This window comes from Pseudophryne corroboree, chromosome 3, assembly GCF_028390025.1.
Source record: "Pseudophryne corroboree isolate aPseCor3 chromosome 3, aPseCor3.hap2, whole genome shotgun sequence".
NCBI lineage: Eukaryota > Metazoa > Chordata > Amphibia > Anura > Myobatrachidae > Pseudophryne > Pseudophryne corroboree.
Genome location: NC_086446.1, coordinates 586,978,190 through 587,122,368, shown reverse-complemented (window position 1 = coordinate 587,122,368; position 144,179 = coordinate 586,978,190). Strand labels below are relative to the sequence as shown.

The 144,179-nt window shown below is 47.3% G+C and overlaps 1 protein-coding gene across 1 annotated transcript; it reads left to right on the top strand.

Moving 5' to 3' along the window:
- The first annotated feature begins 51,563 nt into the window (after positions 1-51,563).
- EIF4EBP2 (eukaryotic translation initiation factor 4E binding protein 2) lies at positions 51,564-109,147 on the top strand. Its single transcript, XM_063961452.1, has 3 exons — positions 51,564-51,892; positions 101,973-102,149; positions 104,350-109,147. The coding sequence occupies exons 1-3, from the start codon at positions 51,760-51,762 to the stop codon at positions 104,379-104,381; spliced, it is 342 nt and encodes a 113-aa protein (XP_063817522.1). The 5' UTR covers positions 51,564-51,759; the 3' UTR covers positions 104,382-109,147.
- Positions 109,148-144,179: the final 35,032 nt, after the last annotated feature.

Genomic DNA, 144,179 nt, shown 5'->3' with positions numbered 1-144,179 from the left:
GCCCTTGCAGTAAAGAGGAGTGAGATGTCCAGGCGAGTGGAAGCCAATGGAGGTTTCAGCTGGGGCAGCAGAGAAAAGCAGGAAAAGAATGTCTCTTTCCTGTTTTTCTCCGTTTGTGCTGGTTAGGACACACATAACACCATCTGTGGTACCCCAACAGGGATCATTTCTTTTTCAACATTGATTACAGTTGAAACTGTCTGTGGGTGCCTTGCAGGACTGGCACTGCAGGAGTCAATATTTCCCCTTACTTAGGTTGCTAGGCAATGCCAGCAACCAAAGAACAGCAACTTGTGGAGCACTAGGACCCAGGTGCAGACCTGCAGAGCAGGAGGAATCGAAGCCGCTGATTGGGTGGTGCAGAGGGGGCAGAGTAACAGGCGGAGTTACCATCCAGTGTGTGCTCTGAGGTAACAGCACAGAGAGTGATGCTGCATTGAGGTGATGTTGAGAACCGCGCGCTGGAGAGAGGGAGAGAGACATTCCAGCAGAGGATGCAGAGGTGCAGTGACAGGGCAGCAAAAGCTGAGATCCAGCGGCGACAGACGGAACAGCCAGGCCGCACCCAGATCAGGAGTGGTGGAGCCATCCTGACAGTTGCACCGTGAAAAAAGAGCTGCCCAGCTGAATCCGACCATTGGGTGAAGCTGAGGTAACGCACAGCTAGCGAGGTCACCAGTAATGGCCCTAATCACTCCCTCTCAGCGAGAGATGCAAGCTAGTGAATCTAACAGCCCAATTCCTACCTCTGTACACAGAACCCTGCACACTACTGGGACATATGAGGGAATGACACTGACTCTGGGAGCACGGGGCGACCCTGAAGGGACTCCAAATGCTTTCAGTCTACCACCTACTGCGGTCTGTCCTTGGAAATAGACTCTGTAATCTCTAGACAGCACAGAATAGTGAAGCGGGAGCAGCTCCATCTGTTACCAAAGCAATATTAGTGAGGAGCTCCCTGAGGAAAGTTAACCAGTACTGCATATCTTTAACCCGCCTCATTTACTGGGACAAACATAGATATAGTGATACACTTGTAAGTTTTCTATTAGGAGAAAGAACTGACCCACAGTGTTGTGAATGCTGGCAATAGTGTCAGGGAGAAACCCACTGTTTTACTGATCTAGTTACCTAAGGAACGGCGTTCCTGTCATCACTGCATGGCTTCAATTGTTGCTGTTTGAATTGCTGCCATTTTCACTATCTTGCTTGCCATAAAGCTTCTGCCCTTTGAACTGCTTCAACTCACAGCTACATCTTTCTGCTACCATTTGCTACGTTGTACTGTTTATTGAGGCACTAATGTGGATTTATACTGTGATGCTATAACCTTCTGCTTGCCATATCGCATGTTTACCATGGCTTGTCAGTTGAACTGTTTGACTTCTAACTACCAGCTGAGGGAGTATATCAACCACTGTGTTCGGTTGGCCAATTGAACTGATCCAGGGACCCCAAGTCAAACGCTCTTAACCCTAGTCTGAGTACAGAACTTTGAGGCACCCCCTACTATGCTTAAGTGGTAGACTTTACAGTAGAGGAGTAACCCTTCATCTAAAGATTCCATAGTTACAGAACAGTATCATAAAAGGTAGCGGACTGCTACTTTGTGAACATTGGGGGAAATTCTGAGTTGATCGCAACAGCAAGTTTGTTAGCAGTTGGGCAAAACCATGTGCACTGCAGGGGGGACAGATATAACATTTGCAGAGAGAGTTAGATTTGGGTGGGTTATTTTGTTTCTGTGCAGGGTAAATACTGATTGCTTTATTTTTACACTGCAATTTAGATTTCAGTTTGAACACGCCACACCCAAATCTAACTCTCTCTGCACGTTATATCTGCCCCTCCTGCAGTGCACATGGTTTTGCCCAACTGCTAACAAATTTGATGCTGCGATCAACTCAGAATTAGGCCCATTGATGTTTATTCTTAATGGACACTCTTCAGTTTTAGACTGAACAGCATTATAGTATACAGTGCCTGGATATTGCATTATTATTCAAATGTAGTGTTACACCTTGTTATGCCTACTGATTATATTTACTGCTAATGGTAAACGTTAGTCAGTCTTTACACTTAACTATCGTATTAGTTACAGTGGTGACCGCCTTTTGCTGTGTAATAAATCTTTATGTCACCATCCTAATGTGTGGTGACTACTGTATTGGGTCCTCTGGAGTTGAAGTTCCTCGTCCCTCTGCCTAGGGTTCCAGCTAGCGAGATCCAGGCCAAGAGGTGATCCCGGGCAAAGATTCCAGGTATGTCCACTGACACCTGCCCTTAAAACACTCCACCGTACTTACCTGTTACAACTTGGCATCCACGAACAGGAGTCAGGATGTCGGAACCAGAGGAACCTCAGACACTCACATCAACTACAGTCTGAAAGAGGTTACCTGCTTCGCCAGGCCAGTCACCACCAGCTGCATCGTTACAGGCTGCACCAATCACGATGCCTTATTATTTTGGGGCCCCATGGCTTCCCATATACTCGGGAGATACTAAGACAGCTGGCACGAGTCCTTTTAAAGAATTTAAAGAAAAATTAAGTTCAGGCTGTACCCCCTCAACGAGGAACAAAAAGCGGAGGTTGTTATTGGACAGCTAAAAGGCGCAGCATTGAGGGAAGTAAGATCCCAGTCTGACGAGGAGCGAACAACAGCCGACGGCATCTTGAACAAGTTGGCCGGTATCTTCAACTTACAGACAATTGCAGAGTTATAGGGTCATTGGAATGCCCGGAAGCAACAACCACAAGAGTCCTTACAGGAGTTCGCACTGGGATTACAAGAGGCCATGCAGACAATACAAGCCAGAGATCCAAAAGAGGCTGAGGAAGCGGATGAGACCATGATAAATTTACTGATAGAAGGAGCCAGAGGGAAAGCAACAAGAGCCCAGCTGCGAATGTGGAGGCGTCAAAACCTGTCTGCAATTTTTCCGAGTTCAAGGAGGCGATGATGGACATATTAGGCCTTAATCAAAATACAGATGCCGAGTATGGAACTGTGGGGGTCATTCAGACCCAATCGGCGCTGCATTGTTTTGCAGCCATTCGATCGGGTCTAAACAGCGCATGCACGCGGGCCGCAATGTGCAGGTGCGTCGCTATCTGGCGATGGCTGTCGCCGAACAGCGATGAAATGAACAAAGAAAGCATTCGCAGTGGCGAATGCAAGAATATTGAAAGGAAGAGGCCGTCCGGGGGTGTCAACTCAACGTTTTCTGGGAGTGGCCAGGAAAACGCAGGTGTGCCCGTCCATTTCCAGGAAAGGGATTCTGATGTCAGCTCCAGCAAGGATCATCGCAGCGGCTGAGTAAGCCTTGAGCTGTGCAGAGACTCACAACTGCAAAGGCATTACCCACTCCCCTGTAGGCGGCGATTACCTGGTCACAGCAGTGCAAAAAGTAGCCTGCATGCAACCAGGTCTGAATTAGGCCCTCTGTTGGAGCCACTTGAGAGTGGAGAGTGGAGAGTACGGAGAATCACAATTAAGTCCAATGGCTGAACCCTTTGTCTCCAGAGGAACCGCCATGCAGCAGTTAAAAGTTGTTCAAGACCAAGTGGGGTCACTCACCAGTGTCGTCCACGAGGTGATGAAAGAGCAAAAAGAAATACGGCTGGAACAGGCTGAAGCTAAATGCAAGGAATGGCGCCGGGATCGAGGCGGTAAAGGACGACAGTGGTGGGATGTGCCACATGGATCGGGCGACGCTCTACAGGTCAATTTGACGCCCAAGGAAGACCTATATGCAGGCGGTGCAAACAGAGTGAGCACATCGAGAGGCAGTGTCCCAATAAATATTTAAACGACCCCGAGGTGAGGGACCGACCCTCGGGAGGAGATGCATCAGTAGGTCCATCGAAGCCGGGGTGGTGGCCTCGATATGTCGGAGAGTGTCCCTACCTCAAAATTCAAGTTAACGGAGTGGAGGTAGCTGCTCTTCTGGACACAGGCTCACAGGTGACGATGATCCAACTTGCAGAGTTTCAGAGACACTGGGAGGAATCTGAAATAGTAAGCCCACCAAATACCTGGTTACACCTATTGGCCAGTAATGGACAGCAAATTAAGTTCCGCGGCTATTGGGAGGCTGGCCTTACTATCGGCAAGGCTAACATTGAATGACAAGGGTGTCTGGTCACCACTATGTACAATGAATATTTACCGACGGTCATCTTAGGGATGAATGTGTTGAAGAACTGTCTGAATGCATTGGTGGAGTCTCTGAAATTGGAAATGCGGTCTACGGTCTCGATGGAGCGTAAGACTCTACAGCAGGCAGTCAGGTTGCTGGAGGGACAAAAGAGATTCACCAATACAAGGGGAGAAGTTGGAAAGGCGAGAATCACTGATCGCCAACACGTCATCCTGCAACCAAATTCTGAGCACGTAGTGTGGTGTAAAACTCGGATTGGCCCTAGGGGGCGAGATTATGAGGCAATCCTAGAACCCTGCAACTTCGATGGACAGCAACAGTTTGCGGTGGCACGAACGCTGGCTAAAGTGACACATGGGAGAGTACCTGTCCGGATATTAAACCCACATAGCTATCCAGTCCGATTGTTTCTAGACTGTCCGGTGGCTAGAGTAATTCTGGTAGACTTTCAAGACATCCTTGGTGAGGCTCTACCCAAGATTCCCGAGGGAGCGGTGGCTGGACAGACCAATATGACCACTGGTGAGGCTCCATGGTGGAGTGAAGTACAGATCGGCGGCCCAGATACTTCGGAGAGTCAGCGTGAGGGCGTATTTCGGGTTGTGCGCAGAAATGCCAAAGCCTTTAGTCAGCACCCGTCAGACTTCGGAAAGGCTGAGGGAGTCGAGCATCACATGGTACTCACCCGCCAGTTAAGGAGAGACACAGGCCTCTACCACCGGCCATGTACCAACCGGTGAGAAACATGATACATGAGATGAAAGAAGCCGGTTTGATACGTGAAAGCCATAGTCCATGGGCAGCACCGTTAGTGATTGTATGAATGAAACACGGCAGCCTCCAATTCTGCGTCAACTATCGGAAACTGAATGCGGTGATGCACAAAGATGCTTATCCATTGCCCATTTTTAACAGCGCTAAACACAGCTCAATACTTCTCAACTCTTGACCTGACAAGCGGATACTTGCAGATTCCAATGGCCCCAGAAGACAGGGAAAAGACCGCGTTTATGACCCCCATGGGTCTGTTCGAGTTTGACCGCATGCCATTCGGGCTCTGCAATACTGCCACCTTACAACAAGTTATGGAACATTGTTTGGAGCACAGGAACTTCAAGATGGTCCTGTTGTATCTTGACGACGTCATATTCTCGAAATCCTACGACGAGCACTTGAAACATCTGAAGGAAGTCTTCATCCAATTGACCAAATGTGGTCTAAAGTTAAAGCCGTCCAAGTGCCATCTGATGAGAAGCCTTTCCAGGTCTATACGGACACCAGTCACCAGGGATTGGGAGCTGTCCTCTCCCAAATACAAGATGGACGTGAGAGAGTAATAGCGTATGCTAGCCGAGGTCTAAGGAAGACCGAAAGAACCAGCGAAAACTACTAATGGGCCTCATTCACAGCAAAAGTCGTCTAACCAAGTCCCAGAGAGCCGCCGCTGATCCTGAACTGATCAAACCGTTACGTCACCGAGACCGAATCAGCCTCTGACAGGGTCTTGTCGTGCGCACCAGCCTTGATCCCAGCACCCACCAGCCCATCTCTCAAATTGTAGTACCTAGACAGCAAGCTGACATGTTGCTTAACATCTATCACAGTCAATCGGGGCACTTCAGGACCCAGAAGACGGAGGCGATACTCCGACAGAGATTCTTTTGGGTCGCAATGAGATCTGATATCGACAAGTGGTGTTGTGATTGCAGGATATGTAATCTGAAGAGACCAGCTGCGCAGACCGCTCTCCTGGTTCGTATGGCTGCTACGGGGAGGAGGTAAGAGGGTCACCCAGACGGGACTTGCCATTAAATCGCATTCCGTCCGTGACCTAAGGAGATGAGTCGTGGCGCTGGTGTGGACACTGTCACTGGGCAGGGACCCCACTAGACCACCAGGACAAGAGAACACAGGTCAGGTGTACGAACGCCCCATTTAATAAGGCACGGTAGTACCTGGGATGGACATCCAGCATAGGGGAGGTGGCGCTTGATCTGTAGCCCCCCCCCCCCCAGCCCAGGGCGCCATCTCAGTGCAGATTTCCTGCCCTGGGGCTGCCTCACCTCTCCCTCACTCTCTGATTGAGACGCTGAGCGCCATCTTCTGAGCATAGCTGCTGCTGGTTTCTGGGATTGCAGGGCAAGGTCTACCTTGTAAAGCCACCTGTACATAGGGGGTCATTCCGACTCGAGCGCTCACTGCAGTTTATTGCAGTGCAACGATCGGGTCGGATCTGCGCATGGGCCGGTGCCGCAGTGCGCCGGCGCATGCTGGACGGCCGAAGGCCTTTGTACCTTAGCGCTCGCCTCTGCCTGATTGACAGGCAGAGGCGGTTGCTGGGCGGGAGGGGGCTAAGCCGCCATTTAGGGGGCGCGGTCCGGCCAACGCAGGCGTGGCTGGACCATTGGGGGTGCGGTCCGTGGCGGCTGCGTGAAGTCACGCGCAGCCGCTGCGACCCGGGCAGCGAAGAGGTTCTCCGGGCCAGCCGCAAGAGCTGCGCTGGCCGGGAGTTACTCCTCAAATGCAAAAGCATTGCTGCTGTGCGATGCTTTTGTATTTCTGCGGGGGGGAGAAGCGGCACTGACATGCTGGGCGGACTAGCCCTGTGCTGGGCGTCCCCCCGCATGTCTGAGTGCCTGATCGTAGCTGTGCTAAAATTAGCACAGCTACGATCAACTCGGAAATGACCCCCATAGCACTGAGACTTTACAAACACTTGAGTATCCTACATGTCTTGATACAGACCGCGTAAGATGAGAAAGAGTGTAGTCTTACAGAATATATTGTACGAGTATTCTGATATATCCTCCAGTGACCGCACTATGGCTCTCATTCCGAGTTGTTCGCTCGTTGCCGAGTTTCGCTATATTGCGATTAGTCGCTTACTGCGCATGCGTAAGGTTCGCAGAGCGCATGCGCTTAGTTATTTTACACAAAAGTTAGGTATTTTACTCACGGCATAACGAGGATTTTTCATCGTTCTGGTGATCGGAGTGTGATTGACAGGAAGTGGGTGTTTCTGGGCAGAAACTGCCCGTTTTATGGCTGTGTGCGGAAAAACGCTGCAGTTTCTGGGAAAAACGCGGGAGTGGCTGGAGAAACGGGGGAGTGTCTGGGCGAACGCTGGTTGTGTTTGTGACGTCAAACCAGGAACGAAACTGACTGAACTAATCGCAGTGACAGAGTAAGTCCCGAGCTACTCAGAAACTGCAAAGAAATTTCTATTCGCAATTATGCAAATCTTTCGTTCGCAATTCTGCAAAGCTAAGATTCACTCCCAGTAGGCGGCGGCTTAGCGTGTGCAATGCTGCTAAAAGCAGCTAGCGAGCGAACAACTCGGAATGAGGGCCTATATATTAGTCCAGTGCAGCTTTATTATGATAATTTCTGCATTGCCTGTGACTGTGTGCATGTATCTGCTGTGTGGTTTCACTTTCAGTGTTTCCCAGATATAACTTTCGCAATATTCTGTACCCTGGGCTAGGTGCGTTTGGATCAAATAACATAGTATTACACAGTATTTATTACATACGTATATTCTACTGTGTTACAGTTACATAATACCAGATTCTATTCACAGGTATTGTCATTTGTCTGGCTTTATCATACTAAAAAGCCCTGTTATTGCATTTCTCTCATAATGTCTAACAGAAAGGGCAGTAAATCAGTGGAAGCTCCTGCATCATGCATTGCATGCTCCAAAGATTTACCAGAGGGGGAAGTTTTCTATGATGGTCTGTGTATTAATTGCCATGCACCTCCCAGTCAGTCCGCAGCTCCTGCATTTACACAGGAGCCACCCTGGGCTGCGTTTACCAACCTACTGGGTACTCTGGTGAAACACCTAGCGCCCCCTATGGGATCACCAGTGCCACTACCACCACAAATTGTCCCTATGGTTAATCCGCCTTGGGCAGAAACATTTTCTAACCAACTGCAGCAATTAAATCAGTCTCTGGTTAGACAGAAATCTACACCAGGTCACTCCAGTGTCCCTGGGTCCTCTAAGCGGGCTGCTTCCTTCTCACAATCCACAAACCTTTCTGATGTTTCATCCGAAGAGGGGGAGCATACAGTCCTGTCAGACACTGAATCCTGTGTTACTGATGAGGATTCTACATTGCAGATTGATGTCATTGCCTTAGTGGTTGCTCTTAAGCATATCCTACAAATCACTGAAGATGAGGATTCCACTACTGTGGCAAAGAAAACTGATAAGTTTAAACAGCAGAAGGTGGTTAAAACTATATTACCCCATTCTGATCATCTTGTGGACATCAGGCAGGAACCCTGGTCTAATCCAGGGAAGAAATTCCCTCTTCCTAAACGGGCCTTGGCTCGCTATCCTCTCCCTGCAGAGTTATGTAACAAATGGGACACTCCACCGCCGGTGGATTCTCACGTCACCCGTCTTGTGGTGTCGTCCACTCTGCCTGTCACCACTGTCACCTCACTGAAGGAACCGACAGATAAGTGTGTGGAGGAATGCCTGAAGTCTATATACTCCCTTACAGGGGCTATTCATAGACCCACTATAGCTGCCTCCTGGGCTGCAAAAGGTATTGAGGCGTGGGTTCAGGTGCTAGAGGAAGAGCTGCCTGAGGATATATCTGAGAATGTCAGACAATACCACCACCGCCTATTACCTTCAGGAAGCGTCCTCTTAGGCGGGTGTATTGGCAGCCAAGGTGTCAACCACGTCTGTCCTGGCTCACCGCATACTGTGGTTGAGGTCATGGAAAGTGGACCTAGACTCCAAAAAGACCTTGGAGGTACTCCCCTTAACTGGGGACATTTTGTTTGTAGAAGACCTAAATACTGTAAAATAGTGTCTAAATTAGCAGCCGCTAAGACGGCTTTTCTCCCCACTACTAATCCTTCTGCACAGAAGGCAAAAGGTACCACTTTTCGTTCCTTTCGACCTCAAGGGAAAGCAAAAGGTCAGGCATACCCGAAACAATCTCGTGCTCCCAAAACCACCAAGCCCAAGGCAAAACAATCCTGGGCAGCCCGTGAGCCTGCTTCAAACCATGACAAGCCTGCTGCATGAAGGGACGGGCCACCCTCTGGGGGATCCCAAGGTGGGAGGCTGACTTGCACAGTTCGCCCAAGTCTGGTTAAAGACCACTTCAGACACATGGGTACTGGAAGGTGTCTCTCATGGGTACACTGTCTCCTTCAAGAGACGCCCTCAACGCCAGTTCTGCACTACAGCCATCCCTTTGGATCCATTAAAGGTGCAAGATCTACAAACTGCTGTAAGTGCTCTCCTGAGTACATGATTGGTTGTGCTCGACCCTGGGCCTAATTCTGAGTTGATCGCAGCAGCAAATTTGTTAGCAGTTGGGCAAAACCATGGGGGTAATTCCAAATTGATCGCAGCAGAATTTTTGATAGCAACTGGGCAAAACCATGTGCACTGCAGGGGAGGCAGATATAACATGTGCAGAAAGAGTTAGATTTGGGTGGGTTATATTGTTTCTGTGCAGGGTAAATACTGGCTGCTTTATTTTTACACTGCAAATTAGATTGCAGATTGAACACACCACACCCAAATCTAACTCTCTCTGCACATGTTATATTGGCCTCCCCTGCAGTGCACATGGTTTTGCCCAGTTGCTATCAAAAATCCTGCTGCGATCAACTTGGAATTACCCCCCATGTGCACTGCAGGAGGGGCAGATATAACATGTGCAGAGAGAGTTAGATTTGGGTGGTCTGTATTCAAACTGAAATCTAAACTGAAGTGTAAAAATAAAGCAGCCAGTAGTTCCCCTGCACAGAAACAAAATAACCCACCCAAATCTAACTCTCTGCAAATGTTATATCTGCCCCTCCTGCAGTGCACATGGTTTTGCCCAATTGCTAACTTGCTGCTGCGATCAACTCAGAATTACCCCCCCTACCCCCCCCCCCCCCCCCCCCGTTTCTGGTCCCGAAATCCAATGGGTCCTTCCGGTCTATACTCAACCTCAAATCTCTGAACAAGTTTGTGACAGTGCCCAGGTTTCGTATGGAAACGCTGCGCTCCATTGTACTGGCTATGGAACCCGGAGACTATATGGTATCCCTGGATTATACAGGTTGCATATCTGCATCCATATTCTTACTGCCATGTCGCATCAGCAACTGAGGTTTGGTATTGGCAACCTTCACTGCCAATTCCAGGCTCTGCCATTTGGACTGGCTACGGCTCCTCGGATCTTCACAAGGTCATGGCAGTGATGACAGACCATCTCCATCGCCAGGGAGTCAGAATCCTGCCGTACATGGACGACCTGCTGATTCTGGCAAATTCCCACAAGTCCTCCTCAGTCATCTGCAACTGACAGTGACCTTCCTGCAAAGCCCATGGGTGGCTAATAAACTGGAAGAAGTCCTCGCTGGACCCAGCTCAGAGCATGGTGCACCTAGGGGCACTCTTGGACACGCACAGTGAAAGACTGTTTCTGTCTCCAGACAAAGTCCTGAAGATTCAGGACAGGATAAGATGCTTCCTTCATCGCCCCAGAGTGTCAATATACTCAGCGATGCAGGTACTTGGCCTGATGGTGTCGACGTTCGACATGGTAGAGTACGCTCAGTTTCATTCCTGCCCACTACAATGGTTAATCCTTTTCAAGTGGGACAGCCTGCCTCATTGGATCAGATCTCTTTGACTCCGGAGGTTCGTCTGTCGCTGACCTAGTGGCTCCAGGACCACCACTTGAGCAGTGGCCGTCCCTTCTGGCTCCCCAACTGGGTCTTGCTGACTACGGATGCCAGTCTAAGGGGATGGGGAGTGGTGTTTCGAGCAACACTCTTTTCAAGGTCGTTAGACCAAGGAGGAATCACTCCCTCCAATAAATATTCTGGAGCTAAGGGCAGTGTTCAATGTACTATCTCTTGCCCTGCCTCTTGTACAGAACAGGCCTGTTTAAGTACAGTCAGACAACGCCACCACGGTGGCATACATAAACCATCAAGGCAGCACTCGAAGCCGCACGGCAATGTTGGAAGTGCCGAAAATCCTTTGTTGGGCGGAACGCCATCTGCCAGCTATATCGGCAGTGTTCATTCCGGGTGTCCTGAACTGGGAAGCGGACTACCTCAGTCGCCAGGACGTGCACGCCGGAGACTTCTTCCAGAAGTCTTTAAACTCCTAGTGGACAGGTGGGGCATACCAGACGTAGACCTCACAGCGTCTCCACACAATCACAAGGTTCCAGTCTTTGGATCTCGGACCAAGGATCCTCAAGCAGTGTCCACGGAACTTTTGGCTGCCCTACGTATTCCCTCCTGCCCAGTAGCCTACGGAAGTTCAAACAAGAAGGAGGAATACTACTTCTAGTTGCTCCAGCATGGCCCAGACGGCATTGGTTCTCAGACCTGCAAAGTCTGTCGACAGGGCGTCCCTTTTTACTTCCTCAGTGACCAGACCTCCTCGTACAGGGCCCTTGTCTCTACCCAGACTGGCTCTGACGGTGTGGCCCTTGAAGCATCACTCCTCAGAGCCAAAGGATTTTCCAAGGCGGTTATTCAAATTATGTTGAAGGCCCACAAACCAGCATCTGCCCAGATTTATTACAGGGTCTGGAATTTTTAATTCACCTGGTGTGCTGATAAGAATTATGATGCCTAAGGATTCAGAACTTCCATAATTCTGGCTTTTCTGCACAGAGGCCTGGACTTAGGTCTTTGTCTAGTCTCCCTCAAGGTTCATATATCTGCATTGTCAAAATGGTTTCAGAGAAAAATTGTGTCTATACCTGACGTTCATACATTCACGGATTCAGCCTCCCTATGTCCCTCCTGTGGCTTCATGGGATCTGTCTGTTGCACTGCATGCCCTGCAAGAGTCTCCATTTGAACCTCTTGAATCAGTGGACCTTAAATGGCTCACGGCCAAGGTCCTGTTCTTGCTGGCCATTGCCTCTGCAAGACGAGTGTCAGACTTTGGCGCTTTGTCCTGTCGTCCACCCTTTCTGATATTTCAGCGTGACCGGGCGGTCCTACGAACTCGACCTGGTTATTTACCTAAGGTGGTGTCATCTTTTCACCTTAACCAAGAGATTGTAATTTCGGCCTTTATCTCTTCGGACTTGTCTCCCAAAGAACGTTCTTTGGATGTGGTTAGGGCTCTCCGTATCCACGTGGAGAGGACTGCCTCTAACAGGAGGTCAGATACCCTTTTTGTACATTTTGGTTTTCCCAAACGTGGCTGGCCTGCGAATAAGCAAACCTTGGCCAGATGGATTAGAATGGTGATTGCACAAGCTTATGCACAGGCTGGACTCCCAGCTCCTGCTGCTATTAAAGCCCATTCTACTCGGTCTGTTGGACCTTCTTCGGTGGCCTGCCGTGGCGCGTCCGCAGACTAATTGTGCAAGGCGGCTACGTGGTCCTCTGTGAAAACGTTTCTTAGGTTCTATGCTTTTGATACCATCACCTCCCAGGATGCTTCCTTTGGAAGCCGGATTCTCACATCCACTAAGGCGCGTCCCCTCCCTTGAGGAACTGCTTTAGGACATCCCTGATATTTTCCCTGTGGAAACCAATGTAACCTGCTGCAGATAAGGAGAGTTATGGTAGACTTAACATTGTTAACTCTCTTTCTGCAAGGTACATTGGGTTTCATAGGGCGCCCACCCTGACACACCTAGCTTCTTTGGTTAATGAAACTGAGCTCTCAGTTCCAGGAGGCGGGGTTATAGAGGAGGCCGCAATGCATCCTGGGACAGCTAAAGCTTTAGCCTGTTGGTGCCTTTGGATCAAGATCCACTCTACACCCCATTGTTCTCCTTGTGGAACCACATGTACCTCGCAGAAAGAGAGTTAACAATGTTTAGTCTACCATAACTCTCCTTTTTTCTTATAACTGAAACTCACAGTATTTTTCCGTTTTAGCCAACCAAACATTTTTTTATTAACCTGTAGGACTAGCCACTTAACTTTCTACAATTTCAAGTTATTCACTGGACTTTAAAAATAAGATTTTAAACCTACCGGTAAATCTTTTTCTCCTAGTCCGTAGAGGATGCTGGGGATTCCGTAAGGACCATGGGGTATAGATGGGCTCCGCAGGAGACATGGGCACTATAAAGAACTTTAGAATGGGTGTGCACTGGCTCCTCCCTCTATGCCCCTCCTCCATTAGAGAAACTGTGCCCAGAGGAGATGGACAATACGAGGAAAGGATTTTGTTAATCTAAGGGCAAGATTCACACCAGCCCACACCATCCACACCGTATAAACTGGAATATACGCAACCAGTTAACAGTATGAACACAAAACAGTATCAGCTAAAGACTGATCTCAACTGTAACATAAACCTTATGTAAGCAACAACTTTATACAAGCCTTGCAGATTTTGTACGCACTGGGACGGGCGCCCAGCATCCTCTACGGACTAGGAGAAAAAGATTTACCGGTAGTTTTAAAATCTTATTTTCTCTTACGTCCTAGAGGATGCTGGGGACTCTGTAAGGACCATGGGGTTTATACCAAAGCTCCAGACCGGGCGAACGCAAGGTCCTCATCAGCCAGGGTATCAAAACTTATAGAACTTTGCAAAAGTGTTTGCACCTGACCAGGTAGCTGCTCGGCAAAGCTGTAAAGCCGAGACGTCTCGGGCAGCTGCCCAAGAAGAGGCCACCTTCCTAGTGGAATGGGCCTTTACCGAATATGTTAACGGCAATCCTGCTCTGACAGAGGACAGGACCCCACAAAGCCCTTTGGGGAGACAGAGAGAGAGTATGCCAGCACACACCAGAGCGCTATATAACACTGGGATCCCACTATCAATGAGTGTTTTCCCTATAGCTGCTTTTTTATATATATTATATATATATATAATATCTATACTGCGCCTAAATTTAGTGCCCCCCCTCTCTTTTTTGCCCTTCTGTAGTATTCAGACTGCAGGGGAGAGCCAGGGAGCTTCCTTCCAGCGGAACTGTGAGGGAAAAATGGCGCCAGTGTGCTGAGGGAGAAGCCCCGCCCCTTTTTCGGCGGACTTTCTCCCGCTTTTTCTGTAATACTGGCAGGGGTAATTTTACATCTATATAGCCTCTAGGACTATATATGATGTATATTTGCCAGCCAAGGTGTTATTTATTGCCCTCAGGGCGCCCCCCCCCAGCGCCCTGCACCCATCAGTGACCGAAGTGTGAGGTGTACATGAGGAGCAATGGCGCACAGCTGCAGTGCTGTGCGCTACCTTGGTGAAGACCGAAGTCTTCTGCCGCCGATTTTCCAGACCTTCTTCGTGCTTCTGGCTCTGTAAGGGGGACGGCGGCGCTGCTCCGGGAACGAACACCAAGGTCGGGTCCTGCGGTCGATCCCTCTGGAGCTAATGGTGTCCAGTAGCCTAAGAAGCCCAAACTACCACCTGTTAGGTAGGTTCGCTTCTTCTCCCCTTAGTCCCTCGCTGCAGTGAGTCTGTTGCCAGCAGATCTCATTGAAAATAAAAAAACTAAATATACTTTCTTTCTAGGTGCTCAGGAGAGCCCCTAGTGTGCATCCAGCTCAGCCGGGCACAAGAATCTAACTGAGGTCTGGAGGAGGGTCTTAGTGGGAGGAGCCAGTGCACACCAGTAGTCTAAAAGCTTTCTTTATAGTTGTGCCCAGTCTCCTGCGGAGCCGCTAATCCCCATGGTCCTTACGGAGTCCCCAGCATCCACTTAGGACGTTAGAGAAATTAGATTACTGTGTAATACACTCACTGCGCCTTACAAGTGCCCCCCCCCCCTTCTCTTTTCAGCCCTGTGGCACCGTGTTCAGCAGGGGAGAGACCGGGGAGCCAGCTTCTCTGCAGATCTCTGTGGAGAAAATGGCGCTGGTTAGTGCTGAGGGATCAAGCTCCGCCTCCTCCGGTGGTGGGCTTCGGTCCCGCTCAAAATATTTCAAACTGGCGGGGGATAATAAGATTTTACTCACCGGTAAATCTATTTCTCGTAGTCCGTAGTGGATGCTGGGACTCCGTAAGGACCATGGGGATTAGCGGCTCCGCAGGAGACTGGGCACTACTAAAGAAAGCTTTAGGACTACCTGGTGTGCACTGGCTCCTCCCACCAAGACCCTCCTCCAGACCTCAGTTAGGATACTGTGCCCGGAAGAGCTGACACAATAAGGAAGGATTTTGAATCCCGGGTAAGACTCATACCAGCCACACCAATCACACCGTATAACTTGTGATACAATACCCAGTTAACAGTATGAAATATAACTGAGCCTCTCAACAGATGGCTCAACAATAACCCTTTAGATAGGCAATAACTATAAACAAGTATTGCAGACAATCCGCACTTGGGATGGGCGCCCAGCATCCCAGAGAAACTCAGGAGAGCTCCCCTGTAGTGCACCCAATCTCCTCTGGGCACAGGATCGAACTGAGGTCTGGAGGAGGGGCATAGAGGGAGGAGCCAGTGCACACCCATTCTAAAGTTCTTTATAGTGCCCATGACTCCTGCGGAGCCCGTCTATACCCCATGGTCCTTACGGAGTCCCCAGCATCCTCTAGGACGTAAGAGAAACATACTTGCCTACCCTCCCGAAATGGCCGGGAGGCAGAGAGGTGGGCAAGTCTCCTGCAGCGCTGCAGCTCCACTGCACCCCCCTCGGCCACTCACTTACAAAGAACAAGTGGGCGGTCCGAGGGCACCCAATGATGAGATTAGTGTTGAAGCCCATCACCATAGCCCCGCCCCCCCGCTGTACAATGCCTGCAATAGCGTCACTGTATAGCAGGGACATGGCCACAGTGATGCGACCGCAAGCACCACGCCCCCTGTGCTGCATCAACTACATAGCCACGCCCCTGTCATACCCTTTACATCATGTCACGCCCTCCCTCCCCGCCCCCTGCTGCGCTCTCCCGGAGGGGGCAAACAGAAAGTCGGCAACCCTGCTTTAAATTAAAACTGAAAAATTGAGATCTCTAAAATTTTTGACTGATAGTGTAGATTTAAATATTTATATATATATGCAGGGTGAAAGTAATTAGAATTAGGATGGGGGGGTGATGTAAAAATAGTTTTGGTTTACTGAGGAGGGGACGCCGCCCGGCCATGCCATCCTCGGCCAGTGGGTGGAATCACTCAGTAGTGACAGTGCCTGGGCTGGAGCCTCGCACAGCAGGCAGGAGATGGCGCCAGTGTCCGTCACCGCAATGCAGTACAGTGAAGAAACTGAAAATTTTTGGTTTACTGATTCTCGAATACAAATGTGTCCTCATACATCTAACCTCAATATGCCATGCAGCCCAAGATGCCAGGTGTGAGTGAGCGGCCAGGACCCATGCAACTCTGCTAACGTCAGAAGACTTTTTTTGCAGAAAATGTGTCTTAGTCACAATGCAATGCGAGTAGGATGCACAAGGGGACTGTGCTGATTAAGTTGATATGTGACACTTGTATACTGTATATGTGTGGAGGAAGCACAAAGGAACTTAACATGGAATATAGCCATAGTAGCACTCTATACAGATTCTGAGACTCAGTCGCACACAGATATACAAGTGTCATATATCAAATTAATCAGCAGACTCCTGGTTACACTGCATTGTGACTATGACACATTTTCAGCAAAAGAAGATGCAAAAAAGACGCCTGGTATTAGCAAAATCTCATGGGACCTGGCATGCCAAGAGGGGCATTTTGGCAAGACTGGAGCAATGATGTATGAGGACACATCTGTAAGTAGAAATGATGGGGTAACATTTTGTTTTGTTGTTTGTTAAACCAGTTGTCCACAAGAGCAAAATCTCAAGGGGTTGGGTGAGAAATACCTGCAGTCAGGATTCAGACAGAAGACCAACAGCGGGATCCCGACACATCCCACTATTTTACCTTACCCCAAATCCTAACCCACCCCTCCCGCAGCCTAACCCTAACCTCCTCCCCCCTCCCCTTCCCCCAGCACCACCACCACAGCCTAACCTTAACATTCCCCATAGTGGGTTAACCCTAACCCCAAACCCTCTACTTTCCTTGACACGTATCAAGATTATGTCCGTCGGGATCCCGCTGTCATTTTTCTGACTGTCGTGATCCTGACTGCTAGTATTTTCACTGCATCCCATCTCAAGATGCTCAAACTATGCAATTTATCTATTGTACTGACAAACGGGGCAATTTTTTTTGCCACTGGAAGGTTCAGATATCTGTATTACACATTAAGCGATTATTTATTATTATATTTTTAAGTTTGCTATTTTCTGTCACACCACACTGAATTTGCATATGTCATGACTGACCAAGCAGATGAACGAAGCCAAGCATTTCTGGTTGCTTTTTGACAATTAGGGGTGTATTCAATAACTGTCGGAAGCTGCCGTCTTGTTGGAAAGACGGCAGCTTCCGACAGAAATAGGTCGGAAGGGGTTCCGACCTATTCAATAGGGGCTGATTTTTTCCGACAAGTCGGGAATTCCTGACTTGTCGGAAAACACGTGGATCGGCGGAACAGCCGCCGATCCACGTGCTTCTGTCAGAAATGGGGCCAAATCCAACAGGTTTTGGCCCCTTTTCCGACAAACTCAATCCAACTTGAAAACAAGTGGGATTGAGGGGACAAGACAAGCGTTGCTGCGGGCGGCTGAGGGAGCCGAGATCGATGGCCGGCAGGGGGACATGTCTACGGTGGCAGGCGCTGCAGGGAGAGAGGTGCCTGACCATCCCCTGGCCAGGCACCTCTCTCCCTGCAGCGCCCCCCCCCGCCACCGCAGTCATGTTCCCCTATAGCCAGCACCTCCCGCAGGCCGCCGATCTGTTCTCTCCCCGCCGCCCGCAGGCATATTTCTCCCTGAAGCCAGATCCTCCTGCCACCGCCGATCTCTGCTCCCCCCACTGCCCAGCTTACCCCCACCGCCGTCCCGCTATCACCCGCCGCCATCTGCGCACCTGGCCGCTGCTGTCAGCGCATCTGCAGCCGCTGACAGCAGCGGCAGGACAGGTCCCTGTGTACGGCCAAATCTGACAGTCGGATTTGGCCGTCCATTGAATAGGGGTTGTCGGATCCATTCCGACAACTGCATGTCGGAATGGATCCGACTCTTATTGAATATACCCCTTACTGTTTGGCCAAAACATTTCTGCTTACACACTATGCAATAAAACAGGCCAAGCACCCACTTATTGACTAATCAGTCCAATAATTGTATACTGTGTACCTAGATTTATTTTAATTCACAATATTTAGCAAGTTGTATTTGTTATGTTTAATTGATAAAATATTTGCAATATTTTCCAAGCATCTGTGGCATATGCTCCTTTTTCTCCCCTCTGATGTTACATGCGGATGGCGGTCATTAGGTCGACATGAGTTAGATCGACATACATTGGGTCCATCACGTTTGGTCGACATTATCACTAGGTCAACTTGGTCATTAGGTCGACATGGAAAAAGGTCGACATGAGTTTTTCACAAATCTTTTCATTTTTTTTTACCTTTTTCATACTTTAACGATCCACGTGGATTACAATTGGGAACAGTAACCTGCGAGGGGTCACGGTGCACGAGTTGGGGTTCCTCGTCACTTTTTTCGCAGTAAACACCACCAAAAAAAGTACAAAACAACTCATGTCGACCTAGCACATGTCACCCTAATGACCATGTCGACCTAATGCATGTCGACCTAATGAACCACACCCGTTACATACAATGGCTTTTCACAGCATGCTGCAACTTATTTATGTTTCTCTGACGTCCTAGTGGATGCTGGGAACTCCGTAAGGACCATGGGGAATAGACGGGCTCCGCAGGAGACTGGGCACTCTAAAAGAAAGATTAGGTACTATCTGGTGTGCACTGGCTCCTCCCTCTATGCCCCTCCTCCAGACCTCAGTTAGAATCTTTGCCCGGCAAGAGCTGGGTGCTCCTAGTGGGCTCTCCTGAGCTTGCTAGAAAGAAAGTATTTGTTAGGTTTTTTATTTTCAGGGAGATCTGCTGGCAACAGACTCACTGCTACGAGGGACTGAGGGGAGAGAAGCAAACCTACCTGCGTGCAGCTAGCTTGTGCTTCTTAGGCTACTGGACACCAATAGCTCCAGAGGGTTCGAACACAGGGCCTGACCTCGATCGTCCGTTCCCGGAGCCGCGCCGCCGTCCCCCTTGCAGAGCCAGAAGACAGAAGAGAAGGAGATGAAATCGGCGGCAGAAGACTCCGGTCTTCATTAAGGTAGCGCACAGCACTGCAGCTGTGCGCCATTGCTCCCACTGCACACCACACACTCCGGTCACTGTAGGGTGCAGGGCGCTGGGGGGGGGCACCCTGGGCAGCAATAAGAATACCTTTTGGCACAAAACACACATAATACAGTCTGGAAAACTGTATATGTGTAAAAAACCCCGCCATTAAGCTATACAAAACGCGGGAGAAGCCCGCCGCTGAGGGGGCGGGGCCTTCTTCCTCAGCACACCAGCGCTATTTTCTCTTCACAGCTCCGCTGGAAGGACGCTCCCCAGGCTCTCCCCTGCAGTATCCTGTACGAGAAGGGTAAAAAAGAGAGGGGGGGCACATAAATTTAGGCGCAAATAAGATGATAAGCAGCTATTGGGAAAAATCAATCATTATAGTGTAAATCCCTGTGTTATATAGCGCTGTGGTGTGTGCTGGCATACTCTCTCTCTGTCTCCCCAAAGGACTTTGTGGGGTCCTGTCCTCAGTCAGAGCATTCCCTGTGTGTGTGTGCGGTGTCTCGGTACGGCTATGTCGACATGTTTGATGAGGAGGGTTACGTGGAGGCGGAGCAAGGGCAGATAAGTGTGGTGTCGCCCCCGACGGGGCCGACACCTGATTGGATGGATATGTGGAAGGTCTTAACCGACAGTGTCAACTCCTTACATAAAAGGTTCGATGACGCAGCAGCCTTGGGACAGCCGGGATCTCAGCCCGCGCCTGCCCAGGCGTCTCAGATGGTAGACACAGATGTCGACACGGAGTCTGACTCCAGTGTAGATGAGGATGAGATAAATGCACAGTCTACAAAAGCCATCCGATGCATGATTACTGCAATTAAAAATGTATTGCACATTTCTGATGTTAACCCGGTTACTACCAAGAAGGGTATTATGTTTGGGGAGAAAAAGCAGCCAGTGACTTTTCCCCCATCTGATGAATTAAATGAATTGTGTGAGGAAGCGTGGAGTTCCCCCGATAAGAAACTAGTGATTTCTAAGAGGTTACTGATGGCGTACCCTTTCCCGCCAACGGACAGGTTACGTTGGGAAACATCCCCTAGGGTGGACAAGGCGCTCACACGCTTATCAAAAAAGGTGGCACTGCCGTCTCAGGATACGGCCGCCCTAAAGGAGCCTGCGGATAGAAAGCAGGAAGCTATCCTGAAGTCTGTGTATACACACTCAGGTACTATACTGAGACCTGCTATTGCTTCAGCATGGATGTGTAGTGCTGCAGCCGCATGGTCTGATTCCCTGTCAGACAACATTGATTCCCTCGACAGGGATACTATTTTGCTAACCATAGAACATATAAAAGACGTCGTCTTATATATGCGGGATGCACAGAGGGACATTTGCCTGCTGCATCTAGAATTAATGCAATGTCCATTTCTGCCAGGAGAGTATTATGGACTCGGCAGTGGACAGGTGACGCTGATTCTAAAAGACACATGGAGGTTTTGCCTTATAAGGGTGAGGAATTGTTTGGGGACGGTCTCTCGGACCTCGTATCCACGGAAACAGCCGGAAGTCAATTTTTTACCTCAGGTTCCCTCACAGCCTAAGAAAGCACCGTATTATCATGTACAGTCCTTTCGGCCTCAGAAAGGCAAGCGGATCAGAGGCGCATCATTTCTGCCCAGAGGCAGGGGTAGAGGAAAGAAGCTGCACCAGGCAGCCAGTTCCCAGGAACAAAAATCCTCCCCCGCTTCCTCTAAGTCCACCGCATGACGCTGGGGCTCCACAGGCGGAGGCGGGTGCGGTGGGGGCGCGTCTCCGAAACTTCAGCAACCAGTGGGTTCGCTCACAAGTGGATCTCTGGGCTGTACAAATTGTATCTCAGGGATACAAGCTGGAGTTCGAGGCGACTCCCTCTCGCCGTTACCTCAAATCAGCCTTCCCAGCTGCTCCCAGGGAAAGGGAGGTAGTACTGGCGGCAATTCACAAGCCGTACCTCCAGCAGGTGATAATCAAGGTTCCCCTCCTTCAACAGGGACGGGGTTACTATTCCACAATGTTTGTGGTACCGAAACCAGACGGTTCGGTGAGATCCATTCTGAATTTAAAATCCTTGAACACTTATATAAGGAAGTTCAAGTTCAAAATGGAATCGCTCAGGGCGGTTATTGCAAGCCTGGAAGAGGGGGATTTTATGGTGTCGCTGGACATCAGGGATGCTTACTTGCATGTCCCCATTTACCCACCTCACCAGGAGTACCTCAGGTTTGTGGTACAGGATTGTCATTACCAATTCCAGACGTTGCCATTTGGTCTGTCCACGGCACCGAGAGTATTTACCAAGGTAATGGCCGAAATGATGATACTCCTTCGGAAGAAGGGAGTTATAATTTTCCCGTACTTGGACGATCTCCTTTATAAAGGCGAGGTCCAGAGAGCAGTTGTTAGTCAGCGTAGCACTCTCTCGGGAAGTGTTGCAACAGCACGGCTGGATTCTGAATATCCCAAAGTCGCAGCTGATTCCTGCGACGCGTCTGCTTTTCCTGGGCATGATTCTGGACACAGAACAGAAGAAGGTGTTTCTCCCTGTGGAGAAGGCCCAGGAATTGTCCTCTCTGGTCAGGGACCTCCTGAAACCAAAACAGGTGTCGGTGCATCACTGCACGCGAGTCCTGGGAAAGATGGTGGCTTCTTACGAAGTAATTCCCTTCGGCAGGTTCCCTGCAAGGATCTTTCGGTGGGATCTGTTAGACAAATGGTCCGGATCGCATCTTCAGATGCATCGGTTGATCACCCTGTCCCCAAGGGCCAGGGTGTCTCTGCTGTGGTGGCTGCAGAGTGCTCATCTTCTCGAGGGCCGCAGATTCGGCATACAGGACTGGGTCCTGGTGACCACGGATGCAAGCCTCCGAGGATGGGGGGCAGTCACTCAGGGAAGGAACTTCCAAGGACAGTGGTCAAGTCAGGAGACTTCACTACACATAAATATACTGGAACTAAGGGCCATTTACAACACCCTGAGTCAAGCAGAGCCCCTGCTTCAAAACCAGCCAGTGCTGATTCAATCAGACAACATCACGGCAGTCACCCATGTAAACCGCCAGGGCGGCACAAGAAGCAGGATGGCGATGGCAGAAGCCACAAGGATTCCTCGATGGGCGGAGAATCACGTGTTAGCACTGTCAGCAGTGTTCATTCCGGGAGTGGACAACTGGGAAGCAGATTTCCTCAGCAGGCACGACCTCCACCCGGGAGAGTGGGGACTTCATCCAGAAGTCTTCACGCAGATTGTAAACCATTGGGAACGGCCACAGGTGGACATGATGGCGTCCCGCCTCAACAAAAAGCTAAAAAAAATATTGCGCCAGGTCATGGGACCCTCAGGCGATAGCTGTGGACGCACTCGTGACACAGTGGGTGTACTAGTCGGTTTATGTGTTCCCTCCTCTTCCTCTCATACCCAAGGTACTGCGGATAGTAAGAAAGAGAGGAGTAAGAACTATACTCATCGTTCCGGATTGGCCAAGAAGAACTTGGTACCCAGAACTACAAGAAATGATCTCAGAGGACCCATGGCCTCTGCCTCTCAGACAGGACCTGTTACAGCAGGGGCCCTGTCTGTTCCAAGACTTACCGCGGCTGCGTTTGACGGCATGGCGGTTGAACGCCAGATCCTAACGGAAAAGGGCATTCCAGATGAAGTGATTCCTACGCTGATAAAAGCTAGGAAGGATGTGACAGCAAAGCATTATCACCGCATATGGCGGAAATATGTTGCTTGGTGTGAGGCCAGGAAGGCCCCAACAGAGGAATTCCAGCTGGGGCGATTTCTGCACTTCCTACAGTCAGGAGTGACTATGGGCCTAAAATTGGGGTCCATAAAGGTCCAGATTTCGGCCCTATTTATTTTCTTTCAAAAAGAACTGGCTTCACTGCCTGAAGTTCAGACGTTTGTTAAGGGAGTGCTGCATATTCAGCCCCCGTTTGTGCCTCCAGTGGCACCTTGGGATCTTAACGTTGTGTTGGATTTCCTGAAATCCTACTGGTTTGAGCCACTTAAGACCGTGGAGCTAAAATATCTCACGTGGAAAGTGGTCATGCTATTGGCCTTAGCTTCGGCTAGGCGTGTGTCAGAATTGGCGGCTTTGTCATGTAAAAGCCCTTATCTGATTTTCCATATGGACAGGGCAGAATTGAGGACTCGTCCCCAATTTCTCCCTAAGGTGGTATCAGTGTTTCATTTGAACCAACCTATTCTGGTGCCTGCGGCTACTCGGGACTTGGAGGACTCCAAGTTACTGGATGTAGTCAGGGCTTTGAAAATTTATGTAGCCAGGACGGCTAGAGTCAGGAAAACTGACTCGCTGTTTATCCTGCATGCACCCAACAAGCTGGGTGCTCCTGCTTCAAAGCAAACTATTGCGCGCTGGATCTGTAACACGCTTCAGCAAGCTCATTCTGCGGCAGGGTTGCCACATCCTAAATCGGTAAAAGCCCATTCCACAAGGAAGGTGGGCTCTTCTTGGGCGGCTGCCCGAGGGGTCTCGGCTTTACAGCTTTGCCGAGCTGCTACTTGGTCGGGTTCAAACACATTTGCTAAGTTCTACAAGTTTGATACCCTGGCTGAGGAGGACCTTGCCTTTGCTCATTCGGTGCTGCAGAGTCATCCGCACTCTCCCGCCCGTTTCGGAGCTTTGGTATAATCCCCATGGTCCTTACGGAGTTCCCAGCATCCACTAGGACGTCAGAGAAAATAAGAATTTACTCACCGGTAATTCTATTTCTCGTAGTCCGTAGTGGATGCTGGGTACTCCGTAAGGACCATGGGGAATAGACGGGCTCCGCAGGAGACTGGGCACTCTTTAAAGAAAGATTAGGTACTACATCTGGTGTGCACTGGCTCCTCCCTCTATGCCCCTCCTCCAAACCTTAGTTAGGGAAACTGTGCCCGGAAGAGCTGACATTACTAGGAAAGGATTTGGAATCCAGGGTAAGACTCATACCACCCACACCAATCACACCGTACAACTTGTGATAACTATTCCCAGTTAACAGTATGAACAACAGCTGAGCCTCATTAAACAGATGGCTCAGAACAATAACCCTATAGTTAAGCAATAACTATATACAAGTATTGCAGAAGTCCGCACTTGGGACGGGCTCCCAGCATCCACTACGGACTACGAGAAATAGAATTACCGGTGAGTAAATTCTTATTTTCTCTGACGTCCTAGTGGATGCTGGGTACTCCGTAAGGACCATGGGGATTATACCAAAGCTCCCAAACGGGATGGAGAGTGCGGATGACTCTGCAGCACCGAATAAGCAAACTCAAGGTCCTCCTCAGCCAGGGTATCAAACTTGTAGAATTTTGCAAACGTGTTTGATCCCGACCAGGTAGCAGCTCGGCAAAGTTGTAAAGCCGAGACCCCTCGGGCAGCTGCCCAAGAAGAGCCCACCTTCCTCGTGGAATGGGCTTTGACTGATTTAGGATGCGGCAGTCCAGCCGCAGAATGTGCAAGTTGAATCGTGCTACAGATCCAGTGAGCAATAGTCTGCTTAGAAGCAGGAGCACCCAGCTTGTTGGGTGCATGCAGGATAAACAGCGAGTCAGTTTTCCTGACTCTAGCCGTCCTGGAAACATAGATTTTCAGGGCCCGGACTACGTCCAGCAACTTGGAAGCCTCCAAGTCCCGAGTAGCCGCAGGCACCACAATAGGTTGGTTCAAATGAAACTGTCACGATCCGGGTATCTGGACGCCATTACTTACCCTTCAGATGCCTCCTAAGGCTGGCTCAGCGTTCCAGGACCGGATCCCATCTGTTATACTGATGTCCACATTCCTGCCTCCTCTCCTGTCACTCTGAGACGCAGTCACCGCAACGCCTGTTACATCCGGAATGGCGTCTCCCGCAGCCTCCGCCGCTGTTCCTGAGTTTCTACATGCAGAATGTCAGAGTGGTGATTACGTCAGCCGCGGCCTCCGCTGTGCCCGCGTGGTTAAATGTGCACTTATCCGTCTGGCGTCTCCTGTGGCCGGCGCCGCCATTACTGTTTTAATTCCCACATGGATTACAAACCAAACTTCCCTCCAAGTGTCTGCATGGGCGCAGCCATCTTGGATTCTGTCATCTGTTCATTTCCACCAATCTGCTGTTTGCAATGTTAATCTGCATAATTGCCTAGCCAATCCCTTCCTTGCTGCAGGTATAAGTAATCTGTGCCTGAGCAAGGAAGGCGTCAGTGCTTTGGTTGTCAAACCTAGTTCCAGTTTGTCTCTCTCCTGTGGTTGTTTTCCAAGTTCCAGTTCCTATCTCCAAACCTCCACTAAAGAGACCCGCACCAGCATTCCACCTGCGGTGTAGCCTGACTCTCCTATCCATTTGGATTCATCTGCTTCCAGCTACAGATTCACCTGCTTTCAGCATCCAGCTTCCATCAGAGGTCAGCTCTTCTTAAAGTGCCGGTACCCTTTTCTGCAGATTATCATTTATCACCGGCATTATTATTTCACCGCTCTCAAGCTCCAAACATCACTTTCATATTTCATCGCTCTCAAGCTACATTTGTTATTTAACTGGTTCCAGCCAGTATTCACTCCGTGTCAACATCAGTCTGGTTTCAGCCAGTATCAACAGCAGCCGTTTTACCCACAGCAGCCCAGCTTTTCCTGGAACACCAGCTGGTACGATCCTGGGCTATTTCCATTGCTACAGTCGGGCCTGGTAAGGACTTTCCACCTAGAAGATTATTAAGAACTATCTCATACTACCAGAGCCCTGTGGTCCTTGCCACCCTGTAGTACCCAGGAACTGTATTATTTCCCTGCTGAGTTTTATGTTTTCTTATTTGCTGCTGTGTTACGGAGTATGTCATAATAAACATCATTGACTTTTATCCTGGTTGTCGTGGTCACGCCTTCGGGCAGTTATTCTACATGTTACTTACATGTCTAGGGGTCTGATACAACCTCCCAGGTTCCGTTACATCTCAGCCCCTACAACTGAGGCTGCCTCCCGTCAGCTCAGGCCCTCAGTTGTGACAGAAACGCTGATACCACCTTAGGGAGAAATTGGGGACGAGTCCTCAATTCTGCCCTGTCCATATGGAAGATCAGATAGGGGCTTTTACATGACAAAGCCGCCAATTCTGACACACGCCTAGCCGAAGCCAAGGCCAAAAGCATGACCACTTTCCACGTGAGATATTTCAACTCCACGGTTTGAAGTGGCTCAAACCAATGTGATTTTAGGAAATCCAACACAACGTTGAGATCCCAAGGTGCCACTGGAGGCACAAAAGGGGGCTGAATATGCAGCACTCCCTTACCAAACGTCTGAACTTCAGGCAGTGAAGCCAGTTCTTTTTTAAAGAAAATAGACAGGGCCGAAATCTGGACTTTAATGGATCCCAATTTTAGGCCCATAGTCACTCCTGACTGTAGGAAGTGCAGAAATCGACCCAGCTGAAATTCCTCTGTTGGGGCCTTCATAGCCTCACACCAAGCAACATATTTTCGCCATATACGGTGATAATGTTTTGCTGTCACATCCTTCCTAGCTTTTATCAGCGTAGGAATGACTTCAACCGGAATGCCCTTTTCCATCAGGATCCGGCGTTCAACCGCCATGCCGTCAAACGCAGCCGCGGTAAGTCTTGGAACAGACAGGGCCCCTGCTGTAGCAGGTCCTGTCGGAGCGGCAGAGGCTAAGGGTCCTCTGAGATCATTTCTTGTAGTTCCGGGTACCAAGTCCTTCTTGGCCAATCCGGAACGATGAGTATAGTTCTTACTTCTCTCTTTTTTATTATCCTCAGTACCTTTGGTATGAGAGGAAGAGGAGGGAACACATAAACCGACTGGTACACCCACGGTGTCACTAGAGCGTCCACAGCTATCGCCTGAGGGTCCCATGACCTGGCGCAATATCTTTTTAGCTTTTTGTTGAGGCGGGACGCCATCATGTCCACCTGTAGCCTTTCCCAACGATTTACAATCAGCTGGAAGACTTCTGGATGAAGTCCCCACTCTCCCGGGTGGAGGTCGTGCCTGCTGAGGAAGTCTGCTTCCCAGTTGTCCACTCTCGGAATGAACACTGCTGACAGTGCTATCACGTGATTTTCCGCCCATCGGAGAATCCTTGTGGCTTCTGCCATTGCCATCCTGCTTCTTGTGCCGCCCTGTCGGTTTGCATGGGCGACCGCCGTGATGTTGTCTGACTGAATCAGCACCGGCTGGTTTTGAAGCAGGGGTTTTGCCTGACTTAGGGCATTGTAAATGGCCCTTAGTTCCAGAAAATTTATGTGTAGGGAAGCCTCCTGACTCGACCATTGTCCTTGGAAGTTTCTTCCCTGAGTGACTGCCCCCCAACCTCGGAGGCTTGCATCCGTGGTCACCAGGACCCAGTCCTGTATGCCGAATCTGCGGCCCTCGAGAAGATGAGCACTCTGCAGCCACCACAGCAGAGACACCCTGGCCCTCGGGGACAGGGTGATCAGCCGATGCATCTGAAGATGCGATCCGGGCCACTTGTCTAACAGATCCCACTGAAAGATCCTTGCATGGAACCTGCCGAAGGGAATTGCTTCGTAAGAAGCTACCATCTTTCCCAGGACTCGCGTGCAGTGATGCACCGACACCTGTTTTGGTTTCAGGAGGTCTCTGACCAGAGAGGACAACTCCTTGGCCTTCTCCTCCGGGAGAAACACCTTCTTCTGTTCTGTGTCCAGAATCATACCCAAGAACAGCAGACGCGTCGTAGGAACCAGCTGCGACTTTGGGATATTCAGAATCCAGCCGTGCTGTTGTAGCACTTCCTGAGATAGTGCTACTCCGACCAACAACTGCTCCATGGACCATGCCTTTATAAGGAGATCGTCCAAGTACGGGATAATTATAACTCCCTTCTTTCGAAGGAGTATCATCATTTCGGCCATTACCTTGGTAAATACCCTTGGTGCCGTGGACAGACCAAACGGCAACGTCTGGAATTGGTAATGGCAGTCCTGTACCACAAATCGGAGGTACTCCTGGTGAGGTGGGTAAATGGGGACATGTAGGTAAGCATCCTTGATGTCCAGTGATACCATATAATCCCCCTCTTCCAGGCTTGCAATAACCGCCTTGAGCGATTCCATTTTGAACTTGAACTTTCTTATATAAGTGTTCAAGGATTTTAAATTTAGAATGGGTCTCACCGAACCGTCTGGTTTCGGTACCACAAACATTGTGAAATAGTAACCCCGTCCCTGTTGAAGGAGGGGAACTTTGATTATCACCTGCTGGAGGTACAGCTTGTGAATTGCCGCCAGTACTACCTCCCTGTCCCGGGGAGTAGCTGGCAAGGCTGATTTGAGGTAACGGCGAGGGGGAGACGTCTCGAACTCCAGCTTGTATCCCTGAGATACCACTTGTAGAACCCAGAGATCCACCTGTGAGCGAACCCACTGGTCGCTGAAGTTCCGGAGACGGGCCCCCACCGCACCTGGCTCCACCTGTGGAGCCCCAGCGTCATGCGGTGGACTTAGTGGAAGCAGGGGAGGATTTTTGTTCCTGGGAACTGGCTGTCTGGTGCAGCTTTTTCCCTCTACCCCTGCCTCTGGGCAGAAAGAACGCGCCTCTAACCCGCTTGCCTTTCTGAGGCCGAAAGGACTGTACTTGATAATACGGTGCTTTCTTAGGCTGTGAGGGAACCTGAGGTAAAAAAAGTCGACTTCCCAGCTGTTGCTGTGGATACGAGGTCCGAGAGACCGTCCCCAAACAATTCCTCACCTTTATAAGGCAAAACTTCCATGTGCCTTTTAGAATCAGCATCACCTGTCCACTGCCGAGTCCATAATAATCTCCTGGCAGAAATGGACATTGCATTAATTCTAGATGCCAGCCGGCAAATGTCCCTCTGTGCATCCCTCATATATAAGACTACGTCTTTAATATGCTCTATGGTTAGCAAAATAGTGTCCCTGTCAAGGGAATCAATGTTATCAGACAGGGAATCAGACCATGCGGCTGCAGCAATACACATCCATGCTGAAGCAATTGCAGGTCTCAGTATAGTACCTGAGTGTGTATACACAGACTTCAGGATAGCCTCCTGCTTTCTATCTGCAGGCTCCTTTAAGGCGGCCGTATCCTGAGACGGCAGTGCCACCTTTTTTGATAAGCGTGATAGCGCCTTGTCCACCTTAGGGGATGTCTCCCAGCGTAACCTATCCGTTGGCGGGAAAGGGTACGCCATTAGTAACCGCTTAGAAATCACTAGTTTCTTATCTGGGGAACCCCACGCTTCTTCACACAAGTCATTTAACTCATCAGATGGGGGAAAAGTCACTGGCTGCTTTTTCTCCCCAAACATAATACCCTTTTTTGTGGTAACCGGGTTAATGTCAGAAATGTGCAACACATTTTTCATTGCCGTAATCATGCATCGGATGGCCCTTGTGGATTGTACATTTGTCTCATCCTCGTCGACACTGGAGTCAGACTCCTTGTCGACATCTGTGTCTGCCATCTGAGGTAGCGGGCGTTTTTGAGCCCCTGATGGCCTCTGAGATGCCTGGGCAGGCGCGGGCTGAGATGCCGGCTGTCCCAAAGCTGCGTCATCGAACCTTTTATGCAAGGAGTTGACACTGTCGGTTAAAACCTTCCACATATCCATCCACTCAGGTGTCGGCCCCGCAGGGGGCGACATCACACTTATTGGCACCTGCTCCGCCTCCACGTAAGCGTCCTCATCAAACATGTCGACACAGCCGTACCGACACACCGCACACACACACACACACACACACACACACACACAGGGAATGCTCTGACTGAGGACAGGACCCCACAAAGTCCTTTGGGGAGACAGAGAGAGAGCATGCCAGCACACACCAGAGCGCTATATAACAGAGGGATATACACTATACACAAGTGAATTTTCCCCCAATAGCTGCTTATATCACAATCTGCGCCTAAATTTATGTGCCCCCCCTCTCTTTTTTACCCTTTCTGTAGTTTATACTGCAGGGGAGAGCCTGGGGAGCGTCCTTCCAGCGGAGCTGTGAAGAGAAAATGGCGCTGGCTGTGCTGAGGAAGATAGCCCCGCCCCTTCAGCGGGCGGGCTTCTCCCGCTTTTTTAATGAAAATTATGGCGGGGGATTAGGCACATATACAGTTTAGAACTGTATTATGTGCAGTTTGCCACTTAAGGTATACTAATTGCAGCCCAGGGCCCCCCCCAGCGCCCTGCACCCACCAGTGACCGGAGCGTGTGTGTGCTGTGGGAGCAATGGCGCACAGCTGCAGTGCTGTGCGCTACCTTATTGAAGACCGAAGTCTTCAGCCGCCGATTTTCTCCGGTATCTTCCGTCTTCTGGCTCTGCAAGGGGGACGGCGGCGCGGCTCCGGGAACGGACGATCGAGGTCGGGCCCTGTGTTCGATCCCTCTGGAGCTAATGGTGTCCAGTAGCCTTAGAAGCAGAAGCTAGGTGCAAGCAGGTAGGTTTGCTTCTCTCCCCTAAGTCCCACGTAGCAGTGAGTCTGTTGCCAGCAGATCTCACTGAAAATAAAAAACCTAACAAATACTTTCTTTATAGTGAACTCAGGAGAGCCCACTAAGTGCATCCAGCTCTGGCCGGGCACAGATTCTAACTGAGGTCTGGAGGAGGGGCATAGAGGAAGGAGCCAGTGCACACCAGATGTAGTACCTAATCTTTCTTTAAAGAGTGCCCAGTCTCCTGCGGAGCCCGTCTATTCCCCATGGTCCTTACGGAGTACCCAGCATCCACTAGGACGTCAGAGAAAATAAGAATTTACTCACCGGTAATTCTATTTCTCGTAGTCCGTAGTGGATGCTGAGCGCCCGTCCCAAGTGCAGACTCTCTGCAATACATGTATATAGTTATTGCTTAACTTAAGGGTTATTGTTATGAGCCATCTGTTACTGAGGCTCAGTTGTTATTCATACTGTTAACTGGGTATGGTTATCACAAGTTGTACGGTGTGATTGGTGTGGCTGGTATGAGTCTTACCCTGGATTCCAAATCCTTTCCTTGTTGTGTCAGCTCTTCCGGGCACAGTTTCCTTAACTGAGGTCTTGAGGAGGGGCATAGAGGGAGGAGCCAGTGCACACCAGATAGTACCTAATCTTTCTTTTAGAGTGCCCAGTCTCCTGCGGAGCCCGTCTATTCCCCATGGTCCTTACGGAGTTCCCAGCATCCACTACGGACTACGAGAAATAGAATTACCAGTGAGTAAATTCTTATTTTTACATAGGTTACTCTGTGAATTAGGTGTTAGAGCTTTCCAACCTACAATGATCAAACTAGAATTTAAAGTACAGTAAAATAAGAATTTACTTACCGATAATTCTATTTCTCATAGTCCGTAGTGGATGCTGGGGACTCCGTAAGGACCATGGGGAATAGCGGCTCCGCAGGAGACTGGGCACATCTAAAGAAAGCTTTAGGACTATCTGGTGTGCACTGGCTCCTCCCCCTATGACCCTCCTCCAAGCCTCAGTTAGGATACTGTGCCCGGACGAGCGTACACAATAAGGAAGGATTTTGAATCCCGGGTAAGACTCATACCAATCACACCGTATAACCTGTGATCTGAACCCAGTTAACAGCATGATAACAGAGGAGCCTCTGAAAGATGGCTCACAACAATAATAACCCGATTTTTGTAACAATAACTATGTACAAGTATTGCAGACAATCCGCACTTGGGATGGGCGCCCAGCATCCACTACGGACTATGAGAAATAGAATTATCGGTAAGTAAATTCTTATTTTCTCTAACGTCCTAAGTGGATGCTGGGGACTCCGTAAGGACCATGGGGATTATACCAAAGCTCCCAAACGGGCGGGAGAGTGCGGATGACTCTGCAGCACCAAATGAGAGAACTCCAGGTCCTCCTCAGCCAGGATATCAATTTTGTAGAATTTTACAAACGTATTTGCTCCTGACCAAGTAGCTGCTCGGCAAAGTTGTAAAGCCGAGACCCCTCGGGCAGCCGCCCAAGATGAGCCCTCCTTCCTTGTGGGCATTTACAGATTTTTGGCTGTGGCAGGCCTGCCACAGAATGTGCAAGCTGAATTGTACTACAAATCCAACGAGCAATAGTCTGCTTAGAAGCATGAGCACCCAGCTTGTTGGGTGCATACAGGATAAACAGCGAGTCAGATTTCCTGACTCCAGCCGTCCTGGAAACATATATTTTCAGGGCACTGACAACGTCTAGCAACTTGGAGGCCTCCAAGTCCCTAGTAGCCGCAGGCACCACCAATAGGTTGGTTCAGGTGAAACGCTGAAACCACCTTGGGGAGAAACTGAGGACGAGTCCTCAATTCCGCCCTGTCCGAATGGAAAATCAGATAAGGGCTTTTTCAGGATAAAGCCGCCAATTCTGACACGCGCCTGGCCCAGGCCAGGGCCAACAGCATGACCACTTTTCATGTGAGATATTTTAACTCCACAGATTTAAGTGGTTCAACCCAATGTGACTTTTGGAACCCAAAACTACATTGAGATCCCAAAGTGCCACTGGAGGCACAAAAGGAGGCTGTATATGCAGTACCCCTTTTACAAACGTCTGAACTTCAGGGACTGAAGCTAGTTCTTTTTGGAAGAAAATTGACAGGGCCGAAATTTGAACCTTAATGGACCCCAATTTCAGGCCCATAGACACTCCTGTTTGCAGGAAATGTAGGAATCGACCCAGTTGAATTTCCTCCGTCGGGCCTTACTGGCCTCGCACCACGCAACATATTTTCGCCAATTGCGGTGATAATGTTTTTGCGGTTACATCCTTCCTGGCTTTGATCAGGATAGGGATGACTTCATTCGGAATGCCTTTTTTCCTTCAGGATCCGGCGTTCAACCGCCATGCCGTCAAACGCAGCCGCGGTAAGTCTTGGAACAGACAGGGTCCTTGCTGGAGCAGGTCCCTTCTTAGAGGTAGAGGCCACGGATCCTCCGTGAGCATCTCTTGAAGTTCCGGTTACCAAGTCCTTCTTGGCCAATCCGGAACCACGAATATAGTGCTTACTCCTCTCCATCTTATCAATCTCAGTACCTTGGGTATGAGAGGCAGAGGAGGGAACACATACCCTGACTGGTACACCCACGGTGTTACCAGAGCGTCTACAGCTTATTGCCTGAGGGTCCCTGGACCTGGCGCAATACCTGTCGAGTTTTTAATCATGTGGAAGACTTCTGGGTGAAGTCCCCACTCTCCCGGGTGGAGGTCGTGCTGAGGAAGTCTGTTTCCCAGTTGTCCACTCCCGGAATGAATACTGCTGACAGTGCTATCACATGATTTTCCGCCCAGCGAAGAATCCTTGCAGCTTCTGCCATTGCCCTCCTGCTTCTTGTGCCACCCTGTCTGTTTACGTGGGTGACTGCCGTGATGTTGTCCGACTGGATCAACACCGGCTGACCTTGAAGCAGAGGTCTTGCTAAGCTTAGAGCATTGTAAATGTCCCTTAGCTTCAGGATATTTATGTGAAGTGATGTCTCCAGGCTTGACCATAAGCCCTGGATATTCCTTCCCTGTGTGACTGCTCCCCAGCCTCGCAGGCTGGCATCCGTGGTCACCCGGACCCAGTCCTGAATGCCTAATCTGCGGCCCTCTAGAAGATGAGCACTCTGCAACCACCACAGGAGGGACACCCTTGTCCTTGGTGACAGGGTTATCCGCTGATGCATCTGAAGATGCGACCCGGACCATTTGTCCAGCAGGTCCCACTGGAAAGTTCTTGCGTGGAATCTGCCGAATGGGATTGCTTCGTAGGAAGCCACCATTTTACCCAGAACCCTTGTGCATTGATGCACTGAGACTTGGCTCGGTTTTAGGAGGTTCCTGACTAGCTCGGATAACTCCCTGGCTTTCTCCTCCGGGAGAAACACCTTTTTCTGGACTGTGTCCAGGATCATCCCTAGGAACAGAAGACACGTCGTCGGAACCAGGTGCGATTTTGGAATATTGAGAATCCAATCGTGCTGCCGCCACACTACCTGAGATAGTGCTACACCGACCTCCAACTGTTCCCTGTATCTTACCCTTATCAGGGAATTGTCCAAGTAAGGGATAACTAAATTTCACTTCCTTCGAAGGAATATCATCATTTCGGCCATTACCTTGGTAAAGACCCGGGGTGCCGTGTACCATCCATACGGCAGCGTCTGAACTGATAGTGACAGTTCTGTACCATAAAACTGAGGTACCCTTGGTGAGAAGGGTAAATTTTGACATGAAGGTAAGCATCCTTGATGTCCCGAGACATCATGTAGTCCCCTTCTTCCAGGTTCGCAATCACTGCTCTGAGTGACTCAATCTTGAATTTGAACCTCTGTACGTAAGTGTTCAAAGATTTTAGATTTAGAATCGGTCTCACCGAGCCGTCCGGCTTCGGTACCACAACAGTGTGGAATAATACCCCGTTCCTTGCAGGAGGGGTATCTTGATTATCACCTGCTGGGAATACAGCTTGTGAATGGCTTCCAAAACTGTCTCCCTGTCAGAAGGAGACATCGGTAAAGCCGACTTTAGGAAACGGCGAGGGGGAGACGTCTCGAATTCTAATTTGTACCCCTGAGATATCACCTGAAGGATCCAGGGGTCTACTTGCGAGTGAGCCCACTGCGCGCTGAAATTCATTGAGACGGGCCCCCCACCGTGCCTGATTCTGCTTGTAAAGCCCCAGCGTATACTGAGGGCTTGGCAGAGGCGGGAGAGGGTTTCTGTTCCTGGGAACTGGCTGATTTCTGCAGCCTTTTTCCTCTCCCTCTGTCACGGGGCAGAAATGAGGAACCTTTTGCCCGCTTGTCCACGAAAAGACTGCGCCTGATAATACGGCGTCTTCTCATGTTGAGAGGCGACCTGGGGTACAAACGTGGAATTCCCAGCTGTTGCCGTGGCCACCAGGTCTAAAAGACCGACCCCAAATTACTCCTCCCTTAATAAAGCAATACTTCCAAATGCCGTTTGGAATACGCATCACCTGACCACTGACGTGTCCATAACCCTCTACTGGTAGAAATGGACAACGCGCTTAGACTTGATGCCAGTCGGCAAATATTCCGCTGTGCATCACGCATATATAGAAATGCATCTTTTAAATGCTCTATAGGCAAAAATATACTGTCCCTATCTAGGGTATCAATATTTTCAGTCAGGGAATCCGACCACGCCAACCCAGCACTGCACATCCAGGCTGAGGCGATTGCTGGTCGCAGTATAACACCAGTATGTGTGTAAATACCTTTTAGGATACCCTCCTGCTTTCTATCAGCAGGATCCTTAAGGGCGGCCATCTCAGGCGAAGGTAGAGCCCTTACAAGCGTGTGAGCGCTTTATCCACCCTAGGGGGTGTTTCCCAACGCACCCTAACCTCTGGCGGGAAAGGATATAATGCCAATAACATTTTAGAAATTATCAGTTGTTATCGGGGGAAACCCATGCATCATCACACACCTCATTTAATTTCTCAGATTCAGGAAAACTACAGGTAGTTTTTCCTCACCGAACATAATACCCCTTTTTTGGTGGTACTCGTATTATCAGAAATGTGTAAAACATTTTTCATTGCCTCAATCATGTAACGTGTGGCCCTACTGGAAGTCACATTCGTCTCTTCACCGTCGACACTGGAGTCAGTATCCGTGTCGGCGTCTATATTTGCCATCTGAGGTAACGGGCGCTTTAGAGCCCCTGACGGCCTATGAGACGTCTGGACAGGCACAAGCTGAGTAGCCGGCTGTCTCATGTCAACCACTGTCTTTTATACAGAGCTGACACTGTCACGTAACTGTCACAACAGTTCATCCACTCAGGTGTCGACCCCCTAGGGGGTGACATCACTATTACAGGCAATCTGCTCCGTCTCCACATCATTTTTCTCCTCATACATGTCGACACAAAAGTACCGACATACAGCACACACACAGGGAATGCTCTGATAGAGGACAGGACCCCACTAGCCCTTTGGGGAGACAGAGGGAGAGTTTGCCAGCACACACCAGAGCGCTATATAAATACAGGGATAACCTTATATAAGTGTTTTTCCCCTTATAGCTGCTGTATAGTTAATACTGCGCCTAATTAGTGCCCCCCTCTCTTTTTTAACCCTTTCTGTAGTGTAGTGACTGCAGGGGAGAGCCAGGGAGCTTCCCTCCAACGGAGCTGTGAGGGAAAATGGCGCCAGTGTGCTGAGGAGATAGGCTAAGCCCCTTTTTCGCGGACTTTTCTCCTGCTTTTTTATGGATTCTGGCAGGGGTTAAATGCATCCATATAGCCCAGGAGCTATATGTGATGCATTTTTTTTGCCATCCAAGGTGTTTTTATTGCGTCTCAGGGCGCCCCCCCCCCAGCGCCCTGCACCCTCAGTGACCGAAGTGTGAAGTGTGCTGAGAGCAATGGCGCACAGCTGCAGTGCTGTGCGCTACCTTGTTGAAGACAGGACGTCTTCTGCCGCCGATTTTCCGGACCTCTTCTGCCTTCTGGCTCTGTAAGGGGGCCGGCGGCGCGGCTCTGGGACCCATCCAAGCTGGGCCTGTGATCGTCCCTCTGGAGCTAATGTCCAGTAGCCTAAGAAGCCCAATCCACTCTGCACGCAGGTGAGTTCGCTTCTTCTCCCCTTAGTCCCTCGATGCAGTGAGCCTGTTGCCAGCAGGTCTCACTGAAAATAAAAAACCTAAACTAAAACTTTCACTAAGAAGCTCAGGAGAGCCCCTAGTGTGCACCCTTCTCGTTCGGGCACAGAGATCTAACTGAGGCTTGGAGGAGGGTCATAGGGGGAGGAGCCAGTGCACACCAGATAGTCCTAAAGCTTTCTTTAGATGTGCCCAGTCTCCTGCGGAGCCGCTATTCCCCATGGTCCTTTCGGAGTCCCCAGCATCCACTTAGGACGTTAGAGAAATGTATATACTTTTCTTTTCCTGGCATTCTTGTAGTATGTTGTATTTGGATGTGCCTGGGGTCTTATTGTGTCATCCATGAGCAGCTTATTTATAGCATGATGGGAGAAACATATGGAAACTGCACCTGTGACTTATTTAAAGCATGTCTTCACTGTTGTTGCACATTTGCTAAAATACACACAGCATATTTTAGCTTTTAGGTGGGTACAAAGGTCTACACATTTGCCTTGTGTTACATTTTTGCAACAAATTTGCTGTGCGTGACACTTGTACTAATTTACTGCTAAGGCATCACGTGAAATACTGTTCCTTCTAACGTCTCACAGCAATAATATAATATTAGTTGTAATTATAGGAAACCACTTTAACCACTTAACTGGCTAATATATTTTCCAAAAACACTACAACTCTCAATACAGCTACTGATGCAGGTGGTGCAAGGGGTATATTTGTTATAAAGCTGAAACCTATACCCACAGCCTAGGGCAGTCATTTCCAAACTTTTTCGAATCACAGTGCTGTGTAGTATCAGCATTTTTTCACAATACCCTTAGGCCAAATGTTTCTTATTGAGAAATTCTGCAAAAATTATTAAAGTAAATTGTGCTTATACGACATCCTTAAGCTGGGTACACACTGGAGTGACACGCATGCCCTTTAGCCCAGATTCTGTGTACACATTAGAACAAGTTTTATGAAAGGAAGAACGATCATGTTCCGTCCTTCATAAGCATAAACAAGATAGCTAACGATATTGGGGGTAATTCCAAGTTGATCGCAGCAGGAAATTTTGTAGCAGTTGGGCAAAACCATGTGCACTGCAGGGGAGGCAGATATAACATGTGCAGAGAGAGTTAGATTTGGGTGGGGTGTGTTCAATCTGCAATCTAAATTGCAGTGTAAAAATAAAGCAGCCAGTATTTACCCTGCACAGAAACAAAATAACCCTCCCAAATCTAACTCTCTCTGCAAATGTTATATCTGCCTCCACTGCAGTGCACATGGTTTTGCCCAACTGCTAAAAAATTTCCTGCTGCGATCAACTTGGAATTACCCCCATTGGGGGTCATTCCGAGTTGTTCGCTCGCAAGCTGCTTTTAGCAGCTTTGCACACGCTAAGCCGCCGCCTACTGGGAGTGAATCTTAGCATATTAAAATTGCGAACGAAAGATTAGCAGAATTGCGAATAGACACTTCTTAGCAGTTTCTGAGTAGCTCCAGACTTACTCGGCATCTGCGATCAGTTCAGTGCTTGTCGTTCCTGGTTTGACGTCACAAACACACCCAGCGTTCGCCCAGACACTCCTCCGTTTCTCCAGCCACTCCCGCGTTTTTCCCAGAAACGGTAGCGTTTTTTCACACACTCCCATAAAACGGCCTGTTTCCGCCCAGAAACACCCACTTCCTGTCAATCACATTACGATCACCAGAACGAAGAAAAAACCTCGTAATGCCGTGAGTAAAATTCCTAACTGCATAGCAAATTTACTTGGCGCAGTCAACTATTCGCTCCGTTGCGACAAAAAAATAACGAGCGAACAACTCAGAATGACCCCTATTGTTAGGTTTGACTTGCAACAACCATAGCTAGCGACCACGGAAGCACACAAATCACCTGTACAAACTGAACAATGTAAACTATTTGTGGCCCGACATCATTCCAGTATGTACCCAACTTTAGGTTCAGTTACGTTGTGGACAGGGTTGCGATTCTGTTTGTCAATATTTTGTTTAGCAGTCACTGGTTTTGCCTATAACATAGCCAATAAAACGAGTTTTATGGTAAGAACTTACCTTTGTTAAAACTCTTTCTGCGAGGTACACTGGGCTCCACAAGGAATGGACAATGGGGTGTAGAGTAGGATCTTGATCCGAGGCATCAACAGGCTCAAAGCTTTGACCTTCTTCCCAGAATGCATAGCGCCTACTCCTATATCACCCCGCCTCCCTGCACAGGATCTCAGTTTTTAGTTAACCAGTCCAATGCAGTAGCAGGAAAAGAGATGACAACGGTTAGTAGCCATAACACCGCATTCTCACGACAGGAGACGTGGCAGCGGCTAATGCCATACCAACCCAAAGAAGCTAAGTGCGTCAGGGTGGGCGCCTTGTGGAGCCCAGTGTACCTCGCAGAAAGAGTTTTAACAAAAGTAAGTTCTTACCATAAAACTCGTTTTTTGCTGCAGGGTACACTGGGCTCCACGAGGAGTGGACAATGGGGATGTCCTAAAGCAGTTCCTTATGGGAGGGGACGCACTGTAGTGGGCACAAGAACCCGGCGTCCAAAGGAAGCATCCTGGGAAGCGGCAGTATCGAAGGCATAGAACCTTATGAACGTGTTCACAGAGGACCACGTAGCCGCCTTACACAATTGTTCAAGGGTCGCACCACGTTGGGCCGCCCAAGAAGGTCCAACAGACCGAGTAGAATAGGCCTTAATGTGATCAGGAGCAGAGAGACCAGCCTTCACATAAGCATGTGCAATCACCATTCTAATCCATCTGGCCAGAGTTTGCTTGTGAGCAGGCCAGCCCCGTTTGTGAAACCCAAACACAACAAAAAGAGAATCAGATTTCCTAATAGGAGCAGTTCTCTTCACATAGATACGGAGAGCCGTACACATCCAAAGACCGCTCTTTGGGAGACAGATAAGGAGAAACAAGTGCCAGAACTACAATCTCCTGATTAAGGTGAAACGAAGAAACCACCTTAGGTAGATAGCCGGGACGAGTCCTAAGAACCGCCCGGTCACGGTGAAATATCAGATATGGGGAACTACAGTACAAGGCACCCAAATCCGACACTCTTCTAGCTGAAGCAATACCCAGCAGAAACACCACCTTAAGGGAAAGCCACTTAAGGTCAGCTGAACCAAGAGGTTCAAACGGAGACTCTTGTAACGCCTCCAAAACCACCGACAAGTCCCAAGGAGCCACAGGCGGGACATAGGGAGGTTGGATACGCAACACGCCCTGAGTAAAGGTATGCACATCAGGTAAGGTCGCAATTTTTCTCTGAAACCTCACCGACAAGGCAGATATTTGAACCTTAAGGGAGGCCAGACGCAGGCCTAAGTCCAGGCCCTGCTGAAGAAAAGCCAACAACTTGGCTATACTAAACTTGGAAGCATCATAATCGTCAGATGCGCACCAAACAAAGTAAGAATGCCAGACCCTATAGTAAATCTGAGCCAAAGCCGGTTTCCGGGCCCGCAACATAGTTTGAATGACCGCCTCAGAAAACCCTTTAGCCTTGAGACGGAAGCTTCAAGAGCCACGCCGTCAAAGACAGCCGGACTAGGTCCTGGTAGACACAGGGGCCCTGAACGAGGAGGTCTGGGCATTGTGGAAGTAGAATTGGACGCTCTGACGATAGGCCTTGCAGGTCTGAGAACCAGTGCCATCTGGGCCACGCTGGAGCTATGAGAAGCAGAATTCCTTTTTCTTGCTTGAACTTCCGAATTACCCTGGGCAGGAGTGACACCGGAGGGAACACGTACGGCAGCCGAAACCTCCACGGTACCGCCAGCGCATCCACGAATGCTGCTTGAGTATCCCTTGTCCTTGCTCTGAAGACCGGAACCTTGTGATTGTGTCGAGACGCCATCAGATCTACGTCTGGAAGGCACCACCTTTCCACTAGGAGTTGAAACACTTCTGGATGGATACACCACTCGCCGGCATGCACGTCCTGACGACTGAGAAAGTCCGCTTCCCAATTCAGGACTCCCGGAATGAATATTGCCGATATGGCCGGTAGATGGCGTTGTGCCCACTGTAGAATCCGTGAGACTTCCTTCATTGCTAGGCAGCTTCGAGTGCCGCCTTGATGATTTATGTAAGCCACTGTGGTGGCGTTGTCCGACTGTACTTGAACAGGACGGTTCTGAATTAAATGCTGGGCTAGGTTCAAGGCATTGGCAACTCCAGAATATTGATCGAGAGGAGGGACTCCTCCTTGGTCCACCGCCCCTGAAGGGAGTGTTGCTCCAGCACCGCGCCCCAACCTCTTAGACTGGCATCTGTCGTCAACAGGACCCAGTCGGATATCCAGAACGGACGGCCCCTGCACAGTTGTTGGTCCCGGAGCCACCAGAGCAGCGACAGACGGACCTCCGGAGTCAATGAGATCATTTGAGACCTGATACGGTGAGGTAGGCCGTCCCATTTGGCTAGAATCAGCCTCTGGAGAGGGCGAGAGTGAAATTGAGCGTACTCCACCATGTCGAATGCTGGCACCATGAGGCCCACCACCTGCATCGCCGAATGTATCGACACTTGCGGACGAGATAGGAAGCAACAAATCCTGTCCTGAAGTTTCAGGACTTTCTCCTGAGACAGGAACAACCGCTGGTTGTGAGTGTCCAACAGTGCTCCCAGATGCACCATGCTCTGAGCAGGGATCAGGGATGACTTCTTCCAGTTGATGAGCCACCCGTGGGCTTGCAGAAACCGGACCGTCACATCTAGATGACGCAGGAGAAGTTCTGGGGAATTTGCCAGGATTAACAAGTCGCCCAAATACGGCAGTATCCTGACCCCTTGACAGCGGAGTACCACCGTCATCACCGCCATTACTTTTGTAAAGACTCGTGGAGCCGTTGTTAAACCAAAAGGTAACGCCCGAAACTGATAATGGCAGTTGCCAATCGCAAATCTCAGGTATTGCTGATGAGACACTGCTATAGGAATATGCAGGTAAGCATCCTGTATATCCAGGGAGACCATGAAGTCCCCAGGTTCCAAGGCCAGAACTATAGAGCGAAGGGTTTCCATCAGGAACTTGGAAACCTTCACAAACCTGTTCAATGCCTTGAGGTTGAGAATGGGCCGGGAGGACCCATTCGGTTTCGGGACTAGAAACAGCGGAGAATAGTACCCCCGGCCCCTCTGCGCAAGAGGCACCTGTACTACGACTCCTGTATCCAGGAGGGTCTGTACCACCGAATGTAGAGTGTTTGCCTTTGTCTTGTCAAACGGGACATCTGTCTGGCAAAATCGATGAGGGGGTCGGTTTTTGAAGGCTATGGTGTAACCTCGAGTGACGACTTCCCGTACCCAGGCATCTGAAGTGGTCTTCGACCATTCCTGGGTATACCCTAGAAGCCGGCCCCTCACCCTGGGATCCCCCAGAGGGAGGCCCGCCCCGTCATGCGGCAGGCTTATCTGTCTTGGAAGCTGGCTGACGGGCCGCCCAGGCTCTATTTTTAGCTTAGGCTTACCAGGTTTGGAAGTGCGGGCCTGCTTGTTGTACGCCTGACCTTTTGCTTTACCTGAAGGACAAAAGGAAGTACCTTTAGCCTTCGACACAGAAGGAGCAGTACTTGGCAGACAGGCAGTTTTGGCAGTAGCCAAGTCAGCCACAATCTTATTTAAATCCTCCCCAAACAGAATATCTCCCTTAAAAGGGAGTACCTCCAGGGTTTTTCTAGAGTCCAGATCCACAGACCAGGATCTCAGCCACAATATCCGGCGAGCCAGGACTGACGTAGTAGAGGCCTTGGCTGCCAGGATACCGTCATCAGAAGCCGCCTCTTTAATATAACGAGAAGCTATGACAATATAAGACAAGCATTGTCTAGCATGGTCAGAGGAGATTTCAGCATCTAACTCCAAGGCCCATGCTTCAATGGCCTCTGCAGCCCAAGTAGCTGCAATAGTGGGCCTTTGTGCAGCACCCGTGAGGGTGTAAATCGCTTTCAGACAACCCTCCACACGTTTATCCGTAGGCTCTTTTAGAGACGTGACGGTGGTGACTGGTAGAGCTGAGGAAACCACCATCCTAGCCACATGTGAGTCCACTGGAGGAGGCGTTTCCCAATTCTTAGACAGCTCCGGCGCGAGGGGATAGCGAGCCAGCATCTTCTTTTGAGGCACAAACTTCGTACCCGTGTTTTCCCAGGGTTCCTGACTTATATCAATTAGGTGGTCAGAGTGAGGTAAAACTTGTTTAAATCACCTTCTGACGCTTGAACCTATCTGGTTTCTTAGGAGGAACGGATGGCTCGGGATCATCCGTAATCTGTAAAATTAACTTAATAGCCTCCAAAAGATCAGGAACATCCACATGTGAACCACCCTCCCCATCAGCCGTATCTGAGTCAGAACCTGTGGGGTCAGTGTAAGTGCCGTCTTCATCCGACGAGGTGTCAGTGACAGCAGTGGATTGTGAGGAGACAAGCGCTCGATTAGAGGACCCCTTGGACGTAGGCGAGCGACAGTCAGACTTTTTAGTAGCCAGGGACTGGTTCAACTTCTTTATTTGAGCAGATAAATCGTCCGCCCACGGCGGGTTAGCTGCAGGGACCACAAACGGTTGCACCGGCATTGGGGGTCCCATAGGGGGTGTTAGTTTATGAACCAGCGTATGCAGAAGAATGGAAAAAGCGGCCCACGGCGGGTCATTAATTGCCCCCGTTGCCACCGTCCCACTGGGGGGCAAGGAGCCCCCAGAACCAGAGCCCAAAGCTGCTATAATCTCCTCATAGGTATCTGCGGCTTCAGCAACACCGGAAGTGTGTTCAGCCCCAGAACCATTACCCTCAGAAGCAGATATGATATAACTTGCAGTATCAGGTAACACAGTACAATTTGTCAGCAGCACAATACCTCTAGCCCAAACCCCTGTGCAGTGTAGTCAGCACCAGCAGAGATAAAGGAGAGATATGGTGACTAAATCACAGAGAAAAATACGTAATACAGTATATCTTTGTGAAAATCCTATATTAGATAAAACCTGACACACCAAGCCCCCTCAGGTTATAGAATATAGGGATAGCAGGTTGAGTGAAAGACACGAAATGGACACCACTCAGCTATCAAATGCACACACAAATTGTCACAGTCTGTACAATGCAGAGGTTATTACTAACAATAATACTGCACTGGACTAGCTTACACAGCTATATAACAATAGATATAACAGTACACAGTAAGAACTGGATGTATATCACAGGGTAATTGTACTAGGAAACCCTGACTAAGTGCACTCTTTCTTAACTAACACTGACTAAAAAGGCAGGTAGAATACTTAAGTGTCCTGTAAAGTCACAGCACTGACAACCAGGCGGCTTTACATAGGAGGATTTGCCCAAGCATTCCCAGGAACAGTGAGCTGAGGGATAATGGCGGAGCAGACACTGCCAGGGAGTGAGGGAGAGACAGATAAGCAGCTCCAGGGCGGGAAGATTTGTAGAAAATGGCGCCCTGGGGCTGGGGGAGGGGCTTCAGGTCCAAGTTCTATCCCTCTGCTGGCAAAACCACCGGGTACTGCGGACTCTAATAAAATGGTTTATAGAGAAAACCTGACCTGTCCCATGCCCTGGTGATCTAGTGGGATCGCCTGTACTGCCACAGTGTCCACCGCCAGTGCGCACGGCCCGTCTCCCACCGACCGCGCCGGATCGCGATAAAGACCGGGTCCCGCAAGCAGGACCCACTTACCACATCCCGAAGCGTGGCCACGCGATCTCGGAGAACCCCCGTCGTGTGTGCCTGACAAGAATAAAACCGGAGCCTCCTGCTGTAGTTACCCGGCAACCAGGGCTCGGGAGTGTACAGCGCCGCTGGGGAGAGCCGGAGCTGCAGCCGTGAATGTCCACTGACATGTAACACTGCTGCTGCCCTTGAAGTCTTCACTTTTTTCCTCAGAAAAAAAGCTCTTCTTAGGGCTGCCTGGAGCAGCCCCTCTGTTAAGTGCCTGCAGCACCAACTACAAAACTGAGATCCTGTGGGAGGCGGGGTGATATAGGAGGCGGCGCTATGCATTCTGGGAAGAAGGTCAAAGCTTTGAGCCTGTTGGTGCCTCGGATCAAGATCCTACTCTACACCCCATTGTCCATTCCTTGTGGAGCCCAGTGTACCCCGCAGCAGAAATACATGTATTTGGACCTGGATCACCAACCCATCGCGCCCCTGCAAGTACCCCTTGGCACCCAGTTTGAAAACCACTGGAATACGGCACAAAAGGTTTAGAGCAACTGCAAGAGGTGAGAAGGAAAGATAAAGATGTGGTGGAGTCCCAGGCAGAGAGTCCAAGGAGGCAGTGGACGAGTGTAGCTGGTGAGCAAGAGAAGTAGATGATGAAACTGGAGGGAGGAGGGCCCTGCTCATAGGAGCTTACATACTAAAGGGATGATTCTAACCTATGGGCTGCAGTATCACTGAAAAGGGATCTGCGGATCCCTCTCCAGTAGCCCCATGTACTAAAAAGTGAAGTCTGTCACTTAAAGACTACAAGGTGGGTAAAGTGCTTCACTTTTTCCAAATGCACTGTCCTAGATAGCATTGTTAAATAGCTCTGGTAAAACTAAGCTAAACAATGCAAAATAGATAATAATAAATATATACCTCAGTGGTGTAAAACTGTTTCTGGCACCCAGTGTTTCCTACATCAACTCTTCTTATAGCACCAGGTGCAAGGTCTCCTCAACCCCCAGTTTCACACCCCCTGCATTCTCTTTCTGGCGGCACTACTGCAGGACCTCAGGAACTGCAGGGTGAAGGGACACATAGGCTTGTACCTGTCCTGCCCCCTACCATCTTAGTGCCCCTGCTGGTGCCCCTGACACCTGGAGGCAAACGCTTCTGTTGTCTCTGGAAGTTACACCACTGAGGACCCTTATTCACAAAGATAGATAGATAGATAGATAGATAGATAGATAGATAGATAGATAGATAGATAGATAGATAGATAGATAGATCTTCACTGGCTCCCCTTTCCTTTCAGAATCCATTTCAAGCTTCTCACACTCGCTTACAAAAGCCCTCACCCACTCCTCTCCCATCTACATCTCTGATCTTATCTCCCTTTGCACTCCCACCCGTCCTCTTTGCTCTGCTAATGCACGACGACTTTCCTGCCTACGGATTACCTCCTCCCACTCCTACCTCCAAGATTTTTCGCGTGCTGCACCACTTCTCTGAAATTCCCTACCTCTCCCTCTCAGACTCTCCACCTCTCTACAAAACTTCAAACGGGCTCTCAAGACCCACTTCTTCACCAAACCCAACCAAATCTCATCCTAACCTTCTGTTCTACACTCTCTATGTACCCCATCTGTCTCACCCCTGTCTGTCTACCCCTCCCCTTTAGAATGTAAGCTCTCACGAGCAGGGCCCTCTTCCCTCATGTGCTTATCCTTTCTTACTTTAATAATCTTCAACTGCACCAACTCCAGCAGTCTTCTGCCACCTGATACTTATTCCAGTGTCATCTGCTGATGTAACTATGTTTATTTACCCTGTACTTGTCCTATACTGTCATCAACTATAAGTTGCTGTTTTCCTGTTTGATTATTTATGTACTCTGTAATTGGGCGCTGCGGAACCCTTGTGGCGCCATATAAATAAAGGATAATAATAGATAAATAGATAGATTTCCAGTGAGAAAGAGCGCACTCTCCACTCTTCTTTGAAGTTAAAATCAGAAATTACTTTATTTACTCACAACATAACGATAGGCACACATGTCAACATTTTGGGCCCAACTTGGCCCTTTTTCAAGACCCAGATGCCCAGAAGAGACAGCATGCTTTTGGGAGCATCAAAATGAACAGCAGTTAGATAAGAGAGAAAGTAAGGTGAGCATAATGTGTATAAGGGGCACTACTACTGTGTGGAATAATGTGCTAAAAGGGGCATTACTACTGTGTGGAATAACAAGAATAAGTGGCACAATTGTGTGGCATAATGTACTATAAGGGACATTACTATTGTGTGCATAATGTGTATAAGGGGCTCTACTGTGTGACTTAACGTGAATAAGGGGAACTACCATGGTTTAACATGAAAAATGCCACTTTCAGACATGTGGAATTTGGTGGCTGCTAGACCAGGAAAATTCCCGGGTCTCAGTGTCGTGACCAGGATCATAGACCTGGGTTGTTTCTTTTCACACAGGCAGATGTGCTGTCATGTGCAAAAACCTGGGATTTAGCTGCATGTGTGAAAGGGGTATAAGGGACACTACTGTGCATGTAATGTAAATAAGGTTGCACTACTGTGGCATAATTTGAATTGGGATACAACAGTGTGGCCACTACGGCTATGTGCTGGGGCGGGGGGGGGGGGGGGGGCTACGGCTATGTGATGGGAGGGGGATGGGGACTATGGTTATGTGCTTGGAGTTGGGGGGACTACTGCTATGTGCTGGAAGGGGGGTGGGGACAGGGGTATACCTACCTATTAGCCAAGATGACACACACGGGGTGGTGGCCAAGAAGGAGGGGCATAATGTGTAAGGGTCACTGCCACAGTGTGGGCATGTGTAAGGGGCACTGCCACATGTGTATAAGAGGTAGTACTGGCTGCCCCCTTCTGGTAGGGGGCAGCCAGGTAGGCACAGCAGGTGGGTGTGGTGCAGCATGGGGGAGGCATGGCATGAGTGTAATACTAAATAGGGATTGAGCAGGTAGGTATGGCAGCCCGTCATCCTAGTCCCGCCCCTGCTACACAATGTTGACATTACCGATGCAAATCGAGTCACTGCACCCCACCCTCTGGACCGTGACCACTGCGGTGAACTGCGGGGAAATGTGGGGGGTTGCGTCCGGCTGAGAGACTTGGCCACTGATCCGGGAGGTCAGGAGTGCCACCTCATCCCTTTAATTCTGGACTAGAGATGGCTACTGACTCGCTGACTCAACACAGTGACTCGAATCATCAGGAAGTGTGAATGATTCGAGTCACTCACTGTGTAATGAGCCGAGACAGCTGCAGTAGCCTCTCTCAGCCAGAGGGAGGAGACTCAGTGTGTCCTGAGTCGTTCAGTGAAGTCAGTGTGCTGTGTGTGTACACCAGTGTCATCTGTCACTCACACACACAGTGCTGAATCCATTCTGGGGGTAGGGGGGGGGGATTAGGTAGGTAGGTAGGTAGGTATACTGTGCAGTTCCCGGCGCCCGCTCATTCCCCGCAAAAGTGCCGCTGCCCGCTAACACACTAACCCTCCGGGAGCCGGGGCACTGACAAAGGTGCTGCTGCTAGGCCTGCAATGCCTCTATGCAGGCAGGGGATCACATCACAGTCACACACATTCCGGGGCTCTCTAGTCCAGCCACCCCGAGCAGCAGTAAATAAATAAGATGGGACCTCACCGCCGGACGAGTGGATAAGTCACAGACTCAGTGAGTGCCGTGGATCAGTTTAACTTCTGATAGCAGCAGCGGCTTCACACTCAGGGGCGGGGCGGGGGCGTGCACTATCACCTGCCTGGCTCTGCTGTAATTGGCCAGCAGCAATACTGGGTGACACCTAGTGGGAGGGAGGCAGGGAGGAGCAGTCACGATTCATGAGTTAGTGAGACCTGAGAGACGTGCTGTGACTCACTTTCATTCATCCTGATTCCTGAGTCTGCCAGTGAGTCGAGACAGTTGTACACTGTGTAGACTCAGTGACTCAGTGGGTGGATCTGATTCATGCAGCATAAGACAAACCACAAATAATGAAGCCCTGTACACACTGCTCTCAGCTCACTCAGTGCTCACTGTTCCTAGTCAATGTGATTGTGGCACACTGCATACCCCTGCCTGGAGGCTAATAGTGTATAAAATAATAAATCCAAGCCCACATTAAAAAAAAGAAAAAAAATATATAAAATCATCTAATTAGCATACTATGCAAAGCAAAATAGCAAGGTTTTTCAGTCACACTGTGAACTGCAAACAACCTTGCTACTTTGCTTAGCCAATTGCGTTTCAGTAGACAGGCGCCGGAATCCACATAACTCTGTATCACTGTCTATGGACCCAATTCAGACCCTGCTCACTGGGCTGCATGTGTTTGGAGCCCAGCAAGCAGGTTAACGCCCCCCTGCCCCTGTGCAGGGCTGCGAACGAATGTGTACGGGTACACATCCGCTCGCTAGCATACTCATCCATACTCTAGCGGGTGCACAGAGGAAAAATCATTTGATAGTTACTTACCATCAAATGATCTTTCCTCCTCTCCCCGGTACTCGCAGCCGCCGCATGACCCTGGAGTCACTCGACGACTGCACGGGAAGTGAGCGATTTCGGGGAGGGTGCTGAAGTCATGCGGCTGCCCCAAGCAGACAATCGAACGCTTGCATTCGCTCGGCTACTCCCAGTGTACTGCTGTGCTACTGTGTTTTCTCCTTCCCTAAAATAGAGAGCTGCTGCTATCTGCAGTCATCCTACAGGAGAGAGGGATCCTGTTTACTTACAGATGTTTTATGGTGGATTCAGCATTTTTGCAATTTTATTTGGTTTAGTTCCAGACTGAATGTTTCATTACTGTTAAGCTTTCTCTCCTCAGCCTGAAGTAATGTGCATATTCAGTAACTAGTATGCAATAATTGGTTATTAATAATATATCAACATAACACTGGAATCTATGTTAATATATTATTAACAATCAATTCAATGCATAAGCAGCTGCCTCACCCAGATACACTGCACACAATCAGTGCAGCTGAAATTCTAGCTGAGCCAACTCCCAGAGTACTGAGTGACTCCCTCCCTGAGTCACCAGCAGCACTGATCTGCCAGCACTGAGCCTGAGCCCTGAGCAACTCACTGATTCATGTGCACTGTGTCTCTGCAACTGCAATACATTCAAATAGAAATGAGTCATGACTCATGTGTCGAGACACTGACTCGAGACACTTCACTGAACTGAGTCATGTGTCTCAACTCAGTTCAGTGAATCACTTTGCCCATGACTATTCTGGACATATTAATGACATAGGTTCTGTGGCTGGCTGACTTCAAGACTCCATTTCACCTGGTTTTAATCAGCCACAGATCCTGTGTATTAATATATGTCCAGAATTAAAGGGATGAGGTGGTAACCTTTGCACCACCTGATTTTCATGATCCTCCCGGCCATTCCAGGAGAGTAGGCAAGTATGCACGAGTCCCTTACTTTGCCAGAGGCGCCCAGACCCTACAGGCACCCCTGGGCTCTAGTACAGCTTTTGGGTCAGACCTCCAGCGTCCCGGTAAGCATCGTTACCCTACCCTTACCTTCACCACCACTGACGAATACCCTCCAACTGTACCTTTTTGGCAGGTACAGTACCATTTTTATAGTCTGTACCGATTTTTGACTCTCCAAACCATCATAACTGTCATTGCCAACACTGGTGGGGCAACATTTTTACTACATCCCTATCCGCAGTCAGATTAAGGGGGTGCAGGGCATACTGTACCCCGGGTCCCCCTTTGTCAGGGCCCCCCCGGCCAGAGCACACCAACATCACTAGCTTTCCCTCTTAAGCTGCAGCAGAACCAGCAGCTGGAATGCGAGGACAGTGGGGGTCATTCCGAGTTGATTGCTCGCTAGCAACTTTTTGCAGCGCTGCGATCAGTCACCGCCCACGGGGGGAGTGTATTTTAGCTTTGCAAGTGTGCGAATGCTTTTGCAGCCGACGGCACAAAAAAGTTTTTTGCAGTTTCTGAGTAGCTCTGGACTTACTCAGCCGCTGCGATCACTTCAGTCTTTTTGGTCTCGGAATTGACGTCAGCCACCCGCCCTGCAAACGCTTGTACACGCCTGCGTTTTTCCAAACGGTGCTGGATGATGGATTTAACGAAGAACCCATTCGCACAGTCGATCGCAAGGTGATTGACAGAAAGAGGGCGTTTGTGGGTTTCAGCTGACTGTTTTCAGGGAGTGCTTGCAAAAACGCAGGCGTGGCTGAAAAAACGCAGGCGTGGCTGGGCGGGTGTATGACGTATAATCCGGACACGAATAGGCTGAAGTGATCGCAAGCGCCGAGTAGGTTCAGAGCTACTCTGAAACTGCACAAACTGTTTTTGCTGAGCTGAAGTGAGCGACCTGCTAGATTGAGCCTGCATGCAGGCTAAATCTGGCACCGGCGATAGCGATGCACGGCCCAGTGCATACACACGACTGATCCGTGCTTAAATTGTAAGCAATCTAATCAGATTGCTTAGATTTTAAGCATGGTTCTGTCGGTGTGTACCCCCCTTACCTTTCTTATCAATTATATGGTTCAACACAAGTGAAGACAGTCATATATTAAGTGGGAAGTCCAGGTAGAGAGCATTTTGTCCCTCCTGGAATGTGACATGTTGGGTGGAATGCACAATTTAACAAACATCCCCACCTTCCATCGGGACCTCCCTGTCTCAAGTGCCCGAGGCACTCTCAAGGCTAAATCCGGGCCGGCCTATCTGAGGCTGTCCTGCTTCCCATACACCACGCCGTGTGCAGTACCTCAGTTTCCTGCACGTAGCTGTATGGAGGCAGCCCAGCGTAGCAACGTTATGTGGCCCCCCACGTAGGCGCCCAACCCCGGCCCCCTGTCTGTTGCATCAGCCCCCGGCGCGGCCTGTGAATGGTTAAGAATAGGCGGCTCTGACTTCATTTCCTGGCCCCGCTCCCTGTTCTTCTTCCTGGCGCAGGCACTGAGCTGAGGGTAGGGAGAGTGAGCGAAGAGAAGTGATAAAGGCGCAGCAGCAGCCCAACCTGCCCTCCTCCTCCTCCCCCCACCGCGCCGCCGGCCCCTCCCCGCCTCTCTCTCTGCCTTGCTGCTGCTTTCTTTCTCTCTCCCCACCACACTCACATTACTCCAGGCCGGGAACATGTCAGCCGGGCACCAGCACAGCCAGAGCCGGGCCATCCCCACGAGGACCATCCCCATCAGTGACTCCTCTCAGCTACCTCATGACTATTGCACCACCCCCGGGGGCACCCTTTTCTCCACCACCCCTGGAGGTAAGTTTCGTGTGCGGCCTATGGTCCTCCCACCCACACCTGTGTTTTGCTGCGGGAAGGTGCAGTGCGGCTTGCACGATGTGCCCAGTTCCATGAGGCAGGGCGAGCATGCGGTGCACCTCCCATGTGCCCTGTGTGTAAGGGCAGTGGGCGCTTTGAGTGGGCGCTTTCTGCAAGCTCAGCATATGCAGGCAATAGCCTCCATGGCTGCTGATCTGAAGGTATGCATGCTCCTACATGCAGATAAATGGTGAGCAACTTCCTGCCTGCCAGGTCCATACACAGCTGTGCAGGCCAGCACTGTCCTATTTTCCATATACACACACTGGGCATGCTGTGGGATTGCATAATACGCTGCAGGAGGGGGTGGTGGGGCTGCCACTTGCATTCCTCAATCACTTTTACTAGTGTAACTGACCATCAGGTTAAAGCAGAGCATATGTTTTCAATCTGCATGGAGGTAATCTAGATTCATAATGCACTAATATTCCCCATCTGAATGATGCCAGGAGGAACCCATTTACCACCAGAATGGCTTGCGTCACCCTGCACCTAATGCACCTGTGCTTATTGCATGCAATAAAAATGTAGCCCAGAAAACTATTTTTAGCTGCTATTTTAATGTAAACCTACTATGTCAAGAGGGGTACACATGTAGCGATATTTACTTCATTTCTAAGCAATCTGACTAGATTGCTAGGAACACATGGCTCCATGTGTAGGGGTGCCATCGCCGGCTCTAGATTTGGTAATCCAATGAGATCGCTCAGTTCACTGCTGGGTGAAATGAGCGCCCCCCCATCTCACTCAGCACACATTGTGCTGTGTACTGAGTGGGTGAGAGATGTGTGCTGAGTGGTCTGTGCTAGATCGCTCAGCACACATCTCGGAGAGAAATCTCCCGTGTGTACCCGCTTTAATGTTAAGGAGTACCTGCATGTAATAATCAAAAAAACACTCTTGGTAAAAACCCAACCATAATGCTATTCACTAACATGTTAAAGTTGTGAATAATTGGCTGTAAATTTGCACTTTTTCCTATGGTATAACTCATGTTGCAGATTATGGGCATAAATACCTGTGACATTGATCCCATGTGATTGTTCATAGGCAATGTGTAGTTTGTTAATGTCTTCTAGAAGCCGTGAGCATGCTCCTGTCAGTCCACTAATACCACTTTTCCATGGTAGATGCTAGAGCAGGCATGTCCAAACTGGCCCTCCAGCTGTGGTGAAACTACATATCCCAGCATGCACAGACAGTTTTTCTGTCAGAGAATGCTAAAGCTGTGTCAGGGCATGCTGGGATGTGTAGTTTATCAACAGCTGGAGGGCCGCAGTTTGGACATGCCTGTGCTAGAGCCTATGGGCTATAGGACCTCTGATGTCAGGGGGAGGAGCAAGATCGGTGGGATAGCACATTCACTCCTCCCCCCGATGTCAGAGGTCCTTTCTCCAACTTGGTTCTAGCATCTACCCTTTCACTAGCCACGTCAACAACTGGGATCAGTACGAGATCCCGGCGGTCAGGAGACCGATGCGGGGATCTCGGCGAGCGTAGCGTGTCCGCTCGCCATGCTTTGGTCCCAGTGGCGACCTTCAGTCCCCACAGGGTTCTATTCCCCTCCGGGTGGTGGCGTGGATCACCACCCAAGAGGAGTAACCAGCCGGCAGTCAGGACTCCGACCGCCGGTATTTCTGCTGGTGTCGGGATTCCGGCGTTGTTATTCTGACCGCCGGGATCCCGACAGGCGGCCAATTGCCTTCCCAACAACTATTCCCTTTAGTGAACTGGTGGCGAGCAAAGCGGAGCAAGCCACTGAAGCATGGTGAGCGTACATTTTGGGACCCATGTTCCAACCTTGCTCCTCCCCCCTCTTGTCACGAGTGATGTGGTAATGACGTCAGAGTCTCTTTAGCCTTGTAGAATTTAGCCATAACCCCTTTTCGACTGCCACAATAACCCAGGTTATTCCCTGGGTTCAGTTACCTGGGAACCAGACGCAGGTAATGGTGCAGTGTAAACAGGTGACCTTGGTCCCTTTACAAGCCTATGGAGAGCCAGATCACAGGTGCTTGGAGTTGATGTCATCTCCATGTGCCGACAGAACCGAAAGACTGCACAGGAGTCAGTGTGATTGGGGTCTGACCGGAGTTGGAACAATGGGGTAAATGTATTAAAGTGGCACGAAGCAGGCGATGTCCCCCTGAGCACACTGATGCACTGTGTCTCCTTCCTGGATCGGCTCCTGTGCGCATGTGCGGAATCTCGCTACTCACGTAAGATCCCCAGCGCAGTCCGGAGCCGACACCCACCACAGCCAGCTGTGCTCTGCTGTGGGGTATAGGCATCAGCACTATGCAGCGACCAAAATCGACAACTGCAGGTGTCGGAACGGTCAGCGATGTGGACCGCTCATACACTGCCCAAACATATCGTCCTGCTTATATACGCCCCTGTCACGAGGCACAGACTGCGGCTATCATACATGGGGAGCTATATCAGCCTCCGTCTGTGTAGTGAATGGACGCCACACTCATGAGCGCGGCATCCATTCACCCTCACCGCAACACCGCTGTTGTCTGCATAGTAGCGCAGACAGCAGCGGAGACTGTGTGCACCCTGTCCCCCAATCTCCCAACGGCACACAGGATGCTGCGGTTGGGAGGCTTTCCCATAGCTGTAAGCTGGGGTCGGGTTGGACGACCTGGGTTACCCGTTTATACTGCCCCTGAACACAGGTTCGACTTGTGTTCCAATCTGGTTGAAAGCTGGGTAGGCTTGACCCGGTATATCGACCTGGGGTTTTTTGTTTTGTTTTTTATTATGGAGCCATATACAGACTTCTGACCTGGGTCGATCCTGCAATAACCTGGGCTTTTGTCTTGGTGTAAATGGGGTATAACGCAACACCAAAGATCTAGTTAATTTCTGTATAACACATTTAAAAAGGTTAAAATACCTAATGTTTCAGATTGTTTCCTGATGTGTGTATACATATATAATTATATATATAATAAAAATCTGTACAATGACTCATTTCTGCAAAAAAAAATACACCCGTTTGTCAGGCATTTCTTGCCATGCCTTCAGGAATACTTGAAATTGTAAACAAGGTTAGGGAAGCCAGCACAGCCCCATGACTGTTGCACAATGGGGAGGGAAAGAGAGGGGGAGCCAACTTAAGGTGGCATGACTACATATCTTTAATAAACAGCACTTGACAGCACTGCAGCACATGAAACATAAGGACAGCTTGTTTTTATCTGAAGTGTGAATTGAATCTGGGACTTGGCCTTGTTTTCTTAGAATACATGGCAATTGCAGTACAAAGTTATAACATTCTTGGCTTCTTTAGTTATCCCCCCTCCCCTTTGCAGAATTTTTGGCTTCGTCTCCTGACTCGAGGAATGTTACAAAGTGCTGCGGCTGTGTTCCTGATCACAACAGTTCTAAAAAAGCACATTTTGTTGTGTTTGGGTTGTTTAACTAAAAAAGCTGCTTACGTGACTTCATTTGCATTGTGGGCAGGTCTTGCAGCCCAGGTTTTTGGAGAGCTGTTAGGCAAATGGCTGCTGTCAACAGCACCACTAGTATGTAATCATTTGTAAAGGTCACCTAGTGAGACTATAATTGCATTGTGCAGAATTTAGTCCTTTTTGGAATAATATTCTGTCTACTGATAACTTCTGGATATCTGTAAGCCTTTTAGGGAGTGTAAAATCAATTATGTGTTTTAGCTACAAATTTAGAATAAAAAAATAAATTTTGATTCGCAATTAAATCTGTATCCATTTGAGATAGTCTTCCTATATACTCTTTATTGAATGCCGACATTTGGCTTGATAAGCAAAGAGGTTACTGGTAACCTTCAGTAATTTAGCTCTTTATGATCGGCTATGCTGCCAATGGCCAACCAACCAATAGAACACTGATAACTGGCATTTTAATGCAGTAATGAAAATGTGGCAGGAGTCACCATGAGACCAGAAGCCCATTCCACATGGATAACATCAGTGTCATCAAATTACTGAGGGACCACACGTAATCGTTGGGTGAAAACCTGTGTTCTCAGTAGGTGGGGACATTGTCCTTCTCGATGACATCCTTTTTGTCCGGAAGAATGGTGAAATATGGGAAAATAATAACTCTGTGTCAATCTTTAGCGATTGGCCCTGACCATGCTTTCTGAAGGAATGCCTGCACCCAAGTCATACTGGAAGCACTGTTCCAAACACCTCTTGCACTCCTCAATATATCAAGAACATTTTAAAGGATCTAATGCTTTGTTTTCCTCCACTGATCGGTAATCCATTGCTTGCGCTATTTACACCACTGAGCGTGTAAATGAAAGTTGTTAGGTGTGATGAGTGGTATGTATACTGTAACCCTTTTCCCACAGCCTAATCCTAACCCTCCTGCTGCTTTCCAGTTTGGAGTCCCAGCACAGGTCAATCAGCATTCCGCGCAGTGTTGGGATTCTGGTGTCAGCATTCCGACTGCTTGGATGCTGAACGCCGGTATCCTGAACGGATCCTTTTGACAGGAACATCTTTCAATAAAGAGAGAGTGAGACTGCCTGATTGTTGTACCTTCACCTAAAGAAAAATTTGAGAGATTGCATCCTGGAATGATCTGGGTAATTCTCCAGAAAGTGAACATAAAGTCCCGTGCATCACACGCTTTTATTTTTTATTTTAAACTGGTCTGTTGTTGTTTATATGAATACTTAATTGCTTCATAGCAATGCCTTACCCTAAAACGTAAGACCCACTAAAATCTTGGTATTTTGGACAATCGCCCATCAGCTTCTGTCATTTTAGAAAATGACACTTTAGAAATGGGTTGGTATGAGCAACTTACACAATTTATCTCTCTAAGCCTTAATAAATTTCCACTGTAGTCTTTCTTTCTCTGTTCTATGTGCCCTGTGAGTCCATGTTGAAATATATTCCTGGATTTTCACATGTCTAAAAAGCTCAGAGGCCTAGTCCTCGGAAGAAAAAATATGTGCTGAGATCAGGATTCCAAGCTCTATATTTACCCCAAAAAAGTAATGGAAGTGTGGGTGTTAAGGCCTATGGTCTATCTGCTCTAGAAAGTCCTAATATTGATGTTACAAATTTTTATGTATCATGGGCCTAATTCAGTAAGGATAGCAAATTCTGCTAATCATCAGAATTTGCTATCCTTTTGCTCGCATGCTTGGGGCCGCTCCCCCCCCCCCCAGCTACAAGCAGGAGTCCCGGCGCCATCTTACCTGTTGCGGCGGCTGCGTGTGATGTCATGCCACGGACATGCCCCCGCTCAGCACGCACAACCCACTGTTCGGGTTTCCCCGCAACGCTTCGTTTCCTCCCTGAGAACAGAATGTTGCCGCCCCGAGACCGCCACTGCCTGGTTGACAGGCTGAGGTGACCGCATTTTTCCTACTTGAATTAACTCCCATGCCCGTTATCATTTATATGGCGCCACAAGGGTTCTGTAGTACCTAACAAAATACATAAACATATGAGCAAAACAAGACAACAATGACTTGCAGTAAAGGAAAATGTAGGACAAATACATGGTATATTACATTTCTGCATTAGGGAATAGGAAACAGGGTGGTGGAAACCAAGAATTAGGTACCTACTCTAAATGGGGTTGGCTAGTTTGATTAAACTTTTTGCGTACATGTCAACGGTATACAGCTACTTAGGGGTGTATTTATCCAAGCATGGATAGTGATTAAGCACTTTTTTTTAAACACCCTGTAAAATGAGAATCTGATTGGTTAGGGGTCGTCTTCAGGTTGCCGACAGCCGGCATACTGACAAATGTTCTCCCTCGTGGGGGTCCACAACTCCCCTGGAGGGAGAATAAATAGCGTGGCGCGTGCCACCGTGCCCGCAGCGTGGCGAGCCCGTAAGGGCTCATTTGCGCTCGCCACGCTGTCGGTATGCCGGCGGTCGGGCTCCTGGCACCTGTATGCTGGTCGCCGGGAGTCCGGCCGTCGGCATACCATAGTACTTGATCGCTCTCCATGGTTTGATAAACCCACTTAGCATCCAAGTTTTACCATCCAACAGAATCCCATAGTAAAAGCCAGTGGGACAGCTCTGTGCAGCCATTTTTACCTAGGTCCCCATGGTTATTCTCGCATCCCTACACAAAAACCAGACTTGTATGATGCTGCTCTTTTTATTCTATAATTGTTTTGTGACCCTCATTACATAAGCAAATTGTGTTGTGTTTTTTAAACATTCATAATTGGTATAGCTTAAAAGTGTAAGGGCATGCACAACAAATGCCTTCAACATTTTACAGAAATATGCACTATGCTAGAACTCGTCTCATAGCATTTTTAGGGCAGTTAACGTGTGATAAAATTTACACCTATGCATGACGCACAAATGTACAACATAAATGCCTGTTGCTGCTAAAAATCTATACACTTGCCCAAATGTCTTCTTTCCCTTTTAATGCCTGATCCACTGGCAAATAAACAATTTCTTTATCATGGGGTTTTATCCTGAAGTGTTGTTCAAGAGCAAAGCAAATATTTTGATGGTCACAAAGACAGACTTGGTAACGATTTTATGTTACATGGCAGGCACCCAAATAATGCCTCCTGGATGCATTTCCTCTTAACACTAATATTTTAAACATACTGTTTTTACGAAGCCTGTCTGATGCAATCTCTTGTGGTAAGATGGTTTGTGGAGCGGTCTTCTGCAACACATTTGTGCACCACTCCAAAAAAAAAGTGAATTACTAATCTAATGTGTTTACATATCTGTGACGGGTGGGTGTCAATCAGTAAGGCTCTGTACAATCTAGGACGATGTGTTCACAATGTGACATCACTAGTGACAAGGGTGGGCATTCGGCAGCATGGCCCTCGTTTGCAACATCACCTGTTGGACCTGCACGTAGGTCCGACAGGTGTGCATACACACTAGACAATGTGAACGATATCACGTGTGATCCGGTCGATATTGACCGGATCCTATGCAATATCACCTAGTGTGCACGTACCAGTTATAGGCCCTACACACTGGGCGATATAACTAAATGATATGAACGTTCTCATTCATTAATGAACGAGAACGCATTCATATCGCTCAGTGTGTATGCACCAACGATGAATGATGTGCGGCCCCGCGCTCGTTCATCGTTGATGCCCCGTCACTTGTGCATGCAGGCCAATATGGACGATCTCGTCCATATTTGCATGCACTGCTATGGTGCCGGGTGACAGGGGGAGTGAAGAAACTTCACTACCCTCCCCCCCCCCCCCCCACTGCCGCCAGGTCGCCCATCGGCTGTATCCGCCGTTGGGCAGCTCGGCGGCCGCTCACTAGGTGTGTGGGGTTTATTACCTATAAGTAACAATCTACCTCCTTGTCAAGAGAGTGTATGTGCATCTCCCCCCCCCCCCCCCCCCCCAAAAAAATAAAAATAAATAATAATACTAAAAAAAAAATTATATATACAATGCACAGGTCTTTAAGAGTCGTTATTCTCTGTAAGCTTCAGGAACTGGGGATAGAAAGCAAAATATGCACTTGGGTTAGAAACTGGTTGGATAATAGGGAGCACCGAGTTGTGGTAAATGTAACTTTCGAATTTGACTAAAGTACTAAGTGGTGTGCCACAAGGGTCTGTACTTGGACCACTATTGTTCAACTTTTTCATAAATGATCTAGCAGTAGATCTAGAGAGCATGGTGTCAATTTTTGCGGACTGTACCAAACTGTGTGAGGTTATAATTTTGGAGGGTTATGCGGAGTCTCTTCAGAACGACTTATTTAAACTGGAAGCATGGGCAGCAAAATGGGGAATGCGGTTCAGTACAGAGAAGTGTAAGGTAATTCACTTTGGTAGCAAGAACAAAAATACCGCTTACATACTAAATGGGGTAAAACTAGGGGCATTCTGTACTGGAAAAAGACTTGGGTGTTCACATGGATAACAAACTTAGCAGTAGTACCCAAAGTAGGATTGCAGCAAACAATGTATTAGCATGCATAAAATGGGGAATTGATGCAAGGGATGAATGTGTGAGGCCGTGTCTTGAATACTGTGCACAGGTTTGGCCACCATACTTCAAAAAGAATATCCTGGAACTAGAAAAGATTAAGAGACGGGCGACCAAATTGATTAAGGGGCTTGAGACACTAGAATACGTGGAAAGATTTGATAGGTTAGGGATGTTCACAATGGAAAAGAGATTAAGAGGGGACATGAGTAACATTTACAAATATATAAGGGGACAATACACAGAGCTTGCGGAGGACTTGTTTTTGGTAAGATCAACACAAATGACATGTGGACACCTGCTTAGGTTAGAGGAGAGAAGATTTCGCACACAGAAGAAAAGATTTCTTCACAGGAAGGACAATACGTATTTGAAATTCCCTGCCTGAGAGAGTAGTAATGGCGGACTCGGTCATCACTTTTAAGAATGGGCTAGATCAATTCCTAATGGATAAAGATATACAGGGTTATGGTGGGTAGATCACGCTTTATAGTTGAAAGAAGAAAAAAAAAGGAATGAATAGAATGCCAGACATTCACAACAGATAAAATTAGTCCTAAAAATAATAGTGTAGGAGCCCACAAATAGATTGAACTCGATGGACAAATTGTCTTTTTTCAACCTCAGAGACTGTTACTATCCTCGTTGTTGTTATTCTCTGTAGGAAGTCATCATGCTCCAAGCAAATAGCACATGTAACAGATGCTCAACTTTTGGCTCTGTGTACATCATCAGCATAAAATAATTGTTTACTTTTAGCGTTACTTCTACTTTATTGGGTGGACTCCAACTAATGACATCAGTGTCACGAGGATTAGTATGTAACTTTCCTTTGTGCCAAGTTATTGTAGGGACTCCTTGCTCATGTGATGCCCTAATTCTACTAGAACATCCTGTATACTTAGGATATCGCTACTTAAAGGGCAAAGGAATCTGAGTTGAGAGAAACGCCAAAAAAAGCTAATAACTGTACTCATTGACAAAAAGTTGCAGTGCAAGTGAGGGATGCTAATATTTATTTCTCTATCGTCCTAGTGGAGGCTGGGGTTCCTGAAAGGACCATGGGGAATAGCGGCTCCGCAGGAGACAGGGCACAAAAGTAAAGCTTTCCGATCAGGTGGTGTGCACTGGCTCCTCCCCCTGTGACCCTCCTCCAAGCCAGTTAGATTTTTGTGCCCGGCCGAGAAGGGTGCAATCTAGGTGGCTCTCCTAAAGAGCTGCTTAGAAAAGTTTAGCTTGGGTTTTTTTATTTTACAGTGAGTCCTGCTGGCAACAGGATCACTGCAACGAGGGACTTAGGGGAGAAGAAGTGAACTCACCTGCGTGCAGGATGGATTGGCTTCTTGGCTACTGGACATCAGCTCCAGAGGGACGATCACAGGTACAGCCTGGATGGTCACCGGAGCCTTGCCGCCGGCCCCCTTGCAGATGCTGAAGTAAGAAGAGGTCCAGAATCGGCGGCAGAAGACTCCTCAGTCTTCTAAAGGTAGCGCACAGCACTGCAGCTGTGCGCCATTTTCCTCTCCGCACACTTCACACGGCAGTCACTGAGGGTGCAGGGCGCTGGGAGGAGGGCGCCCTGGGAGGCAAAATGAATACCTATTTTGGCTAAAAATACCTCACATATAGCCTCCGGAGGCTATATGGAGATATTTAACCCCTGCCAGAATCCGTTAAGAGCGGGAGACGAGGCCGCCGAAAAAGGGGCGGGGCCTATCTCCTCAGCACACAGCGCCATTTTCCCTCACAGAAAGGCTGGAGGGAAGGCTCCCAGGCTCTCCCCTGCACTGCACTACAGAAACAGGGTTAAAACAGAGAGGGGGGGCACTAATTTGGCGTTAGAAATATATAAAAAAGATGCTATAAGGGAAAACACTTATATAAGGTTGTCCCTATATAATTATAGCGTTTTTGGTGTGTGCTGGTAAACTCTCCCTCTGTCTCTCCAAAGGGCTAGTGGGTCCTGTCCTCTATCAGAGCATTCCCTGTGTGTGTGCTGTGTGTCGGTACGTGTGTGTCGACATGTATGAGGACGATGTTGGTGAGGAGGCGGAGCAATTGCCTGTAATGGTGATGTCACTCTCTAGGGAGTCGACACCGGAATGGATGGCTTATTTAGGGAATTACGTGATAATGTCAACACGCTGCAAGGTCGGTTGACGACATGAGACGGCCGACAAACAATTAGTACCGGTCCAGACGTCTCAAAAACACCGTCAGGGGTTTTAAAACGCCCGTTTACTTTAGTCGGTCGACACAGACACAGACAGGGACACTGAATCCAGTGTCGACGGTGAAAAAACAAACGTATTCCTTATTAGGGCCACACGTTAAAGGCAATGAAGGAGGTGTTTCATATTTCTGATACTACAAGTACCACAAAAGAGGGTATTATGTGGGATGTGAAAAAACTACCGTAGTTTTTCCTGAATCAGATAAATTAAATAAAGTGTGTGATGATGCGTGGGTTCCCCCCGATAGAAAATTATGGGCGGTATACCCTTTCCCGCCAGAAGTTAGGGCGCGTTGGGAAACACCCCTTAGGGTGGATAAGGCGCTCACACGCTTATCAAAACAAGTGGCGGTACCGTCTATAGATAGGGCCGTCCTCAAGGACCAGCTGACAGGAGGCTGGAAAATATCATAAAAAGTATATACACACATACTGGTGTTATACTGCGACCAGCGATCGCCTCAGCCTGGATGTGCAGAGCTGAGGTGGCTTGGTCGGATTCCCTGACTAAAAATATTGATACCCTTGACAGGGACAGTATTTTATTGACTATAGAGCATTTAAAGGATGCATTTCTATATATGCGAGATGCACAGAGGGATATTTGCACTCTGGCATCAAGAGTAAATGCGATGTCCATATCTGCCAGAAGATGTTATGGACACGACAGTGGTCAGGTGATGCAGATTCCAAACGGCACAAAGGTGTATTGCCGTATAAAGGAAGAGGAGTTATTTGGGGTCGGTCCATCGGACCTGGTGGCCACGGCAACTGCTGGAAAATCCGCCGTTTTTACCCTAAGTCACATCTCTGCAGAAAAAGACACCGTCTTTTCAGCCTCAGTCCTTTCGTCCCTATAAGATCATATCTGCCCAGGGATAGAGGAAAGGGAAGAAGACTGCAGCAGGCAGCCCATTCCCAGGAACAGAAGCGTTCCACCGCTTCTGACAAGTTCTCAGCATGGCGCTGAGACCGTACAGGACCCCTGGATCCTACAAGTAGTATCCCAGGGGTACAGATTGGAATGTCGAGACGTTTCCCCTTCGCAGGCTCCTGAAGTCTGCTTTACCAAGGTCTCCCTCCGACAAGGAGGCAGTATGGGAAAAAATTCACAAGCTATATTCCCAGCAGGTGATAATTAAATTACCCCTCCTACTACAAGAAAAGGGGTATTATTCCACACTATATTGTGGTACTGAAGCCAGAAGGCTAGGTGAGACTTATTCTAAAAAATTTTTTGAACACTTACAAAGGTTCAAATCAAGATGGAGTCACTCAGAGCAGTGATAACGAACCAGGAAGAAGGGGACTATATAGTGTCCCGGGACATCAGGGATGCTTACCTCTATGTCCCAAATTTGCCCTTCTCACTAAGGGTACCTCAGGTTCGTGGTGCAGAACTGTCACTATCAGTTTCAGACGCTGCCGTTTGGATTGTCCACGGCACCCCGGGTCTTTACCAAGGTAATGGCCGAAATGATGATTCTTCTTCGAAGAAAAGGCGTCTTAATTATCCCTTACTTCAACGATCTCCTGATAAGGGCATAGTCCAGGGAACAGTTGGAGGTCGGAGTAGCACTATCTCGGATACTGCTACAACAGCACGGGTGGATTCTAAATATTCCAAAATCGCAGCTGATCCCGACGACACGTCTGCTGTGCCTAGGGATGATTCTGGACACAGTCCAGAAAAAGGTGTTTCTCCCGGAAGAGAAAGCCAGGGAGTTATCCGAGCTAGTCAGGAACCTCCTAAAAACAGTGCATCATTGCACAAGGGTCCTGGTAAAAATGGTGGCTTCCTACGAAGCAATTCCATTCGGCAGATTTCACGCAAGAACTTTTCAGTGGGATCTGCTGGACAAATGGTCCGGATCGCATCTTCAGATGCATCAGCGGATAACCCTATATCCAAGGACAAGGGTGTCTCTCCTGTGGTGGTTATAGAGTGCTCATCTTCTAGAGGGCCGCAGATTCGGCATTCAGGATTGGATGCTGGTGACCACGGAGCCCAGCCCGAGAGGCTGGGGAGCAGTCACACAAGGAAAAAATTTCCAGGGAGTGTGATCAAGTCTGGAGACTTTTCTCCACATAAATATACTGGAGCTAAGGGTAAATTTATAATGCTCTAAGCTTAGCAAGACCTCTGCTTCAAGGTCAGCCGGTATTGATCCAGTGGGAAAAACATCACGGCAGTCGCCCACGTAAACAGACAGGGCGACACAAGAAGCAGGAGGGCAATGGCAAAAACTGCAAGGACTTTTCGCTGGGCGGAAAATCATGTGATAGCACTGTCAGCAGTGTTTCATCCCGGGAATGGAAACTGGGAAGCAGACTTCCTCAGCAGGCACGACCTCCACCCGGGAGAGTGGAAACTTCATCGGGAAGTTTTTTCCACATGATTGTAAACCGTTGGGAAATACCAAAGGTGGACATGATGGCGTCCCGTCTGAACAAAAAACGGGACAGGTATTGCGCCAGGTCAAGAGACCCTCAGGCAATAGCTGTGGACGTTCTGGTAACACCGTGGGTGTACCAGTCGGTGTATGTGTTCCCTCCTCTGCTTCTCATACCTAAAGGTGCTGAGAATTATAAGACGTAGAGGAGTAAGAACTATACTCATGGCTCCGGATTGGCCAAGACGGACTTGGTACCCGGAACTTCAAGAGATGCTTACAGAGGTCTTATGGCCTCTGCCGCTAAGAAGGGACTTGCTTCAGCAAGTACCATGTCTGTTCCAAGACTTACCGCAGCTGCGTTTGTCGGCATGGCGGTGGAAAGCCGGATCCTAAGGGAAAAAGGCATTCCGGAAGAGGTCATTCCTACCCTGGTCAAAGCCAGAAAGGAGGTGACCGCACAACATTATCACCACATGTGGCGAAAATATGTTGCGTGGTGTGAGGCCAGGAAGGCCCCACAAAGAAATTTCAACTCGGTCGTTTCCTGCATTTCCTGCAAACAGGAGTGTCTATGGGCCTCAAATTGGGGTCCATTAAGGTTCAAATTTCGGCCCTGTCGATTTTCTTCCAGAAAGAATTGGTTTCAGTTCCTGAAGTCCAGAAGTTTGTCAAGGGAGTATTGCATATACAACCCCCTTTTGTGCCTCCAGTGGCACTGTGGGATCTCAACGTAGTTCTGGGATTCCTCAAATCACATTGGTTTAAAACCAGTCAAATCTGTGGATTTGAAGCATCTCACATGAAAAGTGACCATGCTCTTGGCCCTGGCCTGGACCAGGCGAGTGTCAAATTGGTGGTTTTTTCTCAAAAAAGCCCATATCTGTTTGTCCATTCGGACAGGGCAGAGCTGCGGACTCGTCCCCAGTTCTCTCCCTAAGGTGGTGTCAGTGTTTCACCTGAACCAGCTTATTGTGGTGCCTTGCACCTACTAGGGACTTGGAGGACTCCAAGTTGCTAGATGTTGTCAGGGCCCTGAAAATATGTTCCAGGACGGCTGGAGTCAGGAAAACTGACTTGCTGTTATCCTGTATGCACCCAACAAACTGGGTGCTCTTGCTTCTAAGCAGACTATTGCTAGTTGGATGTGTAATACAATTCAGCTTGCACATTCTGTGGCAGGCCTGCCACAGCCAAAATATGTAAATGCCCATTCCACAAGGAAGGTGGGCTCATCTTGGGCGGCTGCCCGAGGGGTCTCGGCTTTACAACTTTGCCGAGCAGCTACTTGGTCAGGGGCAAACACGTTTGCTAAATTCTACAAATTTGATACCCTGGCTAAGGAGGACCTGGAGTTCTCTCATTCGGTGCTGCAGAGTCATCCGCACTCTCCCGCCCGTTTGGGAGCTTTGGTATAATCCCCATGGTCCTTTCAGGAACCCCAGCATCCACTAGGACGATAGAGAAAATAAGAATTTACTTACCGATAATTCTATTTCTCGGAGTCCGTAGTGGATGCTGGGCGCCCATCCCAAGTGCGGATTATCTGCAATACTTGTACATAGTTACAAAAATCGGGTTATTATTGTTGTGAGCCATCTTTTCAGAGGCTCCGCTGTTATCATACTGTTAACTGGGTTTAGATCACAAGTTGTACGGTGTGATTGGTGTGGCTGGTATGAGTCTTACCCGGGATTCAAAATTCCTCCCTTATTGTGTACGCTCGTCCGGGCACAGTACCTAACTGGCTTGGAGGAGGGTCATAGGGGGAGGAGCCAGTGCACACCACCTGATCGGAAAGCTTTACTTTTGTGCCCTGTCTCCTGCGGAGCCGCTATTCCCCATGGTCCTTTCAGGAACCCCAGCATCCACTACGGACTCCGAGAAATAGAATTATCGGTAAGTAAATTCTTATTTTCTCTGACGACCTAGTGGATGCTGGGAACTCCGTAAGGACCATGGGGAATAGCGGGCTCCGAAGGAGGCTGGGCACTCTAGAAAGATTTATGACTACCTGGTGTGCACTGGCTCCTCCCACTATGACCCTCCTCCAAGCCTCAGTTAGATTTTGTGCCCGGCCGAGGTTGGATGCACACTAGGGGCTCTCCTGAGCCCTTAGAAAGAAAGTATAGATTTAGGTTTTTTATTTTCAGTGAGAGCTGCTGGCAACAGGCTCACTGCAGCGAGGGACTAAGGGGAGAAGAAGCGAACTCGCCTGCAGCCGGATTGGGCTTCTTAGGCTACTGGACACCATTAGCTCCAGAGGGATCGACCGCAGGCCCAGTCCTTGGTGTTCGGTCCCGGAGCCGCGCCGCCGTCCCCCTTACAGAGCCAGAAGCAAGAAGAGGTCCGGAAAAACGGCGGCAGAAGACATCAGTCTTCACCAAGGTAGCGCACAGCACTGCAGCTGTGCGCCATTGCTCCTCATACACACTTCATACTCCGGTCACTGAGGGTGCTGGGGGGGGGGGGGTGCCCTGAGAAGCAATAATAACACCTTGGCTGGCAAAAATTCCACAATATATAGTCCCAGAGGCTATATATGTGAAAAATACCCCTGCCAGAATATGGAAAAAAGCGGGAGAATAGTCAGCGGAAAAGGGGCGGAGCTATCTCTCACAGCACACTGGCGCCATTTCTCCTTCACAGATCCGCTGGAAGGAAGCTCCCTGGCTCTCCCCTGCAGTCTACACTACAGAACAGGGTAAAAACAGAGAGGGGGGGCACTAAATTTAGGCGCAGTATATAATATATAGAAAAAGCAGCTATAGGGGACATAACTCAGTTAGTCCCTGCATTATATGGCGCTCTGGTGTGTGCTGGCATACTCTCACTCTGTCCCCCCAAAGGGCTTTTGTGGGTCCTGTCCTCATTCGGAGCATTCCTTGTGTGTGTGCGGTGTGTCGGTACGGCTGTGTCGACATGTTTGATGAGGATAATGATGTGGAGGCGGAGCAGATGCCTTTAGAAGGGATGTCACCCCCTGCGGGGCAGACACCTGAGTGGATGAGCTTATGGAAAGTAATGAGTGCACGTATAGACTCCTTACATAAGAAAATTGACGACATGCCAAATGTGGGACAGCCGACTTCTCAGCTCGTGCCTGCCCAGGCGTCGCATGGGTCGTCAGGGGCTCTAAAACGCCCGCTACCGCAAGCAGACCCAGATGTCGACACTGATACTGACACCAGTGTCGACGACGATGAGTCTAACCTGATGCCCACTAAGGCCATTCACTGCATGATTGAGGCAATGAAAGAGGTGTTACACATTTCTCTGACGTCCTAAGTGGATGCTGGGGACTCCGTCAGGACCATGGGGATTAGCGGCTCCGCAGGAGACAGGGCACAAAACTAAAGCTTTAGGATCAGGTGGTGTGTACTGGCTCCTCCCCCTATGACCCTCCTCCAAGCCTCAGTTAGGTTTTTGTGCCCGTCCGAGCAGGGTGCAATCTAGGTGGCTCTCTTAAGGAGCTGCTTAGAAAAAGTTTTTAGGTTTCTTATTTTCAGTGAGTCCTGCTGGCAACAGGCTCACTGCATCGAGGGACTTAGGGGAGAGAAGTTCAACTCACCTGCGTGCAGGATGGATTGGCTTCTTAGGCTACTGGACACCATTAGCTCCAGAGGGAGTCGGAACACAGGTCTCACCCTGGGGTTCGTCCCGGAGCCGCGCCGCCGACCCCCCTTGCAGATGCTGAAGATTGAAGGTCCAGAAACCGGCGGCAGAAGGCTTTTCAGTCTTCATGAAGGTAGCGCACAGCACTGCAGCTGTGCGCCATTGTTGTCACACACTTCACACTAACGGTCACGGAGGGTGCAGGGCGTTGCTGGGGGCGCCCTGGGCAGCAATGTATAATACCTTATTCTGGCTAAAAATACATCACATATAGCCCCTGGAGGCTATATGGATGTATTTAACCCCTGCCAGGTCTCAGAAAAACGGGAGAAGAAGCCCGCCGAAAAGGGGGCGGGGCCTATTCTCCTCAGCACACAGCGCCATTTTCCCTCACAGAAAGGCTGGTGGGAAGGCTCCCAGGCTCTCCCCTGCACTGCACTACAGAAACAGGGTTAAAACAGAGAGGGGGGGCACTTATTTGGCGATATGTATATATATATTAAAATGCTATAAGGGAAAAACACTTATATAAAGGTTGTCCCTGTATAATATAGCGTTTTTGGTGTGTGCTGGCAAACTCTCCCTCTGTCTCCCCAAAGGGCTAGTGGGGTCCTGTCCTCTATCAGAGCATTCCCTGTGTGTGTGCTGTGTGTCGGTACTTGTGTGTCGACATGTATGAGGACGATGTTGGTGAGGAGGCGGAGCAATTGCCGGTAATGGTGATGTCACTCTCTAGGGAGTCGACACCGGAATGGATGGCTTATTTAAGGAATTACGTGATAATGTCAACACGCTGCAAGGTCGGTTGACGACATGAGACGGCCGGCAAACCAATTAGTACCTGTCCAGGCGTCTAAAACACCGTCAGGGGCGTTAAAACGTCCTTTTACCTCAGTCGGTCGACACGGACACTGACTCCAGTGTCGACGGTGAAGAAACAAACGTATTTTCCTTTAGGGCCACACGTTACTTGTTAAGGGCAATGAAGGAGATGTTACATATTTCTGATACTACAAGTACCACAAAAAAGGGTATTATGTGGAGAGTGAAAAAACTACATGTGGTTTTTCCTGAATCAGATAAATTAAATGAAGTGTGTGATGATGCGTGGGTTTCCCCCGATAGAAAATTATTGGCGGTATACCCTTTCCCGCCAGAAGTTATGGCGCGTTGGGAAACACACCTTCGGGTGGATAAGGCGCTCACACGCTTATTAAAACAAGTGGCGTTACTGTCTCCAGATACGGACGCCCTCAAGGAGCCAACTGATAGGAGGTTGGAAAATATCCTAAAAAGTATATACACACATACTGGTGTTATACTGCGACCAGCGATCGCCTCAGCCTGGATGGGCAGCGCTGGGGTGGCTTGGTCGGATTCCCTGACTGGAAATATTGATACCCTTGACAGGGACAGTATTTTATTGACTATAGAGCATTTAAAAGATGCATTTCTATATATGCGAAACTCTGGCATCAAGAGTAAGTGCGATGTCCATATCTGCCAGACGATGTTTATGGACACGACAGTGGTCAGGTGATGCAGATTCCAAACGGCACATGGAAGTATTGCCGTATAAAGGGGAGGAGTTATTTGGGGTCGGTCCATCGGACCTGGTGGCCACGGCAACAGCTAGAAAATCCACCTTTTTTACCCCAAGTCACATCTCAGCAGAAAAAGACATAGGCCCTCATTCCGAGTTGTTCGCTCGCAAGGCGAATGTAGCAGAGTTACACACGCTAAGCCGCCGCCTACTGGGAGTGAATCTTAACTTCTTAAAATTGCGACCGACGTACGCGCAATATTGCGATTACAAACGAGTTAGCAGTTTCAGAGTAGCTCCAGACTTACTCTGCCTGTGCGATCATTTCAGTGCTTGTCGTTCCTGGTTGACGTCACAAACACACCCAGCGTTCGCCCAGGCACTCCCACCGTTTCCCCGGCCACTCCTGCGTTTTTTCCGGAAACGGTAGCGTTTTCAGCCACACGCCCCTGAAACGCCGTGTATCCGCCCAGTAACACCCATTTCCTGTCAATCACATTACGATCGCCGGAGCGAAGAAAAAGCCGTGAGTAAAAATACTTTCTTCATAGTAAAGTTACTTGGCGCAGTCGCAGTGCGAACATTGCGCATGCGTACTAAGCGGATTTTCACTGCGATGCGATGAAAAATACCGAGCGAACAACTCGGAATGAGGGCCCTAGTCTTTTCAGCCTCAGTCCTTTCGTCCCCATAATATCTGCCCAGGGATAGAGGTAAGGGAAGAAGACTGCAGCAGGCAGCCCATTCCCAGGAACAGAAGCCTTCCACCGCTTCTGCCAAGTCCTCAGCATGACGCTGGGGCCGTACAAACAGGTGCGGTGGGGTGTCGTCTCAAGAGTTTCAGCACGCAGTGGGCTCACTCGCAAGTGGACCCCTGGATCCTACAAGTAGTATCCCAGGGGTACAGATTGGAAATTCGAGACGTCTCCCCCTCGCAGGTTCCTGAAGTTTGCTTTACCAACGTCTACCTCCGACAGGGAGGCAGTATTGGAAACAATTCACAAGCTGTATTCCCAGCAGGTGATAATCAAAGTACCCCTCCTACAACAAGTAAAGGGGTATTATTCCACACTATTTTGTGGTACTGAAGCCAGACGGCTCGGTGAGACCTATTCTAAATGGAGTCACTCAGAGCAGTGATAGCGAACCAGGAAGAAGGGGACTATATGGTGTCCCTGGACATCAAGGATGCTTACCTCCATGTCCAAATTTGCCCTTCTCACAAAGGGTACCTCAGGTTCGTGGTACAAAACTGTCACTATCAGTTTCAGACGCTGCCGTTTGGATTGTCCACGGCACCCCGGGTCTTTACCAAGGTAATGGCCGAAATGATGATTCTTCTTCGAAGAAAAGGCGTCTTAAATTATCCCTTACTTGGACGATCTCCTGATAAAGGCAAGGTCCAGAGAACAGTTGGAGGTCTGAGTAGCACTATCTCAAGTAGTTCTACGACAGCACGGGTGGATTCTAAATATTCCAAAATCGCAGCTGTCTCCGACGACACGTCTGCTGTCCCTAGGGATGATTCTGGACACAGTCCAGAAAAAGGTGTTTCTCCCGGAGGAGAAAGCCAGGGAGTTATCCGAGCTAGTCAGGAACCTCCAAAAACCAGGAAAAGTGTCAGTGCATCATTGCACAAGGGTCCTGGGAAAAATGGTGGCTTCTTACGAAGCGATTCCATTCGGCAGATTTCACGCAAGAACTTTTCAGTGGGATCTGCTGGACAAATGGTCCGGATCGCATCTTCAGATGCATCAGCGGATAACCCTGTCTCCAAGGACAAGGGTGTCTCTTCTGTGGTGGCTGCAGAGTGCTCATCTACTAAAGTGCCACAGTTATGCATTCAGGACTGGGTCCTGGTGACCACGGATTCCAGCTTGAAAGGCTGGGGAGCAGTCACACAGGGAAAAAATTTCCAGGGAGTGTGATCAAGTCTGGGGACTTCTCTCCGCATAAATATACTGGAGCTAAGAGCAATTTACAATGCTCTAAGCTTAGCAAGACCTCTGCTTCAAGGTCAGCCGGTATTGATCCAGTGGGACAACATCACGGCAGTCGCCCACGTAAACAGACAGGGCGGCACAAGAAGCACGAGGACAATGGCAGAAACTGCAAGGATTCTTCGCTGGGCGGAAAATCATGTGATAGCACTGTCAGCAGTTTTCATTCCGGGAGTGGACAACTGGGAAGCAGACTTCCTCAGCACGACCTCCACCCGGGAGAGTGGGGACTTCATCGAGAAGTTGTTTCCACATGATTGTGCACCGTTGGGAAAGACCAAAGGTGGACATGATGGCGTCCCGCCTGAACAAAAAACTGGACAGGTATTGCGCCAGGTCAAGAGACCCTCAGGAAATAGCTGTGGACGTTCTGGTAACACCATGGGTGTACCAGTCGGTGTATGTGTTCCCTCCTCTGCTTCTCATACCAAAGGTACTGAGAATTATAAGACGTAGAGGAGTAAGAACTATACTCGTGGCTCCGGATGGGCCAAGAAGGACTTGGTACCCGGAACTTCATGAGATGCTCACAGAGGACTCAGGGCCTCTGCCGATAAGAAGGGACTTGCTTCAGCAAGTACCATGTCTGTTCCAAGACTTACCGCGGGTGCGTTTGACGGCATGGCGGTTGAACGCCGGATCCTAAGGGAAAAAAGGCATTCCGGAAGAGGTCATTCCTACCCTGGTCAAAGCCAGGAAGGAGGTGACCGCACAACATTATCACCACATGTGGCGAAAATATGTTGCGTGGTGTGAGGCCAGGAAGGCCCCACGAAGAAATTTCAACTCGGTCGATTCCTGCATTTCCTGCAAACAGGAGTGTCTATGGGCCTCAAATTGGGGTCCATTAAGGTTCAAATTTCGGCCCTGTCGATTTTCTTCCAGAAAAAATTGGCTTCAGTTCCTGAAGTCCAGAAATTTGACAAGGGAGTACTGCATATACAACCCCCTTTTGTGCCTCCAGTGGCACTGTGGGATCTCAACGTAGTCCTGGGATTCCTCAAATCACGTTGGTTTAAACCGCTCAAATCTGTGGATTTGAAATATCTCACATGGAAAGTGACCATGATGTTGTCCCTGGCCTCGGCCAGGCGAGTGTCAGAATTGGCGGCTTTGTCTCACAAAAGCCCATATCTGATTGTCCATTCGGACAGGGCAGAGCTGCGGACTCGTCCCCAGTTTCTCCCTAAGGTGGTGTCAGCGTTTCATCTGAACCAGCTTATTGTGGTACCTGCGGCTACTAGAGACTTGGAGGACTCCAAGTTGCTAGATGTTGTCAGGGCCCTGAAAATATAGATTTCCAGGACGGCTGGAGTCAGGAAAGCTGACTTGCTGTTATCCTGTATGCACCCAAAAAACTGGGTGCTCTTCTAAGCAGACGATTGCTAGTTGAATGTGTAGTGCAATTCAGCTTGCACATTCTGTGGCAGGACTGCCACAGCCAAAATATATAAATGCCCATTCCACAAGGAAGGTGGGCTCATCTTGGGCGACTGCCCGAGGGGTCTCGGCTTTACAACTTTGCCGAGCTGCTACTTGGTCAGGGGCACACCCTGGCTGAGGAGGACATGGAGTTCTCTCACTCGGTGCTGCAGAGTCATCCGCACTCTCCCGCCCGTTTGGGAGCTTTGGTATAATCCCCATGGTCCTGACGGAGTCCCCAGCATCCACTTAGGACGTCAGAGAAAATAAGATTTTACTTACCGATAAATCTATTTCTCGTAGTCCGTAGTGGATGCTGGGCGCCCATCCCAAGTGCGGATTGTCTGCAATACTTGTACATAGTTATTGTTACAAAAAAATTGGGTTGTTATTGTTGTGAGCCGTCTGTTCAGAGGCTCCTACGTTTGTCATACTGTTAACTGGGTTTAGATCACAAGTTATACGGTGTGATTGGTGTGGCTGGTATGAGTCTTACCCGGGATTCAATATCCTTCCTTATTGTGTACGCTCGTCCGGGCACAGTATCCTAACTGAGGCTTGGAGGAGGGTCATAGGGGGAGGAGCCAGTACACACCACCTGATCCTAAAGCTTTAGTTTTGTGCCCTGTCTCCTGCGGAGCCGCTAATCCCCATGGTCCTGACGGAGTCCCCAGCATCCACTACGGACTACGAGAAATAGATTTATCGGTAAGTAAAATCTTATTTTCTGATATAACTACAGGTACCACTAAAAAGGGTATTATGTTTGGGGAGAAAAAACTACCCGTAGTTTTTCCCCCATCAGATGAATTAAATGAAGTGTGTGAAGAAGCGTGGGCTTTCCCTGATAAAAAATTGGTAATTCCTAAGAAGGTACTAATGGCGTTCCCTTTCCCGCCAGAGGATAGGTCACGTTGGGAAACACCCCCCAGGGTGGATAAAGCGCTCACACGTTTGTCTAAAAAGGTGGCACTACCGTCTCCGGATACGGCCGCCCTCAAGGAACCTGCTGATAGAAAGCAGGAGGCGATCCTGAAGTCTGTATATACACACTCAGGCATTATACTTAGGCCAGCTATTGCGTCAGCTTGGATGTGCAGTGCTGCCGCTGCGTTGTCAGATAAACTGTCAGAAAATATTGACACATTAGACAGAGACACGATCCTGTTAACCATAGACCATATAAAAGACTCAGTCTTATATATGAGAGATGCACAGAGGGAAATCTGCCGACTGGCATCTAAAGTAAGTGCATTGTCCATTTCTGCTAGGAGAGGCTTATGGACTCGCCAGTGGACAGGAGATGCAGATTCTAAAAAGCACGTGGAAGTGTTGCCATATAAGGGTGAGGAATTATTTGGGGATGGTCTCTCGGACCTAGTTTCCACAGCAACGTCTGGGAAGTCAGCATTTTTACCCCATGTCCCCTCACAGCCTAAGAAGGCGCCGTTTTATCAGGTTCAGTCCTTTCGGACCCAGAAAAACAGGTGTGGAAAAGGCGGGTCCTTTCTGTCCAGAGGCAGAGGTAGGGGAAAAAGCTGCAACAAACAGCAGGTTCCCAGGAGCAAAAGTCATCCCCCGCTTCTTCTTCCAAGTCCGCCGCATGACGGTGGGGCTCCACAGGCGGAGCCAGGTACGGTGGGGGGTCGCCTCAAGAATTTCAGCGATCAGTGGGCTCGTTCACAGGTGGATCCCTGGATCCTGCAAATAGTATCTCAGGGGTACAAACTGGAATTCGAGGCGTCCCCACCCCACCGGTTCCTAAAATCTGCCTTGCCGATTGTTTCCTCAGACAGGGAGGTGGTGCTAGCGGCAATTCACAAGCTGTATTCCCAGCAGGTGATAATCAAGGTACCCCTACTTCAACAAGGCCGGGGTTATTATTCCACACTATTTGTGGTACCGAAACCGGACGGTTCGGTGAGACCCATTTTAAATTTAAAATCCTTGAACACGTACATAAAAAAATTCAAGTTCAAGATGGAATCGCTCAGGGCGGTTATTGCAAGCCTGGACGAGGGGGATTACATGGTATCCCTGGACATCAAGGATGCTTACTTGCATGTCCCCATTTACCATCCTCACCAGGAGTACCTCAGATTTGTGGTACAGGATTGCCATTACCAATTCCAGACGCTGCCGTTTGGCCTGTCCACGGCACCGAGGGTATTTACCAAGGTTATGGCGGAAATGATGATACTCCTTCGAAAAAAGGGAGTTTTAATTATCCCGTACTTGGACGATCTCCTAATAAAAGCGAGGTCCAAGGAACAGTTGTTGGTGGGAGTAGCACTATCTCAGGAGGTGCTGCACCAGCACGGCTGGATTCTGAATATCCCAAAGTCACAGCTGGTTCCGACGACACGGCTACTGTTCCTGGGTATGATTCTGGATACAGTCCAGAAGAAAGTGTTTCTCCCGGAGGAGAAAGCCAGGGAGTTGTCATCTCTAGTCAGAGACCTCCTGAAACCAAAACAGGTATCAGTGCATCGCTGCACACGGGTCCTGGGAAAGATGGTGGCTTCTTACGAAGCAATTCCCTTCGGCAGGTTCCATGCCAGAATCTTTCAGTGGGACCTGTTGGACCAGTGGTCCGGATCGCATCTTCAGATGCATCGCTTAATAACCCTGTCTCCAAGAACCAGGGTGTCTCTACTGTGGTGGCTGCAGAGTGCCCATCTTCTAGAGGGCCGCAGGTTCGGCATACAGGACTGGGTCCTGGTGACCACGGATGCCAGCCTTCGAGGCTGGGGGGCAGTCATACAGGGAAGAAACTTCCAAGGACTATGGTCGAGTCAGGAGACTTCCCTTCACATAAATATTCTGGAACTAAGGGCCATCTACAATGCCCTAAGTCGAGCAAGATCCCTGCTCCTACACCAGCCGGTGCTGATCCAGTCAGACAACATCACGGCAGTCGCCCATGTAAATCGACAGGGCGGCACAAGAAGCAGGATGGCGATGGCAGAAGCCACAAGAATTCTCCGATGGGCGGAGAATCATGTACTAGCACTGTCAGCAGTGTTCATTCCGGGAGTGGACAACTGGGAAGCAGACTTCCTCAGCAGACACGACCTCCACCCGGGAGAGTGGGGACTCCACCCAGAAGTCTTCCAGATGCTGGTAAACCGTTGGGAAAAACCACAGGTGGACATGATGGCGTCCCGTCTCAACAAAAAGTTAAAAAGATATTGCGCCAGGTCAAGGGACCCTCAGGCGATAGCTGTGGACGCTCTAGTGACACCGTGGGTGTACCAGTCGGTTTATGTGTTCCCTCCTCTGCCTCTCATTCCAAAGGTATTGAGAATAATAAGAAAGCGAGGAGTAAACACAATTCTCGTGGTTCCGGATTGGCCAAGACGAGCGTGGTACCCGGAACTTCAAGAGATGCTCTCAGAGGACCCGTGGCCTCTACCGCTCAGACAGGACCTGTTACAGCAGGGGCCCTGTCTGTTCCAAGACTTACCGCAGCTGCGTTTGACGGCATGGCGGTTGAACACCGGATCCTGAAGGAAAAGGGTATTCCGGAAGAAGTCATTCCTACGCTTATTAAGGCCAGGAAAGATGTTACGGCAACGCATTATCACCGCATATGGCGGAAATATGTTGCATGGTGCGAGGCCAATAAGGCCCCAACAGAGGAATTTCAACTAGGTCGATTTCTGCATTTCCTGCAAGCAGGAGTGGATATGGGCCTAAAACTAGGCTCCATTAAAGTACAGATCTCGGCTCTGTCGATTTTCTTTCAAAAAGAACTAGCTTCAGTACCTGAAGTTCAGACATTTGTGAAAGGAGTGCTGCATATTCAGCCCCCATTTGTGCCTCCTGTGGCACCTTGGGATCTCAACGTGATGTTGAGTTTCTTAAAATCACATTGGTTTGAGCCACTAAAAACCATGGATCTGAAATATCTCACGTGGAAAGTGGTCATGTTATTAGCCTTGGCTTCAGCCAGGCGAGTGTCAGAATTGGCGGCTTTATCATGTAAAAGCCCTTATCTGATTTTCCATATGGATAGGGCAGAGTTGAGGACTCGTCCCCAATTTCTCCCTAAGGTGGTGTCAGCATTTCACCTGAACCAGCCTATTGTGGTGCCGGCGGCTACTAGTGAATTGGAGGACTCCAAGTTGCTAGACGTTGTCAGGGCCCTGAAAATATATGTTTCCAGGACGGCTGGAGTCAGAAAATCTGACTCGCTGTTTATCCTGTATGCACCCAACAAGCTGGGTGCTCCTGCTTCTAAGCAGTCTATTGCTCGCTGGATTTGTAGTACAATTCAGCTTGCACATTCTGTGGCAGGCATACCACAGCCAAAATCTGTAAATGCCCATTCCACAAGGAAGGTGGGCTCATCTTGGGCGGCTGCCCGAGGGGTCTCGGCTTTACAACTTTGCCGAGCAGCTACTTGGTCAGGGGCAAACACGTTTGCAAAATTCTACAAATTTGATACCCTGGCTGAGGAGGACCTGGAGTTCTCTCATTCGGTGCTACAGAGTCATCCGCACTCTCCCGCCCGTTTGGGAGCTTTGGTATAATCCCCATGGTCCTTACGGAGTTCCCAGCATCCACTAGGACGTCAGAGAAAATAAGAATTTACTCACCGGTAATTCTATTTCTCGTAGTCCGTAGTGGATGCTGGGCGCCCATCCCAAGTGCGGATTGTCTGCAATACTTGTAAATAGTTATTGTTAACTAAAGGGTTATTGTTGAGCCATCTGTTGAGAGGCTCAGTTGTTTTTCATACTGTCAAACTGGATATAGTATCACGAGTTGTACGGTGTGATTGGTGTGGCTGGTAAGAGTCTTACCCGGGATTCTAAATCCTTCCTTATTATGTCAGCTCGTCCGGGCACAGTGTCCTAACTGAGGCTTGGAGGAGGGTCATAGTGGGAGGAGCCAGTGCACACCAGGTAGTCATAAATCTTTCTAGAGTGCCCAGCCTCCTTCGGAGCCCGCTATTCCCCATGGTCCTTACGGAGTTCCCAGCATCCACTACGGACTACGAGAAATAGAATTACCGGTGAGTAAATTCTTATTTTTTTTTATATGCATGCAGGGTAAATATTGGCTTTTTTTGCATGTAGCCCCCAAATATGCACAGCTTTAGTTTTACTTTTGCAGTTTAGATCAGGGTATGGACACACGTGGTGAAAAGCTCTGGGTTTCACGTTCAGAGCTATTGGTTATCTGGCATTTCCATGCACGGTAAACCATGGGTTAACACGCACTAACCCATAGATTCCATGCAAAGTGCTGGAATCTTTGGGATTCCCCACATGTAAAATAAAAAAAAATTAAAAAAATCCTTGCAGCTCCTGAGTCTTTAAGGAAAAATCCACCCCCTAGGGATTAGCACGCTTTTATCGTTCACTGTGTATGTGCTATCTTGTTTGCTCAGAAGTTCAAGGGCAAACACTGACGATATGTGGAGCACATCTAGTGTGTACACCACTCTAGTCTTAACAGGACTGAAATGCCATTCAGAGACTGTGAAAGGAGGGCCTGCTATCTGGGCGCAATGCATATAAGTAATGAAGTTTTGGGGGGTTATACGCTTGGTTTAGACTGAGGAATATCCTTTGTCCCATTGAGAGTAAGTATTGCTGTAGGAATAGGGTGGGGGGGAAGGGTTATGGATAGGCAGACATGGCCTAGACATTGCAGGGTTAAAAGTTCTTCACAAGAGAATGGAGGTCCAGAGACAAGGCATGGAATGCGACGACTTGGGAGAGCACCCTCCCTCCAGACTAACAACAAATTCTTTCCCTTTCTGCTGCGGGGTACACTGTGTCCATTCCTTGTGGAGCCCAATGGGTGTAGAGTAGGATCTTGATCCGAGGCACCAACAGGCTCAAAGCTTTGACTGTTCCCAGAATGCATAGCGCCGCCTCCTATATCACCCCGCCTCCCTGCACAGGATCTCGGTTTTGTAGTTGGTGCTGCAGTAGCAGGCACTTAACAGATGTCCCGTTGGACAAGACAAAGGCAAATACTCTACATTCGGTGGTACAGACCCTCCTGGATACAGGAGTCGTAGTACAGGTGCCACTTGCGCAGAGGGGCCGGGGGTACTATTCTCCGCTGTTTCTAGTCCCGAAACCGAATGGGTCCTCCCGGCCCATTCTCAACCTCAAGGCATTGAACAGGTTTGTGAAGGTTTCCAAGTTCTGGATGGAAACCCTTCGCTCTATAGTTCTGGCCTTGGAACCTGGGGACTTCATGGTCTCCCTGGATATACAGGATGCTTACTTGCATATTCCTATAGCAGTGTCTCATCAGCAATACCTGAGATTTGCAACTGCCATTACCAGTTTCAGGCGTTACCTTTTGGTTTAACAACGGCTCCGCGAGTCTTTACAAAAGTCATGGCGGTGATGACTGTGGTACTCCGCCGTCAAGGGGTCAGGATACTGCCGTATGTGGACGACTTGTTAATCCTGGCAAATTCCCCAGAACTTCTCCTGTGTCATCTAGATGTGACTGTCCGGTTTCTGCAAGCCCACGGGTGGCTCATCAACTGGAAGAAGTCATCCCTGATCCCTGCTCAGAGCATGGTGCATCTGGGAGCACTATTGGACACTCACAACCAGCGGTTGTTCCTGTCTCAGGAGAAAGTCCTGAAACTTCAGGACAGGATTTGTTGCTTCCTATCTCGTCCGCAAGTGTCAATACATTCGGCGATGAAGGTGCTGGGCCTCATGGTGTCAGCATTCGACATGGTGGAGTATGCTCAATTTCACTCTCGCCCTCTCCAGGGGCTGATTCTAGCCAAATGGGACGGCCTGCCTCACCGGATCAGGTCTCAAATGATCTCATTGACTCCGGAGGTCCGTCTGTCGCTGCTCTGGTGGCTCCGGGACCAACAACTGTGCAGGGGCCGTCCGTTCTGGATATCAGACTGGGTCCTGTTGACGACAGATGCCAGTCTAAGAGGTTGGGGCGCGGTGCTGGAGCAACACTCCCTTCAGGGGCGGTGGACCAAGGAGAGGAGTCCCTCCTCTCGATCAATATTCTGGAGTTGCGGGCAGTCTTCAATGCCTTGAACCTAGCCCAGCATTTAATTCAGAACCGTCCTGTTCAAGTACAGTCGGACAACGCCACCACAGTGGCTTACATAAATCATCAGGGCGGCACTCGAAGCCGCCTAGCAATGAAGGAAGTCTCACGGATTCTACAGTAGGCAGAACGCCATCTACCGGCCATATCGGCAGTATTCATTCCGGGAGTCCTGAATTGGGAAGCAGACTTTCTCAGTCGTCAGGACATGCATGCCGGCGAGTGGGGCCTCCATCCAGAAGTGTTTCAACTTCTAGTGGAAAGGTGGGGCCTTCCAGACGTAGATCTGATGTTGTCTCGACACAATCACAAGGTTTCGGTCTTCGGAACAAGGACAAGGGATCCTCAAGCAGCATTCGTGGATGCGCTGGCGGTACCGTGGAGGTTTCGGCTGCCGTATGTGTTCCCTCCGGTGTCACTCCTGCCCAGGGTAATTCGGAAGTTCAAGCAAGAAAAAGGAATTCTGCTTCTCATAGCTCCAGACGGCACTGGTTCTCAGACCTGCAAGGCCTATCGTCAGAGCGTCCAATTCTACTTCCACAACGCCCAGACCTCCTCGTTCAGGGCCCCTGTGTCTACCAGGACCTAGTCCGGCTGTCTTTGACGGCGTGGCTCTTGAAGCTTCCGTCTTAAGGGCTAAAGGGTTTTCTGAGGCGGTCATTCAAACTATGTTCCGGGCCCGGAAACCGGCTTCGGCTCGGATTTACTATAGGGTCTGGCATTCTTACTTTGGGCGCATCTAACGATTATGACGCTTCCAAGTTTAGTATAGCCAAGTTGGCTTTTCTTCAGCAGGGCCTGGACTTAGGCCTGCGTCTGGCCTCCCTCAAGGTTCAAATATCTGCCTTGTCGGTGTGGTTTCAGAGAAAAATTGCTACCTTACCTGATGTGCATATCTTTTACTCAGGGCGTGTTGCGTATCCAACCTCCCTATGTCCCGCCTGTGGCTCCTTGGGACTTGTCTGTGGTTTTGGAGGCATTATAAGAGTCTCAGTTTGAACCTCTTGGTTCAGCTGACCTTAAGTGGCTTTCCCTTAAGGTGGTGTTTCTGCTGGCTATTGCTTCAGCTAGAAGAGTGTCGGATTTGGGTGCCTTGTCCTGTAGTTCCCCGTATCTGATATTTCACCGTGACCGAGCGGTTCTTAGGACTCGTCCCGGCTATCTACCTAAGGTGGTTTCTTCGTTCCACCTTAATCAGGAGATAGTAGTTCCGGCACTTGTTTCTCCTGATCTGTCTCCCAAAGAGCGGTCTTCGGATGTGGTACGGGCTCTCCGTATCTATGTGAAGAGAACTGCTCCTATTAGGAAATCTGATTCTCTTTTTGTTGTGTTTGGTTTTCACAAACGTGGCTGGCCTGCTCACAAGCAAACTCTGGCCAGATGGATTAGAATGGTGATTGCACATGCTTATGTGAAGGCTGGTCTCTGCTCCTGATCACATTAAGGCCCATTCTACTCGGTCTGTTGGACCTTCTTGGGCGGCCCAACGTGGTGCGACCCTTGAACAATTGTGCAAGGCGGCTACGTGGTCCTCTGTGAACACGTTTATAAGGTTCTATGCCTTCGATACTGCCGCTTCCCAGGATGCTTCCTTTGGACGCCGGGTTCTTGTGCCCGCTACAGTGCGTCCCCTCCCATAAGGAACTGCTTTAGGACATCTCCATTGTCTACTCCTTGTGGAGCCCAGTGTACCCCGCAGCAGAAAACGAGTTTTATGGTAAGAACTTACCTTTGTTAAAACTTTCTGCGAGGTACACTGGGCTCCGCAAGGCGCCCACCCTGACGCACTTAGCTTCTTTGGGTTGGTATGGCATTAGCCGCTGCCACGTCTCCTGTCGTGAGAATGAGGTGTTGTGGCTACTAACCGTTGTCGTCTCTTTTCCTGCTACTGCATTGGACTGGTTAACTAAAAACTGAGATCCTGTGCAGGGAGGCGGGGTGATATAGGAGGCGGCGCTATGCATTCTGGGAACAGTCAAAGCTTTGAGCCTGTTGGTGCCTCGGATCAAGATCCTACTCTACACTCATTGTCCATTCCTTGTGGAGCCCAGTGTACCTCGCAGAAAGAGTTTTAACAAGGGTAAGTTCTTACCATAAAACTCGTTTTTTGTGTCAGTTGGACTCCTCAGTAATGCAATTGCAGACTAAACATAACCAAAGTACGTGGTTAACAATGTGAGTCGAGGATGATATGCCTCCATGGGCCGTGTAGTGATTGGGCACACTTACTGGAATGGCCTGCCTCATGACATGGCAGAAGACACCTATTTTGGTTATGACACCTGTGCCAGTGTGGGTAGCGGTGCTGCGAAGTGTCTTGGTCCCATTGCTAGATTATGGATCGTGAAGGCTGATCATCGTGGGGACCGGCACCCTGTTATACCCCTTTCACAACGCAAAAATAACCAGGTATCGAGACGGCATATTGCCGAGTCGACACGGGTCAGTGTGCGATGTGAAATTCCCGGGTCACCTGACCTGGTAATTGAACCCGAGTTATAAGAAGGGTTATTCCCGGGATGAATACCGGGTCAGTGGCAGTGTAAACGGGTTCCCGGGTCAATGCGACCTGGGACCTGTTTACTACATAGGGAGGGGCGGCACAGAGATGAGCTCATCTCCCAGCGCTGCCGGCTCCGCCACTATGGCCATATTGACTGGTTGGGAAGCCAGCACGGAGGCTCCAATGCCGGATCCCACCCGGGATGGACCCTTTTTTCAATTCCCTGGTGGGTTCCGGCATTGGAGATGTGAAAGGGGCTCTAGTGATTGAGATTAGACTAGGATCTCACTTCACAAACAGGCCTGGAGAACACAGTCTGCCGAATTGGGTGCCCTGTGGATGGGGTGGGTAGAGGACCAGCTCCAATTACCAAATTTCAATACTACTATGCAATTGCTTTTCCTGGACCACCACATTTATGGAAGTAATAAAAAATATTTGGCCCTTCTTCTAGCTGCGGTGTGTTGTGTGTTCATTTGAGTGCAGAGGTGGTAATATTCAGAGGTTGTTAAAACCACTTAACTGACTATTTTTCCCTTCAAAAACGTAAACATTTGTTTTTTTAACATTTATTTTATTTAATAAAGTTGAAAAAGTATTTTTAAAAATATTTAACATTATATTATGCACATCTGCAGAACAGATCTCCTCGTCAAAAACGGGGGGACAGGGTGGGACGGCGCAGTTGCATGAAATCTGACCATGCCAGTTAAGTGGTTATTAAATAAACTGCAATAAAAGGTGCAGCTAGGACGTAGAGGCAGGTGAAGCCTTCGTACTTAGTTGGGTAATAGACTTTGTAAATGTTGACAGAATTGGTCATTTGCTATTTTCAGTTTACATAGGTGTAGGAGCTATGGTGTTTTGACAGATTGTTTTTTAAGTTGTCTAGATGGAACTTTGTACAATTGTAAGATGCCGTACAGCACAACAGGTGTCCTGGCCACAGCTAGATCTTAATCATAATAGATTTCAAAACAAAAAAATTGGATGGCTTCGTGTGTGTGTGTGTGTGTGTGTCAGCTACACGGAGCCTAATTCAGAATTAATCGCAGCTGCGAATGTTAGCAGTTGGGCAAAACCATGGGAGTAATTCTGAGTTGATCGCAGCAGGAATTTTGTTAGCAGTTGGGCAAAACCATGTGCACTACAGGGGGGGCAGATATAACATGTGCAGAGAGAGTTAGATTTGGGTGTGGTGTGTTCAATCTGCAATCTAAATTTTAGTGTAAAAATAAAGCAGCCAGTATTTACCCTGCACAGGGTAAATACTGTGCAGGGTAAATCAAACTCTCTGCACATGTTATATCTGCCTCCCCTGCAGTGCACATGGTTTTGCCCAAGTGCTAACAAAATTCCTGCTGCGATCAACTCAGAATTACCCCCCATGTGCACTGCGGGGGAGGGGGGTGGGGGGACAGCAGATATAACATTTGCAGCGAGAGTTAGATTTTGGCGGGATATTTTGTTTCTGCACAGGGTAAATACTGGCTGCTGTATTTTTACACTGCAATTCAGGTTTCAGTTTGAACACACCCCACCCAAATCTTACTCTCTCTGCACATGTTACATCTGCCGCCCCCCCCTGCAGTGCACATGGTTTTGTCCAGCTGCTAACAAATTTGCTGCTGCGATCAACTCTGAATTAGGACCATTGTCAGTACATACATTTTTCATACCTTGACAGAATTTGGCACTGTATGATTAGTATACACAGTAACTTATAGGTTTAGTAGCTATCCATTGTGCTCTGATTTTTTTTTAATGATATTGAATGTGGTTGTGAAAGTATTTTCTGTGTGTGTTTGCGCCCCCCCACCCCACCCCATTTAAATTAGATTTCCATACAGAAAGAAATGTGATCAAATGCTCTCTAGGTTGGGAATGGGGAAGGTTGGACAGAACTCTGTGCCAGAGATTGACACCTGCTCAGTTTATGTGGCAACATTTAGCAAAAGTGGAATTCCTGTTTTTGTGTTTTTGAATATTAGTATAGAAAGTCTAATACCCTTTCACACTAGCACCTAAATCCCAGGTTTTTGCGCGTGAACATGCATCAACCTGGGATTTTGGTAGGTCTGAATGTAAACTTCGTCCCTGGCACCTGACCCTGCTCTTTACAAGGTCAGGGTTGAGACTCTGGAATTTGCCGGCTTTTAGATTTATTTTTATTGTTTTTCGGCTTTAGTTACAAACCATTTGCAACACTCTTCCAATTTTTTTTTTAAATATTTTGTTACTCTTGTAACAAAGTTGATCCATTTTATGTTCAATGTTTTAATCTTGTTCCCTTGTATGTAGACTAATTATGCTGTTTATAGACGTGCAGTGGTGCAAGTGGAATTTTTTTCTTAGTGGTACTGATAGATAGCATGCAGCCAAAAAGGGGCATGGTCACACAAAACTAGGAGTGGCTTCATGATAGGGGTGTGGTCACATTATGCCACACAGTAAGGCTTTTAATTACTCGCTGCCAGGGGTTTCATGGCCAAATATGCAGCTTCCTGCATCTTAACCTGGCGTCGCCAGCTTTCCCGTCACTTCCGGGTAACGCTATACATGCAGTGGTGTAATTATAAATTTTGCTCCCACCATGGCATTTTAGTGCTGCTTGCACGCATAAGGCCCCCTGCAGTGCTGCTTGCATGCATAAGGCCCCCTGCAGTGCTGCTTGCACGCATAAGGCTTACAAACATAATGCCCCCTGCAGTGCCGCTTACACACACAATGCCTACATGCTTGTTGGCCGGCCGGAGGTTTACATGCTTATTGCCAGGGTGTAGGCACACAGTGCGCCAACGCTTCTGAAATCTGCACTTCCGGGTATCGCTGGGTGCGCTGAGCTCCCCTGACAGATGCTAGAGGTGAAATTGTACCTCTAATATTTGTCTCCTTCAAGGTGGTGGGCAATATTGGAGGAGCACATGGACAGAGACCCTGTGCCCTACGGCGCTGGTGGTACGGCGTTCCGGCACCATATTTCTTAATGGTATGCTGTACCACCCTACTTTCAGCACTGTATACGTGTATATGTATATATACACCTGACACATGTCATCACAGGGTGCCATCAAACTCAATAAATTCATTTAAGACGTATATTACATCTATTGAATTTTTAAATTACATTTTAGGAGATTACCTGAATAGAGAAAGTTAATGAAGGGATAGTCTTAAAATAAAGGATGTTTTATGCTGTTCACCATGGGTTTTGCGCGAATAGTGTCTAATCCTGTCTAAAGTCCTGCTTAGGGTGGCTGCGAAGAAGAAATTTCACCCCTACGGCTAACTGGCATCTAAACAGAGCGACAGTTGAATTGCTCCGCATTGCACCCAATAGTGCTAGCTGCAGGGCACAACAATTGTCATTGTCGATTTTACAACCAAAATATACCACACCCTACTAATATGCCTCCAGAAGTAATACTGACCTTTTAAGTAGGTGTGCATGTAGTACCCAGTAATAAACTACCAGTTGGCTAATAACCTAACAAATCTGCTGATGGCTGTCTTTTTTTTTCTCCCCACCAGTCCAGTTATTTCGTTGTGCTAGTGACAATGATGCCCTTAATGTGATGGTGGTTAGTAGTTTTTATTTATGCACAGACAGATTACACAATACTGTACATTGAAGGGAGTATGATGATGATAACATTAGACATGAAAGAGGCACAGAGGACTCTTGCCTAACAAGTTTACAGTCTGTGTAGGTTGGGTTGCATAGTTGTGCTCTAATAAGCTGGTGGCAGAGACCAGTTAGGAACTGGTGACTTGTACTGTCTGTTGTCCTAAATTGGGTCTTTCTTAAGGGAGTTTTCAGTAACGCTGCCTCGTTAAAATGGCAATGCGGAAGAATGTGCATTTATTGATCATGTGCCTGGGAACTAATTAAATCTGTTCCGTGACACTGCTGGACTGTGTTATTGACAGTCCGATTTCAGCACTTGTATTAAGTAGGGAAAGGGGGGGAAGCTGCTGTTTTGATCACGTTTTTAAAACCGTACAATACTTTATTCTGTCTAGGGTACTGCTTAGGACCCGTATTACTATAGTTGGTTATTTGTTCTTTTTTTGAGAAATTGAAGGGTAACGGGGAGCCCCAATTCAGCAGGTTGTCTTGGTACTACGGCAGGGGTAATCGGCATGCGTCCCTCCAGCTGCTGTGGAACTACATATCCCAGCATGCAGGGTTGGACTGGCCCACAGGGGTACAGGGGAAACCGCCGGTGGGCCCTACTGCCTGGGGGCCTACCCCCTCATCTAGGGATCAGGTTCCAGACTGTGCTGTTACTAATCTAGTACAGTATCATGCATGCACTTTAGTATTTACTGTATATATTAATCTAGGGGACCAACCCATGCAAAATGGTTAGGCATACCAATGTGGCGGCTGGGCACACCCCCTTGAGAGACTGGCCACACCCCTAAACATGGACCTCTACCACTGTATTCCCCTGGTGGGCCCTACATGCCCCAGTCCAACTCTGCCAGCATGCCCTAATAGCAGAACTGACTGGGCATGATGGAATGTGTAGTTCCAGTGCAGCGAGGGTATGTTGAATATCCCTGGCTTATGGGGTGTTTTAAACCATCTCTCATGTTTATTAACCCTCCTTCAGGCGCACCTCTGGGACTCCCAAGTTCAGGCGCAATGCGTCTGACAGGCGCCTGTTAAAAAATAATCATTAGCACCTAATTAACTCAATTCCAATGCTCTTAGACTGATCAGTGACCTTCGTTAGGACGTAAAAAGAGAGAATATTCGAAATCTGATTTAAAAAAAAAAAAAACTAATTTATTAACCTCCAAAGTAAGTAAAACATAACAAACCAAAAAATGCTGAAATTTGAAGGCGCAGTGTGCCTGAGAGGCCACCCTGGACTAACCTACATATTTCCGCAAAATATCCACAACCTTTGTAATTTTCATTTATAAAATGAGCAAAATAAACAATAGAGTTTGGACGCAATGGGCTTGAGTGGCCAGGAGGGTCACTACTGCACTCCACGCAGGTGGCGGGAAAACTGACTAGGGGTGTTTTGAACAGCACCTAGAGATAGGAAGGTACTAGGATGTACAGGGCCCTGCACCCCCTTGGGGCAGAGAGGGGAGGCGAGAACAGCTTTGTGGCACCTATCAGGCCATCTGCGCCTGACCGAGTGTTAATGGCTGCGCAGGATGAATTGGGTTTGCTTTTTTTTGTGTGTGTGTTTTATGGCTATAAGTTAGAAAGATGTTTATAGGTTCACAATTTACATGTGTTTATACTGTCTATTTTAATACATTACCATTTATAAACTTTAAAGCCAGTAGTACTCAATATCAATCCTTAAGCTTTCCAACAGGTCATGTTTTGAGGATTTCCAGGTGTGGAAGCAGGTGGTATAATTACTGTTCCAGCAACAGAGACCAGATCATCTGTGCACGATTAAAGCAATCCACAAAATATGACCTGTGGGTGGTACTTGAGGACTGGAGTTGAAAACCTCTGGACTAGTATTTGCCTTTTTTTTTTTTTTTCCATTGCAATTGTAGTCTAGTGTAGTGATGGGGAACCTTTGGCACTCAGCTGTTGTTGAACTACACATCCCAGCATGCCCTGCTACAGTTTTAGCATGGCTAAATAGCAAAACTGTAGCAGAGCATGTTGGGATATGTATTTTAACAGCTGGAGTGCCAAAGGTGCCCCTTCACTGTAGCAATTCTCAAGGCACCCCAACAGTCCAGATTTTTGTTGCATCCATGCTTAATCACAGCTGACTTAATTAGTACCTCAGTCAATTTGGTTATGCCATCTGCTGTAAGCATGGATATACCTAAAATCTGAACTGTTTAGGTGCCCTGAGGACTGCATTTGAGAACCACTGTCATAGACTAACATAATGTTTGTTCTTAAACTTAATAGCCACCAGGTGGAGTTATTTCTCTAATTAGAATATCTTTTCCGCTGCACTGCTCATTGTAGCCTAAAATAACACGGTTTAAAAAAAGGAAAATAACACAGCATATTAAGGTGTGGGTTGCTTTTTTTTTTTATATCAGAACACTAAAACTACAGGTATTAATCATCTTGCACAAATTATATTGTTACTAAATGTGTAGGTTTCTTGGAAACTTGGCTGAAATAAATGTCATTTTTTTTTATGGAAACCGCATTGCATGGTATAGCAAAATGAGAAAAGCATTTGTGCCCATCACAAGTCTGTAAATACATACAGCATATAATGCCAAGTGCTACTAAGACGTGAAGTCAGCCACCTCCCAATGGCAAGCCAGTTACTCCGACCCTTTTACTCATTTGCGTCTTTCCAGCAAGACAAAACTGTGAATCTGTCTGCTGAGAAGTAAATAATGCCCTGTGCTGAATAAAAATCTAGACCTTTTGACTTATTTTCTAATGTGATCTATGGAAGAGCGTTTAAAGATTGTTAATAATGATTCATTATACTATACCTGTAACAATCCAAACTATCAAAAAAAAAAAATCTCTTTTGTGTGTTATATCTGGATACTCTGAGTTGCTGACTAGAATTTGTTTTGTTCCCTTACCAAAGACAGAGGGCCTTTTTCCAGCTCGGAGCAGTGCGTTTACAAAGCAGGTCACATGCCATGCTGTTTGGTTTTTGAATGCCAACACTACTTATCTTAATTCCTGAACATGATACCTTGGATCCGGCATGTTGCGTTTAATTTTTTTGGGTTTTGTTTTTGGGCTTTTTTTTTTCTTTTTTTTAATACTTTATTTGCCATGTTAGGTGCACGTTGGGTCCTGCGAGCCATTTGTACATGTAACAGTAAAAATGTCTGGACACAGTGCAGGACTAAGGTGTGGTGGGTATGTGCCTGGAGGGGTTTAAATTGTATAATTTGCCCAATAAATAAATGTCCATAGTCAATTTAAATTCTCTGAATAGCTCAATAATAAACCTTTAACACTACAGACAAAATCCCAGGTTATTGCACGTGAGCGCAGAGCAACCTGGGATTTTGCTGTCAAACTACCCAGGGAAAAGTCCAGAGTCCCCAGCCCTGCTTTTTACCAGGGTTGGGGCTCAGACTCTGGAATTTGCTGGCTTGCTAGACTTGACAAATTTCAAAACATGCTCTGCTCCTGGACTTCCTTCTTAATTTATAAATTGCCATCATCTATCTTGACCTAGTTAATTGATCAGAAAGGTGTTTCAACACAGGTGATGTCATTGAAGTAACCCCAATTTGTTCATGAAGGAACTATTTTATACATTCAATTTACATGTTTTCTATTACGTCCTTGAGGATGTTGGGGACACCAAAAGAACCATGGGATATAGATGGATCCGCAGGAGAAATGGGCACTTTAAGACTTTCAAAGGGGGCGTGACCTGGCTCCTCCCTCTATATCCCTCCCCAGACTCAGTTTAGAAAATGTGCCCTGCGAGATGGAGGCACTCAGGGGAGCTCTTAGAGTTTCTCTGAAAAGACTTAATGTTAAGTTTTTATTTTGGGGAGATCTGCTGGCTACAGACTCCCTGCTTCGTGGGAAAGAGGGGAGAGCAGTCTAGACCCACTTCTAATGAGTTTCAGGGCTCTGCTGCTGCTGACAGGATGCCTTCAGCTCCTGAGGGGAGATGAACGCCGGGCTCTCCTGGATGCTCGCTCCCACAGCTTGCCGTCCCCCCTCTTCAAGCCAGAAGTCAGAAGACAGGTGAGTATGTGAGGAAAAGACATCTTCTCTTAAACAAAGACTGCATATAGAGGTACCGAGCAGTGTGATTTGCTCAGTGCGCGCCAGGCTCCCGGACTGTACACACCGCTGGGTGCAGGGCCCTGGGGAGCTATAAATACTAGAGATATGCACTTGAAATTTTTCGGGTTTTGTGTTTTGGTTTTGGGTTCGGTTCCGCGGCCGTGTTTTGGGTTCGACCGCGTTTTGGCAAAACCTCACCGAATTTTTTTTGTCGGATTTGGGTGTGTTTTGGATTCGGGTGTTTTTTTTTTTAAAAAACACTAAAAAACAGCTTAAATCATAGAATTTGGGGGTCATTTTGATCCCAAAGTATTATTAACCTCAAAAACCATAATTTCCACTCATTTTCAGTCTATTCTGAATACCTCGCACCTCACAATATTATTTTTAGTCCTAAAATTTGCACCTAGGTCGCTGGATGACTAAGCTAAGCGACCCTAGTGGCCGACACAAACACCGTGCCCATCTAGGAGTGGCACTGCAGTGTCACGCAGGATTGCCCTTCCAAAAAACACTCCCCAAACAGCACATGACGCAAAGAAAAAAAGAGGCGCAATGAGGTAGCTGTGTGAGTAAGATAAGCGACCCTAGTGGCCGACACAAACACCGGGCCCATCTAGGAGTGGCACTGCAGTGTCACGCAGGATGGCCCTTCCAAAAAACCCTCCCCAAACAGCACATGACGCAAAGAAAAAAAGAGGCGCAATGAGGTAGCTGTGTGAGTAAGATAAGCGACCCTAGTGGCCGACACAAACACCGGGCCCATCTAGGAGTGGCACTGCAGTGTCACGCAGGATGGCCCTTCCAAAAAACACTCCCCAAACAGCACATGACGCAAAGAAAAAAAGAGGCGCAATGAGGTAGCTGTGTGAGTAAGATAAGCGACCCTAGTGGCCGACACAAACACCGGGCCCATCTAGGAGTGGCACTGCAGTGTCACGCAGGATGGCCCTTCCAAAAAACATTCCACAAACAGCACATGACGCAAAGAAAAATTAAAGAAAAAAGAGGTGCAAGATGGAATTGTCCTTGGGCCCTCCCACCCACCCTTATGTTGTATAAACAGGACATGCACACTTTAACCAACCCATCATTTCAGTGACAGGGTCTGCCACACGACTGTGACTGAAATGACGGGTTGGTTTGGACCCCCCCCAAAAAAGAAGCAATTAATCTCTCCTTGCACAAACTGGCTCTACAGAGGCAAGATGTCCACCTCATCATCATCCTCCGATATATCACCGTGTACATCCCCCTCCTCACAGATTATCAATTCGTCCCCACTGGAATCCACCATCTCAGCTCCCTGTGTACTTTGTGGAGGCAATTGCTGCTGGTCAATGTCTCCACGGAGGAATTGATTATAATTCATTTTAATGAACATCATCTTCTCCACATTTTCTGGATGTAACCTCGTACGCCGATTGCTGACAAGGTGAGCGGCGGCACTAAACACTCTTTCGGAGTACACACTTGTGGGAGGGCAACTTAGGTAGAATAAAGCCAGTTTGTGCAAGGGCCTCCAAATTGCCTCTTTTTCCTGCCAGTATAAGTACGGACTGTGTGACGTGCCTACTTGGATGCGGTCACTCATATAATCCTCCACCATTCTTTCAATGGTGAGAGAATCATATGCAGTGACAGTAGACGACATGTCCGTAATCGTTGTCAGGTCCTTCAGTCCGGACCAGATGTCAGCATCAGCAGTCGCTCCAGACTGCCCTGCATCACCGCCAGCGGGTGGGCTCGGAATTCTGAGCCTTTTGCTCGCACCCCCAGTTGCGGGAGAATGTGAAGGAGGAGATGTTGACAGGTCGCGTTCCGCTTGACTTGACAATTTTGTCACCAGCAGGTCTTTCAACCCCAGCAGACTTGTGTCTGCCGGAAAGAGAGATCCAAGGTAGGCTTTAAATCTAGGATCGAGCACGGTGGCCAAAATGTAGTGCTCTGATTTCAACAGATTGACCACCCGTGAATCCTTGTTAAGCGAATTAAGGGCTCCATCCACAAGTCCCACATGCCTAGCGGAATCGCTCCGTGTTAGCTCCTCCTTCAATGTATCCAGCTTCTTCTGCAAAAGCCTGATGAGGGGAATGACCTGACTCAGGCTGGCAGTGTCTGAACTGACTTCACGTGTGGCAAGTTCAAAGGGCATCAGAACCTTGCACAACGTTGAAATCATTCTCCACTGCGCTTGAGACAGGTGCATTCCACCTCCTATATCGTGCTCAATTGTATAGGCTTGAATGGCCTTTTGCTGCTCCTCCAACCTCTGAAGCATATAGAGGGTTGAATTCCACCTCGTTACCACTTCTTGCTTCAGATGATGGCAGGGCAGGTTCAGTAGTTTTTGGTGGTGCTCCAGTCTTCTGTACGTGGTGCCTGTACGCTGAAAGTGTCCCGCAATTCTTCTGGCCACCGACAGCATCTCTTGCACGCCCCTGTCGTTTTTTAAAAAATTCTGCACCACCAAATTCAAGGTATGTGCAAAACATGGGACGTGCTGGAATTTGCCCATATTTAATGCACACACAATATTGCTGGCGTTGTCCGATGCCACAAATCCACAGGAGAGTCCAATTGGGGTAAGCCATTCCGCGATGATCTTCCTCAGTTGCCGTAAGAGGTTTTCAGCTGTGTGCGTATTCTGGAAAGCGGTGATACAAAGCGTAGCCTGCCTAGGAAAGAGTTGGCGTTTGCGAGATGCTGCTACTGGTGCCGCCGCTGCTGTTCTTGCGGCGGGAGTCCATACATCTACCCAGTGGGCTGTCACAGTCATATAGTCCTGACCCTGCCCTGCTCCACTTGTCCACATGTCCGTGGTTAAGTAGACATTGGGTACAACTGCATTTTTTAGGACACTGGTGAGTCTTTTTCTGACGTCCGTGTACATTCTCGGTATCGCCTGCCTAGAGAAGTGGAACCTAGATGGTATTTGGTAACGGGGGCACACTGCCTCAATAAATTGTCTAGTTCCCTGTGAACTAACGGCGGATACCGGACGCACGTCTAACACCAACATAGTTGTCAAGGCCTCAGTTATCCGCTTTGCAGCAGGATGACTGCTGTGATATTTCATCTTCCTCGCAAAGGACTGTTGGACAGTCAATTGCTTACTGGAAGTAGTACAAGTGGGCTTACGACTTCCCCTCTGGGATGACCATCGACTCCCAGCAGCAACAACAGCAGCGCCAGCAGCAGTAGGCGTTACACGCAAGGATGCATCGGAGGAATCCCAGGCAGGAGAGGACTCGTCAGAATTGCCAGTGACATGGCCTGCAGGACTATTGGCATTCCTGGGGAAGGAGGAAATTGACACTGAGGGAGTTGGTGGGGTGGTTTGCGTGAGCTTGGTTACAAGAGGAAGGGATTTACTGGTCAGTGGACTGCTTCCGCTGTCGCCCAAAGTTTTTGAACTTGTCACTGACTTATTATGAATGCGCTGCAGGTGACGTATAAGGGAGGATGTTCCGAGGTGGTTAACGTCCTTACCCCTACTTATTACAGCTTGACAAAGGCAACACACGGCTTGACACCTGTTGTCCGCTTTTCTGTTGAAATACCTCCACACTGAAGAGCTGATTTTTTTGGTATTTTCACCAGGCATGTCAACGGCCATATTCCTCCCACGGACAACAGGTGTCTCCCCGGGTGCCTGACTTAAACAAACCACCTCACCATCAGAATCCCCCTGGTCAATTTCCTCCCCAGCGCCAGCAACACCCATATCCTCCTCATCCTGGTGTACTTCAACACTGACATCTTCAATCTGACTATCAGGAACTGGACTGCGGGTGCTCCTTCCAGCACTTGCAGGGGGCGTGCATATGGTGGAAGGCGCATGCTCTTCACGTCCAGTGTTGGGAAGGTCAGGCATCGCAACCGACACAATTGGACTCTCCTTGTGGATTTGGGATTTTGAAGAACGCACAGTTCTTTGCGGTGCTTTTGCCAGCTTGAGTCTTTTCAGTTTTCTAGCGAGAGGCTGAGTGCTTCCATCATGTGAAGCTGAACCACTAGCCATGAACATAGGCCAGGGCCTCAGCCGTTCCTTGCCACTCCGTGTGGTAAATGGCATATTGGCAAGTTTACGCTTCTCCTCCGACAATTTTATTTTAGGTTTTGGAGTCCTTTTTTTACTGATATTTGGTGTTTTGGATTTGACATGCTCTGTACTATGACATTGGGCATCGGCCTTGGCAGACGACGTTGCTGGCATTTCATCGTCTCGGCCATGACTAGTGGCAGCAGCTTCAGCACGAGGTGGAAGTGGATCTTGATCTTTCCCTAATTTTGGAACCTCAACATTTTTGTTCTCCATATTTTAATAGGCACAACTAAAAGGAACCTCAGGTAAACAATGGAGATGGATGGATACTAGTATACTTATGGATGGACTGCCGAGTGCCGACACAGAGGTAGCTACAGCCGTGGACTACCGTACTGTGTCTGCTGCTAATATAGACTGGATGATTGATAATGAGATGAAATCAATATATATATATGTATGTATATATAATATCACTAGTACTGCAGCCGGACAGGTAGATAATATATTTATTAGGTAATGATGACTGATGACGGACCTGCTGGACACTGTCAGCTCAGCAGCACCGCAGACTGCTACAGTAAGCTACTATACTATACTAGTAGTATGTACAAAGAAGAAAGAAAAAAAAAAACCACGGGTAGGTGGTATACAATTATGGATGGACTGCCGAGTGCCGACACAGAGGTAGCTACAGCCGTGGACTAACGTACTGTGTCTGCTGCTAATATAGACTGGATGATTGATAATGAGATGAAATCAATATATATATATGTATGTATATATAATATCACTAGTACTGCAGCCGGACAGGTAGATAATATATTTATTAGGTAATGATGACTGATGACGGACCTGCTGGACACTGTCAGCTCAGCAGCACCGCAGACTGCTACAGTAAGCTACTATACTCTATAGTAGTATGTACAAAGAAGAAAGAAAAAAAAAACCACGGGTAGGTGGTATACAATTATGGATGGACTGCCGAGTGCCGACACAGAGGTAGCTACAGCCGTGGACTAACGTACTGTGTCTGCTGCTAATATAGAGTCTAGACTGGATGATAAATTATTGATAATGAGATGAAATCAATATAATATCACTAGTACTGCAGCCGGACAGGTACTATATATATTTATTATGTAATGACTGATGACGGACCTGCTGGACACTGTCAGGTCAGCACAGCACCGCAGACTGCTACAGTAAGCTACTATAGTAGTATGTATAAAGAAGAATGAAAAAAAAAAAACCACGGGTAGGTGGTATACAATAATATATATATTAAAATATATATATATATATATATATATATATATATATATATATATATATATATATATATATATTTTTTTTAAACTGGTGGTGATTGATTATTAAACTGGTGGTCACTTCAGGTCACGTTGCAACTTGCAACTAGTACTCCGAGGCCTAAGCAGACAATCACAAAATATATTATTATACTGGTGGTCAGTGTGGTCACAACAATGGCAGTGTGGCACTGACTCTGGCAGCAAAAGTGTGCACTGTACGTTATATGTACTCCTGAGTCCTGCTCTCAGACTCTAACTGCTCCCCACTGTCAGTGTCTCCCCCACAAGTCAGATAATACACTTACAGTCACACTATCTATTATCTAATCTAGTATAAAATATCACTTCAGCAGCAAGTAGTATAGTAGTATACAGTATAGTAGTACTCCTCCTAATAATGCTCCCCAAAATACTGTGTCTCTCTCTTCTCTAAACGGAGAGGACGCCAGCCACGTCCTCTCCCTATGACTCTCAATGCACGTGTGAAAATGGCGGCGACGCGCGGCTCCTTATATAGAATCCGAGTCTCGCGATAGAATCCGAGCCTCGCGAGAATCCGACAGCGTGATGACGACGTTCGGGCGCGCTCGGGTTAGCCGAGCAAGGCGGGAAGATCCGAGCCTGCTTGGACCCGTGTAAAAAACCTGAAGTTCGGATTCAGAGGAACCGAACCCGCTCATCTCTAATAAATACCTCATAAATAAGGCTGGCATATCTGTACAGTGCCCTGGCACTGGTCGCGAACCCCCGCCAGGATAAACATGTAAAAATAAGCGGGAAGAAGCGCGCCATGTTGGGGGCGGGGCTTCTTCCTCCAGGCTCACTCGGCGCCATTTCCTCCCCCAAGCAGCAGTGCTGGTCCTTCCTCACAGCGGCAAGTACCAGGGGCTATAAAACGAGGGAGGGCAGATTATTTACATACATATTATAGCGCTGCAGCTCTGTGACACTTGAGGGTGTTTTTCAGACCTGCACTTTGGCGCTGGGGTGTGAGCTGGCTCCTTTCCTTTTGTTCCCTCACAGGCTTTCTTTTGGGTGCTGTTCGGGAGACAACATGTCTGAGGCAGAATTTTCCTCTCAGGGGGATAATTTATTGGGGACACCAAATGTTTTGGGGGTCCTGTCGGCACCGCCGACTGCTGATTGGTTAACTGCTTTAAATGCTAATGTTACTCTATTAAATCAAAAGTTTACTAAATCTGACTTAACTGCAGATTTGGAAGAGATCAGTAGATGACTCTTTATTACAAGGGTCACTAAAACGTGGTGTTGACCAATTAGATGATACAGATACCGACACGGACTCTGATACCGGTGCCGATTATGCTGATTCTAGATTAGATCCTAAATTGGCAAAGAGTATTGAATATATGATTGTGGCTGTCAAAGACATATTACGTATTGACGAGGACCCCTTTACACCAGAAACGAGGGTCCTTATTTACAAAGAAAAGAGACGCTCGTTTTTTTTTCCTCCTTGTTTTGAACTAAATGACCTTTTTGATGGCATTTGGAATACACCTGATAAGAAATGTCTCATTCCTAATAGGATTAAGGTGGCATACCCCTTTCCCGCAGCGGATAGGGATAAGTGGGAAATACCACCCACAGTAGACCAAGCCCTAGCACGCTTGTCTAAACAGGTAGCGCTCCCTGCGGCTCAGTCGACGACTCTTAAGGAGCCGGCTGATCGTAAGCAGGAGGCTACTTTAAAAGCTATTTTTACTACCACGGGGACACAGCTTAGACCGCTTATTGCGTCGGCGTGGGTTAGTAGCACCATTGAAAAATGGGCTGAAAGTTTATCTGCGGATTTAGATACTCTGAATAGGTGATAGCATCCTAGTGGCGCTTGGTTATATTAGGGCTGCGTATTTGAAAGAGGCTGCAAGAGATGCTGGCCTCCTGGGGGCTAAGGCTAATGCTATGTCAATTGCGGCTAGGCGTGCGCTATGGACTTATCGATGGAATGCTGACGCTGATTCCAAGAAAAATATGGAGTCCCTTCCCTTTAAGAGTGGGGAACGGTTTGGTGACGGCCTTACTGATTTAGTATCAGCGGCCACAGCGGGTAAATCTACTTATTTACCTAATGCTCCTGCGCAACAGAAGAAACCGCACTATCAAATGCAGTACTTTCGGCCCAATAAATATAGAAAAGGCCGAGGTAACTTCTTCCTCGCTACCAGAGGTAGAGGAAGGGGCAAGAGAACTCCCGCCTCCTCGAGTTCACAAGAGCAGAAGTCCTCCCCGGCTTCCGCCAAATCCACCGCATGACGCCTGGTCTCCCTTACAGGAGACCGCATCGGTGGGGGCACGTCTAAGGCTTTTCAGTCAGGTTTTGGTTCGCTCTGACCTGGACCCTTGGGTGTTACAAATTGTGACCCAAGGGTACAAACTGGAATTCCAAGACGTTCCCCCTCGCCGTTTTTTCAAATCACCCTTACCAGCTTCGCTTCCAGACAGAGTTCTAGTCTGTGGAGCAATACAAAAATTATGTCAAAATCAGGTTGTGATCCCGGTCCCCCGGGCGCAACAAGGGGAAAGGTTTTATTCAAGCCTATTTGTAGTGCCGCAGCCGGGTGGCTCGGTACGACCAATCCTCAGCCTAAAATCTCTAAATTTTTTCCTGAAGAAATTCAAGATGGAGTCTCTCCGAGCGGTGATCTCCAGCCTGGAGGAGGGGGAATTCATGGTGTCTTTGGACATAAAGGATGCCTACCTTCATGTTCCCATTTATCCCCCTCATCAGAGTTATCTCCGGTTTGCAATCCAGGATACTCATTACCAATTTCAGACGTTGCCGTTTGGCCTGGCCACGGCTCCGAGGATTTTCACAAAAGTCATGGTAGAAATAATGGTTCTCCTCAGAAAAAGAAGAGTTACAATTATCCCGTACTCGGACGATCTCCTGATAAAGGCGAGGTCCAAGGAAAAACTGGTACAGGACATTGCACTGTCTCTGTTGCTTCTACAACAGCACGGCTGGCTCTTGAACCTGCCGAAATCACACTTAATTCCAACAACCCGGTTGGCATTTTTGGGTATGATTCTGGACACGGTCCAGCTGAGAGTGTTCCTCCCTCCGGAGAAAGCACTGGAAATTCAGAGTTTGGTAAAACTCATTCTGAAACCACCAACTGTCTCCATTCATCAATGCATCTGATTGCTGGGGAAGATGGTGGCGGCATACGAGGCCCTCCAATTTGGGAGGTTCCATGCCAGAGTGTTTCAGTGGGACCTGTTGGACAAATGGTCCGGATCCCACCTTCATATGCACCGGACGATAGTTCTATCCCCCAACACCGGATCTCACTCCTGTGGTGGCTACACAGCTCTCACCTCTTAGAAGGACGCAGATTCGGGATCCAAGACTGGATCCTAGTGACCATGGATGCAAGTCTCCGGGGTTGGGGAGCAGTCACACAAGGGGTGACCTTTCAAGGAAGATGGTCAAGTCAGGAAACTCTTCTGCACATAAACGTGCTGGAGTTGAGGGCCATTTACAACGGCCTTCTACAAGCGGAGCATCTTCGAAACCGGCCTGTCCTGATCCAATCGGACAATATGACAGCAGTAGCGTACATAAACCGCCAAGGCGGCACAAAGAGCAGAACAGCAATGGCAGAAGCCACAAGGATTCTTCGCTGGGCAGAGACTTGGCTTATGCGCTCTGTCGGCAATTTTCCTTCCGGGAGTGGACAACTGGGAAGCAGACTTCCTCAGCAGACACGATCTACATCCAGGAGAGTGGAGCCTCCATCAGGAGGTCTTCTCCCTACTAACAAATCTATGGGGGGTTCCCCACATAGACATGATGGCATCCCGCCACAACAAAAAACTACTAAAGTATTGTTCCCGGTCCAGGGACCCTCAGGCGGCGGCAGTGGATGCACTGACGTCACCTTGGGTGTATCCGTCGGTGTACGTTTTCCCCTCCGCTTCCTCTCATTCCAAAGGTTCTGAGAATCCTAAGAAAATCACAGATTCCAGCGCTCCTTGTAGTTCCAGACTGGCCAAGGAGAATTTGGTACCCGGATCTTCAGGAGTTGTTAGTCGAAGATCCATGGCCTCTTCCTCTTCGCGAGGATCTGCTGCGGCAGGGGCCGTTCGTCTATCAAGACTTACAGCGGCTACGTTTGACGGCATGGCGGTTGAACGCCAGATTTTAGCCCGTAAGGGTATTCCCGATGAAGTCATCCCCACTCTTATCCTTGCTAGGAAGGGTGTGACGTCGAAACACTATCACCGTATTTGGAGGAAATATATTTCCTGGTGCGAGTCCAAGAAAGCTCCAGTGGAGAAGTTTGACCTTTGGACGTTTTTCTCCATTTTCTACAAAATGGAGTGGATGCGGGCCTTAAATTAGGCTCCATAAAAGTGCAGATTTATGCTTTGTCAATTTTCTTTCAGAAACAATTGGCCTCACTTCCTGAGGTACAGACCTTTGTAAAAGGGGTCCTGCACATCCAACCTCCTTTTGTGCCACCTGTGGCACCTTGGGATCTTAATGTGGTTTTGACATTCCTAAAATCACATTGGTTTGAACCTTTAAGTAAAGTGGAGTTGAAATTCCTCACTTGGAAGGTTGTCATTTTGTTAGCATTGGCATCCGCAAGGCGGGTGTCTGAATTGGCGGCCTTGTCTCACAAGAGCCCTTATTTGATCTTCCATGGAGATAGGGCAGAATTGAGAACTCTGCAACAATTTCTGCCAAAGGTGGTTTCCTCTTTTCATATTAACCAACCTATTGTGGTGCCAGTGGCTACTGGCACTTTGGCTGAGGAAAAGTCTCTGGATGTCGTCAGAGCTTTGAAAATTTACGTTGCTAGAATGGCTCCAGTTAAAAAAAACAGAGTCTCTGTTTGTGCTATATGCTCCCAATAAACTTGGGTATCCTGCTTCCAAGCAGACCATTGCCCGCTGGATGTGTCACACGATTCAGCAGGCTCATTCCACTGCAAGTTTGCCGTTACCTAAATCGGTAAAAGTCCATTCCACTAGGAAGGTGGGCTCGTCCTGGGCAGCTGCCCGGGGTGTCTCGGCATTACAACTTTGCCGTGCTGCTACTTGGTCGGGGTCAAACACGTTTGCTAAGTTTTACAAGTTTGATACCTTGGCCGATGAAGACCTAAAGTTTGGTCAATCGGTGCTGCAGAGTCATCCGCACTCTCCCGCCCGTTATAGAGCTTTGGTATAATCCCATGGTTTCTAACATCCTCAAGGACGTAATAGAAAACAGGATTTTAATACCTACCGGTAAATCCTTTTCTATAAGTCCGTAGAGGATGTTGGGCGCCCGCCCCAGTGCGTACTGTATCTGCAGTTTAGTTCTGGTTACACACAGGTTGTGTTATGGTTTCTTCAGCTTGTTGCTGAATTTTGTTCATGTCCGTTGGCATGTGTTCAGTTGAATGCCATGTTATTCGGCATGTTTATGGCGTGAGCTGGTATGATGCTCACCTTGTTAATTCCTTTCCTCAAAATGTCCATCTCTCCTGGCACAGTTCCAAACTGAGTCTGGGTAGGGCTATAGAGGGAGGAGCCAGGTCACGCCCCCTTTGAAAGTCTTAAAGTGCCCATGTCTCCTGCGGATCCGTCTATATCCCATGGTTCTTTTGGTGTCCCCAACATCCTCTACGGACTTATAGAAAAGGATTTACCGGTAGGTATTAAAATCCTATTTTAATTCCCAAATTAGTGGGAATTGATATGTGGCTGAATGTTTTTATGGATTTAGTTAATCTCTCATTTGTTGCTTTCCTATCAATTGAAATAACTCCTGTAATGGGTGGTCTTCAGTATGCCGACTGACGGGATCCCGGCGCACAGTATACCGGCGCCGGAACCCCGACAGCCGGCATACCGACACTTATTCTCCCTCGTGGGGGTCCACGACCCCCCTGGAGGGAGAATAAAATAGCGTGGCGCGCCACCGTGCCCGCAGCGAGGCGAGCGCAGCGAGGCGAGCGCAGCGAGCCCGCAAGGGGCTCATTTGCGCTTGCCACACTGTCGCTAAGCCGGCGGTCGGGCTCCCGGCGCCGGTATGCTGGTCGCCGGGAGCTCGACCGCCGGCATACCATACTGAACCCCCTGTAATACCAGCCAAGGAAATCGGGAACATGCAAGCACTACATCTTAATGGGATAGATCAGTAATGTGATGTAAAACAAGCATTTATTAAAAAAAATAAAAATTTCTCTAGGTACCCGGATCATTTATGATCGCAAGTTTCTGTTGGATCGTCGCAACTCTCCCCTGGCTCAGACTCCTCCCCGCCGCCTGCCAGACATCCCTGGGGTGACCAGCCCTAGTACAGTTGTAGAAGAGACTAAAATAGCAACAAACAATTTGAACAACCATGACAGGAAGACAGCTGTTGGTAAGATGTACCAAATTTCTGTTTTCATTTTGTATTTTTTTTCTGGGATTTCAAGAAACCACTAGCTGAGAGGGTTACAAAATGTTGAGTAGAAGCAAATATGGAACAGACAGAAGTGGTAACCATAAGTAATGGAGGAGGCCTTATTTAGTCAATCCTGGAGGTGTAGGGTGACCAACAATAAAAGTAATGTAGAAAGTGGTGGCTGATTAAAAAAATAAAGTGTATGATAGCTCTGCCACTATTTCTGGGGAGTTTAATGTATTTTTATCTCGCAACTTTCCATAAAATCTTTGCCTTTTCTTTTGCACTTCTTCCTTCTGTTCAGTGCATATAATTTGTAGCGGTGACGTATAAATATCTGATAATATAAAGCAATGAATGATGATGAAGTGGTAGGCTAGTTAGAAGAGGCAATGTATTCAGTAGAGTTTCTATTGTGTACAACCCATCAGACATGTCAAATTGAAACAGTGAATGGGGACTATGCGTACTGGCTCACTTGGCCACACTAGCTGTAAGTGAACACTCGCTTTATATTTTCCTTTATTGCATTTGTAATGTGAGCTATTGTAAATGACTCCCGATTTTAAGTAGAAACCTAAATATCAGAACAGTATGTAGTTACTATGTCGACATTAGGAGCATATGAGAGTTAGGATTGGGCTGCTGATGGGGTAATATAGTGACGCTGACATGACTGTCAGCACTCTCTGAACATAAACGTGTTATACTACATTCATCAGCACTGCTAGTTCAAGTAATCTATGGCAGTGAATCGCTAACTTGATTTGGACGACATTTAATATTCTGACTTGGCTGTAATATCCTAAGTAATCAGTGTTCCAAAAAGGCAACTTGTACAAGTGGTTCGATAATGCAAAGCTACGTCCACTAGGTCAACCCTAGTGCTTGAAAAGAGAAGTTATTTGTTTATAAGCATTCTAGAGTGAGAGTTTTCTTATAGTTCAATAAAAAGGCAGAATAAAATTGAATACTCTCAAAAATAAAGGACATACAGTAAATGAAGATAAAGGAGAGACTTGTAATTGTTCACACAACAGTCCAAAAATAAAATTAGAATTTGTGGCTGCAGAAGTACCTTCAGATCACACACACCAGGTCCCACCACACTTGTAATGAATAGGGAAAAAGGGGGATATCTTCTGCACCAGTCAGTGGTAGATTAGCATTGCATCAGTTGTATGATATAGATTCCCCACTTTTCCTATGTATTGTATTTTAATTTACAATTATACATTGAGGGTGCTGCCATAGACAATAAAGTAGACCGTAACATAAAACAAAGAAAGATTATCTTGGTTGGTGCACTGTAGAGAGAAATAAGGTTATATTAAAAATTAACTTTTAATAGTGATGTGATGTGAAAAATGTGGAAAAAATATAAAACAATTAAAGATATCATCAATGGGTTCACTGTGTGTTTATTTACTCTGTTTTGTATTATTTGTCAGTTTGTTAAAATTTCATGGGACCCAACACACTGACCAATAATACAAAACAGAGTAAATAAACACAGTGAACCCACCACACTTCTACATGACAGAGGAGACAATTAATTGCCCAAACTGAATGCACTAGTACATAAGGAAAAGGTAATAATCACGGATAGCGACAACATAAGTATTATTTGCTATAAAACTCTAAAAATATCAGTGACATTCTGGGCTCCTAACCAAGAGTTGGCATTAGTGTGTATAATGACTCCCAACAAAACTTTCTGTAATAAGTCCAGTTAAGTGATAACACAGTTCCAATTGTAGTTTAGTTTTAGTCCTCCATAGATGATCCCTGGACCTTCACAAGTGAAAATGAAGAATAGTGGCATGGGAAGTGTAAAAGTGAAGGCCAAATTGACATACATGCACTTAACTAGTAATTTGGGGATGGAAAACACGTCTAATGTGCATAAATTAGGTATGTAGTGTATAGTGGGTTCTGGAAAATTGTTGTCTTCCACTGTCTATTGTGCAGCTTCTTGAAATTACAGATGAACCAAGTGCAGGGATGCATGATGTGAATTCTCTCAGGTCCTAGGGCAGTGTTGGTTTTAGGAATCACTCATTCATTAATGGTTTTAAGTCATGTTCTACCATTATTTTAAAATCTGAATGTTGCCTTATTTCTGTTTTTTCATTTGAAATATTAAGTATATTTTTCTGTATTCTCTATTCTCCAGGTGATGATTCTCAATTTGAAATGGATATCTAATCCTCAGCACTCTCGGCAAGCGCTCACAAAATCTGCGTGTACCTGACTTGGCCAGTTGGATCATTTAATGACAAATCTGTCAATGGCGCAAACTTGCCTATAGAAACCTGTCCTTCCAGGTGCCAAAGGTCAACGCAACTAGGCTTCTGGGGTTTTTTTGTGGGTTTCCCCCCCCCCCCCCTCTTTATTTCTTCCCCCTGGTTAATACCACCCTGACATTAAAGTGTGAGGTGGTGAAGGAAATGGAGACTGATTTTCAAGGGCTTGATGTTGGCAAGTGGTAACAGTTTTCCAATTTGTACCGTAACTTTGGAAATACATATAAATGATGGGTGGTAGAAAATGTACAACTTTATTATTTGTATTCTCCCTTTTTTTTTTTTTTTCTTCTTCTCCTTTCCCTTTTAAATATAAATCCTGCTAAATAATGGCGAAGGTGCTCGGGCCGTAGTTGGTATGATCATTTGAAATCTTTTGGCTTGAATCCCTGTTCGATACTCTGGATCTTTTCAACAACAAAAAGAATAGTCTTTTGGTGCATAATGAACCCCAGTGTCTTCTCGCTTTTGGCCTAGTTAGCACTTGCTTTCTCTTCTAGACCCTCTGGAGATGCCAGCTGTTCAGTCTTACACTAGGCCCCTATCCAATGCAGTGTATGTATGCTGCCTGTTGTAGAAATGCATTTCTTTGGACTGATGGATTTTTGTAGGTTAAATCAATCAATGTCCATATTTGATTTAGTAGGGACTGAGTTTATAACAATCAAATAAGATTTCTGCTTTATTTCCTCCAAAAAAAAAAAAAAAAAGTGTTTTGTTTTAAATTCTATCAATCAAGATATGGACTTAAAGGGAAGGTAATTTTTAAAACCTTTCACCCTTCTAAGCAACAGAATTAGTTGTCACAATGATAGTGGGTTTTTTTGGGATTTTTTTTCCCCCAATTGTTTTGTGTTCTGTCCGGTGATGCCATTTTAAATCCATGTACATCTGGCTATCTCTTGTTTTCTGCCATGGCACTTCTCAAAGAAAATTGATTTTGAGCATCAATTCTGAATTCACCTGTGTAAAGGAAAAGTGTTCCTGAATGGGTCACAACATGTACTGAAAAAAAAAACTATTAAAATCAAGCTAGTAAAATGTGGAAGAGAACATTTTGACAATTTTTGTATCTGGTCTGTATGTAAGTTTATTTAGTTACATGTTTGGCATAACCTTAATCCATTTTCTAAACTGATCACCAAAGTGTCCAACTTGAAAAAAAAAATAAAAAATAGAGCTTACATTAAAGCAAATGTATTGGCCAAACATGATCAAATTTTAGTTGTTTTTGTGGACTAAAATGATCATTCGGTGCTAATAAAATTTCCACCAAATCCAAATGCTACTTTGAATTGCTGTTCCAACTGAAATAAGTTTTTAAGTGTTCCTTTTTTTTTTTTATATATATATATATATATATATATATATATATATATATATATATATTTATATATATATATATATAAAATGTCCTCCACCAACCCCTTCAACTTAATGCAATCCAAATGGAGGACAAGCTTTATTGTTTTTGTTTTGTTTTTTTTTTTGTCATTTCCCCCCCCCCCCCCCCCCCTCTATTTCCTAATCTAAAGGTTCTGTTCTTAAGTAGTGTTTTATGGGGTAGTATGCAAATAATAATGTAGCTGCATGGACAAGAATGCTATGACATATACAATATACTGCCCCAATTATAATTTGTAGTACTCCAGTTATTTTCCTCCTTTTGGAGCAAGCCTTTTCATGGGATATTTTAAATAGGAGAATTTATAAATAAAATAATATTAAAATGCAACCAAACCCCTGGGGCCGGATGTAATTGTGTCCCAGTTGGTTGCGGCTGAACTCTGATGTTTCTTTAAAGCGGCAATCATTTACATGGTTTTGCCTTGTAAATGATTGCTGCTTAAAAAAAGCCATCAGAGTTCTGCTGGCAACCCGCATCCCCGCCCAACTCGAACGGCATTACATCCGGCCCCTGATGTATTTAGCTTGGATTGCTTCTTGATGAATGTAGAAATCAGATAAAGGTCTTTAACTAGTATGCTATGAAATATAGCAGTTTCGTTTGTTTTCTTTAAAAAAAAAATGTGAAAAATTCTATACTGCTGTCAAACAAAGAAAAAGTTATCACCTAGTGTGTATTTGTATACTGATCTATACAAACCCACATAATATGCTGCCGATTGCTGAAGCAAAGGCTTGGATGATTTACAGCTTTTTACAGTTCACTTTACTTTATGTGGGAATGTCCTGTTTATTAGTATTTCTTAATTTGGTAGTCTTGATTTTCTTTGGTTGCAAATTATACATAAGGGGGTGACGTAAGTCTGGCATTAGAGCTTTTGTTTTACTGTAGTAAAGCTAAAAGGAAAACTACACCTAGATACATTTTTCAGTAACAAATGTCTCACATTTGACAGAACAATGTATCTGCGTAAGCAGTGATCTCGTGGCTGCAATTTTTCTACACAAGGATATGTTAAGCTATTGAAATACAAACAGTATGCTGCATTTAAGACTTTATGCATACATGTATGGTGGGTTTTGTTTTTTTACAATTGTATATGCTGTGATATATAGGTTTGTATGTAACATCCAAATCACTCAAAAAATTATATTTACATTTGTTTTAACATATGTAATAATGGATAATTGGACTTATTTCTTTGTTCCTCCGATGTTGTTTTGCTGCAGATAGCAAGACATTAAGGCCCACACTGGCAATAGACAAACTGTTAATTTTATATATGCTTATTTAAGAACAAAATGTTGGCAGCGAGCAAGAAAGGAGGACGAAAGTGCAGTACCCAAAGATAAGTGTTCTATGGAAACACATTTCAAAACGGTTTAAATTGTTTTTTTTATATATATATATATATATATATATATATATATATATATATATATATATATATATATATATATATAAATAAATATATATTTTGCACTCGCAGATTGTATTTCCACAATCACTGGGGTGCAATATGCAGAGCCCCCTCTGATCCAGACAAGGTCCCACAAGGGACCCTGTAATTATGTGAGGTTGGATTAACGATCACTTTTTTCTATATGGTGGTGTTAGAGGGGGTACCATTTTTTTAATGTTCTTTAAGATCAAATACACAGGGCTATTGTGTATTGCCTCTCCGTGTAGCAAATAAAGGAGTTCTCTCCATTGAATTCCCACATTACCCAGAGCCAGATTGTGTTATACATCTAAATGCAGCTGCTGCAGCCCACAGTGCAGGAGTACTCAATTTATCCAGTTTGCTTTTCAAAGGCTGCAGGTAGATCCGGTTTCAGGGCTTTTTCCCACCTATTCAATTAAACCCTGTTTTTTGCGCTAAAAAAAAAAAAAAAATTCTGACCTATGTGTGTTTGCAATAATGGCCACAAAAATGGGACTAAGTATCTGGATTTTTTTATTTTTTATCCCGACTGCCTTAGGCAGGTTTACCGCTGCTAATAGGATCGTCGGGGGGCCATCCTATTAGCCCCAATGCTGGCATTTATCGGTCCCAGATCCCATGTGTTACTGCACGATAACGGATTGGGGCTAATTTTATACCTCCCAAAGTGAGAATTTCTAAAATCATGGTCTCTAATATAAAAGCGTAAAGGTTTGTGAGAAACAAAAATGACTGTCTACAGCAAGATAAGGTACTTGGGGCACAAATATGACAAAACAAAACCATACTAGCTGATAGTTTGACTATTACTCTTATGTATTGAGTGACTATTCATTTAACCCTCCTGTCTGTGTGTGACCCTTTCCATCAATATCGTTAAGGGCTGCAAAATATGGAGGCTGTAATAGCTGGTTATGACCTTATGCAGCTTTGTTTGTATAACTCAGGTATAAAGAAAACAGCCTTGATCAGCCAGACTAGTATACATTTCTTGATTTCTTGTACATAGCTGCTGTATTCTGTTATACAGTATACAGAATTTTACACACTTCTGTAAAGTTCTGTGAAGTTTTTTTTTTTTCGTTTTTTTTCTGAGTGATATTTACACTATTCACCACTCTCTGTGAGCAATTTAAAGGGAACATTCACTTTGGTAACACTTGTTTAATTGATAAATATGTCCAGACAATCGTATTTTCGTAGGTTTCATTTTGAGCATTTAATGGTTTTCCAAAAAAGTTTTGAGGGTCTTACAGTGCGCCTTTCACAATTATGATTGAAGAGTAAAAGGAACTGTATTTGAAAAATAGCAAGTTCCTCAGTCCCAGCCGACTGATTTTAACATCAGTATCAAAGTACTTGTCTGTACACAATTCTAGCCACTGGTTCTCTTATATACAGGTCTGCACAAGTCAATAAGGCAAAACATTTAATGTTTGTGTTGGTAAGGGGTTATTAAAGCCTTAAAATGATATGCTGGCAAATGTTACTGTCTGGTCATTTTATATTTCATTGAAAACAAATGTTCTGAAAGTGAGCATCTTAAAAGTGCACCTATCAACGAGACACGGTGAAAGCAGCCATTTTGTGAGGATAAGCTGTTTGTGAGAATGACGTTCTGTGCAAACAACTAATGTAATTTAACTGGCCACTGATAATGGGGCAAGGTTGTGGATTTTTGCTATTGGTGAAGTAGCCTGCAGGGGTCAGCAACTGACTATGATTAGGGTTTTCTTTGTATGAGAAGCTAGTGAGCACTTTGCAAAATTGACCTTTACCACAAACCTTGTAAATTAAAATCTCAATTGTTCTGAAAGAGCTGTTTTATGTCTTTTATTTAAAATCAGTTTGCCTCTGACTTCAAAGGTTTTTATCCCCATCTTTTTTTCCTTTTGTACTTAATAGCTTTATTGTGCAAACTGTGTCACACACAGAATACTGTTTACTTAGCATCTTTAAGTCATCCATGTGGGATAATGTTTTCTCCAATCTCAATTCTCCAAGACACACCATCCATAAAAAATGACACGCTTTAATCTACTTGAATTTTTTCAAGGTGGATTTTTTTTTTATTATTAATTATGTGTCGGTCTTTAAAATAGGTGTAAGTATGGTGTGTTTCAGGGGGCTTTAAAACATGTGTAGAGATGTAATTGCCTTGAGACCAGTGTTTCCCAACTCCAGTCCTCAGGGACCCCTAACAGTGCATGTTTTACAGATATCCTAGTTGGTTCATAGGTGTATTCATTCCTCTGGCACATTTTAAACCATCCACAAGTGGAGCAAATTATTTAATTTGCAATACCAAGGAGAGATGTAAAACATGCATTGTTAGGGGTTCCTGAGGACTGGAGTTGGGAAACACTGCTTTAGACTATTTCTTCACAAAGCATTTTATAATCCTATTAATGGGGTCTCTCCACCCTAATCCAGTCCTTGGACCACACTAAGGCTGGGTACAGGCTTACTCAAGTCTAATCCAGTGACGACCTACCAGTTAGACATTGGTGGATTATGTTTGCTCTTAAAACCTCGGTTTTCGTCCAATCCAGGTTATTTTGGCTTGTCAAAAGATTTTTAAACCGTATGAAAAATCGGGAGACCCAATCACCAGACCAATATAGAAGTGTGTACATGCCTGCAACTGGTTTGTCTAATTCACAGGTTCTCAAACTCGGTCCTCAGGACCCCACACGGTGCATGTTTTGCAGGTCTCCTCACAGATTCCCAAGTGAAAAAATTAGCTCCACCTGTGAACCTTTTTTGTGTCAGTGAGAAATTAATACACCTGTGCTCCTGCTGGGTTAACTGCAAAACATGCACTGTGTGGGGGGGTCCTGAGCACCCCACACAGTGTGGTCCAGCAAGGACATACTGAGAACATACTGTGTGACCCAAGGGCTGGATTTGAGAAGCTTTTCCTAGTACCCCTTTTCCACTGTCACTACTTGGGTTATTGCCATGATAACCCAGGAGCTGCTCAGTGGAAAAGGGTTAACCTAGGGCCAGTGACCTGGGTATCTTGCAGGGTTGGTTCCCAGATGGACACAGGTCGTGGTTCCTTCTAGAAAATGTAGAGGGCAGGGCGCCGGACAGCGGGGGCACATGCGTGTGCACGCGTCCGAAAAGGGGGCATGGCCATGAAACGTCATTAAGTGGGCGGTGAGGCCCGCAGACGTTATTACAGGGGGCCTGGGCGGCCGGTGGCGTCACTGTTGGGGGCGTGCCGAGCACCTCCTTCTCGCAAGCTCTCTCCCACAGTATGAATGGATGTCATGCGCACGGCACCTTTATATGCTGGGAGGGCAGGAAGCGGGCGCCTGTTTAAGCAAGGCGCCGCAGAAAGGGCGGGGCGCAGCGCCCTGCTAAAACAGCCTAGCGTGAACACTAGTACAGTGTAAACGGGTAAGCTGGGTCGATTGGAACTTTTTACAACCGGTGTTTCAAGATGGTCTCCTGTCAGTGTCAGCACTGCACCTGTATGTGCTGACGTTGCTGATCTGGCAAGAAGCCAGGTCTAGCCACCAGCCTGGAAGGGGTCTCAGCCAGGTTGGAGTCCTGTACAAAATCCTGGATGGGACCCGGCGATTTAATCTAAAAAAGTATTGGACAACCAATGCTTAAATTACATATTACACAGTACAGTCAATGTTTCCTAATCTTGGTCCTCAGGCACTGTAACAGGTTTTAAGGATATACATGCTTAAGCACAGGTGACTTTAATTAGTACCACAGCCAGTTTGGTTATACAATCTGCACAGGCATGAATATCTTTAAAATCTGGACTGCTAAACTGGATACACATTTTAAGATTCTGTCCAATCTTTCTGTTTGGAATGAAAATCTGGTAATATATGGGAGCAAATGCCGGTTGACCGTTTGCTCCTAAACAATGGAAAATGGATGATCAGACACATTGGTTAAGTCTATTTGATTTAACAATTGATTAGAACGACCATTTTTGCCCATTTTCCAATGTTTTGGGAGCAAATGGTAAATTTTAGGATAGTACTTCCTAATATAGGTGCATTTAATAGCCAAAAATATGTAGAGATCCCTTCTATTCAAGATTTGTCCTTTTTAGCCATTTCCCAGTGCATAAAATAAAGCATACAGCCAAGTAATCTCCATAGTTAACCATTAGTAGAATGGGTTCTACTGTTAAGCTCAGTGACATTGAATGTGGCACCTTTACAACAAGCCAGTTTGTTTCTGTTCTAGCAAGGCTTAAAAGTACAGTACCTGTAATTGCTTCAGCTACACTACAAAAGCAATTTAGTTATGAATCGTCAGATTCTAAAACCTGGCTCTTCAAATTGTCTTTATGCCTGACATTTTAAAGCGTGATGATTTTACTTGCTACACACAGACAGCAATAACTTTTCCCTTAATAAATTTGGGGCCTATACACTAGTGTTTATACCCAAAATGTTAAAAAGGACTAGAGTGTTTGGAAAGTAAAGTCATTTAGCCTTTTTACATTTTAGGCATAAAGACCAGGCTTGGGTGTTAGGACCCGATGCATAGTAAGTAAACCTCAAAATGAGAGTTCCGTGATGTTAGACCAGTGGTTCTCAACATCTGTCCTCAAGTACCCCCAACAGTTCATGTTTTCCAGGTCACCTAGCAGTTGAACAGGTGTATTCATTACTCACTGACACATTCTGAAAGACCCACAAGTGGAGCTATTATTTCACTTGCAATCCTGTGAGGAGACGTGGAAAACTTGAACTGTTGGGGGTACTTGAGGACCAAGGTTGGGAACCACTGTGTTAGACCATATAAGAACAAGAATTGGGAATGTTGAAACACATACCCCATAAGAAAAAAAAACCTCTTCATTGCAGATCCAAACTACTGCTGGAGGAAACTTCCATATAAAAATTGTTTGGAGATAAAGGGATTGCTTTTCTTTGGTTGAGCAACTGCCTCGGATTTGCATGTACACACAGCGCTCTGCCAAATGGTGTTGTGCGTAAGAGCTTAAGTGGCCTGCACAGAGGCCTAAACTACACTCCACTGAACTCTTAACTGACCAATTATTATTTCTCTGACGTCCTAGTGGATGCTGGGAACTCCGAAAGGACCATGGGGAATAGCGGCTCCGCAGGATACTGGGCACAACTAAAGAAAGCTTTTAGGTCACCTGGTGTGCACTGGCTCCTCCCACTATGACCCTCCTCCAAGCCTCAGTTAGATTTTGTGCCCGGCCGAGGTTGGATGCACACTAGGGGCTCTCCTGAGCTTCTAAAAAGAAAGTATATAATTAGGTTTTTTATTTTACAGTGAGACCTGCTGGCAACAGGCTCACTGCAGTGAGGGACTAAGGGGAGAAGAAGCGAACGTACCTGCTTGCAGCTAGCTTGGGCTTCTTAGGCTACTGGACACCATTAGCTCCAGAGGGATCGACCGCATGGAACTGGCCTTAGTGTTCGGTCCCGGAGCCGCGCCGCTGTCCCCCTTACAGAGCCAGAAGCAAGAAGAGGTCCGGAAAATCGGCGGCAGAAGACATCAGTCTTCACCAAGGTAGCGCACAGCACTGCAGCTGTGCGCCATTGCTCCTCATACACACTTCACACTCCGGTCACTGAGGGTGCAGGGCGCTAGGGGGGGGCGCCCTGAGCAGCAATAAAAACACCTTGGCTGGCAAAAATACCACAATGTATAGCCCCAGAGGCTATATATGTGATAATTACCCCTGCCAGAATCCATAAAAAAGCGGGAGAAAGCTCCGCCCCTTTTTCGCGGACTTATCTCCTTCAGCACACTGGCGCCATTTCTCCTTCACAGATCTGCTGGAAGGAAGCTCCCTGGCTCTCCCCTGCAGTCTACACTACAGAAAAGGGTAAAAAAAGAGAGGGGGGGCACTAAATTTAGGCGCAGTATATATAACAGCAGCTATAGGGGACATAACTCAGTTAGTCCCTGCATTATATAGCGCTCTGGTGTGTGCTGGCATACTCTCACTCTGTCTCCCCAAAGGGCTTTTGTGGGTCCTGTCCTCTGTTAGAGCATTCCCTGTGTGTGTGCAGTGTGTCGGTACGGCTGTGTTGACATGTTTGATGAGGATAATGATGTGGAGGCGGAGCAGATGCCTATAGAAGGGATGTCACCCCCTGCGGGGCAGACACCTGAGTGGATGGACTTATGGAAGGAATTGCGTGCACGTATCGACTCCTTACATAAAAAATTTGACGACATGCCAAATGCGGGACAGCCGGCTTCTCAGCTCGTGCCTGTCCAGGCGTCTCAAAGGCCATCGGGGGCTCTAAAACGCCCGCTACCTCAGATGGCAGACGCGGATGTCGACACGGATACTGACACCAGTGTCGACGACGATGAGTCTAGTCCAGTGGTTCTCAAACTCGGTCCTCAGGACCCCACACGGTTCACGTTTTCCATGTCACCCAGCAGCTGCACTGTGTATCACCAACTCTCACATTTTAAAAATCTACAGGTGACCTGCATAACATGGACCGTGTGGGGTCCTGAGGACCGAGTTTGAGAACCTGTGGTCTAGTCTAATGTCCACTAAGGCCATTCGTTGCATGATTGAAGTAATGAAAGAGGTGTTACAAATTTCTGATATAAACCCAGGTACCACTAAAAAGGGTATTATGTTTGGGGAGAAAAAAACTACCCGTAGATTTTCCCCCATCAGAATTAAATGAAGTGTGTGAAGAAGCGTGGGCTTTCCCTGATAAAAGATTGGTAATCTCTAAGAAGTTACTAATGGCGTTCCCTTTCCCGCCAGAGGATAGGTCACGTTGGGAGACACCCCCTAGGGTGGATAAAGCGCTCACACGTTTGTCTAAAAAGGTGGCACTACCGTCTCCGGATACGGCCGCCCTCAAGGAACCTGCTGATAGAAAGCAGGAGGCGATCCTGAAGTCTGTATATACACACTCAGGCATTATACTTAGACCAGCTATTGCGTCAGCATGGATGTGCAGTGCTGCCGCTGCGTGGTCAGATTCCCTGTCAGAAAATATTGACACCCTAGACAGGGACACTATTCTGCTAACCATAGAGCATATAAAAGACTTAGTCTTATACATGAGAGATGCACAGAGGGAGATCTGCCGGCTGGCATCTAAAATAAGTGCATTGTCCATTTCTGCTAGGAGAGGCTTATGGACTCGCCAGTGGACAGGGGATGCAGATTCAAAAAGGCACATGGAAGTTTTGCCTTATAAGGGTGAGGAGTTATTTGGGGATGGTCTCTCGGACCTAGTTTCCACAGCAACGTCTGGGAAGTCAGCATTTTTACCCCATGTTCCCTCACAGCCTAAAAAGGCGCCGTTTTATCAGGTACAGTCCTTTCGGACTCAGAAAAACAGGCGTGGAAAAGGCGGGTCCTTTCTGTCCAGAGGCAGAGGTAGGGGAAAAAGGCTGCAACAAACAGTAGGTTCCCAGGAGCAAAAGTCCTCCCCCGCTTCTTCCAAGTCCGCCGCATGACGGTGGGGCTCCACAGGCGGAGCCAGGTACGGTGGGGGGCCGCCTCAAAAATTTCAGCGATCAGTGGGCTCGCTCACAGGTGGATCCCTGGATCCTGCAAATAGTATCTCAAGGGTACAAACTGGAATTCGAGGCGTCTCCACCCCACCGGTTCCTAAAATCTGCCTTGCCGATTACTCCTTCAGACAGGGAGGCTGTGCTAGCGGCAATTCACAAGCTGTATTCCCAGCAGGTGATAATCAAGGTGCCCCTACTTCATCAAGGACGGGGTTACTATTCCACACTGTTTGCGGTACCGAAACCGGACGGTTCGGTGAGACCCATTTTAAATTTGAAATCCTTGAACACATACATAAAAAAATTCAAGTTCAAGATGGAATCGCTCAGGGCGGTTATTGCAAGCCTGGACGAGGGGGATTACATGGTATCTCTGGACATCAAGGATGCTTACCTGCATGTCCCCATTTACTATCCTCACCAGGAGTACCTCAGATTTGTGGTACAGGATTGCCATTACCAATTCCAGACGCTGCCGTTTGGACTCTCCACGGCACCGAGGGTGTTTACCAAGGTAATGGCGGAAATGATGATACTCCTTCGAAGAAAGGGAGTTTTAATTATCCCGTACTTGGACGATCTCCTAATAAAGGCGAGGTCCAAGGAGCAGTTGTTGGTGGGAGTAGCACTATCTCAGGAGGTGCTCCACCAGCACGGTTGGATTCTGAATATTCCAAAATCACAGCTGGTTCCGACGACACGTCTACTGTTCCTGGGTATGATTCTGGATACAGTCCAGAAAAAAGTGTTTCTCCCGGAGGAGAAAGCCAAGGAGCTGTCATCTCTAGTCAGAGACCTCCTGAAACCAAAACAGGTATCGGTGCATCACTGCACGCGGGTCCTGGGAAAGATGGTGGCTTCTTACGAAGCAATTCCTTTCGGCAGGTTCCATGCCAGAATCTTTCACCAGCCGGTACTGATCCAGTCAGACAACATCACGGCAGTCGCCCATGTAAATCGACAGGGCGGCACAAGAAGCAGGATGGCAATGGCAGAAGCCACAAGGATTCTCCGATGGGCGGAAAATCACGTACTAGCACTGTCAGCAGTGTTCATTCCGGGAGTGGACAACTGGGAAGCAGACTTTCTCAGCAGGCACGACCTCCACCCGGGAGAGTGGGGACTTCATCCAGAAGTCTTCACGCTGATTGTAAATCGATGGGAACGGCCACAGGTGGACATGATGGCGTCCCGCCTAAACAAAAAACTAGAGAGATATTGCTCCAGGTCAAGGGACCCTCAGGCGATAGCTGTGGACGCTCTAGTGACACCGTGGGTGTACCAGTCATTTTATGTGTTCCCTCCTCTGCCTCTCATACCAAGGGTACTGAGAATAATAAGAAAACGAGGAGTAAGAACAATACTCGTGGTTCCGGATTGGCCAAGACGAGCGAGGTACCCAGAACTTCAAGAGATGATCTCAGAGGACCCATGGCCTCTGCCGCTCAGATAGGACCTGCTGCAGCAGGGGCCCTGTCTGTTCCAAGACTTACCGCGGCTGCGTTTGACGGCATGGCGGTTGAACGCCGGATCCTGAAGGAAAAGGGCATTCCGGAGGAAGTCATTCCTACGCTGATTAAAGCCAGGAAAGATGTAACTGCAAAGCATTATCACCGCATATGGCGGAAATATGTTGCTTGGTGTGAGGCCAAAAAGGCCCCAACAGAGGAATTTCAACTAGGTCGATTTCTGCATTTCCTACAAGCAGGAGTGACTATGGGCCTGAAATTAGGCTCCATTAAGGTACAGATCTCGGCTCTGTCGATTTTCTTCCAGAAAGAACTAGCTTCACTACCTGAAGTTCAGACGTTTGTGAAAGGAGTGCTGCATATTCAGCCCCCGTTTGTGCCTCCAGTGGCACCTTGGGATCTCAACGTGGTGTTGAGTTTCTTAAAATCACATTGGTTTGAGCCACTTAAAACCATGGATCTAAAATATCTCACGTGGAAAGTGGTCATGTTATTGGCCTTGGCTTCAGCCAGGCGTGTGTCAGAATTGGCAGCTTTGTCATGTAAAAGCCCTTATCTGATTTTCCATATGGATAGGGCGGAATTGAGGACTCGTCCCCAGTTTCTCCCTAAGGTGGTATCCGCTTTTCACTTGAACCAACCTATTGTGGTGCCTGCGGCTACTAGGGACTTGGAGGATTCCAAGTTGCTAGACGTAGTCAGGGCCTTGAAAATTTATGTTTCCAGGACGGCTAGAGTCAGGAAAACTGACTCGCTATTTATCCTGTATGCACCCAACAAACTGGGTGCTCCTGCTTCTAAGCAGACTATTGCTCGCGGGATTTGTAGCACAATTCAGCTGGCGCATTCTGCGGCTGGACTGCCGCATCCTAAATCAGTAAAAGCCCATTCCACAAGGAAGGTGGGCTCATCTTGGGCGGCTGCCCGAGGGGTCTCGGCTTTACAACTTTTCCGAGCTGCTACTTGGTCAGGGGCAAACACGTTTGCAAAATTCTACAAATTTGATACCCTGGCTGAGGAGGACCTGGAGTTCTCTCATTCGGTGCTGCAGAGTCATCCGCACTCTCCCGCCCGTTTGGGAGCTTTGGTATAATCCCCATGGTCCTTTCGGAGTTCCCAGCATCCACTAGGACGTCAGAGAAAATAAGATTTTACTCACCGGTAAATCTATTTCTCGTAGTCCGTAGTGGATGCTGGGCGCCCATCCCAAGTGCGGATTGTCTGCAATACTTGTACATAGTTATTGTTAACTAAAGGGTTATTGTTGAGCCATCTGTTGAGAGGCTCAGTTGTTTTCATACTGTTAAACTGGGTATAGTATCACGAGTTATATGGTGTGGCTGGTAAGTGTCTTACCCGGGATTCAAAATCCTTCCTTATTATGTCAGCTCGTCCGGGCACAGTGTCCTAACTGAGGCTTGGAGGAGGGTCATAGTGGGAGGAGCCAGTGCACACCAGGTGACCTAAAAGTTTTCTTTAGTTGTGCCTAGTCTCCTGCGGAGCCGCTATTCCCCATGGTCCTTTCGGAGTTCCCAGCATCCACTACGGACTACGAGAAATAGATTTACCGGTGAGTAAAATCTTATTTTTTCCTCCAATCTGTGTTTCTATGCTGGGATTTCAAACCAGCCACTTAGTAAATATACCCGCCACAGATCAAAAAAAGAGAGAGAGGCGTTTATTTACTGAGTGTCTGGTTTGATCATGTTTATGCTTGAACTTTAAAATCAGAAAAACTACTAGCCGTATTTCTGCTGCGCGGTACACTGGGCTCCACAAGGAATAACATCGGGTGTCGAGTAGGATCTTGATCCGAGGCACCAACAGGCTCAAAGCTTTGACTGTTCCCAAGATGCACAGTGCCGCCTCCTCTATAACCCCGCCTCCGTGCACAGGAGTTCAGTTTGTAAGTTGGTGCCATGCAGTAAGCAGGCTATCAACAGAGGGGGGCTGCCTTTGCAGCCCATATTAAAGCTTAAATTGAAGAGAGAAGAAAAGAAAACTTTCAAGACTTCAATGGCTGCAGCTTATAATGTCATTAGACATACGTTGCTGCAGCTCCATCACCCCCAGCGGCGCTGTATACTCCTGCGCCCTGGTTGCCGGGTAACTACAGCGGAGGCTCCGTTGTCATTCTGGTTAGTCACACACATCCGCCGCTGCTCTCCAGGATCGCATGGCCGCAGGTACATGGGGAGGTAAGGGGTCTCCGGCCGCTGTTTCCCGCGATCCGGCGCGGCCGTGGGAGGTGGGCCGTGCACACTGGCATGGACACTGTTACTAGGCAGCCGCTCCATTAGCCGCCGGGACACTGGGCACAGGTGGGGGGTTTTCCTCTATCAAAACCCCGTTTTGCATAGCCCGCAGCGCCCGGTGCGGATGCCAGCAGGAGGAGAAGGCCTAACCTTTAGCCCCAGGGCGCCATTTCAGTGAATGTTCCCGCCCTGAGCTGCATATCTCTCCCTCACTCCCTGTCAGCAGCCATCACAACGAAGCTGAGCTGTTCCTGGGACTGTTGGGGCAAATACTTCTCTGTGAAGCTGCCTGATTGCCAGCGCTGTGCATTTTATAGGACACTTAAGTATTCTACATGTCACTGGGACAGTGTTAGTTAAAGAGTGCATAAATTCAGGGCTGTGTGGGTACAAACGCCCTGTGATATACATCCAGTATCTACTGTGCTTTGTTATATCTATTGTTAACACATATAGCTATACTGAGTATTACTTTGTATTGCTAGTCCAGTGCAGTTTTATGGTGCATAATTTCTCATACGTCCTAGAGGATGCTGGGAATGCTTCAAGAACCATGGGGTATAGACAGGATCCGCAGGAGACATGGGCACACTATAAGACTTTGAATGGGTGTGAACTGGCTCCTCCCTCTATGCCCCTCCTCCAGTCTTCAGTTAGATTCTGTGCCCAGTGAGACTGGATGCACGCTGAGGAGCTCTCCAGAGTTTCTCTGAAAAAGGCTTTATTAGGTTTGTTATTTTCAGGGAGACCTGCTGGCTACAGGCTCCCTGCATCGTGGGAGTGAGGGGAGAGAAGCAGACCTACTTCTTAAGAGTTCAAGGGCTCTGCTTCTTAGGCTACTGGACACCATTAACTCCAGAGGGTTCGATCACTACGGTACACCTAGCTGCTTGTTCCCGGAGCCGCGCCGTCACCCCCCTCACAAAGCCAGGAGATAGAAGCCGGGTGAGTATGAGAAGATTAGAAGACTTCAGTGACGGCAGAAGAGGTACCGCGCGGCGGCCGCGCTGCGTGCCGTGCTCCCACACACAACACAGCAGTGCAGGGTGGGCGCTCTGGGCAGCATGAACACCTCAAATCAGACTGGCATGAGTTATAACAGTGCCCCGGGCACTAGTTAAGGGACCCCTGCCAGTATAAACATATTTTTGAGCGGGACTGAAGCTCGCCGTGTAGTGGGCGGTGCTTAGCCCACACAACTCTGACCAGCGCCATTTTCTCTCCTCCAGAAGCTGCAGGGACGCTGGCCCTGTCCTCCACATTGCTGTACAAGTAACGGTGCAAAACGGGGGGGGCACAAATAATTTGGTGCTGATTTGTGTGTGTGTGTATATATTTATTTATATATATATATATATATATATATATATATATATAAGCGCTAACAGGTCTGGGCAGTCATTTTACTGGCCTCAGTACCGGGATAGGTGCTGGGTGTGATCTGGCAGAACTCTCTCTGTGTCTCTCTTGCAGGCTTTATTGTGGGTCTGTCTCCTATAGCCCCAGTGTGGTTGTGGGTGTCGGTACGTGTGTGTCGACATGTCTGAGGCTGAATGCTCCTCTTAGGAGGAGGCTAGAGTGGGGACAGAAAATACTGAGTGACCGTGTCGGCACCGCCAACGGATGATTGGGAGAATATGTTGAGTGTTTTAAACGCAAATGTGAAGTTGACTAAGAGATTTGATAAATCTGAGCCTATGAACCAGACATGGAGGAAATCCATGGAAAATGCTTTGTCACAGGCCGAGACCCCTTCGGGGTCACAGAAACGTGCATTTACCCAGATAGCAGATACCGACACGGACTCTGATTCCAGTGTCGACTATAGTGATGCCAGATTACATCCAAAACTAGCTAAGAGTATTCAGTACATGATTGTGGCGATAAAAGACGTATTACATATCACTGAGGACCCTGCTGTTCCTGATACTAGGGTCTGTATGTTTAAAGGAAAGAAACCTGAGGTAACGTTTCATCATGAACTGAACGCACTTTTTGAAAAGACTTGGGAAAATCCTGACAAAAAGATACATGTTCCCAAAAGAATTCCAGTGGCATATCCGTTCCCCTCTGGGGACAGGGAAAGGTGGGAGTCAGTCCCCATGGTAGACAAAGCTTTATCGCGTCTATCCAAAAAGGTGGCGCTTCCGTCCCCTGACACGGCAGCCCTAAAGGATCCTGCGGAGCGTAAGCAGGAAAATACCCTAAAATCCATTTATGTCACTACAGGGTCGCTACTCAGGCCTGCTGTTGCTTCGGCATGGGTGAGTAGCGCTATTGAAAAGTGGGCAGATAACTTGTCATCTGAGGTAGATACCCTAGACAGGGATAGTGTTCTCTTGACTTTGGGTCACATCAGGGACGCTGCAGGATATTTAAAAGAAGCTGTAAGGGATATTGGCCTTTTGGGATCAAGGGCCAATGCCATGGCAGTCTCAGCAAGGAGAGCATTGTAGATTCATCAATGGAATGCTGATGCTGACTCTAAGAAGGTGATGGAGTCTCTACCGTTTAACGGTAAGGTCTTGTTTGGGGACTGCCTCACTGACCTGGTGTCTACGGCCACCGCGGGTAAGTCTTCATTTTTACCTTATGTTCCTGCACAGCAGAAGAAGCCGCCTGACTATCAGATGCAGTCCTTTCGGCCCAATAAATTCAAAAAAAGGACGTGGATCCTCCTTCATTGCTGCGAGGGGGAGAGGAAGGGGAAAAAGGTCACAGGCTGTGGTAAGTTCCCAGGAGCAGAAGTCCTCTCCGGCTTCTACCAAATCCACCGCATGACGCTGGGGCTCCTCTGCGGGAGTCCGCACCAGTGGGGGCACATCTCAAACTCTTCAGTCAGGTCTGGGTGCACTCGGACCTGGATCCTTGGATAGTAGACATAGTAACCCAGGGGTACAAGTTAGAGTTTCAAGACGTGCCCTCTCACCGATTTTTCAAATCGGTCTTGCCAGCTTCTCTTCCAGAAAGGGAGATAGCGCTGCGATACTAAAGTGTCAAAATCAAGTGTTTGTCACGGTACCCTCGTCTCAACAGGGGGAAGGTTTTTATTCGAGCCTGTTCGTGGTCCCGAAGCCGGATTCCTCAGTTAGACCGATTCTAAACCTAAAATCCCTCAATTTCTTTCTAAAAAAAATTCAAGTTCAAGATGGAATCTCTACGAGCAGTGATCTCCAGTCTGGAGGAGGGGGATTTTATGGTGTCGGTCGACATAAAAGATGCCTACTTACATGTCCCCATATATCCTCCACATCAGGCTTACCTGAGATTTGCTGTGCAGGATTGTCATTACCAATTTCAGACGTTGCCGTTTGGTCTGTCCACGGCTCCGAGGATTTTCACCAAAGTAATGGCGGAAATGATGGTTCTCCTGCGCAAGCAGGGAATCACAATTATCCCGTACTTGGACAATCTCCTCATAAAGGCGAGGTCCAAGGAGCAATTGATTAAGAATGTTGCCCTTTCACTGATGATTCTGCAACAACACGGTTGGCTCCTAAATTTGCCAAAATCACAGTTAGATCCAACGACACGGCTGTTGTTCCTGGGTATGATTCTGAATACAGAATTGCAGAGTTTTTCTTCCAGTGGAAAAAGCTCTGGAAATACAGAACATGGCGAGACAGATTCTGAAACCGGAAAAGGTGTCCGTTCTTCACTGCACTCGGTTGCTGGGGAAGATGGTGGCGGTCTACGAGGCCATTCCGTATGGCAGGTTCCATGCCAGGGTGTTTCAATGGAACCTGCTGGACCAGTGGTCCGGGTCTCACCTGGACATGCACCGGAAAATAATTCTATCTCCCAGGACCAGAATTTCCCTTCTGTGGTGGCTGCACAGTTCTCACCTTCTGGAGGGACGCAGGTTCGGGATTCAGGATTGGATCCTGGTGACCACAGATGCAAGCCTCCGAGGCTGGGGAGCAGTCACATAGGGAAGAAACTTTCAGGGAAAGTGGTCAAGCCAGGAAGCTTGTCTACACATAAACATTCTGGAATTAAGAGCCATCTACAACGGCATACTGCAAGCAGAACATCTTCGGGGTCTGCCGGTCTTGATTCAGTCAGACAACGTGACAGCAGTGGCGTACATAAACCGCCAAGGCAGAACAAAGAGCAGAGCGGCGATGGCCGAGGCCACGAAGATTCTTTGCTGGGCGGAAAGACATGCCAGCGCTCTGTCAGCGGTCTTCATTCCAGGAGTGGACAACTGGGAAGCAGACTTCCTCAGCAGACACGATCTCCATCCAGGAGAGTGGGGTCTTCATTAAGAGGTCTTCACAGAAGTGACAAGTCGTTGGGGAGTTCCTCAAGTGGACATGATGGCGTCCCGCCTCAACAAGAAACTTCAGAGATATTGTTCCAGGTCAAGGGACCCTCAAGCGATAGCGGTGGACGCCCTAGTGACACTGTGGGTGTTTCAGTCGGTCTATGTGTTCCCTCCACTTCCACTCATTCGAAAGGTGATAAAAATTATAAGAAGAATAAGGGTTCAGGCGATCCTCATTGTTCCGGATTGGCCAAAAAGGGCCTGCTATCCAGATCTTCAGGAGTTGCTCATAGAAGATCCCCGGCCTCCTCCTCTTCGAGAGGACCTGTTGCAACAGGGGCCGTGCGTGTATCAAGACTTACCGCGGCTGCGTTTGACGGCGTGGCGGTTGAACGCCAAATCCTAGCCCGAAAGGGTATTCCCAGTGAAGTCATTCCTACACTTCTTCAGGCTAGAAAAGAAGTAACGGCAAAGCATTACCACCGTATTTGGAGAAAATGTGTCTTGGTGTGAATCCAAGAAGGCTCCTACTGAAGAATTTCACCTGGGGCGTTTGCTCCATTTCCTACAAGCAGGTGTGGATGCGGGCCTAAAGTTAGGCTCTATTAAAGTACAGATTTCGGCCTTGTCGATCTTTTTTCAACAAGAATTGGCCTCCCTTCCAGAAGTTCTGACCTTCGTAAAAAGCGTGCTGCACATCCAACCTCCCTCTGTGCCCCCACCTTAATGTGGTGTTGCAATTCTTGCAATCACATTGGTTTGAACCTTTGCGCAAGGTTGAGTTAAATATCCTTACTTGGAAAGTAGTCATGTTGTTGGCCTTGGCGTCTGCAAGGCGAGTGTCTGAGTTGGCGGCTTTGTCTCACAAAAACCCATATTTGATTTTCCATGCTGATAGAGTGGAGTTGAGAACTCGTGAGCAATTTCTGCCAAAAGTGGTTTCATCATTTTCATGTGAACCAGCCAATTGTGGTGCCAGTGGCTACTGACGCCTTGGTGGAGTCAAACTCTCGATGTGGTCAGAGCTTTGAAGATCTATGTCGCCAGAACGGCGCAGATTAGGAAAACAGAGGCTGTTTGTCCTGTGGGCTCCCAACAAGATTGGGGCTCCTGCTTCTAAGCAGACTATTGCGTGCTGGATTTGTAATACGATTCAGCAGGCTCATTCTATGGCAGGATTGCTGTTACCGAAATCGGTGAAAGCCCATTCTACCAGAAAGGTGGGCTCATCCTGGGCGGCTGCCTGGGGAGTCTCGGCGTTACAACTTTGCCGAGCTGCTACTTGGTCTGGTTCAAACACCTTTACAAGTTTGATACCCTGGCTGAGGAGGACCTCTTGTTTGGTCAATCGGTGCTGCAGAGTGATCCGCACTCTCCCACCCGTTCTAGAGCTTTGGTATAAACCCCATGGTTCTTGAAGCATCCCCAGCATCCTCTAGGACGTATGAGAAAATAGGATTTTAATACCTACCGGTAAATCCTTTTCTCTTAGTCCGTAGAGGATGCTGGGCGCCCATCCCAGTGCGGGCTGTATCTGCAGTTTGGTTATTGTTACGCTCATGTTGCGTTGAGTTCAGTCAATCTGTGACTTGGTCATACCGTTGCATGCGTTGTTGTTGAATGCCATGTTGTACGGCGTGTTAGTGGTGTGAGCTGGTATGTATCTCACCTTAGTTTAAAATAATTAAATAAATCCTTTTCCTCGAAATGTCCGTCTCCCTGGGCACAGTTCCTATAACTGGAGTCTGGAGGAGGGGCATAGAGGGAGGAGCCAGTTCACACCCATTCAAAGTCTTATAGTGTGCCCATGTCTCCTGCGGATTCCGTCTATACCCCATGGTTCTTGAAGCATCCCCAGCATCCTCTACGGACTAAGAGAAAAGGATTTAGCGGTAGGTATTAAAATCCTATTTTCTGCATGGTACGCTTGTGATTATATATGTGTGTGTGCATGTAGCTGCTGCGTGGTTGCCATATCGGGTATTTCACTCAGCGTGCTACTCCTATATTCCATAACCTGAGGGGCCTAAGTGTATCAGGTTTTCTGTATAATATAGGTTTTTTTCACAAGATATACTTGCTGTTTATTTTTCATTGTGATTTATAGTTACCATATATCTCTTGAATTCCCAGTTTGTGCTGACACAGTCGCACTTCACTGGGAGTTCTTGCTAGGTATATCGCTGCTAAGAATTGTACCAGGTTGCCCAATATTGTGCTTCTTGTTATGTCCGCTACATGAAGCAACGGAGCTGGGGCTTCTCCCACATTACGTGGTGGTGATGCCACAGACATTGTGGAGGAAAATTTGGCAGCAGAGAGTTCAGGGGGTTTCTTACCTCCAGTGGGTCTGTAGCACTGGGTGCAACAAATGACCCACCTTGTGCTACCTTTTCCACGCTGTTAAACATGCTTGTAACTAAATTGGCGCCCCCTGTGGTACCACCTGTGCCAATGCAGCAGTTTATGGTCCCTGCTATTAATCCGCCATGGGCAGATCAAATCTCCACTCAGATTTAGTCATTGACCGGTTCAATTGCTGTAACTAAGTGTCACACTCACCCGCCTAAGACGTCTTCTAAATGGGCCATTACCTTCTCACAATCCACTGCCATCCCAGACACGTCCCCTGAGGAGGATGGTGCATATACTGATCCCACAGACACTGACTCAGATGCTTCTGATGGGGAAGGGAAGTCATTGGTGGATGTCCCTGATTTGATTGAGGTAATTAGGCTCATTCTTCAGGTTTCTGATGAGCCTGAGGCTGTCTCTAAAAAGCCGGACAGATTTAAACATAAGAAGGTGGTTAAACAAGTTTTACCTCATTCTCATTACCTGGCTGACATACGTCAGGAATCCTGGGAAATCCAGGGACAAAATTCTCACCAAATAAGAGGCTGTTGGCTCGCTATCCTCTCTCAGCGGAGCTATGTAAAAATTGGGAAACTCCTCCACCTGTAGATTCTCATGTGGCGCGCATGGTAGTTTCCTCTGCTCTGTCAGTAACTACCGTCGCCTCTCTGAAGGAACCGACGGATAGACGTGTGGAGGGTTGTTTGAAAGCGATTTACACCCTAACTGGGGCTGTGCATAGGCCAACCATTGCATCAACATGGGCTGCTGAAGCTGTTCAGACGGGGGCTCAGGCGCTAGAGGCGGAGTTGCCTTCTAATGCTTCTGAGCATGCTCGACATTGTCTCATATATTACCATGGCTTCTCTATACCTTAAGGAGGCGGCCTCCGATGCCGGGGTGCTGGAGGCCAAGGCTGCTACTACGTCCGTCTTGGCCAGACGTATCCTTTGGTTGAGATCGTGGTCGGTGGATATGGATTCCAAGAAAACTCTGGAGGTGCTTCCTTTCAAGGGAGACATTCTCTTTGGAGAAGACCTCCATAATATTGTGGCTGATCTGACTACTGCTAAAACAGCTTGCCTACCTAGTACGGCTCCTTCCGCAGAGAAGGCTAAAAGTACTTTCCCTTGGCCCTTTCGTCCTCTAGGTAAAGCAAAAGGTCAGGCGTACCCAAAGCAAGCTCGTGCTTCCAGATCTGCCAAGCCCAGACCGAAGCGAGCCTGGGCTGCCCGTCAGCCTGCTTCCAAAATGGACAAGCCAGCCACATGACGGGGCGGGCCTCCCTATGGGGGATCCCGGGGTGGGGGGCCGACTTCTAGGTTTTGCTCAGGAATGGTTGAAGACCACTTCAGATACCTGGGTAAGGGAAGTCGTCACTCAAGGTTACGCCGTACCCTTCAAGAGTCGTCCCCCTCATCGATTTTGCATGTTCCTCTGGACCCGGCTAAAGCAAACATTCTGCATTCGGTGGTACATTTCCTCCTGACCACAGGAGTGGTAGTAAAGGTGTCTCTGGCTGAGAGAGGCAAGGGGTACTATTCACCACTGTTTCTAGTCCCGAAACCGAACGGTTCCTCGTGGCCCATTCTCAATATGAAGCCCTTGAACAAGTATGTGTGGGTCTCCAAGTTTTGTATGGAAACTCTGCGCTCTATTGTTCTGGCCTTGGAGCCTGGGGACTATATGGTCTCTCTGGACATACAGAATGCCTACCTGCATATTCCCATTGCAGTGTCATCAGCAGTACCTGAGGTTCGTGGTGGGCAACCTTCATTACCAATTTTGGGCATTACCCTTTGGTGAAAACTCGGGGAGCTGTTGTCAAACCAAAATAATGGTGGTCATGATGACTTCACTATGCCGTCAAGGGGTCAGGATCCTACCGTACCTAGACGATTTGTTGATCCTTGCAAATTCCCCAGAACTTCTCCTGTGTCATCTAGATCTGACTGTCCAGGTCATGACAGCCCACGGGTGGCTTGTCGACTGGAACGTTATTGGACACTCACAACCAGCGGTTGTTCTTGTCTCAGGAGAAAGTCCTGAAACTTCAGGACAGGATTCGATGCTTCCTATCTCGTCCACAAGTGTCGATTCATTCAGCAATGCAAGTGCTAGGTCTCATGGTGCTGGCTTTCAACATGGTGGAGTATGCTCATTTCCATTCTCTCCCTCTGCAGAAGTTGATTCTGTCCAAGTGGGACAGCTTTCCTCACCGGATCAGATCTCGCATGATCTCCTTGTCTCCGGAGGTCCACCTATCACTGAGCTGGTGGCTACAGGATCATCGATTTGAGCAAGGGCCGTCCCTTCTGGATATCCAACTGGGTCCTACTGACAACGGATGCCAGTCTGAGAGGTTGGGGTGCGGTGCTGGAGCAACACTCTCTCCTGGGTCGGTGGACCAAGGAGGAGTCTCTACTCCCGATAAACATTCTGGAATTGCAGGCAGTGTTCAATGCGTTGACAATGGCCCAGCATCTGATACAGAACAGACCTGTTTAAGTACAATCGGACAACACCACCACGGTGGCGTAAATCAATCATCAAGGCGGTACTAGAAGCCGCATGGCGATGACGGAAGTATCACGGATTCTTCAGTGGGCAGAACGCCATCTGCCGGCCGTAGCAGCGGTGTTCATTCTGGGCGTTCTGAACTGGGAAGCGGACTATCTCGGTCATCAGGACGTACACGCCGGATAGTGGAGCCTCCATCCAGATGTGTTTCAACTTCTTGTGGACACGTGGGGCCTTCCAGATGTGGATCTGATGGCGTCTCGACACAATCACAAGGTTCCGGTTTTTCGGAGCAAGGACAAGGGATCCTCAAGCAGCGTTCGTGGATGCTCTGGCAATTCCATGGAACTTTCGGCTGCCGTATGTGTTCCCTCCGGTGTCTTTTCTGCCCAGAGTAATACGGAAGTTCAAGCAAGAAGGAGGAAACCTGTTTCTGGACGCTCCAGCGTGGCCCAGGCGGCACTGGTTTTCCGATCTACAGGGCCTCTCGTTGGATCGGCCCCTTCTACTTCCGCAACGACCAGACCTCCTCGTTCAGGGCCCTTGTGTTTACCAGGACTTGGCCCGTCTGGCTTTGACGGCATGGCTCTTGAAGCTTCTGTCCTGAGGGCCAAGTGTTTTTCTGAGGCGGTCGTTCAAACTATGTTGAAGGCCCGTAAGCCGGCTTCTGCTCTAATCTACTATAGGGTCTGGAATGCTTACTTTACTTGGTGTGCGTCTCACAATCATGACGTTTTCAAGTTTAGTACGGCTAAACTATTGGACTTTCTACAACAGGGCCTGGACTTAGGCCTGCGTTTGGCCTCCCTCAAAGTTCACATCTCTGCCGTGTCTGTTTGGTTCCGGAGAAAGATTGCTGCCCTACCTGATGTACATACATTCACTCAAGGCGTGTTGCGGATTCAGCCTCTTTATGTGCCACCTGTGACCCCTTGCGATCTGTCGGTGGTTTTGGAGGCCTTACAAGAGTCTCCGTTTGAACCTCTTGCCTTTGCTGACCTTAAGTGGCTTTCCCTTAAGGTACTGTTTTTGCTGGCCATTGCTTCAGCTAGAAGGGTCTCAGACTTGGGTGCCTTATCCTGTAAGTCTCCCTATTTGATTTTTCACCAGGACCGAGCGGTTCTTAGAACGCGGCCTGGTTATTTACCCAAGGTGGTGTCTTCCTTCCACCTTAACCAGAAGATTGGGGTGCCGGCCTTTAATTCTACTGAGTTGTCTACCACAGAGTGGTCTTTGGATGTAGTACGGGCTCTCCGTATCTATGTGAAGAGAACATCCTCCATTAGGAAATCTGATTCTCTTTTCGTACTGTTTGGTTTTCACAAACGTGGCTGGCCTGCTTCCAAGCAGACTCTGGCCCGATGGATTAGAATGGTGATTGCACATGCTTATGTACAGGCTGGTCGTCCGGTTCCTGCTGCCATCAAAGCCCATTCTACTCGGTCGGTTGGACCTTCTTGGGTGGCCCACTGTGGTGCGACCCTTGAATAATTGTGCAAGGTGGCTACGTGGTCCTCTGGGAACACGTTCATTAGGTTCTATGCCTTCGATACTTCCACCTCCCAGGATGTTTCCTTTGATGCGTCCCCTCCCATAAGGAACTGCTTTAGGACATCCCTGATGTTATTCCTTGTGGAGCCTAGTGTACCCCGCAGCAGAAAACGAGATTTATGGTAAGAACTTACCGTTGTTAAATCTTTTTTGGCGAGGTACACTGGGCTCCACAAGGCGCCCACCCTGACGCACTTAGCTTCTTTGAGTTGGTATGGCATAGCCGCTGACGCCCTCTCCTGTGGTGAGTGTGGTGTACTTGGCTACGAGCGCTTGTCGTCTCTAGTACCTGCTACTGCTTTGGCTGGTTAACGAATCTGAGCTCCTGTGCACGGAGGCGGGGTTATAGAAGAGGCAGTGCTGTGCATCTTGGGAACAGTCAAAGCTTTGAACCTGTTGGTGCCTCGGATCAAGATCCTATTCTACACCCCTATGTTATTCCTTGTGGAACCCAGTGTACCTCGCAGAAAGAGATTTAACAACGGTAAGTTCTTACCATAATTCTCGTTTTTGCTAGTCAAAATGCTCCCCTTTTCAAATTTCAGGCATAAACATGATCTTTAGTAAATACGCCCATTCTGGTGGTTATCTATAATGTGCTGTGTATATGGTCCTCTAGGTTCAGGATGCACACCCTACACCCATTCACAACACTTGCCTCCTTATCTGCACCACAGATATGTCCAGAAAGACAGCAAAAACATCATGGAGCCAGAGACCTGAGCCACCGATATTATTGGAAGCACAGACCAGGCCAGAGTCTACTGAGGACAAGTGCTGGCATTAAAGAGAGTGAGTTGTTGTGTGGAGGGTGGTGGTGGCGGCAGCAGCGCAACAAGGCTGCCTCTGACCATCATGTATGGGGTAGTCTGCCAACCATCTGTTCCTGGGTGACAGTCTTTTGAACTGTAGTTTCTGCTTCCTTTAAGAAATGAGTAAAGTTTATTATGTGCTGGTTCTGTCTTTGTTCCCGTTCTGAGGCATTTTTTGGATGGTTACTAATGCCCCTTTTCCACTGACCTTAAAATCCCAGGTTTTGGTCAGTGGAAAATGGTCCACTCTGGTACCTAGCAGGGCTTTACTTAGGAAGGTCCCAAGTGAGCTGGTTTGAAACTGTGGGGGTCATTCCGAGTTGTTCGCTCGTTATTTTTTTCTCGCAACGGAGTGATTAGTCGCTAATGCGCATGCGCAATGTCCGCAGTGCGACTGCGCCAAGTAAATTTGCTATGCAGTTAGGTATTTTACTCACGGCATTATGAGGTTTTTTCTTCGTTCTGGTGATCGTAATGTGATTGACAGGAAGTGGGTGTTTCTGGGCGGAAACAGGCCGTTTTATGGGTGTGTGCGAAAAAACGCTGCCGTTTCTGGGAAAAACGCGGAAGTGGCTGGAGAAACGGAGGAGTGTCTGGGCGAACGCTGGGTGTGTTTGTGACGTCAAACCAGGAACGAAACTGACTGAACTGATCGCAGATGCCGAGTAAGTGTGGAGCTACTCAGAAACTGCTAAGAAGTGTCTTTCGTTCGCAATTTTGATAAGCTAAGATTCACTCCCAGTAGGCGGCGGCTTAGCGTGTGCAAAGCTGCTAAAAGCAGCTTGCGAGCAAACAACTCGGAATGACCCCCTGTATGTGTGTATATATAGATATAGTGTGCCAAAATGAAATAACCCTCAGAAAGCCCTCCCCCCTCCCAACCTGAAAACCTTCTGGCACCCATCACTCATTGTAAGATATTGGCAGATTACCCTGAAAAAGAACAGGAACAGTCTGCTTTATTTGAGTCCAGGGAAATGTTGTTTGGCTTTAAAAAAAAAAAAAAAAAAAAAAAGATGCACCTGTCATTTCCCAGCACTTGCTAGAGGGACTGATGCACTTGCAGTAGTTTACCTGGATGATATAGCTATTTTCAGACATATCTGAGACAATCCAGACAGCCACCATGATGACAAATCCTGGAAAGTGTCAGGCGTGACAGAGGTGCAGCACCTTGGACACCAGTGATGGGGATCCTGTGACCAGAGCCAAAGAAGATATATGCCATAGAAGAAAGAATACTGTATAGAATATGCATAGGAAAAACTACATTTCTGCAGGGTTGTACACTGTTCCCCAGGAAAACATTGGGGTGTAGAGTTGGATCTTGAGCCAGAGGCACCAACAGGCTAAACCTTTGACTGTTCCCAAGATGCATTGCAGGGCCTCCTCTATAACCCCGCCTCCGTGCACTGGAGCTCAGTTTGTAAGTTGGTGCCTGCAGAGCAGGTCACTTAACAGGTTGCTGCGCTAGGCAGCCCTGAAAAGAGCTTTGTTAGAAGAATCTTCAAGGGCTCCAGCACTATTATGTCCTAGTGACATGCTGTGCTGCGGCTCCAACACCTCCCCAGCAGCGCCGCATACTCCCACTGGCAGAGTTCCCGGGTGCTTGTGGCGGAGGCGCTTCGGTTCCCAGGCACACCACCGCTGGCGCTCTCCAGGATTGCGTGGCTGCTTCTTTGGGAGGGGGTAAGAGGGTCTCCCAGGTGGGACTCGCCAAAATCACGTTCCGGTCGTGGTCTTAGGAGACGGACCGCGACCTCTGGTGTGGACACTGTGCCACAACAGGGACCCCACTATATCCACCAGGGCAGGGAGCACAGGTCAGATTATACAAAAGTCCATTTTAATAAGGCTCCATCGTACCCAGTGGTGAGGACCAGCATAGGGGATAAGGCACTAGACCTATAGCCCCTCCCCCAGCTCTGGGTGCCTTCTACTGCTGGTGTTCCCGCCCTGGAGCTGCTTCTCACTCTCACTCCCTGATAGAAATTTGGGCGCCATCTTTTCACAAGTAGCTGCGGCTGCTCTCCGGGACTGCAGGGCAATGTCTCCTCTGCAAATCCGCCTGCCTGCTCAGTGCTGTGCATTTACAGTCACTTAAGTATTCTACTGTACATGTCATTTTAGACAGTTAAGAACAAGTGTCCTTCTACCTGAATATTTAGTACAAGTATTCTGCTATATCTATCAAGTCTCTGACTGTGCATTGATATATATGATTTCACTTTCAGTGTATCCCACCTATTGCTATCACTGTATTCTGTACCCTGGGGGGGTCTAGTTGCGTCAGGGTCTCATATATAGTGCTACGCAGTATATACTGTTTAGTGTGATTTACTGTGTATTTCAGTCACCTCAGACCGCTTTAATTCTATTTGTGTCCTGTATTTACTGTCACATAACTCAGGGCGTTATTTGCAGGTACTGTATTTGGCTATATTGTACTGTTACGCTCTGTGGCTACATTCTTTATAATGTCTGCAACAAAGGGCGGGCAATCTGCGGATGCTTCTGCATCATGCAATGCTTGCACCAAGGATTTGCCTGTAGGGGAAGTTTTGACTGATGGTCTCTGTACTGGGTGTTGTACATCTCCTAGTCAGCCTGCTGTTTCAGTAGCCAATCAGGAACCACCTTGGGTGGCGTTTTCAACTATGCTTAATATACTAGTCAAATGCCTTATGCCCCCTATGGGACCTCCTGTGCCATTGCTGCCACATGTTGTCCCTGTGGTTATTCCGCCTGGGCGGATACGATATCTCTCCAGATTCAACAATTGAATCAATCTTTGGTCAAAAACCTACCCCACGTCCCTCTGGGGTCAAGGGGTCGTCTAAGCAGGCACATTCCTCCTCGTAGTCCACTAATATTTCAGATGTTACTTCTGATGAGGATGGAGAATTCACCGACCCGTCAGACACTGATACAGTCGCTTCTGACGAGGACTCTACAGCTCAGGTTGATGTCCCTGACCTTGTGGAGGCTATTAAGCTGATTCTACAAATTGATGATGATGTAGATCCCACTACTGCGTCTAAGAAACCTGATAAATGTAAACGTCAGAAGGTAACTATGGAAGGATTGCCACATTCTGACTACTTAGTTGATATACGTCAGGAACCCTGGTCTTCTCCAGGAAAGAAATTCTCCCCGTCTTAAAAAGATGTTCGTTCGTTATCCTCTCCCTGCTGAGTTGTGTAACAAGTGGGAAAATTCATCTCCGGTGGATGCCCATATCACGCAGCTTGTGGTGTCATCTACTCTGCCTGTCACCACTGTCACTTCATTGAAGGAACTGACAGATAAGCGTGTGAAGGGATGCCTGAAATCTATCTACTCCCTTACAGGTGCGGTACATAGACCCGCTATAGCAGCCTCTTGGGCCACAAAAGGTATCGAAGCATGGGTTCAGGCTATTGAGGAAGAGCTACCTCAGGATATCTCTAATACTGCCAGACAATATCTGTCTCATATTGCCACAGCCTCCCATTATATTCAGGAGGCGTCCTCCGAGGCAGGTGTAATGGCGGCCAAGGCGTCGACTACGTCCATCTTGCCTCGCCGTATTCGGTGGTTGAGGTCATGGAAGGTGGATCTGGACTCCAAGAAGACTTTGGAGGTATTCCCTTTTAATAAAATTGTGACTGACTTAGCAGCTGCTAAGACTGCTTTTCTCCCGAATATGAATCCTTCTGCACCGAAGGCAAAGAGCACCAATTTTCATTCCTTTCGGGCTCCAGGGAAATCAAAGGGTCAGGCATACCGAGACAGGCTCGTGCTTCCAAAACCACCAAGCCCAAACCTAAACAATCCTGGGCTGCCCGTCAGCCTGCTTCCAAACAAGACAAGCCAGCTGCATGACAGGGTGGGACTCCTCCTGGGGGATCCCAGGGTGGGAGGCTGACTTCTGCAATTCGCCCAGGTCTGGTTAAGGACCACTTCAGACGCTTGGGTGCGAGAAGTTGTCTCTCATGGGTATAAAGTCTCTTACAAGAGACGTCCCCCTCGCCAGTTCTGCACAATGGTTATCCCTTCGGATCCGTTGAAAGCGCAAGCTCTACACCTGGTTGTGCGATCCCTCCTGGCTACAGGAGTGGTAGTGCCAGTACCCCTGTCCCAGAGAGGCAGAGGATACTAATCGACCCTGTTTCTAGTCCCGAAACCTAATGGGTCTTTCCGGCCTATACTCAACCTCAAATCACTGAACAAGTTTTGTGAGAGTGTCCAAATTCCATATGGAAATGCTGCGCTTGATTGTACTGGCCATGGAACCCGGAGACTATATGGTACCCCTGGACTTACAGGATGCTCGCCTGCATATACCTATTGCCATATCGCATCATCAATATCTGCGGTTTTCTATTGGCAAACTACACTATCAATTCCAGGCTCTGCTGTTTGGACTGGCCCCAGCCCCTCGGATCTTCACCAAGGTCATGGCCGTGATGACAGCCCTTCTCCCCTGTCAGGGAATCAGGATCCTGCCGTATTTGGACGACTTGCTGATCCTGGCGAACTCCAACGATGTTCTCCTAAGTCATCTGGACCTCACGGTCCAATTCCTACAAGCCCACGGGTGGCTCATCAACTGGAAGAAGTCCTTGCTGGTTCCTGCTTGGAACATGGTGCACCTGGGGGCACGGCTGGACACACAGTCAAAAACTGTTTCTATCTCAAGAGAAAGTCCTAAAACTTCAGTACAGGATCAGATACTTCCTTTCTCGCCCAAGGGTGTCGATACACTTGGCGATGCAAGTAGTAGGCCTCATGGTGTCGGCTTTTGACATGGTAGAGTACGCTCAATTTCATTCCCGCCCTCTGCAGCGGTTGATTCTTTCCAAGTGGGACGGTCTGCCTCATCAGATCAGGTCTCAAATGATCTCCTTGACTTCGGAGGTTTGTTTGTCACTGGGCTAGTGGCTACAGGAACAACAGTTGAGCAGGGGCCGTCCCTTCTGGATTCCCAACTGGGTTCGACTGACTACGAACGCCGCATTGCAATGTTGGAAGTGTCAAAAATCCTTCGTTGGGCAGAACGCCACCTGCCAGCAATATCGTTAGTGTTCATTCCAGGAGTCCTCAACTGGGAGGCGGAACTCAGTCGTCAGGACGTACATGCCGGAGATTGGAGTATTCATCAGGAAGTCTTTCAACTCCTAGTGGAGAAGTGGGGTCTACCAGACGTAGATCTGATGGCATCTCAGCACAATCATAAAGTTCAGGTCTACGGATCAAGAACAAGGGATCCTCAAGCAGCATTCGTGGATACACTGGCAATTCCATGGAACTTTCAGCTGCCCTACGTGTTCCCTCCAGTGTCTCTCCTGCCCAGGGTACTACGAAAGTTCAAGCAAGAAGGAGGAACACTACTTCTAGTCGCTCCTGTGTGGCCCAGACGGCATTGGTTCTCAAACTTGCAGGGTCTATCGATAAAGCGTCCTCTTCTACTTCTTCTGCACCAAGACCTCCTCGTTCAGGGCCCTTGTGTCTACCCGGACCTGTCTAGACTGGCTTTGACGGCGTGGCTCTTGAGGCATCACTCCTGAGGGCCAAAGGATTCTCCAAGGCAGTAGTCCAAACTGTGCTGAAGGCCCGTAAACCGACTTCTGCACTGATTTATTATAGGGTCTGGAATTCTTACTTCACCTGGTGTGCTGCTAAGAATTATGACGCATACAAATTAAGAAGTTCCAAACTTTTGGATTTTCTGCAACAAGGCCTGGACTTGGGCCTTTGTCTGGTTCATATATCTGCCTTGTCAGTGTGGTTTCAGAGGAAAATTGCGTCTATTCCTGATGTTCATACTTTCACTCAGAGTGTTTTACGTATTCAGCCTCCCTATGTCCCTCCTGTGGCTCCATGGAATCTAGGAGAGTGCTAAACAAATACTTAGCTGTGCTGTATTCAGACGAATAGTCAAGGATATTCTGTATCCAATTTTTGATGGAGAGCTCAACCGTATTCAAAAAAATAAGAAATGAGACAGAAGTACACAATGTGTGGTAATGTCACGTGGAACAAATGAAAAAATATGTGGTCTAGTATCTTTTGCCAATATAAGCTAACATGCTTCACTAGGCAATGTAAGTGGTCAGAGAATACTTGTAAGGTGATCTTTTTAAAACCAAAATATGGAAACCATATTCTCCTATGAACACACCTGACTTACACAAAGACAGGTGTTGACATGCCCATAAAGGTATCTTTTCAAAATGTGGTGTGCTCTTTATCAATCAGTGGTGGAAGACCAAGATCTAAATGGTATCTACTATCGTGAGAGAGGGGCGTACCTAACACTCACGTGGGAGACAGTAGATATCCTCATATAGCGGTTTCTTTCAAGGGCATCGATCCAAGGGGGTTATCGAGGTTGTTGTATATCCAATGATAGAGGACTCGACCATATATGAAATATGAGACAAAAGTACACAATGTGTAGTATAGTCGTATTCAAAGGAAAAACATGTGGTATCTTTGCCACTGTTTGTAAGCGTACCTAGTTTAAAAATTATATGTATCTTTCTACGCTGGTGATGAAACCAAAGAATTTCTGTAAACACACCTGACTTACATAGAGACAAATGTCTGGACGCCCTGTTGAATTTTCTTGGATTAACTAAATTAACCATCTTGTTGCTGTTTGGGTTGTTAGGTAAAAGAATGAATTGAAAATGGATTTATAAAAATCAATTATTATTTATTCAAAGGGCCACGCCCGTATACAGGGGAGAGGTAGCATTCTCTCGTCCTGTGTCAAATCATTTAACAACAACAACCAGATACACGTATCAACAATGAGTTTTATATAATACACAGTTACGCCCCTTTTGTATATTCCTCCCATATGATTTCATACCTCAGGAATACAATGTTAGGCAATAGAGTTATGCAATATTGGGACAATTGTCAAGAATACTAAAAAGATACTCGTGAGCTTCAACTGTGTCCATATTAGGAATTACATCTGTACTCTATGAGCTTTTAGAAAGTGCGTAGTTGGAAACAATACTCAGCCAACAAAGTTGTTTTTCTCTCAGGGTGTGTATAAAGTTCAAGATGAATTTGCTATATCATCTAGCTAGAATCAAAATGGATTCTGTTATGCTTTCATATTATACTAGTGAATATGAGAACCCTTTGCTTATTGGATGTATACATAATATACGTACTATCCCGTAGTACATATATATAACTGTTAGGCCTTCAGCAGGTTGCCTCAGTCCCAGTATTCGACAGCTCCACCCTTTGATCAGGGACATTATCCATGTGCCCTGTCATCTCAGGAGAATTTCTGGGAACGTATAGTTAGCTAATAATCACTTCATGTAGTATTGCTATTCTGCGTTTGACAGTAGCCTTCTAAATACAACATAAGCCGCACCTGTATGCGGTGAACATCAAATGAATGTCTATAATCACATCGGGGTTACCAAAGAATAAACCTCATCACAGAATACATCATCACATACAATCACATACAATATACTTAAAAACATTTTCCTAATCCTGAAATTGAATACTAGGATTTAAACATTTATCTTTTCCAGTCCATATCATAATGCCTTGGTTAAAGTTCTTTTATATCATGGACCTCCTTTATATACTTGGCATTACACGTATCAGGATCCGTAATGTCTTTGGTCAAATAAGCACAGCAGTGAGCTCAAAGTGCTGTTTCCGGAAATCAACAATATCCTCCAATTTGTGGTATTAAAAAAATGTAGAACAATATGGTATCGTAATAGTTCATGTCCAATGTCCTGGAATCATCATAAATGTCCACAGTTCTGGAATATCCTATCATAAAGTTCAATCATGTTATCAATAATTTAATTGAAAAAAAACGTCAACTTCCAGTTGATTAATCATACGACTTCATTAGCCATAGGAGAACTTATTAGCCACCTTTACCACTTTGAGGTTTTATTGATACTCTGGTGGCAGGAACATGTTTCCTGATTACTGAGTCAATTACTCTTTTTAGGAATAGTTCATCCTGCAAGAAAACTTTTCTCAAGTTAATATATTTTTGTATAAAATTGCTAAATCAATCTTCTTGCTAAATCAATCTTCTTAAATAACAAACATTTTTAGAATTAATAGGTCAACAATTATATATCATATCCTAAGGACATGGTGACAACTACCATTCCCCGTTATGTATGATATCTTCTTTTAACCTTTGAATCTACTCCTAGTAAAATACATATTACATCATAAACCTTAATGAACACCATATGTAACCATTACTATATATATACCTAACTCATTATATCTAGCACATCTAGAAACCTTAGGTTAGTATATTGTAACAATCCTTTCACATTCCCTTAAATCAACCTTTTCTATCTACATAAGATCATTTTTTTTTTCTGTATTATTGACCTATTTTATTTCCACTAACTGAAATACACCCGATATGTGTAGCTAATATTATCACCAGTGGTTCTTTCTTGAGATACTGTTGTATCTATACACATGTACCGTGTTTCACTATTATCACGAGTCACGACTCTATAAAGTTTTGGTAATCACATCAAATGTAAATTGCATAGAGAACTTTGGCCTGCTATTATAGTCTTAAATAATGATTAGCAATACAATTTATATAGCTGCAGTACTTAAAATCTTTCCAACAATTAATGGTATTGCTGGACTGGATACTCCTCAGAATAATATCCTAAATTATTTAAATTATCCATGCATTAATCTATACATCTGTCTTCAAGTGGAGTATAATACTCACAACCACGTTTTTCAAAGTGTGTGTTCGTTACACCAGTCATAAATCCCTCTGGATTTCCTGCTTAGAAAAGAAAAGAGGAAGGAAGGGTCTTATTGAAATAATTCCCATCCACAATAATGGATGAGTACTCATACCTACACCACACGTTTGCTCGCTCTCTCTTCAAAGAAAAATAAATAAATTAAGTCCTGATGCTGTTATAAATAACGTCGCTCCCGTATACTTTCAGAAAAGTTAAAAGTTCTGTAGGATATTAGCTTATAAGCACATAGTCTATTATCAATGATCAGAATCATCTCTATCTTGATTGAAGGGTTCATTCAAATACAACTCTGTGGTAGTAACAGTAGTAACAGTCTCTGTATTGTATCTCCATACAATAGTTTTTAGTGTTAGGTTCCTTTAAGCTCTGGTCTCTGACCTTTTCATTTCATTGCAAGCTCATGGATCTAGGTGTCCTTCTTCTGCAGCCTTTGCAACGGCTGTATCAGAGTCAGCGGTACTTGCCAAGGACCATCCTATGCGATCTGTAATGGAACCAAAACATAAGCAACTTCTCACCATAACACCGTCTTCACTCTCTTAGTGATTGTCCTGTGCCGGACTGTGTGTTTTCGTGTTGGTTAAATATCTTTCCAAGGTTCTTGCAGCTTTTGATATTCTTGTAACTGTTTAAATAATTTGTGTGACACATTTGAATCGTCAAATCATTTTGTAGTTTTGAATCAGTCTCTGGATAATATATCTTTGCTGGATAACATATCTTTGCTGGATTCCAAAAAGAATAACAAAAAATGATATAGAAGAGAGACAAAGCAGAGGCTTAGGTGTAATTCTACCACTATTGAACCAACGATTGGACCATGCCATGATTCAAATTCTGCCTTTCCTGTCTCTTTTGTAGATTAATAATGCTTAATTCTTTAAACTTTCCTTGTCACATTATGACTTTTTATTCTCAACATTACACATATTAAACACAAAATATTTTTCAAACTCCTATAAACTCTTTCTATCAGTAAAGAAACTTTACTGTCTTTTGAAACAATAGCTCACACCTCTGGCCTTATTATTCATTTCTCAAATAACCCCTTAACACCTGTTACACATACTATAGTTCCTTTTTTTTGCATTAAACTATGTTGTATTAAAACAATGTTGTTTTTAATCAACCCAACCATCTGCAGTAAACATGCTATAGCTTTCTTTATCACCATCACGATCCCTCTTATTATCACATAATTTGTTATTTTGGTCCCATGCCAAAACACAATGTACACTTCTCCATTAAACTTCATCCCACTATAGAAAGCTTGTGAATCTATTTCATGTTAATTACCCTTAGACTTGCATAACTCATGAAAATTTCCCCTTAATGAAAATTGGCAACAACACGTTATTATTAATAATACTAATTCACTAATTCACCATCCCATTATCCCCTCTGGATGCTCAAGAAATTATTCTCCTGTTAATCAGTTTTTTTTCAATTCCTTTAAATGCAATGTAAAATGCGATGTAATCATTATAATTGTCTTACTCATCCACATTATATTCCTTATACTCCCCACTTTTGGGGGTGAGGAATACAAGTATGCAGCTGTATCTAAGTTGTGGTGGATCCTGTGACTCATCAGCAGGAAACACTCTGAGCTGGGCATCACTGTGCCACCAGAGGAAACCCTACCAGGATAGGTTCTTGGACAGGGGAATCGGGTGACGAGGATCAGTGAAGCAAGTCATAGAGAACTGATACGCTGAATAAACCATCTGCGGTGGTGCCTAGGCTATCTTCAGCCTCGGACCCTTGTTGCTTCTTTAAGCTAGCCCACCGCAATCCCATTATATGGTGAGAGATTTACATCTATTGCACGGTCACTTTAACTGGTCCAGATTCACCCATGCACTTTATGTATGTAGTATGTCAGTGAGTTTATGTGTCCTAATAAACACATTTTTCATGGAACAAATCATTTGTTACAATTTCCCTGTTGGTTCATATATCCCCTATTGAATGAAGGGATATATCTTTAAATCTGAAATCCTTCTGTAAGCTACACTATTGCTATATTATATCTAAGTTGTATACTGTCAGAGGTAAAATGTACACATCATATAAAATCTACTGCTTAACCTCAGTATTAAACCTATATACTCAGTATTAAACATATATGTTCTTGCTTATGCATAAGTGGATGGTTTGGCTCTGACTGTGTATTCATAATGTTTTATTTATGATAAAGTGTAATATTGTATTACCTTCTATAATTTCTTTGGTTATGAACTTGAATGTATGCATATAGCATTTCCAAAAAAAAATTACTGTATCTAGAGATTTATCATCTGGTCATACATATCTATCTATCAATAAATGTATACCAAGGCTCCACCCTCTAAGGGTTTTAACTATCTTTGGCCTAGCGCCAAATAATGATCTAGGTAGTTAACTATGTCAGCACACCGTTGACTTTTGTCTTGCGACACCTTGTGGTCTTTTCTGTAAGAAAACACAACTGTTTAGTATCTGACACCAATACTTCAAATAATTTATAGCACAAAGGTATATCATCCACATACTGGTTACATTTCTTTACTTATCTCAACATATCATTCAGACTGGCCAGTCCACACAAACAATAAGTTTTTTCATGCACACCAATTATGTGCTTCCAAGCAAACTTTTCTTGGACTGTGTCCATCCTATGGAATGTCTTGGCACATATACATATTCACAGAAAACTTTCAAACTTAACAACGCTCCTATTTTCTGTATAACTATTCTATACAATCATATCCCCACACTTCCTGCTACGGAACCTGGTTCATCACTGCATATTGTGCAGTCCACTAAGAACTTTTGCAATGTATTATATCGATGCCTTTACAATGAGATGGATTTTAGCAAGCATATTTTTTTACCTCACGAACCCAGGGTAAGTGATATATAGATATGCTATGCATCCAACTTAATCTGTTCCTACTTTATTCTTCCTGGAATCTTTAGAAATACCTCATCCGTGATGTAGTATATTTTACACTGTAACTTTTACATTAGGTTTCTTCCAAATAACTTTGAAGAATTGTCTAAAAGTATGTTAATACTGGAATCGTAGTGTTTAATTGCTTGTCGCAATGTTTGATTTACAGCATATACATTAAAGAATACGTATTCCTTTATCTTTCCCTATGATTTTAGCTGCTGCTTCGAAAACTCTTTTTTTTCCCGTCTAGCCCATCAGAGAGAGGGCGTTGTCTTCTTGACTGTCTGCCAGATGCAAATCTGTTAGCTTTAACGCTGTTAGCGCATCTCTAGCCCATATCTGTTGCTGGGATTTTTATTTTATTTTTTTTTCTGATTACAGTTATGCTGTAGAAAGAAATTGGCAGCATTTTCTACAGGTTATCTGGTTAAGATATTAGTTCTTATATTAAACTAGAGTAGATAGTTTGTATAACAAACATTTCTAGAGTATTGCTTATGCAGAGGTTCCCAAACTGTGTGCCGTAGCTACCTGGGGTGCCTAGGACACTTGTAGGGGTTCCCTGGGTTGGTGGTCCAGGACCAATTCAAATTATCCAGTGCTGGTGGCTGCCAGTCATAAAATATGTGGCCAAACAGAAGCAAATATCCCTCACCACACAACTGACTCTAAGGATGACATATAAATGCCATCTACTTAATGTAATATCTATTTTTACATTTCTCAATAATACATTTTTTTTTTCCCTAGGGGTGCCGTGAAAAAAAATTCTGATATTCTAGGGCCACATGATTAAGAAAAAATTTGGAAACCCCTGACTTATGCTTATTATGATCTATCTTGTTAGATGAAAAAAATCAAAGCTCACTGAACACTTTTTTTTTCTTTACTGCGTCATGGCTTACACTGCTGCTGGAAAGGAGGGGGCACGTTTCTGCGCTGTTACAGCCCTCCTAGCTCTCTGTGCTTTTACACAGCATTGGAAACTGAAGGGGTTTTCTTTTCTTTTCTTTTTTTCTGCTGCTGGCAGACCTTCTCACAATATATTGCATTAAAGAATATTTGCGTATTAAACAATACCATATGGAAACTTCACTTCATAGTTAGATAGTAACATTAGATAAACACATATTTTTAACTACAGATCTGCCAAAAGCCATTTGAACACGGACATCAACTTTTGTTTCCTCCGTTCACAAATATATATATATATATATATAAACTTTATTTCAAAACTTGTAACCATGCCAATCACAGACAGAAGGTTTCCATTAGACCCAGATCTGAGAATATACTTAACTGAACATTATGTTCCACACACAAAACACTATAACACAAAAATTTAAATACAGTTTGCAAACTTCAATTTCTTGCAGATTTCAACAGTTTTGCCGATTTCAAAATACGCTTAGTATTGGTTGATCAGGCCAATATTATACAGCATGATTGAAATGCAAAACATAGACTGTACCCTTTGTCACAGTACTATACAAAATTAGTGCTTCTATGGAATATTTCTTCCATACATGATATGAACACTTAGGGTTAATCCTCCCTGCCCTTCCCATACGCTGGAAAAATTCGCAATCCCTGCAATTTTTCACACACGCGACACGTCTGTCAACTGGGAAGCTGCAGTAGATCCTCTTATCACAACTACTATCACAAAGCAACATGCCATGTTATGCTTAAAACAACCAGCAGCTCTTAGCAGCCCAGTATTGCAATATATAGTTACCCTCAAATACGTATAATCCCTATAACCTCGGGTTGTTCACTCTATTTCATGTAAACTTCTTGTACACGTGTAGCTGACTAACAAGGGAGGTGGTCTATGTGCTTTATACTTTATTTGGCTCTTGGTCCAAAGCACTTATTCACGCAATCATTCATAGAGTGAAAAACACAGGTCACTGTTTCTTTGCTCAAATCTTTGAATTAATTTTGGTATTCTTATTTACATGCAACAGCATCTGTCAATCATCATTTCCGAGTTACTTGGTCCTTCAACCGATTTGGACATAATTTTGGTATTAATTTTACAAACAAGCAACAACAAACAGGTCCCTGAGTTATTTTACTAGTTTTTTGTCAATCTCTCCACTAATTCTCATATTATAAAAAATACAGTCACACAGACAGCTGGCAGGTATAGAAACAGCATGTACTGGAATACAGCACATACCATGGTATTCTATACTTACCAGTGCTGTAATGATTTGGGATGTTCCTTCCATCATCAGCTGCTGGCTGGCTGGCACACCCCTTTGAGAATTTGATGAAGAGATCGAGATCTATAGTTCCAACGATTACGAGCCCCCATCTGTTGAATTCTCTTGGATTAACTAAATTAACCATCTTGTTGCTGTTTGGG

Coding starts and splice junctions, on each gene's coding strand:
- EIF4EBP2 (XM_063961452.1), top strand. CDS start 51,760: ATGTCAGCCGGGCACCAGCACAGCCAGAGCCGGGCCATCCCCACGAGG. Junction 51,893..101,972: donor TTTCTCCACCACCCCTGGAG/GTAAGTTTCGTG, acceptor AAATTTCTCTAG/GTACCCGGATCATTTATGAT. Junction 102,150..104,349: donor TGACAGGAAGACAGCTGTTG/GTAAGATGTACC, acceptor TCTATTCTCCAG/GTGATGATTCTCAATTTGAA.